Source organism: Tiliqua scincoides, chromosome 1 (assembly GCF_035046505.1).
Source record: "Tiliqua scincoides isolate rTilSci1 chromosome 1, rTilSci1.hap2, whole genome shotgun sequence".
Taxonomy (NCBI): Eukaryota; Metazoa; Chordata; class Lepidosauria; order Squamata; family Scincidae; genus Tiliqua; species Tiliqua scincoides.
In genome coordinates, this window is record NC_089821.1 from 99,218,952 (window position 1) to 99,329,870 (window position 110,919).

At 42.2% G+C, this 110,919-nt stretch overlaps 2 protein-coding genes across 5 annotated transcripts; one reads left to right on the forward strand and one right to left on the reverse strand.

Annotated features, from left to right (window-relative positions):
* The first annotated feature begins 63,376 nt into the window (after nucleotides 1-63,376).
* Nucleotides 63,377-90,086, forward strand: MARCHF7 (membrane associated ring-CH-type finger 7). Of its 4 annotated transcripts, none has more exons than XM_066612060.1 (11): nucleotides 63,377-63,475; nucleotides 70,973-71,128; nucleotides 74,489-74,647; nucleotides 75,541-75,715; nucleotides 76,317-76,481; nucleotides 78,694-79,795; nucleotides 80,081-80,250; nucleotides 81,703-81,812; nucleotides 83,808-83,921; nucleotides 86,878-86,926; nucleotides 89,228-90,086. In XM_066612060.1, the coding sequence occupies exons 2-11, from the start codon at nucleotides 70,976-70,978 to the stop codon at nucleotides 89,284-89,286; spliced, it is 2,256 nt and encodes a 751-aa protein (XP_066468157.1). In that variant the 5' UTR covers nucleotides 63,377-63,475; nucleotides 70,973-70,975; the 3' UTR covers nucleotides 89,287-90,086. The 4 variants fall into 4 exon arrangements, with proteins under 4 accessions (XP_066468157.1, XP_066468158.1, XP_066468159.1 ...); XM_066612061.1 differs by having other exon boundaries at nucleotides 89,231-90,086; XM_066612062.1 differs by lacking the exon at nucleotides 76,317-76,481.
* Nucleotides 90,087-91,714: 1,628 nt separating this feature from the next.
* CD302 (CD302 molecule) lies at nucleotides 91,715-110,569 on the reverse strand. Its single transcript, XM_066612064.1, has 6 exons — nucleotides 110,456-110,569; nucleotides 99,553-99,663; nucleotides 98,379-98,501; nucleotides 97,310-97,483; nucleotides 96,043-96,069; nucleotides 91,715-95,665 (listed from the first exon to the last, which is right to left on the reverse strand). The coding sequence occupies exons 1-6, from the start codon at nucleotides 110,547-110,549 to the stop codon at nucleotides 95,472-95,474; spliced, it is 723 nt and encodes a 240-aa protein (XP_066468161.1). The 5' UTR covers nucleotides 110,550-110,569; the 3' UTR covers nucleotides 91,715-95,471.
* Nucleotides 110,570-110,919: the final 350 nt, after the last annotated feature.

The following is a 110,919-nucleotide window of genomic DNA, read 5'->3' on the forward strand; positions in this document are numbered from 1 at the left end:
AGAGAGAGAGAGAGAGAGAGAGAGACACACACACACACACAAACAAAAACAGACAGCACTCCCCTCATTCCATACTTTACTCAATGTCTCTCCCCTATGGTGTAAAAAGTCAAGCTAAGTCAGGGTTAAAGTACACTGCAAACAAAGAATTGCTTCCTGTAAACTATAAAAGTAAGGCTTAAAATATAGCCAAGAACATACTTTGCCTAGAAATAGGAAAAAAAATTGCGAGAGGATGTTTTTTTGTGCTCTGAAATGAGAGCATGTAAGTTGCTGACAGTGCTATGCACTGTCAAGGGCCATTTGAAATGCGAAGGTTTTTAACATTAGACCTGAACAAAAGCTGGTTGCAACATCAAAATAATATGCACATGTAGAGAGATGCTATTGTTTTGTGTTTCCTCTTCAGCCGCTGTGATTTTAATTGTGCTGGAGGATCTTCATTAGTATTAGCACATGGAGAGATTTCACAAAGCTGCTTCATTAGAGGGGGGAAAAAAAAGCTTGGCAGACTAGGTCTTTTTGCATGCAATGAGAATGTCAGCCTTACCTCGGTCATTTGTAACATAATAAGTGCAAGCACAATGATTGCAATGCAGGAACACTGGGGGAAGGGCAAGAATACTGCCTGTCTAAGAAGCATATCTGAAAAGCTCCTCGTTACACAGGAAAATGTATGCTTAAAAATTAGTTGAAATTATGTCTTGGCAGACTGATGAAAAATCAGTTAATGGGCTATGATTTTAATTGTAACATTGGTACTGGTTTATTTTGTTGCTAGGATTCACATTCAGCAGCAAAATCATGCTAGCATTTATTGATTTTTTTCTCTGCCACATTCCCGGAATACAGATTTTAATCATTTCACTACACCACACTCAGTAATTTCATTAAAAAACTGGAACCTTCCATCCTCAGAAAAGCATTTAATTTCAATGACACACAATTTCTCTTAGCAGCAAACTGTCTCAACAGTAAAAGCTGGCCTAAGGTTCAAATGCATAATTTAATCCTGAGTTCTCCATGCTCTGAATTCCTTTGAAGCTATAATTTGACTAACTACCTAATAACTGTAATAAGGACAATGATTTCCTTATAATATATTATTAACCCATATTTAATTAACTCAGAGGCCAAGCTCTGTACATGTTTGATTGGGTCAGTAGTTCTATAACCTCAAAATTTACTAATAATATTCTTGGAGGAAAAAAAAATGTGGTATAAGAATATAGCTATATGAATACACCCAATTAGATATTTCCCTCAGAATGCTACACATCAAAAACTCATACATTTGCTAAGAAGGCCAGTATTGGTGCTCGAAAGATAATCAGATTTTAAAATACACAAAAAGTAAACAATGGATTTAGTTAATTCTCACAGGGAATTGTGCGGGTGCTATGCAGATTCTTACATTATAATTTGAAGAGAAATCATTTCTGTTAATGTTGGGAAAAGTAAGGAATAGTCAGTTTGTTTAGAATTAGTAGTAAGAAGAACATCAACAAGTGTACTTCAAAAAAGTTACAACATTTCAGCGCAACAGTATATGACTTCTGTACCACATCCCCATAAGATGCTTTACTGAGAAGAATGTAGAATTGCTACCCCTGTGTAACCTGAAAAAATATGATGTGATAGAAGCATTGTCAGGACTTCATGCCCATTTGTCTAGATATATAGCACCAAGCTGCTTATAGATAAACCATATATACCCCTGACAATACCCATCTACACCATCCAGTAATGAAAAATTGCATTACATTCAGATCTATTTTTTGTTCAAACCCCCACACTTTTCCTTTTGCAAATTTTTTTTTTTTTTGCACAAGGAAGCTTCCTCTGAATCATTAGAGAGTTTAAACAATAACTGTCTCAATTCACTGGAAGGCAACCTATTGATTTTGGCTTCAATTAGCACCTGAAAATATAGTAAGATCTCTTGATGTCATTTGTATTCCAAATCAAATGAGATTTCTTAAGGAAAATGGTACAGTAAATGTCCTTTGGTTCCCAGATCTCGCATAAAGAAATCAGTTCTACTAATGCACAAACAAAAGTTTCATACAAAACACTTATTACAATATGATCATTTTAACATGTTTATTCAACAGAAGTACTTATTATTGGATAGTGGTGGTGCATTTGGGATTAGCAAGTATTATATCAGAAATGTTCATATTTATCTTCTATATGTGGCTTACTTTCCCTGAGAAGATGTGGCACTCTGTCGTTAAACACAAGAACAAAAGAAAAATACTGTATAGGAACAACAGAAATAGGTTTTTCTTCTGCTTAGTTTTTTTTAATGCTGAACTAATTTTTCTAAGAATTGACATTCTCTTTTGGTTTACTATATAAGCACCATGCTGAACAAGGCCAATAATGTGTAACATCACATTTTGGCCATTTGTTAAAAAAAAAAAAAGTATATTTATTATCTTTCTTATCTAGGCTGTAAGTTGACAGTACTTCCAGCCATTTAATCATGCATTCTTCAGAAGAATTACTAAATGCATGACCAAGACCAGGAACAGACACCTGCAATTGTGAAACAAGTCCTACAAAATTACCTAGAGTTCTCTTTTTATACAGAATAAGTGAATAACCATATCTCTGTATATTGTGCTATGCATGTGGTTGAAAGTAGGTTTTTCAAAATTTCTACCTTAAGAGGATCCATTCTGCAACAATTCATTTACTGCAGGACCAAAGGTGTGCCACAGAACCACAGATGTGTTAGGTCTGCCCTATGCTGCAGGTGCCACTCAGTTCATCCGGCACAGTGACCAGGTTGTTGTGCTTGAACTGAGAAGATGCCTTACATCAGCTGTCTCCATACTGGAGACTGCTGTCTCTGGAAAAAGCCCATCCCGACCAGCTCTTACCATTCTGCTATGGCACCGCTTATTTTTCAATCCAATCTCTGCACAGGGAAGTTCTGGGCAGTAGAATCTATTGCCCAGCATTCCAGCAGGCTGTGCAGCAGGATGTCCAGGCAGACACGACTGTCCATAGTGTCCATGTGCCGAGATCGGTTTGAAAAATAAACGGTACTGTGGTAGAATGGTAAATGCTGCTTGTGGGGGGGGGGGAGGGCTTTTTCCAAACCCTGGATCCAGCCCACAGGCCGGGGTTTGGAGATCTCTGCCTTAGATTACCAGCTCTATGCCTACACATCACAGGAAAATATCAGTAGCATGGTTGGGCAAGGTAAGTTTCACGGAAACTTCTATTCCATTATTGATTTTGTTGAAAAACTTCTGATAAATTTTCAAGAAACTCTAGGGTTCCTCAGAATACAGAATGAAATCACTGGCTTAAAGTATTTCAAGACTCAAGAATCTAGATTTTCAACTACATAATAATATAAGTATAAGGAATTAGGACTAAAGCTGCAGGATCCTTTTCAATTACTGCAGAAATGCCAGTGAAATCAGCCACATCTTCTATGGATACACTTCTGTGTATTCACATTACAACTTTCAAGGCTGCAAATGGGGCAGGTCACATCTTATCATCTACAATTGAACTATCAGAATTCCTACTTATACACAGTACAAGACATACCAATTAAAAAATATCTGCACTATTTGCATTGTCCATGCTTCTCATAAAGGATGGAAGCATTAACATCAAGTACTGTACTTGCTATTAATAAAAAAAAGAAGCACTGAAACTGATTTAATAAAAAGCTAAATATTTCATTCAATTATGATGGGCAATGTGCTTTAAAACATTCTGCTTAAAAGTAATACTTCAGTGGAAAGCTGTTAAAAGCATAACCTACGTGCTCAGAAAATTTACTCTGGGTTTAAGAGGTTTATTCTTATCACAGATACTTGTTGGCACAGAAGAGCTTATGCTATCACTCTCTGAGGGCTATTTATACAGTTTAACATGTCTAAGTACTCCTGCCTTTATGCAGTTACACACCCTATTTTATGATGTCACCCTAGAGTAGTCAAATGAATGAGAAGTAACTTCAGTTTTCCATAATCAAAGTACAGAAAGCTTGAGAATGCTTAAAACAAAATGCAGTTTCAATACGACATAAAATACAACTTTAATAGCTTTGCAGCTAGATTGATCTGTTGATCAATGTGACTTCTCTCCTCTGTAAAATTATAATTACCCTTCTGGAAATCAGCTTGAAACAAATCCTAAAGGAGAGAGTCCCAATAGATGGTTTCATGATTTGCAGAATATTCAGGGTTTGTTTGCATGGGTGCATTTTGCAGAAGTTGGATCCACATCAGATGTGCTGCAGTGCCAATCTGTTCCCCCTTGTCTGTACTCATCTTCAGACATTGCACTGCAAACCAGGCTATCCTTGTGTCAACATAAGGAAGGCCCACAGACTGCACGTTGGTGACAATGAGGTCAAGACAAGATTGGTTCACACTATTTTGTTCCTATATGAACCAGGTTATCTTATCAGTGATCACCTCACAGACACCATCCAAGAGGTGTTCGTGACAATCGCACAACTGCACATACAGAACAATCTCACCAGCAGCAAATGTACTAGTTGGGGATGAGGAAGAAAAGCACTTTGAACCAGCACTATAGAAATGTGGTTTGAGTACTGGCTCTGTACAATGGAGATTTGGTTTGAAAGGAAGATGTCTGTAATCTCAGCAATATAACATTTCAAGTACACAAGCGCCCGGTTTGATGTTGGCTCAACAACTCCTTCTTTAGAAACAGCTGTATCTTGTGAGCATTCCCTACAGCAGTTAAGAGCAGTGGCTCCACAAAGAACAGATTACAGTTGTCTAGCCTTGAAAATACACAGACTTGAATTTATTTTGCAAGGCCACATGCAACAGAAAGTGGAGATGCTACCTTAAAACCAGATGGAGTTGTTCAAAACCTTCCTGGTTATTATTATAACATGGAGATTCAAAGACAGCAATGTGTGCAAGAGCTTCCTGACATGTCAGGGTGCAAGAGCTTCCTAACTTATGTCACCCAGACAGGACAGGCTAAGCCCCACTGCAGAGGTAATTCACATCCAGTCGCTACTGTATTCATACACAAAGTATTGACATTGGAGGAACTGAGACAGAAGAAAAGGACAAACTACAAGAAGCATATTTGATTTCTCTGGTGGACAGATCTATACTGGGAATTGGACCACAGAATGCATCCTTGTTAGCTTTGCTGGATCTCTTGGTAGCTTTCAGTACAGGGGTGTGAAAATCACATCCTAATAAACTGTATTAAAGTGACTAGCTTAGAACTGTCAAAATCATTCTATACAGTGGTCCGATTAGTATTCAGAGCACCTGCTAAGGGCCGGATGTGATATCATTAAGCAAGAAATTGTGTCATTAAGCAGATGATGGCCAAAAATAAGCACTTTGTTCTCACATAGAAACTCATTCGCTGCAAATGACAGAAAAGAGAAAATGTGCAAATCTTGACTATAATTTCAAGATATGGGAAAGCCAAGTTATCACCCTGGGAAAACCAATGATCACGCAGGTCACCCTTTCAGCTGTGCTGCTTCTGCCACAGTGTCACTTCATAGCTCAGCTGCTGAGAGATGCTCTGTGAAGTGATGCCTCAGCAGAAGCAGTGATGCTGAAAGGGCGGCTTGCATGATAATTGGGTTCTTCCAATGCCTCACCAGTGTCTCCCTCTCTCACCCTTCTTGGTCTACCTCTTACCCCATAGCATTCCTTGTCTTCTGAGGCCTCCTTCCTCCCAAAGCCTGGCAGAAGCGGCACCACTGAACTGGGCTCTGGGAGAGCCCAATTATCGTGGGGGCCTGATAAAGAGCTTCCAGGGGCTGCATCCAGCCTGCAGACCTTATGTTTGACACCCCTGTTTTAGTGCCATCATTCATGATATCCTTCTGAATCACCTACTTGGAATGGGACAGCAGGCACTGTTTTAGAAGAGGTGTTTCCAGGTCTTCCTGGTGCTCTGGTTTCAGCAGATTTGCTGGGAGGGTGTGTGTCTGCTGTTCAACGCTTTAGCCAGTGGCCTACAGTGTTCCAGATGGTTTCATCTTGTCTCCCATGCTGTTCAGTGTCTGCTTGAAACCACTACGATAGCTCATCTGGAGATATGGAGCACCAATATGCAGGTGACACCCACCACTTTCTCTCCATTCCATCACATATTGGAGAAGCTATTCTGAACTGGTGCTTGAGGTTAGTAATGGACTAGATGGGAATGAATAAACTGAAAATCAATTTAGATATGATAACAGAATAGAACAGCTGATCTGCAAACAGGAGCTCAGCCTTTCTTGGATGACATAGCAGTATCCTCGAAAAGATAGGTTCACAGTTTCTAGGTGCTCCCGAATTCAGCTTGGAAACTAGATATGCAGGTGATGACTGTAACTAGGAATATATTTGTCTAATGTCAGATCTGACCAACGTGATACATGCCTTAATTATGCCTCAGTTGGACTACTGCAATGCCCTTTACAAGGCCTGTCTTTGAAAAGTGTTCCAGAAGTCTTGTGTTCCAGAATACTTAGCCAGATTGTTGACCAGCGTTGACTGCAAGTGATTCTCTCATGACAATAGCTTCACTAGATTATGGTTCATTTCCAAGCTCTAGTTTGACTCTTAAAGCCATAAATAGTTTGGGCTGCAGTGAGATACAGGAAGCTGGGCTAGATGGGTCCTAGATGGGCAGGACTTTTCTTATGTCCTTACAAGTGCAGACAGTGAACATTCTCTTTTATTGAACTTATTATATATAATAGGTTTCTCATATGTAGAGATCATAACCCAAAACAAAACAGGGAAGGAATGCCCATCGAGATAACATGCAGTGGGCTTGTGGGCTATCATACATACAAAAGCAGTTTTGTTGTAAAATAGAAGAAAGGCAAAACATCTGTACATTTATGAAGTATGTATTTGGTTTTCTGAAATAATAATAATAATAATAATAATAATAATAATAATAATGGTATTTATATACCACCTTTCTAGTCATCGGATTACATCAGACTTTATTCAAGGCGGTTCACATAGGCAGGCTATCTCTAAACCCCTGAGGGGATTTTTACAATAACAGAAAGGTTCTGTCTTTCAAGAACCGCACAACATTTCAGATGGATCTTTCGCAGTCTGGTATCACTTCTGGCCCCCAGTTGCCTCCCATGCTGGCTGACAAGCAACTCCTTCATCTCTCACTTGAAGGGCAGCCAAGACACTTCTTCGATCCAAAGAGCAGGTGGAATAACTTGGCTCAGCTTGTCAGCTGCTTCAAGGTCTCACCATTCACAGTGCTGCCGAATTGGCAACCTTCAGATGTTATCTTCAGGCTAACATAGGCTCTACCCTCTAGACCAGACCTCCTGCCTGGTCTATGCTTGGAAATTGCTTGGATAACAAGCTATTTATTCCCAATGGTAATCCCAGTGTAATCCATTTTTGTTACAGTGTACACTTTTGTTACAGGATTCCCAGTGTAACCCACTTGTTGTTACATAAAACAGTTGCGTTTTCCTTTTCTGGTTTTTTTGAAGATAACATTAGAGAAATAGAGATATTTCAGCGTGGTTTGTTTAATTGCATTCAGCATGAAATTCCACATCAAACGATATATAACATGGTGGTATTAGTTGAAAATAGCTAGCATGTTAACAGGAAGCAGGAAGCTTCCTGTTTCCTGTTAATGGTCGGTTAGTCTCCTCCCTGTAGCGCACAGGTTGGCTGCCTGCATGTTACAAGAATGTTCCTCTTTTAAGCAAGAAACACCCGTGCTTCAACCAGTACTAAAACAAAACCAAAGATAATGGGCTGGGGAGGGTGCTATTTTTATAGGGTTTCCCCATATCCATGGTTTCTGTATTCACAGAAGGGGGAGAACGGACCCCCGGTGGATACTGGGGGGAGTGCCTGTACATTCCTTTTTCAGCTACCTTTTGTTCTGTGTTATTTATTCTGTAAATACTGTATACCAGTCCTCTCAACATTTAAATTGTTGTAATAATACACTTTTATTGTGTAATATGTATTATTATCATTTTTAGCTGCTCTGGACATTTTTCTTGGGAAAGAGAAATAAAAGTATGTATACTAAGCAAACAGGTGTTTGTTTCATGGTACACTAGATTTCTATATGGTTTGGGGCCCAATTCTATTCAATTTTCCAGTGTTTATGCAGCCGTGCCAATGCGTCATGCGTTGTATCCTGCAGCAAGGCAGGGGGCAGTCCCAGAGGCCTCCTCAGGGTAAGATAATGTTTGTCCTCTTACCTCAGGACTGCATGGTGACTACATCGGTGCTGGAAAATTGGATAGGATTGGGCCCTTTGTCTAGCAGCTTCATATAATTGTTGGTAGCAGTGGAGATGACACATGCCCACATGAGACCCACAGGGAAATACTGTATTAGGAAAAATACTAACAATCATTCATAACCACATTTTTTAATGAAGTCCACATAAATCCCACCAGTCCATATTGTTTTAACAGGAACACCTTATGATCAACAATCTCAAAAGCCATGGAAAACCTGATATCTTCAAGGGGTAGATTTTGCTCTAGCTGGATTACTGTTGAGGCACACAATAGTTTAGGATGGGAAGTGAAAACAATACTGTATACAGTTAAAACTATTGGGGGATTAGATTAGACAAACATAATCAAACAAGCAGAAGTTTAGCTAGGTCACTGGGATTAATAACTCTGTTCTTGGAGAAAATCCTACAGACTTCTTTAATTATTACATAGGGGGACTAAAAGCAAAAATTAATTAACTGATGTGATTGACCAATTAATGGTTTGATTACAGATTTAAAAGAAAGCCTCTACTAATCAGGGCCAGCAATCTGTTCTGTTCCATTCATTTTGCCTGGACCTGTAGCCTGCTCTCTCCCCTTGCAGCCATTCCAGTCCATAGCTCCTTGCTGATAAGGAGTTTGCATGTCCCTCTTTTGCCAACACTGTATGATGGACAAGCAGAGCAGCAAAGAGGCAAATACGGAGGATAATCGTAGCAGTACAGTATTTTGTTTCCTTTAGAACTGGCAGAGAGAAGTGAACCAGTGGGGCATGAGTCTTTGAGAGCAGTTGCCTGTTCTCCAGTTAATATATTTGGCAGGTGGCAGCACTGAAATAGCATGGTGGAGGAGCTGTACATGTCTCACCGAATGTCACACAGTTAGTCTGTGCAGATAACCTCTGCAGGAGCACAGATAACCTGCAGATAACCTCTCACTTGATCACTCAGAGGTCCAGTTCATGTGATTTGGGAGGGGGGGGGGAGATGCACAAGCCAAGTCTGTACATGATTAGATACTCATATAGAGGACTTAGGGCCTGATCCAGGCCCTGATCCTGGCCCAGCGCCAGCGCTGAGCATCACAAACATGCCATAAAGCACATCAGCAACGCTCACTGCTGGCTCAGTGTGGGCACCAGCTCAGCATGAGCCTGTGCTGAATCAGCTCCAGGTCACAAGGTGTCCAGCACTCCAGTGAGTGGAGCAGTAAGTGGGACTGGGGGAGGTGTTCCAGGGCAAAGGGAGGGGGGGGGAGGCAGGGCAGGGAAGGGAGTGGGACTGGGGGAGCTCTGCTCTGCTAGATGCAGAGCCCCACATGGGCCTTTCTGCCTGACACAGGGCTGCTTTATTCTGCACCAGCTAACAGTGGTGTCACTAGAATTTGTGTCACCCGGAGCAAGGCCTGTCCGTCACCCCATGTGCTGGGTGTGGTGATGTACCATTGCCCCGCCCCCACTGGTTTTTTGGCTGTACCTTTTGTTAGAACACAGATATTTCAATGTGGTTTCTTTCATTGCATTCTGCATGAAATTATGCATTGGTTGATATATAACATGATGGGATTATTCCTCCAAACTCTGATTTTAGTGATTTTGAAAACTTGTAGAGTCTCTCTCTCTCTCTCTCTCTCTCTCACACACACACACACACACACACACACACACCCCTGTCAACTTACTAACACCCTATTGCAGCAGTTCTCAAACTTTTAGCACTGGGACCCACTTTTTAGAATGGCAATCTGTCCAGGACCAATTGGAAGTGATGTCGTGGCCAGAAGTGACATCATCAAGCAAATTAAAATAAATAATTATAAATAATTAAATTAAAATAAAAGAAATAATTAAATAAGGGGGAGTCAGTCCTGTTCCACCAAGTGAATCTACTCTGAAGTAAGTCCCATAGTGGTTAATGGGGCTTACTCTAAGGAAAGTGTGGGTAGAATTGCAGCCTGTGAGCCCAATCCTATGCATGTCTACTCTGAAGACATGCAGACATGAAGAGTAGTCTTCTACTCTGAAGACTCTATGCATGTCTACTCCCATAGTGGTCAATGGGGCTTACTGTCAGGAAAGTGAGGGTAGGATGGCAGCCTGTGAGCCTACTCTTATGCATGTCTACTCAGAAGTATGTCCCACAGTGGTCAATGGAGCTTACTCTGTAGTCTGCCTGCAATAACTACCCCCAAAAAGAATCAGTGAGATTTCCAGCCCTCCCCAGTGCCCAGTTTAAAGTTCTTCTATTTAAGGCACATCAATACAAAGACCCACCTGGCTTTTCAAGTGCAAAATAGAAAACTTCCCCTTACCAGCTGAAGCCTCTTTTTGGTCCTTTTATGGGGGGGGGGGCTGCCCTCTGGATCAGGACCATTCTAGTGTCCTCACATTCCCCTTTGCCTGGCCTGAGCACCAGCCAAGGCTCGTCTGCCTACTTGTGAGTAAATGTGACCATGCAGCTGCTTTGCTTTCCATAGAGCTCAATAGGGCAACTGGGAGGTAGGGACCTTCTTCTCGGATGTTTTTGGGGGCTGCATTCATTGGATCAGGACCTTTCCAACAGACTATGGCAAGTGCACCTACTCATGTGTAAACACACAATACGGCTCACTTTCACTTTCCATAGAGCTCCATGCATTTTTTCTTTCCGGTTTTTTGGCCATAACGTTTGAAGGAAAGGAGCTATTTCAATTCTGATTTTTGCATTGCAGTCCGCTGGGAATTCCACATCCAATGGTGTATGGCATGACAGGGTAGCTCCTAAAGCCACGATGTTGATGCGTCACCCCCACAGGGCACGTCACCCCCCCGGCATGTCACCCGGTGCAGCCTGCACCCCCCGCACCCCCTAGCGACGCCACTGCCAGCTAAATAGCAGGTGCAGAGTCAAGTAGGCCCATTGCGGGGCCTCCTCCCTTACCTGGGAGAACAGGACAAATGTCCCCTTTCCTTGAGGAGCCACCATCATCTGCCCAGTGGCCATAGGATGCAGCGGCAGCCATTTTGGCATTGCTGCTCCTCTGGCTGCCAGGCAGCTCAGGATTGGGCTGCCTGGCTACAGTCCTATCCATACTTACCTGGGAGTAAGTCCCATTGATTATAATGGGACTTTCTTCTGAGTAGATATGCATAGGATTGGGCTGTCAGTTTGTATATTTATTTATAACCAATTATGTCCCACCTTTCGTTATCATTTTAGAAGCCCAAGATAGCTTACAATAATTAAATAATTTTAGTTCATGTTGCAGGCTATGTGTTTTGTGGATAAAAGAGCTTTATTGTTCTTCCATCCTGCTATTACATCACTGGTCCCAGCTGAAGGTTTGAACTGGGGCTAAGTTGTAAAAGGATCTTGTACAGCAGAGATATAAAGGAATCCCTTTATAGACTTCAAGGCCTCTCAAAGGAATGGGAAGTAAATAGCAGGAATGAAGCAGAGTATAGTGTCTGGTCTCTAGAACAAACTCCCCTAGAGCCCCAAAGTGTTGTCTAGGAGGGGTGGGGTAAAAAAATTTATATAGTACTTGAGAGTATGGGGGACAATCTGTAGCAAGGGTGCCGCAAATGGCACAGGCAGTGCATGTTTATGGGGTGCCTGAATGCTCCTGCTAACATCTCCTCCCCTGATGTAGGAGAAGTTCTGGAGCTCTGCACCCTCTCAACTACATAGAATTAAGCTTTACACTCATGGCTATCCCAGATATGAAGCAACATGCTGCTGTCCCTTTTTCTCCCATGCTCTATCCTTGCATAGGGTTTAAAATTTAAAGGAAATGCATCCCTTTAAACTTAAAAGCACTTTACTAACCCCTTCTTTCACACTGTACTCCTGAGGGGTTTAAAGAGAACACATCCCTTTAAACAGTGGTTCCCAAATTTTTTCAACTGATGGCTGATTTACTGGGCTACTGACCACAGCTCCCCATGAGGGCTACAGTCCTATACATTCTATAGGGCAGTGGATTTTTCATGAGGATTCCACAGCTCCCCTGGCTGGTTTCCACAGCTCCCTGGGGAGCCAAGGCTCACAATTTGGGAACCACTGCTTTAAACTGTAAACTCTGTGCAAGGACAGCGTGGTGGGGAGGTAAGGAACTTTCTCCAGTGCTGCAGGAAGAAGACTTCTGTGCTCCAAATCACCTCTCCCCACCAACTTGGTATTTACTAAGCTCTAAGTAAGCAGTGATAGGTAATTTGGAGCCTGCTCTTCCTTCAGTGTACTTATCACAAAAGTTGGTCTCCATTGTTTGAGATGAGGGGTGTCAAACTCATTTCATACAGAGGGCCAAATAGCATTCATGATGCTTGCCGATGACCGGAAGTGATGTCATTAAGTAGGACGTGATGTCATTAAGCATGTCATGACCATAAATTACCACTTTTTTCACTTAGGAACTGGGCTGGAAATGACAGAAGAGAAAATACACAAATCTTGATCATATTTTCAAGATATGGGAGTGTCCAATTATTGCACGGGCTGCCCTTTCAGCAGTGACACTTCAGCACAGCTCAGCAGCTGAGAACAGCTGATGGTGGTGCTGAGAGAGGCCAAGGGCTGGATAAAGAGGTTCTGTGGGCCACATACAGCCCCTTGGCCTTATGTTTGACATGCCTGTTTTAGATTATTAGAAATGTTTCACATACATTGTAAAACATGTAATTTTACATTTACATTCAGTAATTTATTTTATTTATTTATTTTACTGTTATTACAGTACAGTATTATCCCACTGTTGCAGATGGAGAATCAAAATGAGAGAAAGTGAAGATGCAAAATTGTATCTGTGCACAATGGGGAGAGAAATTAATTGGAAAAACAGTATTTCTTCATTTGAAGAAAGGAGTAGTTTACAACTGCAGACACTTTTAACTCATCAGTCAAAATCTCCACTATCTTAACTCAGACCAAAAAGAAAGAAATCTTTTCACATGAAACAAAGAAAACCTACTGATGAATATAAAAATACAATTAACTAGATAGAGATTAGGAAAAAATAATGACAAATGAAAATGAGTTGAATGAGACTTGCATGGAAATTGATTATTTATATTCACACTTAAACTTCCAAGAGAAAAATTCTCTTTAAAACTTGAGCATAATATATCTGACTCGCACCTACTGTCATTCTCTCTGAGTGCAGCAGCAAAAGTGTGGGAGCTTTTGCATAATTATTAAATTCTGAGAGGAAAAATTAGAATAAAAAGATAAAATTATAGAGCAGCCCTTGTTATTTATAACTGCATAATTGTTTTACAAACTCTAAGACTTTCATAATCAATCTACCCACCTCTCTGTGAAATAGATAATTATTGTTGGTTCACCTTTGTAGAAAAAGGCAGATTAATCAAACGACAGGTAATAATGGCAGACCTGTTTGTTTTAAATTCAAATCACATGTAAAGTGGGATGGGGAGAAGTCTGATTTTATAGGGAAAGGGGTGTGCAGGTGAGAAAAGCTGATGCCTCCTTATGTCTGACTCCATTCTCCTTTGAGCCTCTCCCCTTAGCTAGACCGGCAGGCTAGTGGACCCCAGTAGGTTCTGGAAGCCAGATAGCACTTGGAAGTGCAGGTGGCAGCCCAGCCATCGACTTCTCTCCCACTCATTCTTTGTGAGGCTGGGATGGAGTGGAGTGGTCACCGTTTCACTTTTTCCCCACCTTGCCTTGCTGCTCTTTACAAATGGCAGGAGTGAGGCTGATGTGACGGGCTGGGATAGAGGTGATGACAGAGGTATGGGTGGGGTGGTGGCAGCAGCAACGTGAACTGCTGCTATCATCACAAAGGTTACAGGAAAAGGTGGTGAGTGAGTGTGGTGTGTATCATGCACACACAAAAATATATTGGGAGGTGCCAGACTGCTTGCTCCCAGTTACCAAGGACGCTTGGGATAGACCTGCCCCCGAGGCCTTCTTTATCCAACTGGGCCAACAAATTTCCATCACCAAAATCCGACACAGCAAAAGTAAGATTGAAAGAGAGGCTGTGGAGAGGTAACATAAAAGTAGGGAATGGTTAGTACCCCACCCCAATCTGCATTCTGCTCCAAAAAATGAAAAATCAGGCTTTGTATGTGATTGAGACAGACCTGATTGAAAGAGATGAGTCTGCAATCGCCATTTGTAATTCAGTGGTGGACCTCCCCAGCCCTGCGCCCCAGGGCAAAAGTCTGTGATAGAGCTCGCCCTGCGGGATGTCTTCTCTCCCCCACGTGCAAATCCACCACCCCCTTCACCTGAGGCTCACAGAGCCTCACTCGACTGTAAACTGTGTCGGGGAAGCTTCCTGAGGCTTTAAACGGAAGCACAGTTTCCAACCCCATCAGGAGCCTCAAAGAGGCTTCCACGGGGTCCTAAAGGTTCGTGCCCAGGGCATTTGCCCCATCAAGTATAATGGGAGGTCCACCACTGTTGTAATCCCACCACTGTTGATTCTTTTCAGCTTGTACAGCCTGAGGATGTGGACAGACTCCTTTGGAGTGTGAGGCCATCTGCCTGCCTGTTTGACCCTTGCCCAGCTTGGCTGATAAGAGCTGCCCGGAGTGGAATGGCTGAGTGGATGGGGAGGGTGGTCAACTCTTCCTTGATGGAGGGGATGTTACCACGTGCTTTGAAACGGACGGTGGTTCGCCCCCTCCTGAAGAAGACCTCCCTGGATTCCACTGTATTAGACAACTACCAGCCAGTCTCCAACATCCTGTTTCTGGGCAAGGTAATTGAGTGGGTGGTGGCGTCTCAACTCCAGAGGATCTTGGATGAAGCGGATTATCTGGATCCTTTTCAATCTGGTTTCAGCCCGGGCTTTGGGACGGAAACCGCCTTGGTCTCTTTGGTGGATGATCTACGCCGGCGACTGGACAGGGGGAGTGCGTCCCTGTTGGTCCTGCTGGACCTCTCAGCGGCTTTCGATACCATCGACCATGGTATCCTTCTGGGCCGATTGGCTGAGCTGGGAGTTCGAGGCACTGTTTTGCGATGGTTCTGCTCCTACTTGGAGGATCGGTCCCAGATGGTGGTGCTGGGGGATGCCTGTTTGACACCCTGGCCCTTGAGGTGCAGGGTGCCACAGGGTTCAATTCTGTCCCCCATGCTATTTAACATCTACATGAAACCACTGGGAGAGGTCATCCGGGGATTTGAAGTGGGGTACCATCAATATGCTGATGACACCCAGCTCTATCTCTCCTTTCCTCCAGACTCCAGGGTGGCGGTTGAGGTCCTGGAGCGCTGTCTGGAGGCAGTGAGGATCTGGATGGCGGCTAACAAGCTGAAATTAAATCTGGATAAGACAGAGGCTCTCCTGGTTCGGAAATTCTCAATGCAGGTGCTGGAGTATCGGCTTGCACTGAATGGGGTTGCACTCCCCCTAAAGGAGCAGGTCCACAGCTTGGGGGTCCACTGGACTCGCAGCTGCTCCTGGATTCCCAGGTGGCGGCTGTGGCTAGGGCGGCCTTTGCGCAGCTTCGGCTGGTGCACCAGCTGCGGCCGTACTTGGATCGTGCAGATCTGGCCACGGTGATCCATGCCACTGTGACATCGAGGTTAGATTATTGTAACGTGCTCTATATGGGGCTGCCCTTGAAGACAGTTCAGAAACTGCAACTAGTGCAGAATGCGGTGGCCCGTGTAGTTACTGGAGGTAGGCAGTTTGACTGTCAGTCCGCTTCTCCAGCAGCTGCACTGGCTGCCCATTCATTTCCGGGCCAAATTCAAGGTGCTGGTTTAGAGCCCTATACTGCTCTGGGCCAGGGTATCTTAGAGATTGCCTGCTCCCATACAATCCGGCTCGCCCTCTTAGGTCATCAGAGGCCTTTTTACAAGTGCCACCACCTAGGGAGGTATGTGGGGCAGCAGCAAGAAATAGGGCCTTCTCAGTAGTGGCACCAATGCTATGGAATTCCCTTCCCCTTGACTTAAGAACTGCTCCCTCTCTTGAAACTTTTCGGCGAGGCCTGAAGACCCTTCTGTTTAGACAAGCCGTCTGAGTTCCTGGCCTTTTTAACATCTTTTTAACATCTGTTAATATCTTTTTTAAAACCTGGTTACAGGCCTGATCCTTTTATGATTTGCTGCTCTATGCTCTTTTATCGTACTACTTTTTATCTGACTACTGTTTTTATGATATTTTGTTAATATGCTTTTATCTGTTTTTTATCTAAGAAAGGCGGGGTAAAAATAAAGTTAATAATAATAATTTGAACCTGACAGTGTGGTTAGAAACCAAACTTCATGTTACCTTAAGTGTGGAGCTTGGTTCTATATGTGTGTGTTTCCAACTTACCAGTAAATAGCAGCTGTAGGGGGAAGGCTGAGCTTATCCAGTTCAGAATCAAGGCATGAGAGCAGAGGCCTTTAACCCTTTGGCTTCACAGTGGTCCCTATCTGGACCACCACCACCCAACAGCTATTTAAGTAGAGAAAAACAGATATGGGGCCAAATGATGCATTTAATGTAACATTTGATCCTTGGTCTTCCCAAAATAACAGTATTAGAAACATAAAGAAAACACAATGAGAGCAAATTACAGGCTACAGTCATAGCATGAAAACCATTTCTCCAAAGGGAGTAAGCTCAACTTTCCACAACTATTTAAAATGTTTACTATTCATTCCAAAAGTTGGTTTTCCCATGGATTGAATGTACTACAAAACAATGTACTTATGAAATTCAAAAATATTTGTCTCCAAATGCATTCAATGCTGACGGAAAAAGGTTTTTAAAAAATAAGTATTGTTTGTCCTATATACGTTTCCTGGAACTCATGCAAATAGATTATTTCTTGAGAGCATGTTTCATACCATCTGTTTAATTTCTTAATTTTTGGTACTCATTTGGCATCCTTAGTTACAATGGTGTCATGTACACTGCTTGTGGTCTTTTCTGCTATTGCTTGACATTCTCTCTTAAATTTTTGACCCAAAGTTTAGGGTTTAAAACCCTAAACCTATTACAACCTTTGAATATTAGTCATAGTGCTAATACGTTTTTCCAAAGCAAGACAAACAGCACTGAATTCTGTTGTTGATATAAAAGCACATGTTTTAACAGGCAGTGTTCCCAGCTAGTAAAGTCACAGAAGGCATCATAGAAGCTTGCAATGAACTTCATTAATCTTTGGAATCTCTCAAAAAGCCAGTTTTTCGAGAGCCACCTTCACACAACCAGCAAAACAGGCACAAAATATACATGAAGGCCACTTTGTGTTGCTATGTAGACATCTCTTTCCTCTCCCCCCCCCCCATCCCCACAACTTCATTTAATTAACTTCCTTTGTTTCAAGTTGTATTTAAACCACACAAATTCATTACTATTCCCTATAGAGAATTTTTGGCAAAGCTTTATGAAAAAAATCTTTGCCTAAAGCACTTCCTGGCATGAAGTTACAACAAATGTGTGGTTCTGTGAAGTCACAGAAAGTCTTGCAAGTGGGAAAAATTATGTTGTGCTTGATCTTTATTGTAATTATACTATTCATTGTCTCCTCAAAAGCAAATGTTCCAGGCCAAGTTTTGGCTCTTTAAAATAGCTTAACCTTTCATATCACACTTGGACTGAGAGTGAAGAAAAGCTAGCCACTGGGAATTGTTCGATGTTTATGATGTCACTATTTGTTGAAACAAATCTGGGAACTGATCAAAAAGGTCAAGAAGCAAGTCTAAACAGGCATTTGATATACTGAATCATGCTTCATGAATGTGGATTAACATGGAGTGTTTCTGGAGAAATGTACATCTTTACAGTATTTTTATTTTATGTATGTTTCCCCTGTCCTCCAACTCCAACGCACCAAGCATTGTACCCCACCACCATTCTTGTTCAGGATCTTCTGGACTACACAAGTTCTCCCATCAATTCTTGCATGTTCCTGACTGCATAAAAGGCTGTTCACATGGTACTCTATACCCAGATACAGAATGTCTGTACCCAGGTATATCTATTTGTACATAAGTTCATATTTTGATATAAGAACGTAAGAAGAGCCCCACTGGATCAGGCCAAAGGCCCATCTAGTCCAGCTTCCTGTATCTCACAGTGGCCCACCAAATGCTTCAGGGAGCACACAAGACAATAAGACACAATATGCATCCTGGTGCCCTCCCCTGCATCTGGCACTCTGAGGTAGCCTACCTCTCAGGAGCTTGCACATACCTATCATGATTTATAACCATGATGAATTTTTCCTCCAGATGTTTGTCCAATTCCCTCTTAAAGGCATCTAGGCAAGATGCCATCACTATTTCCTGTGGCAAAGAGCTCCACAGACTAATCTATCTGTATGAATGACTGTAACTGGGTTCCGTTTTGCAGATCAGCAATCTGAGTACACTGTACACAGATTGTGTCTGCATTGAATGGAATATGTGAATAGCAATGATTGTACCTGGGTACACAGATGTACCCAGGTATAGTTTAACACTCTCAGGTGTGCCAAGCCATGGAACAGACAAGCAAAACCTTTGGCTTGAGATATCAGAGCATCTCTCAGCTTGTCCCTCCCTACTGCCGTAGGGTATACAAATTGATTTGGGTGACTCACATGATCTATACCTTCATACACTATTGAAGGGTGTGACTCCCTGGAATGGTCCTGAAAATGCAGTCTCCTGCATTCAATGGAGAGGCCAGTTCTATGCATACAGAACAAAGCTAACACAAAACTGCCCATTAAAATAAAAGGGAAATGGTTTTTACACAAAACTGCCCATTAAAATAAAAGGGAAATGGTTTTTATATGCAGGTATGGTGATTATTATGAAACTTTCAACCCAATCCTAAGTGGACCTTGCGCTGCTGGAACGCTTGTAAGGCCCTTTACAGTTGTTGCAAAAGGAGGACAAGCCAATTGGTGTGACTTGGCCACCATTGCAAGCAGTGAGTGGTCAGGTTCGCACACCAGCAGACTGGGAACGCCCACTGGTGCTGGTAAGTTGGCATAGGGGATCAGAGGGAGACAAGGAAGAGGTGGAATGGGGAGGAGGGCAGATCAGCCAGCAACACTTCCGCTCTGCCAATGGACCCCGCTGGACCAGGTAGGATAAGGTAACAGGAGGGGCAGGGAAGAGTGGAACAGGGTGGGGGGATGGACAGAGTGGGAGACAGCGGGACATGAGAGAGGCAGGTGAGTGTGTATACTGATGTGTGTGACCTGTGCCAGTATGCTATCCCTTCCTCACCCCCCGGCATGGCTCCCTTCTCTCCTCAGACTTGTGCTAGTTCAAGAACACACATTTGGTCATTTCTCTTACCTCCCCCAAGCCTTCCAATCTGCCCCTCTTCCACAGGATGCAGTGCAGGCCTTTTTGGTATGGCTGCATGGGGGGAGAATAGGATTGGGCTATTAATTTACAATTAGTGGTTGGTGAACCACAATCCAACCTAAACGCTTATACCAGTAGCACTACAAGCTGTGGCATACCTGGTGCTGAGCTCAAAATGTTGCCCTGGAAGTGACGTCATGCTGGGGCATTTAAAAATGAAAAGGGGGGATAATCTGCCTCCTCCCCCAGCAGCTTGCCTCCCTTCAGGTTCCCCCCAGTATGAACACCTTATTGGTTCCCAGCTGTATCATAATAACACCTCATTGGCTCTCAGAACAATCAGTCTCATTGGTCAGTTTTGAGTGAAGAAAATCCAGTTTTAGTTATATAATGCAGTTGTGTTTTTATTTTCTGGTTATTTGCCTATAACTTTTAATAGAATAGAGATATACTGACGTGGTTTATTTCATTACATTCTGCATTAAATTCATCATCAAATGGTATATAACATGATGAAGATTTTCAGAGTTCTGGCCACTAGTGTCAAGCTCAGGTTGTTGCCCCCCTAAAGCTTGTTACCTGGTGCAATTACTACTCCCTGCACCCTCTTAGCTACGCCACGGACTATGAGGTTTGCTTTTAAAAAATGTAGAAAGGCAGAAAGGGAAAAGAGAGAGAATGAGAGAGCTCCATCTATACTACAAATTTGTGCTGGTTCTGTACAAGTTGGAACATTCCTTCCTCTTCAAAATCCTAGGAATTGTATTTTGATACAGGTGCTGAGCTTAGATAATGTTAGAGATCTTTACTTCCACCCAAGAACTACAATGCTTTGCATCCTCTAGGGCAGTGTTTCTCAAACGGTGGGTCGTGAGCCAATTTCAGGTGGGTCCCCATTCATTTCAGTATTTTATTTTTAATATGTTAGACTTGATGCTCCCATGGTATGCGACTTCACTTGAGGAAATGTTATGTGACTTCACTTGGGGAAAGACCTGTACTTTTAACAAGCTATTATGTATATGCTTTTAACAATGGTAGTAATTGGGTCTTACTCCTGGGTCAGTGTGGGTAGGATTGCAAAAAGATTTCCCAGCTTGATGATGTCACTTTCGGTCATGACTTCACCTCCGCTGGGTCCTGACAGATTCTCAAAAATGGGTCCCGGTGCTAAATGTGTGAGAACCACTGCTCTAGGGAGATGGAATGAGTATTGAAATAGTATGCTTGAACTCTAGGTATAACCTGAGAAAGACAAAGCTGAAAAACAGAGAGAGAGAGAGAGAGAGAGAGAGAGAGAGAGAGAGAGAGAGAGAGAGAGAGATGGGAAAAGATTAATGTAGGTTCCTTGTTGGCAGCTAATATGAAAGATGGACCCCAGGGGGATTCCAGACCTACTCAAGACTATGTATATAGTCTTACAAAGCTATAAACGTAGTATTGTACTTCCAGAGTAGTATACGTATATAGAAACAATATAAATTATATACATAGATATAATGTTACTGGCTTAGGTACCTATGAGAGCATGGGAAGAGAAAGAAGAATAAGAAAAACCAGCTCTGCAGGGTGCAGCCTGAGCAACACAAACAACAAAGTGGAAGAATGGTGAGAACATAGAACTATAAAAAAGAATCAGCTGCCTCATGCCATAATCCTTAAACAATTTGCTTAGAGCAATCCGACTGTGTTCCATGCAACAACTCTTAAGTAAGTGGTCTGAGAAATATAGGCCTAGTCTAAGTGTAAATAGGAAAAAATTAATTACCAGGGGAGGGAAAAGTGTTTTTGGAGATTCAAAGCACAGCCTGTCCTTTTAAGAATGGAAATGTAGCCACTTCCCATGACATCATGTGAGAATAAGCATAAAGCAGCAATGAAGATACACAGTGTGAAGAAATTAAGATTTGTGAATAAATATTTGAAATGAGAACCTGTTGTTCTCGTTTGTGAGCAATCTCATGCTCACAACAATCTCATTTGTTAGTTTAACTGAGCAGCCCCCTAAATCTGGCACTGTAATGTGGGTATGGATTGTTCCTCCAGGTAGCAGGGCAGTCTTGTCCTTTCTTTGGTCTATCTCGTACAATGCTATGATAGAGTACAATTCAGTACAATTATATTAACATGCACACAATTTATATAAGGACAGAATCATGGCAACTGAGTGGGAGATTTACACAACTACCATTTCATTATATCACTAGTTGACTAACAGGCAAGAAGTCATTTCAAATACAATCGCATACCCTTTTGACTGAACTGCAAGCAGGTATCCTGGAGCGTGATCAAAAGATTCATATTGCGTGTGTTGATGGTTTAGGGAGTGCCCTTGGAAGCTTTGACCTGACTCCAAAGGTGTTTGAAACCACACCTGAACTGATTTACCTGCTTCTGTCAGATCTGAACTGTCAGATCACAGTTGCATTTAGTTGCTCCTTTCTTCCGGGTTCTGCCAAAGGCTGTTGCTGCCATGGGAGGATTAGAAGGCTGTGGTTGATTCTGCCAGATGATGTCACCCCAGCAAGTGCAAGCAATCGTTAACCAGCACTGAAACATCTGGCTGAACTTCCTAGGGAAAAAAAAAAAGTTTCATTTCTAGCCCCAGCCAGTGGAATTGTTCACTTTTCCAGTGTGGGGAATGGGGGGGGGGTGCATTAGTACTGGGTCATCTATTAGATGGTATTATGAAATATGACACCAAATGGCATGCTTTTTCACACAATTTTGCATTTCCTGTTCTTCCCACAAGTTTTTAAGTTTTGTTTTCTGTTTGGAAGTTGCAGCTTCCTTCCTCATCCCTGCATCTATGTGGTGCACACCTTGTGGTGCCTTGGCTGCCCTGATGGATGATTTGTGATGGGTACTAGTCAGGGGGCGTATATCCTTGTTGTCCCTGCTTAGTCCTTCAGCACCATTTGACACCATTGTCCATGGTGTCCTTTTGGGTCAGTTGGTCGTGTTGGAACTTGGAGGCACCATTTTATCTAGTCCAGTGGTTCTCACACATTTAGCAGCAGGACCCACTTTTTTAGAATGAGAATCTGTCAGGACCCACTGGAAGTGATGTAATGACTGTAAGTGACATCATCAAGCAGGAAGATTTTTAACAATCCTACCTACACTTACCCAGGAGTAAGTCCCATTTACTGTCATTGTTAAGAGCATATACAGAGTAGCCTGTTAAAAGTACACATCTGTAACATTTCCCCAAATGCAGTCACATATCATGGTAGCATCAAGTCTAATATATTAAAAACAAAATATTGAAATGAATGGGGACCCACCTGAAATTGGTTCATGACCCACCTAGTAGGTCCCAACCCACGGTTTGAGAAACACTGACCTATTCCTTTCTGGTTGATAGATACCAGAACTTGATCTCCTTTATGGCTTAATGAAGAAATCTATTCTGCCCCCCCCTCCCATTTTACTTAAGATCTGCATGAAACCACTGGGGAAATCATCTGACGGTTTGGAGCTGGGTGTCACCAATACATGGATGGTATCCAGCTCTATCTCTCTGTACAACCAAATGCTGAGGAGGCTGTGGAAGTCCTATTATGTTGCCTGGGGGCAATCAGGGACTGGATGAAGGATGAAAAAAATAAATCTGAATAAAAGAGAGGTTCTCTTACGACAAAAATCTAAGATGCAGGTATTGGACTATCAACCTGTCCTGAATGGGGTTGCACTCTCTCTGAAGGAGTACTTTCACCATTTCAGGGTCCTAGATTCTTTGCTGCTCCTGGATAGCCAGTGGGTTTTTGCCCAACTTAGGTTGGTGTGTCAACTGCAGCCTTTCCTGAGCTGGTTGGACCTGACCTCAGTGGTTCATGCACTGGTGACATCAAACCTCAATTATTGCAGTGTGTTCTACATACAGCTGCCCTTGAAGAGCATTCAGAAACTGAAATTGGTACAGAATGCAGTGGATCGTGTGCTTATGGTGGCTGAGTGGTTTGTCAGACTGCTGCCACTGCAGCTACACTGGTTGACGGTTCATTTCTGGGTACAATTCAGGCTTTAAAGCCCTTAATGGCATGGGGCCAGGGTTTTTGAGGGACCACCTCCTCCTGTATGAGACAGTCCACTCCCAAACGTCATATGGAGGAATCTTCCTATATGTGCCACTATGGTCTGAATGTAGGTTGGTAGCAACAAGGGATAGAACCTCCTCTGTGCTGGTTCTGCAGGTATGAAACTCCCTCCCTCTACAGCTGAGAGCATCAGCCTTCTTGTCGGCCGACTGTCAAGGTTAATAACTTTTTTGTTTCACCTAGCTTTCTTAGCTCTGTTTATTGTTCTGCTGGTTTTTATGGCTATTTCTGTTACATTTTAATTAATTGAATTATGTTTTCTTATTATTGCATTTTTACAGTACTGGTGTGTGTCACTTAATGACGGGGATATGTTCTCTGATCCCTGTTGTTATGCAGTTAGGTCATTAAGTGAACATTCAGCCAAATCTAGTGCCTTTGTTGTGTAACTAGACACTCCCTTCCAGACACTAGCTGGCTGCATGGGCTACTGGAGATAAGATTGTCTCTACTTCGCATTAAGAACCTCTTTGTTGTGTAAATAGACACTCTGCTGCAGGCTGTGGGAGTCCTGGCAGCATCATTAAGAGCCTCTTTGTTGTATTTTGACCACTGTTGTAAATGTGGTCTGTCATTAAGTGGAAGGTTGTTAAGTGATGCATATCTGTATATTTTTAAACTACTGCATTAACCACTTTGGGGGCTTAGGCAACAGGTTAGCAGCCCAATCCTATCTAAATCCCTCTGTGGTGATGCAGTGGTGCCGGTGTATCCTGTGGAGGATTTTTGGCTGCAGGAAGTCACCTTGGGGTAACAGAACATTTGTACCCTCTCTCTGGGGTAAGCCCCAGTAGCCACTATGTGTCAACTTGGACCTGTGCCAGCTCAATTGCTGATGCAAGTCTGCATTGACCCAGGAAGGCAGATCATGCCCGGGAAGTAGTCAGAATTCAGCATGCGCCACCACCATCAGTTATGCAAACAATGTGGCTCATGTCAAGTGGCAAAGAGACTTGGGATGCTTTTAACATTGAGTCTGCTGCTGCTGCCTCCCTCCAACCCACCGCAGACTGAGTTGCTCTGATCCACTCCTGCTCACTTTTAGCAGGCAGGAAGCCTACTAGGAATCAGTGTTCTGGCCCACTCGGCCCTGACTTCACTCCTTCCCTGCATGGTTCCTTTAAAGAAAACAGATAGTTTGAGATGTGCCGGGGTGATCCCCATGTGTCTTGCACTTTCTCTTTTATGTAAAGGGATTGCATGAGGAAGGAGCAAGGTAAGAGGGTAGGGACTCAAATGGATGCCCTCCATGTAATTTTTTGGTAGTGGGAACTCCCACTGCCACTGCTGCCCCTGTGCTTGGAGGTAAGAGGGTGGGTGAGGAGGCAGCAGTGGAAGTGGAGGTGGAAGTGAAGGTGGAGGTAGTGGCAGCAAGGGTGGCAAATGTTCTGCATTCAAACATGACCTGCCTGTAGGCCAGGTCTGATCTGAAGGCAACAAGATCAAACAAAAATATTGGCTGGAAAAATTGTCTAGAATGGTGCCTTGCTAAGGGCCCTTCACATTGACTGGAGATCCCAATGTACCAAGAGGTTGAACCTTACCATTTCCAAGGCGGAGCCACTTCAGATCCTAATGGAAAATGGGCTCATGAGACAGGAGACTTAACTTCATGGGAAGAACCCAGAGATCCATCACTGTCATCACCATGAGTTCTGGAAACTGCAGATACTTTATTCAGAACAAGCAATAAATATGCCAGCAATCTCCTAAGAAGTACCCATGCTGTTAGGGAGAAACAGAGGAACAGCATAGAGGAGACCTGATGCCTAGGAGCCGAAGAGGGCATCCATCTTCTCCACCTCTGAATCTAGTTCATTCTGTTCTTTGGTGGAGACAGAAGAGTCCATCAAAGGCTGATCTCATTTTCAGAAAATTGCAGAGAAGATGATGGGTTGAAAGTTCCATTCCCCCAAAGTGCAGGAACATCCTGAAACAAATGAAGAGTGGAAATGGTCGCTTCAGTATTGCTGGAAGTATCTTCTTGTAATGCTTGGACATGGTGTTCCCTGAAAGGGGATGTAGTAACCACAAAATATATTTTAGGAATGAAACCCTACCCATGGGGTTGAGCCCAGTCCAGGAAAGGCATTTTATCACTTTGTACCTGGGCAAGGTCATGATGTCTAGCCTGGGATTACTGAAAAGTCTCTGAACTGATTTTATGATTTTTGAACACTTTTCCAGGGAAGGAAAGATGAAACCTTTGGCAGTGCTGATTGTTATTCCCAGGTGGGAAACCCACTGGGATAATTTAACAGAGCACTTCTGAAAGTTAATTAGAACACTGTAATCTTGTAAACATTCTGAGATGTTCTGAGTGTCCTGAAGTTTGTGTGTAGGAGTTTGCACTGATGAAGAAATCATCAAACTGAGGGTAGAGCGCGAGAAGGACCCTGCTGGATCAGACCAACAATCGTCAAGTCTAGCATCATGATTGGATCTCTTCACTGTTTGGTCCATTTTGAATAAATTGACTGCATAATCCGATCCCCCAACTTCACTGCCAGAACCGCAGTGGCAGATCTCCTGGATCCCCTATCCTGGTAAATTGGCTCAGGGGGTGGGCAGTGGATAAGGAAGGGAATTAATGCAGCAGAGAGGGAGAGGGTTGGAACAGGGACTGGGGGTGTCAGGGGACATGTCAAGGAGGGCAGGGAGCAGATCTCAGCTGAAATGGCACCACATATATCCTATGCCCCCTGCCTGGCCTCGCCACAACTTGGGACTCCTGGTGCAGATCTGAGTAGACCCATAGAACAGCAGGGGGCTTATCTTACAAAAGTTCCATTTGAGGAGGCCTCCTGATTGCCACTCCACCGTTAGATGTAGTGCATACCTCCATGGTGTGGCTGCATTAGCGCTAATGTTGGGGGATTAGGATTGAAGCATAAGTGTCATCCACATACCTGCCTGCCTGCTTAGCCTTGACTTAGGTTTATTTGAATTGAAAAAATTGAATAATCATGGTCTCAGTACCTTGGGTGATCCTCACGGATTTCTCTCCATTGTGAAAACTGTCCATTTATTCATATTCTAATCTATCTTTTGTTCAACCACTTTCTGATCCATAAGAAGGTCTGTTCTCATATCCCATGACTGCAAAGTTTACTCATGGTCTTCAGTGAGGGATGGTGTTACAACTTTCAGAAAGTTCAACTATTCAGTGTCTACAGGATTATTTAACATATTTGTTATCTGGCCTTTTCACACAATGGGTCCAAACACAACAGTATTAGTAAATAAGAGTGTTAATTCCCGACGCTCTCTGAAGTGAAACTATCTTCACTCAGCTTAAGATAACTATCACAGAAGGAGGAAGGAAAACCTCTCTGGGGATTGTCTTTCATTGCCTTAATGCTAGCATTGGAAAGGTCCCACCTTGCTGTTCTTCTGACACAGGGTGAACATGGAGCAAGAGCTAAATGTGTAGGTTGGTTGCATTGGCATTCGGGGGGGGGGCAAAATGCTAAGTTTTGAAGCCTCTCAAATGCCAGTCTAAAGCAGCCCCTCCCTCTCCCCTTCAGAGCCATTCATGGCTGAGAAAGCAAAAGCTTCTGCAGCTGCAACTGATTTTGAAGGGGAGGAGCTGCTTTACATCAACATTGGAGAGGCTGCAAAACTTAGTGTTTTGCCCCCCTCCCCCAGGAGCGCTAATGGTTTGTTATAGAGGAAATACCATGTGATCTTTCTGATCTTCAAATTTCTCCAGCTACAGCACATATTTTTGGCACCCTCAAAGAATTGTAAAGGGTATTGTAAGCAGGAAATTCCTTCGAAGCAACCAGGCTGAGGGCCCAATCCTATCCAATTTTTCCACACCGGTGCAGTCGAAATGCAGCCCCAAGGTAAAGGAGCAAATGTTCCCATACCTTAAGGAGGCCTCTGGGACTGCTGCCACACCACAAGATGCAGTGCATGCTGCATTGGCACAGCTGCACCGGCACTGAAAAACTGGATAGGATTGGGCTGTGAATGTTCTCCAACAAGACCTGTTCTTCTTATGTGTTTAATAATTCCACTAATTTACTTTAATTCAGAAGTTAGGTTAATGGATCTACATTTTCCTTACCCCCTGCATTCCTTTCTAGAAGCTAATTGTGCATAGGTTGCTTTCCAGTCACCCAGTATGCAGGCTTATTTTACTTGGATATTTTTGCAAGCTCTGAGAGCTCTTTAAGAACTCTCAGGTGAATGATGTCTGCAGGAGCAGCCCATCTATTAGGTGAAGTGATGCTAGCAGTGGCAGATTGTGGGGGGGAGGGTGCAAGAGCATAGAAGATTTGGGCTGTCCTTCAGCTTGCCATGGATGCAACCTGCACTGAGCCAGTTTCTGCCTGCTAAAAGCTAGCAGAAAGTGCCTCTCTTGCCTCCTTACCTTGCTCTGGGCAAGGTTTCTTCAAACCCAGAAGTGCAGGATTTCCACTTTGATTTACAGGTACTATGCGAGTGAAGAAGCTCCTTTGTAAATCAAACCAGAAGTTCTCCACTTCTGCAGTTGAAGAAACTGCATGAGGATGTGGTAAGTGGCTATATTTGGGGAGGGGGGTAACTGTGCAGAAGCAGCAGACACAAGGAGGCACTGGACAGCAGACCAGGTCACGCCACTGCTAACTGTCTGGACCAAGTGACTTGTTGGTTTTTAATTTGCCAGTTAGCCCTAGAACCTGATCGCTTGTCTCATCTATTTGACATAGTTCTTCAGATGCTTTCCCCCCAAACTCAGGTTTAGGCACAGGTATCTGTCCAACATCTTCCAGAGCGAAGACCAATGCAAAATAGCATCTCTGCAATGTCCCTTTCCTCCTTCAGCAATTCCTTCACCCCTTTGTCATCTAACAGTTCAACCTTCACATATTAAGCCAAGTCTAAATTCAGAAATTTATCTGCTGTCAGGGAAGGTTGTCAGTAACAGCAGAAACAATGCTGAATCCTGTTGAAATGAAAGCACAGACAAGGGCAAAACTGTCAGCAATTAGTAGATTTCACACCACTTAGAACCATGTTCAAAGGACTAGATTCAGCAGATGTGTCTCTTGCTCAGCAGGGAAGACATTAGTAATCTGGAGCCAAGTACTGGAAGATCAAGAGAAGCCAGAGACAGGAGAAAAGAGGCTAACAATTGCTAAGCACCTGTAGGGCTGCTGTTTGGAGGCTGGAATTCGCAGCAGGGAAGCCACTCGTATGGAGTTCCTGTTGTTACAGTTGTACAACCTTGTCAGTCAACAAGACCTTTGAGTCCATCTCCTCAATCTCTTTATTTCTACGACACTTTTGGGAAATGTGTTTATTAAGGGAAAAGTGCATTTTCATTTGCCTTTTTGAGAGTAAACTTTCCACACACTTGTCTAGGATGAAAGTTTATTATCAGATCTAAGATCTTGAAACTTGCCTTGATTTCCACAAATATTTTCCACATGCTTTGGTGAACTGTCCAGATAAAGCATTTTGTTATGTTTGTGGTCAAAAATGACATCTTCTTAACCCCGCCTCTGAAGTTCTGATTATTTTGTTCCACTGATGAGAATTATGATGGGCTAGTAAAACTGTCTGGATGTTGTCTTCATCTGTTTAATTCATATCCATAGCCGGAAAAATTCTGGAATGTATAAGAGCAGGCATTCTAAAATATGGGATGGCAAGAAGTAGCAGAGCAACTTCTGTTTTAAAGCTGATGGAAAAGATCCTTGAGAGGAAAATATACAATCAACAATGATGATCTGTAGCAGGAGTAAAGGTGTGTTCGGAAGGAATGGATTTTGCAACAAGTCCCTGACGCTGTGAATGATCAAAGCCTCCCAAATGCTCAATATGCATTGATGGATGTTTCCAAATGGTTAAAAATAAGAGACAGTAGTTATGAACAGTTATCAGGGTTTAGTCCTTAGAATCTTTTGTGCCCAGAGCAAGGGGGAAGGCATCATCCTATAACCTGGATCACCTGATGACTATTAACTATAATAGAGAAAGTAGTGGAAGCTGATAGGGCCACCCAAAGTCTTAAATGTCTAGCTGGGGAACTGGAACCATATACTATATGTGGTACAAGTTCAGATTCTGCAGCTAGGTTACCTAAGATCACTGAAACCCGGTGGCTATAAACTAGCCAGTGGACAGAAGGTGATTTTCTGGTACCAGTGCTAGACTGAACTGTTTAATGCAATGCAATCAGTGATGGTGGTGTTTCATTGTACATGTGGAAACTAGGATAATGCCAGACTTTAGATTAGATATGGATACAGTGATAGATAACAGAGGAATATGCGTCTGGAACAAGAACAAAGTCTGATGCAGGTTCTCTTCCCCCCACTGAAGGCTTCTTCTGACCAGCACCATAGAATTGCAGACTGTGCCTATGGGAAGGAACAAGAAATCAGTCTCTTGTGCTTGCTTATGTACCTATCAGTCTTTTTGGACTTACGGGTTTGTTCTGATTTTTGGTTCAGCATAAGAAACAAAGAGAATAAGAATAATAGGTAAAGGCAGAGCATGCTCAGAGAAGATAAACTCATGCCGGTGTTGTCATTTCTTGTTAAAGCTCCTGAGTATTTAGGACTTCCAACTTTTGATGTTAAAAATCCTGGCCCCTTGGGTGGGGTCATATGCATCATATGATCTAGGGAAACAGCCACAGTGTTTCTCAAACTGTGGGTTGGGACCCACTAGGTGGGTCGCTAGCCAATTTCAGGTGGGTCCCCATTCGTTTCAATATTTTATTTTTAATATATTAGACTTGATGCTACCATGGTATGTCAGGCCCATAGCCAGGATTCTAGAGGTGGGGGGGCAAGCATTTTTTTCAGGGGGGGACGGACAATTATGTCAGGTATCTATACTGGAGAAACATCAAAGACCCATAACTAACCCAAATTTCATTAGGAGGAAATATTTTGGGTTGTTTTTTTTTAAAGATGCATTCATTATCTGTAAAGCAATCTAACAATGATCTGCATAGAATAAATGCATCTCTGTATGCAATGTAAAATCTGTTTGTCTACATAGAAATAACATGCAACTTGTCCTTTCATTTTGGACACCAGTGCAATACACAGACTTGCAACACTGGAAAAGTAAAACATATCACTATGATACAGGTAGTATTTACTTGTATTGAAAGCCTTTCATTTGCTGATGACAAAAGTAAATTTACCTAAAAGCAAGAGGAAAGATATTGAAGTAAAATATAGCATCGCCATGGAACATTAGTTTTTTACATTATTCATTACTTTTAAAAAGCAAGGTACAGAAGATTTGAAACTACCTAGTAGAGCTGAATTCTCCTACCTTTCTGAGAATTGAATCTTCTTAGAACCTTTTCCACACTTAAATTCTTGGTTCTCTTTAGCTCAAAAGCTAGGTATACTAAATTAGCCATTCTTGAGTGAGACATTGATAGTCTTCAAGGTCTGTTAATTTGTGTAACCACTGAGAAGGTCGATTCACAAACTGCTGTGCTACATACAAAAGTTCTTACTGCCACTAACATACTGTAACAATCTTCAAAGGCACTCTGGTGTTTGTATATTTCACTGAAGAAATTTCGCTTTTCAATTTTGTTCTTCTCAAGAAAATGTTTTACTACTTTCATTTCTGCTTTACTTGGAATGGTAATATTGAATTTTTTTAGATAATTAAGCCTATCATTTTCATCATCTAAATTTTCTGCTGCAATTATTGCCTGAAGAATCTCTTCATTATCGTGGAATCTTCTTTTTATTTCGGCTAGCACTACATCCAGAATTTCAAATGTCAGAAGTATGCTTACTGTGTTTGTCACTACATGATACTCTGTTACCTGTTGTTTCAGACACCACATAATCATCAATAAGGAATTAAATTTCCTTTTCCTTGGCATTTTTACCTCTTTAGCCAGTTTTGATGTTTCATTACATCCCCTGGGGGCTGGGGATAAGAATAGACCCTCAGTTTGGCTGTAATTGTCGTAAGAGGGGACTAAACAGCCGCCGGGTAGGTGGGACTCGTTAGCCTGGGAAGGCAGCTCATCTGAGAGAAGGAAAACTCTGATCCCAAACCTCCACTGCCTTGTGGCTACATCCAGTTATGGAAAAAGCTTCAGGAGTCAATGTTGAGGCAAAATCCGGAGCCGGAGTCCCTGAGGCAGTTCATGGCTGAACACAGTCATGTTCTGGCAACTCCTATGAGGCCGCTGGAACCAACCATATTGGCTTCTGCCTTTCTGTTGGACCATTTCAGAGGGGGGATTTGCTGCATGGGTAACAGCCTATCCTCCATACCTACTTTACCAAGGCTTCGCGCACTGGAGAGGACACTCTGTTCCAGAACCACCATTCAGAGTGTGATACCATAGTCTTCCGAGACTGAAGGATGCCAACATGGATGTTTCCTGCAGAACTGATTTCAAAGTCTCACTGCTTCTTAAGTCTTCTAGTGAACTTTCTGTAGCTTGAATTAAGTTATAGGCCTGCTGCAAGGAAATGTCATGACTTTGGAGTCCCTTATCTACTGGAGAAAGAATTTCCAAAATATTTTTCATTACCACTAGACAAAATCTAGTGGTAATGAACTCTTGCTTCCGCATTATAAGATGGAGACCAGTACTAAGAACCACATCTTCCCCAGCAAATCTTTTTCCATTATTTATTGATATTAGTTCAAGAGTTTCTGATATATGTTTGTAGTCTTCAAAAATTGTCCTACACACCTGAAGATGTCCTGACAATCTCTGTTCCAGCAGACAAGAAAGAGCTTTGCCTTCATACTCAGCAGCTACTACCCCACAGGACAAAAAATTGTATAATTCCACACATTGTCCAAAAAATTCCCTCACCATTGGCACAAATTCAGCTGCTTTAACTACAACTAAATGCAGCCTGTGGTTAAAACAATGGATGTATGGAATTTCTTCAGTTTTTTTTTTTAATTAATGTCTGGACACCACCTTTCTTGCCACTCATAACTGATGCTCCATTGTAACATTGGCTCAACAGATTGTTAGGATTTAAACCATACCTTCATATCTAAAGTTGTGTTTGTAAAAGCATCCAAAGCAGTTGTTGTCTCTATGGATAGCATGGATCCGTAAATTCCACCATCTTTAACATATCTAGTAGCAATTGCTATATTTTCTCTTCGATTTTTCTCTTTTGTTCCATCCTCCAAGACAGAAAAAAATGGGACATCTGCATTCTTTATGTCATTGGAAACTTCCTCTTGAATGAGATCAGTCATTTCTTTAACTATTTCATTTTGAATTTCTGGGGATTGGTAAGTGGCATTCTTTGGAATAATTTTATAAGATTCTGCTAGTTTTGGGTCCTTTTTGAGGGTATATTTGAAAAGGTTTTTAAATAAACTTTCCTCCACATGTTCTTCAATGTTGTATATTCCCCTCATTGGAAGCTCATTAGCTACAAGAAACTGAATGATTTCAACAATGCTTGAAATGTAATACCTATGTTTTTCAAGCACATTGTCATTAATTAGAGTTGAAATAGATGTGTTTGAATCAGTTCTTTGGTTTCTTTCAGACCATATTAACGTAGCCTGCACATGGGTCTCAGATGAAGCATGCTTGAAAAATCCTGATTTAGTTTTCCAATGTAGCCTTCCAATTGCTAAATCCCTTTTTTATGTAAGCTTGCTCTTTAGTAAATGGAACAAATTGGCAACACGGATAGCAAAATGCAGCATCTAGTTTTGAAGAATATTCCAACCACTTAAAATGTTGCAACCACTCTGATCTGAATGATCTGCCGTCTTTGTTCTTTGGATATTTACCAAGTTTAATTTGTTTAATAGGCTCTCCTACTCGTGCTAAATCATCAGCAGTCTTCTCATTAATTGCCTTACTGGTGCTAGCAGAAGCAATGATATCTCTATCTCCACCTGTTGTTTCCAAAGTTTCTTGATTACACGAGTTTGAAGCTCGGTTTGTTCAAAATGGACAACATGGTCCATGTTGGAAGATTTCAACACTAATTATTTTGCACTCAGGTTCTTCAGAGAAAATGTCTGTTTATTTGGTGGTGTATATTCACAAATTTGCACCTGTCAACAAACCATTGCAAAAAATCACACTTTTAATAAGAATATAACAGTTTGCAGGAGCAAAGAAGTCAAGTGTTCAGTGGTCACCCAACATATACATAGGAGGGCCACACCATATATCAGGCATGGAGTTTAGGGCCTAGATCTATATTATTTCAGTTTACTCTAACTTTGAATTCCAATACCCGTGAAAAAAACTCTGAGATCTCTAGGAAAGATTCAAAATCTTAGAGGCCAGACCCTTGCTTTCCTCTTCCCCCCCAAAGAGAAAGGCCCTACCAGACCCAAACAGCAGAAATGGTCCACCCAAAATCTCAGATGCCAGAGCCATGCTTTCCTCTCCCCCCCCCCCAAAGAGAAAGGCCCTACCAGACCGAAACAGCAGAAATGGCCCATCCAAAATCTCCTGCCTGCTCACCCCCAAATGATGCCAGAGTCACTCAGCAGCAGCCTCCAGGGTCCTGCAAAGTGCCTGCACAGCCACTCAGCTCCCAGGAAGGTGATTGAAGGCACTGAGCACATTCCCTCCAGGCTTTTTCATGCCCACCTCTCTGGTGTCCTGTGACTATCAGCACGTCACTATGATTGGCCCCTAAGGTGAGTTACTAAGCATCAGAGCCTGAGCTGATTGGAGGAGGCTGCCTGCAGGGAGGGGCTGAGCTCTCAAGGAACAAGAGCTAAATTGGAGGGCATTCAACCACATTTACATGACAAGTGTGGAAAAAATGCCGGGGGAGGGGGCAAACTGCTGGCTGGGGGAGCAAAAAAAAACCCTGGCCCCCCTAGCTATGGCCCTGTGGTATGTGACTGCATTTGGAGACATGTTACAGATCTGTACTTTTAACAGGCTACTATGTATATCAGCAGTTCTCAAACTCCAAGGGAGTTTGAGCCCCTCAGGAAGTTCTTGCAGAGGTGGGGGGGGAGAAGCAGCGACGCAATTGCCAGGATCGTGTCACTGTGAAGGGGCGCAGCGGCTTGGCTGGTCTTACCAGAGCCTCTGGCAAGTTCCTGTGGGTGTTGGGAGCCCTGCGCAACTCTCCACAGGGCACCCCAAAACTTAAAAAGTGAAAGCGGCATGATCATGCTCCACCTCTGCAAAATCACAAGTGGAGCATGATCGCTGTGCTTTCACTTTTTAAGCTTCGGGGAGCCCTGCAGAATGTTGCGCAGGGCTCCCCGCACCCCCGGGAGGCTCCTGCAGGGACTGGTAAATGAATGCCAGTCCTTGCAGCCCCCTTAGTGACGCAATCCTGGGGATTGCATTGCTGTCTCCCACCTGCCCCTGCCCCTTAAGGGGACAGAGGCCAGGGCCCTCAGGCTGGGGCATTGTGACGCCCTAGTTTGAGAAGCCCTGATATATATATGCTTTTAACAATGATAGTCAATAGGACTTATTCCTGGGTAAGTGTGGGTAGGATTGCAGCCTAGGATTATTAGAAAATTTTCCTGCTTGATAATGTCACTTCCAGTCATGACATCACTTCTGGTTGGTCCGAACAGATTCTCATTCTAAAAAGTGGGTCCTGGTGCTAAACGTTTGAGCACCACATCATTAGTGCAAATGTGGAGCAACTTAGAGCCCAATCCTAGGCATATCTACTCAGAAGCAAGACCCATTATAGTCAATGGAGCTTACTCCCAAAGAAATGTGGATAGTATTGCAGCCTGGCAGCCCAATCCTGAGCCCCCATGGCGCATGGCTGTGGCGGCACCGAAAACGGCTACCGCTGCATCCTGCATGCTTTGGGCAGCCGTGGGCGGCACCTTGGGAGAAGGGGACTTTCGTCCCCTTCCCCTGGGTAAGGGAAGTAGCCCCATAATGGGGCCGCTTGATTCACCGCTGACCAAAATGGTGAGGGAACAGCATTTGTGTTGGGCAGTGAGCCCCAAACGAATGCTCAGGATTCAGAGGAACGGACCTCCGTCGGTCCTGCCTCCCTCCCTCCCCTCTCCCTCCCCTGACATGCCTCCCCCCGCCCCCTCCCTGCCTCCCGCCTCCCTGTCACACCTCTTCCCTGCTCTCTACCTGCCCTCCGCCCCTCCCCCCTCTCTAGAATACTTCCTCCCCGCCCCCACTTTCCTCTCCGCAGTCCATGTGACATGGGCTAGCATGGGCAGTGGCCCGACATTAGGCCTTGTAAATGTGCCTTATGGCACATTTGCGACAGTGTGCGCTAGCATTAAGCTGGCGCATCAAGCCCAGGATTGGGCTCTTAGTTGCTCCACCAAATATTTATTTTATTTTATTTATTCACACTTTTATACCGCCCTTCTTCCAAAGAGCTCAGGGCGGTTTACACAGCTGCTCCTCCTCTCCTTCTTGTCCTCACAACAACCCTGTGAGTTAGGTCAGGCTGAGAGAAAGTGACTGGCCCAAGGTCACCCGGGAAGCTTTGTGGCTGAGGGGAGATTTGAACCTGGATCATCCAGGTCTAAGTCCACCTCCCAAACCACTACACCACCCTGGCTCTCTATGTAAATATAAATATATTTATAAATCCTCTCTATATAAATCCTTTATATACACTATATCACAGCAAAACACAATAGCAAAGAAGCACAATAGCAACAACAATTTCTGGTCTACAAGCCTCATTTTCTTGCAGTTGGCCAGGAGGAAGAAAAACTGGCCTGGCTGGGGAAAAGAAAACAGCTGGTTAGCAACCCTATAAATAATATTAAGCATCAGACGTAATACTATTTCTAAGTTAGACTTTTAATTATGTTTAATAGTAGCTTCCATGACCTCTAGCTGCTGTTTAAGAATACTACTGAACAAATCAAGTACCACTTAATCCATTTCCTTGTACACTACTGTGGAAATACCCAGACTGCAATAGCAAATGACAACTCACACAATTAATTTCTTCTGTTGATACATCAGAGTTCTAAAGAATTCTGTTCAACTGCACAACAAAACAAAAGAAAACATGGAAATCTGGTTAGATTTAGAAGATCATTTTCCTTCCACAAATTAATTCAGCCTGGCAACATTGCTTCCTTATTCTGTTTCCACTCATGATTAAGTCTGCTCTTGATTCTCAGACCTGCCTATCCAGAGCTCTTGTCTCCTGAGAAAGACCTCTGTTTTTTTTTACTTCTGGGGCATGCAGAGAGAGAGAGAGAGAGAGAGAGAGAGAGAGAGAGAGAGAGAGAGATATCTAAAAAGTCCATGGAGGATGGTTTATTGACCCAAATACATTTCAAGTCTTTTGACTCTTCCGGTAACTACTTGGTGGTAAGCTCTTGAAACATGATAGGATTCTGTAGGTGTATCACTCAGTCTGTTACCTGAGGGTGCAATCCTAACCCCTTATGTCAGTGCTTTCCAGCACTGGCATAGCAGTGCCAATGGGGCATGTGCTGCATCCTGCAGTTGGGTGTCACTCATGGAGGCCTCCTCAAAGTAAGGGAATGTTTGTTTCCTTACCTCACAGCTGGGGTTAGGATAGCACCGTAACAGTCTTCATGTCTGAGCTCTTGGAGGTGGTCTCTGATGTGGTGTTAACACCCCATGGCTTATGGGATTGCCAACCCTTCAGGATTGGTCTTGACTCAGAGCAGTGATTCCCAATCCTTGGGAGACATTGGACTACTGAGGCAAAAATTGGAATCATCATGGTTCACATGCAATCCCCCCCATGCCTTTACACAAAAAGTACAATTAAATTTGTAATAATTAGAGAAGGTTTATTAGAGATTAATTAGATTTCTTATTTATAGAGAAGATTTGTGGGTTACTGCTTTTGCTACCGGCTGCATGTGTCTGTTCTCTGACCTCTCTGGTGGTTCATGGGGAAGTGTCTCCCAAGCAAGCACACTCTCATGGACTACCAGAGGGGATGGAGAACAGACCGCCCACAGCCACAGCTGACACTCTAGTGCTGGCTGCAGCTGTGGGTGGTCCATTCTCTCTTGTAGTCTGTGAGGAAGAGCTCACTTGGCAAGATGCTGAAAGTGAACAAAAGCAGTCTTTTTTCTGAGACTTCGTGGACCACCTATGGTCCACAGAGCATGAGTTGGGAACCAGTGGTCTAGAGTCTTGAGGAATCCGCATCAATCTGTCTTATAGTCCATGTGCTACAGTCTCCAAGCCTGATTGCCTATTTACAGTAATGCAAGGTGTTCCAGAACAGGCGAGGTGCTCTTTGCCTGTTTCTTACTAGGGCTGAGCAGCAGTGGTTAGAGAGCAGTTTTGTGGAGTTGCCATTGTGGGTTCTAAACCTGCTTCTCCCTCTTTTTTTGTCCCTGCCATGGGTGTTTCTGGCCTGTCATGCAAAAGGTGACTGCCTTCCTGGTGAGGGCAAGTCCCTTGGCTGCACTGGAACCTGTCTCACCTGTCTCCAAGCCTGTGTCTTAGTGCAGTAAGCCAGCAGCATCCTGCTTTGTCTGTTGTGGCTCCCCTTATGACTCATTCCAGTCCCTCCCCTGGCAAACATGTTTCCTCCAGCTGACAGAGTCCACAGGCACTCAAACCCTCACCTAGGAGAGGCTTGTGTGTTTGCTTCACAAGTATGCCCTCTTCCAAGGGAGCTATCATTCTATTCTTACTCTGTTCAAAAAGATATTCCTTGGATATGTGTGTATTGGTATGGGTGAAATAAGAGGACTTGAACCCTGAGTACAGGGGTCCCTAGAAGGCTGTTGCTTAGCCCCTTTGCTGCTGAAGCCACTGTTACTCCTATAGGATGTGGGGTTGCTGAAGCATCCTTTTTCATATTGTTAGTGTGATGTCCTTGGGGCACCTCCTTATACTTGGGGGTGGTGACTATTGCTGTGTGGTTCATTCCTACTGGCTGGCAGGAAGGGTGTCCTTCAGTCATCCACTGCCCCCATTCACTGCTCAGTTCACTTTGGTGGAGGTTCTCTGGCTGCTAGTGTTGGAGCTGATTGGATGCAGTGATTTGCTTCTTGGTCACCACACTGATGACACACAGGTGTCACACAGATGGCATACTGACTTCATGGTGATGACACACAGATGTAACAAGGATGACATGCCAATGTCACAGTGTTGACATGCCAATGTCAAAGTGATGATGTGCTGCCATCAAGACACCTATGGTTCAACAATCCGTCAACAACCTTCTATGGTTCAACAGCCTTCAAAAAGGTTGGCTACAAATGAAAAGCAGTGGCTTGCTTCCAGGGCCAGCCTAGCCATGAGGCTAACTGAAGTGCCTACTGTGAATTGTGATGGGGGGGGGAATGGCAAGGTGTCAAGCAATGCCCCACCACTGCATTTGCCCACAGCCTCATGGTGGCCCATTGTCCACCAACTTCAGCTGTTTCTCTGATCTCCTCTTGCTCACAAAGAGCAAGCAGTAACAAAACAAGGACAGTGGCAGCCCACCTCTTCCTCCAGCCCTGCTGGACCTGCAAGAAGCAGTGCAGTTTTCTTCTCCTTGTCCCCCATTCCTCTGACCTTCTGTGCATTGCCACCTCCCCTGTCTTGCTCTGCCCAGTCCTGTTGAAACAAATAAGATGAGTGGTGCATGGTGCAAGTGCTCCAGCATGCTTGGCTCATCTTGATTGTCTCAAATGGACACAGGCAAAAGGAGGCACAATGGCACAATGAGAGGATGCGGGGACAAAGGAGCGAATAAGCAGCCCATCCTGGGGCATTCCGTGTATAAATGCTTTTATGCGAATGCCCGAAGTCTATGAGCAAAGGTGGGAGAACTGGAATGTCTGGTGACAAGGGAAAATATTGACATAGTGGGCATAACGGAAACCTGGTGGAATGCGGAGAATCAGTGGGATACCGCAATCCCGGGCTATAAACTCTACAGGAGGGACAGGCAGGGGCGTGTTGGAGGTGGGGTGGCCCTTTATGTTAAGGAAGGGATAGAATCCAGCACAGTAGAGATTGAAGGTGGGTCCGACTCCACCGTAGAATCTCTGTGGGTTAAATTACCAGGCTTGTGCAGCAATGTAATACTGGGGGCGTGCTATCGTCCTCCAGACCAGAAATCTGATGGGGACCTTGAAATGAGGAAACAGATCAGGGAGGTGACAAGGAGGGACAGGGTTGTAATCATGGGGGACTTCAATTATCCTCATATTGACTGGGTCAATTTGTGTTCTGGTCACGATAAGGAAACCGGATTTCTTGACGTGCTAAATGACTGTGGCTTAGATCAGCTAGTCAAGGAGCCCACCAGAGGACAGGTGACTCTGGATTTAATTTTGTGCGGTACGCAGGACCTGGTTAGAGATGTAAACGTTACTGAGCCATTGGGGAACAGTGATCATGCTGCGATCCGTTTTGACGTGCACGTTGGGGGAAGAATACCAGGCAAATCTCTAACAAAAACCCTTGACTTCCGACGGGCGGACTTCCCTCAAATGAGGAGGCTGGTTAGGAGGAGGTTGAAAGGGAGGGTAAAAAGAGTCCAGTCTCTCCAGAGTGCATGGAGGCTGCTTAAAACAACAGTAATAGAGGCCCAGCAGAGGTGTATACCACAAAGAAAGAAGGGTTCCACTAAATCCAGGAGAGTGCCCGCATGGCTAACCAGCCAAGTTAGAGAGGCTGTGAAGGGCAAGGAAGCTTCCTTCCGTAAATGGAAGTCTTGCCCTAATGAAGAGAATAAAAAGGAACATAAACTGTGGCAAAAGAAATGTAAGAAGGTGATAGGGGAGGCCAAGCGAGACTATGAGGAACGCATGGCCAGCAACATTAAGGGGAATAATAAAAGCTTCTTCAAATATGTTAGAAGCAGGAAACCCGCCAGAGAAGCGGTTGGCCCTCTGGATGGTGAGGGAGGGAAAGGGGAGATAAAAGGAGACTTAGAGATGGCAGAGAAATTAAATGAGTTCTTTGCATCTGTCTTCACGGCAGAAGACCTCGGGCAGATACCGCTGCCCGAACGGCCCCTCCTGACCGAGGAGTTAAGTCAGATAGAGGTTAAAAGAGAAGATGTTTCAGACCTCATTGATAAATTAAAGATCAATAAGTCACCGGGCCCTGATGGCATACACCCAAGGGTTATTAAGGAATTGAAGAATGAAGTTGCAGATCTCTTGACTAAGGTATGCAACTTGTCCCTCAAAACAGCCACGGTACCAGAAGATTGGAGGATAGCAAATGTCACGCCTATTTTTAAAAAGGGAAAGAGGGGGGACCCGGGAAACTATAGGCCGGTCAGCCTAACATCCATACCGGGTAAGATGGTGGAATGCCTCATCAAAGATAGGATCTCAAAACACATAGACGAACAGGCCTTGCTGAGGGAGAGTCAGCATGGCTTCTGTAAGGGTAAGTCTTGCCTCACGAACCTTATAGAATTCTTTGAAAAGGTCAACAGGCATGTGGATGCGGGAGAACCCGTGGACATTATATATCTGGACTTTCAGAAGGCATTTGACACGGTCCCTCACCAAAGGCTACTGAAAAAACTCCACAGTCAGGGAATTAGAGGACAGGTCCTCTCGTGGATTGAGAACTGGTTGGAGGCCAGGAAGCAGAGAGTGGGTGTCAATGGGCAATTTTCACAATGGAGAGAGGTGAAAAGCGGTGTGCCCCAAGGATCTGTCCTGGGACCGGTGCTTTTCAACCTCTTCATAAATGACCTGGAGACAGGGTTGAGCAGTGAAGTGGCTAAGTTTGCAGATGACACCAAACTTTTCCGAGTGGTAAAGACCAGAAGTGATTGTGAGGAGCTCCAGAAGGATCTCTCCAGACTGGCAGAATGGGCAGCAAAATGGCAGATGCGCTTCAATGTCAGTAAGTGTAAAGTCATGCACATTGGGGCAAAAAATCAAAACTTTAGATATAGGCTGATGGGTTCTGAGCTGTCTGTGACAGATCAGGAGAGAGATCTTGGGGTGGTGGTGGACAGGTCGATGAAAGTGTCGACCCAATGTGCGGCGGCAGTGAAGAAGGCCAATTCTATGCTTGGGATCATTAGGAAGGGTATTGAGAACAAAACGGCTAATATTATAATGCCGTTGTACAAATCGATGGTAAGGCCACACCTGGAGTATTGTGTCCAGTTCTGGTCGCCGCATCTCAAAAAAGACATAGTGGAAATGGAGAAGGTGCAAAAGAGAGCGACTAAGCTGATTACGGGGCTGGGGCACCTTCCTTATGAGGAAAGGCTACGGCGTTTGGGCCTCTTCAGCCTAGAAAAGAGACGCTTGAGGGGGGACATGATTGAGACATACAAAATTATGCAGGGGATGGACAGAGTGGATAGGGAGATGCTCTTTACACTCTCACATAATACCAGAACCAGGGGACATCCACTAAAATTGAGTGTTGGGCGGGTTAGGACAGACAAAAGAAAATATTTCTTTACTCAGCGCGTGGTCAGTCTGTGGAACTCCTTGCCACAGGATGTGGTGCTGGCGTCTAGCCTAGACGCCTTTAAAAGGGGATTGGACGAGTTTCTGGAGGAAAAATCCATTATGGGGTACAAGCCATGATGTGTATGCGCAACCTCCTGATTTTAGGAATGGGTTAAGTCAGAATGCCAGATGTAGGGGAGAGCACCAGGACGAGGTCTCTTGTTATCTGGTGTGCTCCCTGGGGCATTTGGTGGGCCGCTGTGAGATACAGGAAGCTGGACTAGATGGGCCTATGGCCTGATCCAGTGGGGCTGTTCTTATGTTCTTATGAGGGCTGCAGTGGTGGTGACAATGACAATGGAGGCTGATGACAACTGAAGGTAAGAGGAAGGCTCTAGATTGCCACTCTGCTCCACCTCGCCTTGCCTCATGTCACACTCCTTGCCCAGCCAGCTTGCCACTCTGCTCCCCAAGCAACTGAGGAGACAGAGGCAGTGATAGCATTGATAGACGTGGGACACATACATGAACACCCACAAGTTCTTTGTTTTTTTGCTGCATTCAGAGCATGTGCTCTACCACTAGCTACTATCCTTCCTTTTTACAAAGTAAGGTATTTCCCTTCTGTTGAGATGCTGCGGCTAGTAATTTCTTCCCTATTTTCTTGTTTTAGACTTGTATTTTTATGACTATGGCTATGACTATTCCCTTAAATGCGACTGTTGGTCTGCTTCTTTTTGTCATTTTAATATTTGTCATTTTGTCATTTGAGGTTTTCAGCTCCTAGATTTGTACATTGCTTCAGGCATGTTGCAAATTGAGGTAGTAACTAATATGCTTTATGAATGAATTAATGAATATTATTACCCACCTTGGATTTTATGGATAGGGCAGGGTATCATTAATCTAAATAAACAGACAGGAGCTCATTGATACATTTAATAAAGATACATGCATCAATCTAATAAATAAACAGGAGTTCATTGATACATTTAATAAAGATATATACATTGCCATTGTCTCCAGCTGTTATTTTGCTTCTTCTAAAATCTATTTGACCCAAGGTCTTAAACTTCACAGATAAGCAATAATCCATGATTCCACAACACCAGCCTCAAACATACAAAGTGTTTTTCCCCCTTCACTGTATAACACATTATTTAAATTCAGGCCAAATATTCCTTGTTCAGCAATATGCTAAGTTCTTCTATTACAACCTGAGCTGAGGAAGAGTGATGATCCTGAGGAAGAATCAGTGGACAACTGAAAAGCCTATGACGGATTTCAAAGCCAGCCGGGGCCTAATTGATTGAGACCCAGAAGGTGGGGAAAAAATGTCAACCGTTATGATTCCTGCTGGATAGAAAGTCTTTTTTCCGCATTGCAAAGACAATCTTCAACATTGATAATGACATACAAACAATGAAACTGATGTTTTCGCCAGCAGCGACACAGCTACGTGCTTTTTTATGTGCAAGGCAGTAGAAGGGGGGGGGGGAGACTCTGTAGATTTATTAAAAGACAGAAGCCTGGACATTCGAGAAAGAGAGTACCTAAACCTCAGAATATACACTCAGTCATTCAAGTGATGTAAAAAGTGACCTTGTACTCCTTGCATTATGCTGAAAAAGAATGCATAAATTACACAGCAGTATGATGTTTTTGCAACAAAGCAATTTCTCTAGAAGGTATTTAAAGTCAGATTCAGATTACTGGGAGTAGCTTGGGATGCTTTGTTTTGTCTCTGGCTTTGTCAGCTCTTTTTTACACCAGGGCACATAGTTAATGCTACATAAAATTAAGATACACATTGTTGTGCATCTAGGTGTGCATGGAGGAGGACCCCTCAGACAACGGCTTTCTGCTTGGCCAAATAAAATATAACAGATGGAGATTCAAAATGAGTTTTTATAGCTGCCTGACAGTCCTGATTTCCCTATTCTTCACTGTGTCAAGTTGGTACTGATAAGTCCACACAACAAAGGGGGAAACATGCCGGAACAATGAGAAAAATAGACTCTAGGAGACAAAAACGAAAAAGTCCCAAATGGTATTGTATGGTTCACAATAGGTTCACTGAACATTGAGCATTGAGTTACTTTCTTTATACCACGTTTTCTTATCTTTATTTTTTAAATAGAAGGGTGCAGTAAGAAGAATTTGTTTTTTCTACGAACACTGTGTTTCTGTATTACTGATTTACCATTGTTTGTCTTATGTTTTTTGGCAAGATGCAGCTTTAGCAAAGCATAAAAATGCAACAAATACTATATTGTTTACAACCCCACCTAGTGGTCTTAAGTTTCAAATTTTCACAATAATTATGCACTGTGTGTATAGATATGCCTCACCATTTTCTTTTCTTTTCTAATATTCAACAAAATTTAATAAACATTTCAGAGTTGAAAAATTAAATAAATGAGTTTTAGCACTAATATGCAAGCTTTGATCACACTATACCTGTGTCATTCCCACGCACCCCTTTTTTTATGCTAAATGATATCTGCAGTTTTTAAATTTAATGGGCTGATTTCCACGTTAGAAAAGCAGATAAAGATAGATCAAGACTGAAATTTGTTCACCACTAGGATAGAACATTATAGCTGTTTAACAATTCATTACATACTTTGTGCACAATGAACCTCATGTGGTTATGAAGATTCATTTTAGACCTCCTTCGGTTATATTTTATTTGTTCTAGAAGATTATTTTTAATGTTGTGCTGCATTTTAGTGAAGTTTTAATTTTTAATGCAAAAGTTGCCATTTGGAAAGGCATGTAACTATTCAGGAGAAAAAAAACTTCCCTCACCATCAGTTGTGCATTTTAAACACCTGTTCACAGTAGTTGTTCTCCTGATAAGCTGCTTCACTGGTTTTTTTTAATTGGAAATGGCTTGTTCACAGAGAGATTCCAACCAACAAGGGATCATGTAGTGAACATTATGACGTAACAGCAACACAGTTGCAGATCTACCATTGGGTTTGATGGGGCAAATGCCCTGGGCACGAGCCTTCAGGACCCCATGGAAGCCTCTCTGAGGCTCCTAGCAGGGTCAGAAACTGTGCTTTCGGTTTTCCGGAAGCACAATTTATAGTATTGGGGAACCTCAGAGAGGCTTCTCCAACATGGGCTAAGGTCACACGAGGCTTTGTGAGCCTCAGGTGAGTAGGGGGGACAGATTTTTGTGCAGGGGGTGGTGGCAGCAGCTTGTGGGGGGGTGCCATTGTGGACCTTTGCCCCTTTGTGGACCTAGGGCGCTGGGCTGGGGAGGTCCGCCGCTGCAATCAGCCAATCAGATTTAGCTATATTATATGACATTGAGAGCAAACAAAACTTTTCCATTGCCCTCTGAAGGGAGTGAGAGGAGGGGAGAACTGGGTCCTTGTTACTGGAAATCATTTTAGCCCAAACCAGATTACCAAGGATAACCATTCCTTACTAATTGGGGAAGGGATAGGGATGTACATTATTGGCCCAATCCCATTCTGTACCAAAGTTACAAGGATGTCATCAGAACGTCTATTATGTCAAGCCTCTCCAGGCCATACTACACCAGCACAGCCCTCCCAGTAACACTAGTGCAGCCTTTCCTAGTAATGCCAACAGCACCCACGGAAGCTCCAACACAGCCCAACAACTTTGGAGTGGCGTCCTGATGCCGGTGTGTAATCAGTGCGATGTTGGTGGGTCAGTGGGGTGTAATTCACATGTCATTGGTGTTACATTGGTGTGCAACATTAACTGATCATTGGTGTGGTGTCCAAGAAGCCAATGACAGCATCCATCCAGCCCCAATGCCAGCAGTCGGAGAAGCATTGCCAGGGTGAATAGAGCTGGGGATGGCAATAGTTGTAGGGCCAATGCAGGAAACACACCCACCCACCAGCCATTAGGAATATGCAAAATAGCAACAGGCAGCATCTCCAAGGATGGGAAGATACTCCAAGGATACCACACACACAATAACACTAAACAAACATGACACAAGGCTCTCCCAGAACCACCATCAGTTGCTCTCAGCTGCTGAGTTGTAAAGTGACGTACTGGCAGAAGCGATGCTGCTGAAAATGCAATGCTGGGAAAGCCCAATTATCATGTGGGCCACCTTTTCAGCAGTGTCATGACACTGCTGAGGTGTCATTGCTGAAAGGGCAGCCCACGTGATAAATGGATTCTCCCAGCACAGCTCTTTCAGCAGTACTGCTTCTGCTGAGGCTCTGGGACAGAGAAATGGAAGAAGACCTCAGAATGCAAGGAATGCTATGGGGGAAGGGGCAGACTAAGAAGGGTGAGATACTGCTGAATCATTTGGGAGAGATCAGGTGGGTCACCTGCTTAATGATGTCACGTCCTGCCTTATGGTGTCATTTCCAGTCCTCAGCAGGTGCCATGAATACTATTCAGCCCACTATATGAAACAATTTTGACACCCCTGCTGTAAGGTTCCACGCCAGCGGGTGGACTCTCTGGCAGCCGTGCAGCATTGCGACTCATTGCAGCACTGACTCTGGAGTTTTGATGATGACATAATCATATCATCACCAAACTTCTGGGTTGTTGAGTTCTGCACTGCATGGAGCTCAGCTGGGAAGAGCACAGCCACTTGGTGGTGCACCTTAGGGGGAACACTGTCTGTGTGACAGCTTCACCTGTTCTCTTGCTTGAGGTGCCTACTTGGTGTTTGTGAGGGAGAGTGGTGCCACCAATGCACATGCAGTCAGTGTTCTTGGTAAGCTGCTCAGCTGTGTGGCCGTGCATCTCAGAGCTGAGATCTGCACAGCTCAGGGCTTGGCTGACATATGATGCCATTGCCGAATGCCAGAAGATGTCACTGTGCCACTGTCCTTAGATCAAATATAGCATGCAGTTGTGCCCTGTTGAGAATGAGAGTGCGTTGTGGAGAAACGCCAGCATGTCTCAAGGATAGGATTGGGCTGTTATATACATATCCTAATTCATGTTCTGTCCCAATCAATCAACTAAATATAACTTGATCAGGGAGAGGAAGTGTTAGCCCAGTTGCCTCAGCATTCACTTTCCTCCTAATATCTGCCTCCTTACAAACAATTTTGCACCCTCCTGCAAAGGGGTCTAAAACATTTTCGGAAAAGGTTTGTTTTGCTGGATGTGTGTGTCAATGTGCAAAATGAACTACCACCACCCCATCCCCATTTAGGCCCAGCACTAATCATTTTCCCAGCTGAAGCCACAAAATTGTGATATGCAAGGTGAAGCATATAAGCAGTGTCATGGAGTTAACACTCCTGTATCGTATTCCATGTAAGCAGTGTGCTATTAAAGGAAAGGCTGTGTGCCAAGATAACCCCATTTCTACACCAAGAGCAGCTGAATGCTGTGACCTGGATAAATTATATTGTGGGCTATTTTGCATGATTATTCCATTTCTGCTAGTCATGGGGCAGGAAAAGGAGCTAAGTAGGACACTGAAGGCCTGTCCGTGATCACAGGAAATGTTCTTTTAAGAATGGCAGCCAATGGAGTAACTGTTACAGAAAAGTATTATAGTCAGAATATAGCATAGTAGAGACATATTCCAACAACATCAAGTTTCTCAGGAAGTATATTCAACTATATACTGCATAAGGCAAGTGTACCAATGTTCCCAATGTCTATTTCTTATTTCTCCTGATTGCACAAAACACAGGCACTATTTCATGTTATCTCCAATGTACTACAGTGAGTAACTACATTGGCTTTTCTCATTTTGTTAAATTTTACTTGTCTTTATACTTCTGTCAGAATGTACTGTAATATCTAATGGGCTTGCACAGGATTCTTTTTTAAGAAACCAAAGGCAATTATTGTTCAGTAATTTATATTTTTCTATATCTCCTTGTGCAGCAAAAGAAGTGCCAACATTCTAGTTAATTCTCCAGCTATATTCATTGCTTTATTATTCTAATAGTTACTAATGTGACATTATTTATGGTTGATTTCTTATTAAAACACAGAACCTTCCTATTCCTTCTTTTATTCTTTCTACTTTCTTGAATGTCAGTTGCTTTTTCTCCACAAATAAGATCCTTTCACCTTCACCAGTCTCTTCTGCAATTTACCAGTAACCTTAATTGCTTTTTATTTTATGTTCCTCCACTGCTTGCTCAGTTTTACTGCTCTTTTCTGGTTCCTCAGATTTCTCTGCTATTTCAGACTTCTCTGTTAGTTTTATTTGTCATTCATACTCTTTGGCCCAAATCCTAACCAACTTTCCAGCACTAGCATAGCTGTGCCAATGGGATGCGTGCTGCATCCTGCACTTGGCTGGCACTCACGAAGGCCTCCTCATAGTAAGGAGATGCTTGTTCCCTTACCTGAGTGTTGTATTGCCCTTATGTTAGTGCTGGAAAGTGGGTTAGGATTGCGCCCTTTGTTGCATTACTCCTGTTCATAACTTGACCTCTGATTAATGGTAAATGAACCAAGTCTACATAGAAATGCACTGTTATTAAATGCAAAAGGTAAATCTGAGGTGGCTAGGAGCATCAAATTGTTCCTATTCTCCATTGCCTCTGTCGTCTCCCTGTCTGCTTTTCCTTTCATTTCTCCCTGTTGTTTTCCCTCTCCTCCACCTTGTTTTGCTTTCTGTTGTTGATTCGCTCCTCCTTTCTTCTCCTTCACTACCATTGCTTCTCTTTTCCCTGGCTTTCCCCTTCCTCTCTCTGTCAACTTCTCTCCTCCTCTCTCTGCCTTCTCCCCTTCCCTCTTGCTTTATCCCAAACCCTTTTACAGGCTGGTACCAATATCCCAGCCCCTCCCTGGAGGGATTTGTGGCAACCAGGGCTGACCTTGCCCTTGTGCTGCCAGTTGCTTTCTTGGCCTAGCAATGACATACTTGCCAAGTGCCATGAAACTTCAGCAGCAGCTGTGTATCCTCTGAAACCCTGGGGTGAGAGGAGGGCTTGAAAGCAACAAATCTCAAGGCCCACTCTGAATCATGACATATCATGATTCAGAAGTTAAATTTATTCTTCTAGAAACTTTATGCTACTGCCAGTTCAACTATAGATGAACTGCAGTTGGACTAGTAAGTTCAGTAAATTATGCCACAATCCTACTGGAGACTTACAGCAGTGGATCTCGCAATCCACTGCCATAAGTCCCCCTGCAATGTTGCAGACAGCACACCATTGTCCCACACTACGGAGTTGCTTGCAGAAATAGCTGAAGGCTCCGTGCTCATGCCAGAACTGCCTGGATGCTCTGCTGGTGTAGGTAAAGTGGCAGAGGCGGCAGTTCTTCTGTGGTTCAGTGTAGGGAATGGGCTGGACTGGGAGGTGGTTTGAGGATCAGTGGGGGTGGATCTCAGCAGCAGTTGCACACACTGGATCACCCCTTCCTCTCCTTGGACTGACACCAGTAAAATAGCGTATGTCCACTGGAAACTAGGCAGCCTACTGCGAGGCAAAGTAAAATACATATATATTACTTACCTCTTGCTGGCTGTCTGATCATTCCCCCCACCACAGCATGCAGTGCACACTTCATTTGCTGCACTGGACTGGCAAGGGCTGGGATTGGGCTCTGTATGTCATATGAGCTTTGTTTGTACTTCAACCTTATTTTTATAAGCCCTTGAATAAAACTTTGGCTGCAATCCTAGAGAACTAATTTTCAAGTAAAGCAGCTTAGGACTGGAGTGTTAGTGGAGATGCACAGAGCCTTTTTTGCCAACTCAGGGACAGTGAATGTTTGCAATGCTAACCTTATGCATCTATTTGAAGAGCTGTTCCACAAGCTGTGCCATGAACTCTGAGATACATTGCTGTACATATAACACGAATTTAGGGTTTTATTATCTTTTTTTATAATAGCAAACTGCAAGTTATATTTAGAGTTTGGACAAAATATCTACGTGTGTGCGTGCATGCATTGACATATTCACGCATCTGGTGCAAAGAAGATAGAGTTCTCAAAATGGATCAGTTATATTTAACTCACTAGCCTATGCTTAATTTGTATTTAACTCCCTTCTGCAAGGTTTTATTTAATATGCATTTTCCTTATAGGCAGCCCAACTTTGGAACTATCCCAGTGCCGTGGCCTACTTGTAAACAAGTAGTTTCACTTGTGACTACTCTACATTCTGTTATAAAATTACATTTACAAAACCATGACCATAGGGGCACACTCTCCTCCCACTTGTACACCAGGAAAAATTTCACTGAAAATTAATGGTCCTACTGACACTAAATGTGTTTGAAAGAAAATCACTTATATTTCATTCATTGCTGTTTAGAGTTTGTTACTAGAAAAGTAAATGTGTCTGATTCACTGTTGGGAATCACCATTATTTTTCTCATTGTGACCACAGGAGAACTCTGAAAAGCGATGAATGCTGTTCTTCACCAAGAAAATACAGCTATCTTGTTTTTTTCTGTTGTAATTAGAAGCATAACCATTATCTGTACTAAACAGATTGCAATTTTTAGATCATCTTTAAAAATGGACAGGAGTAGAAAGACTTTCTATCGGAAATGTTAAACATGAACACACTGAAGAAAAATATGCATGTATGTCCCATTGACTTGAATGGAGTTAGAACACTGAACTGAGCTTTAAAATTTCATTGACTTAAATTGAGCTCAGGCGTACCTATTTTTCACTATACACGCATCCCCTGTATTTGCGGATCAGGAATCAGTAGTTTCAGTTATCCAATGTTCCTTTGGTTACCGGAGGTCCACTTAAAAAACATGTAGAAAATTAAGCAAAAAAAGCCTAAAATAGTTTCTTCTGCTGTTGCACAGCAAAACTGCTGCATTTTGAGGGCTCCAAGAAATCTTCTGAGCTCCCTGCTGCCTCTTCCAGGTCTCCCATAGGCCCCTCTTTTTGCCCAGGTTTGCCCCACAATGCATTGCAAATGCATTCTGCAAATGTCTCCTTACCCTGAGGACACCTCTAGCAGTAGCAGTTCCCACACTGGATGTGGTGGAGGCTGCATTGGCACCACTGCATTGCAGCGCAGGAGTTTTGTTAGGGTTGGGTTGCCTGTGTCAGTATGAGAGCAGTAGAGCACCTGGATTAAAATCTACCCTTCTGTAATCATGCACAAGGATGTTCAGCTCCTTCAACCCTTAGAAGCCTTCATGCATTTGCAGAATTACTGGCTTTTAGCACAGGCATTTGGCATCTTCTGTGGTTAGTGTCATCCAAGATTCACAAAAGTTAGCTTGGATTTCTCAAATGATTTCCTGGACCTACCTAGAAGCTTGCATCTATCCCACTGGAGTTGGGAGAAAGAGGTGAGAGTAGAACCCAGTGAAACCTGAGCAATTTTGGACCTGTATGTAAACATACAAAATAGCTGGCTTAAGTCCTTTGGTGAAGTTTTCAGCAGAGCCATGAAACTGTATATAAATGCTATCCGCAGAAGCGGCCAGGGAAATATAAGGATTCCATTTACATCTCCTACATATTGTAGCTGCTGTGAATAAATGAAAGAAAACTCTTATCATTTTTGTTGATACCATTTTCCCTTTGTCCTCATGGAGCAAAGTAGGTAGCTAATCATCATACCTTCAAGACAGTTTCCTAACATTTCCCTTGAGTACTTGGGTGGAATCCCAAGTTTAGTTAGTTGTGGTGAAATTCCACTGAAATTAATCAGTCACAACTAAGAGCCCAAACCTGGGCTCAGCGCCGTGGCTTTGTGCCGCTGTGCACTGTTGCAAACGTGCCATAAGGCACATTTGCAAGCCTCATTGCCGGGCTACCACCCGTGCTAGCCCAGTGCTGGCCAGTGCTGGGTTAGCGCCAGGCTACTGCAGGTTGGCCACCCAGCCTCTGCAGCTCGGAGGTCTCATGGACTGCCAAGCCACAGCACGGTAAGTGGGGGCGGGAGGGGGGCGAAGAGGAGGCATGACAGGGAGGCGGGGTGGGGAGGGGGTGGGTGGGAGGTGTGTTAGGGAGGAAGGGAGGCGGATCCCGTGGAGCTCTGCTCCACCTGATCAAAGTCATTCGTGCAGGGCTCGGCGGCCTATACAAACGCCTTTACTTTACAGCCGAACTTTTGGTCAGTGGTAAAGTGAGTAGCCCCATTGTCGGGCTGCTTCTCTTATCCGGGAGAAGGGGAAGAAAGTCCCCTTCTCCCAAGGTGCTGCCCGAGGTAGCCCAAGGCGTGCAGGATCCAGCAGCAGCTGTTCCCGGTGCTGCCGAGGCTGGGTGCCCCGGGCAGCTCAGGATTGTTGTCTCACTGATTTTGGTGATGCTCAGTCATGATTACCAGTAACTTTCTTAAGATACAATCCAGTATACTTACATCCCAGTTTTAGACATGTCTCTTCAGACATTTCACTGAATTCAGTGGGACCTACTCCCAAGTAAACATGTAAAGTATTTCAACCTAATCTAGTACACGCTAACTTGGAAGTAGATTCCATTGAATTCAATAGGACTTACTTTTGAGTAAACATACAAAATAGCTGGCTTAGGTCCTTTGGAGGCCAGGTGGCCTACAGGGAAATAAGTGAAAAGAAAGTTTTGCTTCTCTCTCCAGGGCTGTCTGGTTGCCACCCACCTGCTTGTCATAGCATGTGCTCCAGCAGCTGGACTGGTAGGTGAATAGGAATGGCCTGTAAATTGTGTTAATAAATAATGTCTATATAGTGACTTTGAAGCCCATTTTCAGTGAAAATTTATCTGTTAAAAGTATATTTATGTGAAGAGACAAAATGCCTTGTGCTGGCCCTGCCCTCTTTATGTACGGCTCATAAAATAAATTGCAAAGAAGTTTCTTGGTGTCGTCCCCCTCAGTCTTAAGTCATTCAATTCTCTGTTTTAAGAGAAGTGAACTTAAGTTTTTTAAACATGGTTTGGGGATTAGGACTGAAAGAAAGCCCATGAAGGAAGTTAACAATTTTTGTAGCTGTTTAGAACAGCTGTTGTAGCTGTTTTTAGATTGATAAAAGTCTATAAAACCTACAATATTGAAATAGTATAACAATCACTATATAAAAACTTACCTTCAAAGGACCTCAGCACTTTATATTAGGGTTGCACAAAGTTTCAATCTCACATCAGAGCTGAAGTACATTCTTTCTTGTTCTTGTTCTTGTTCTGTCTGTAGGTTAGGGATGGGAAAATTAGAGTGAGACTCCCTGTGCATTAAGCTTCAAATCTCTACAGGCACTCATCTCAGTAGGAACTACTATTGCCATAAATCCCTTATTTGAAGTGACCTCCGTTTTTGTAAGGGAATGTGTCTTATTTTACATCAGCTCTGTGGAACATCACTGATTGTGTACCTGATTTCAACACCAGTTCTGTAGCACTTGATACAATTTAGCTCTATTGAAGTGTAGTTTCTCTGTGTGTGTGTGTGTGTGTGTGTGTGTGTGTGTGTGTGAGAGAGAGAGAGAGAGAGAGAGAGAATGAGTGAGTGAGTGAGTGAGTGAGTGTGTGAGTATCACAAATGTATTGCAGTGAGGTGCAGTGTAACGAATCAGAATCCTAGTACTAAATAGAAATGGCTTAGTAATCACAAGCACATTAGCGCTGGACAAAAGGATAAGTATAACATATGTGTGAGTTCTTCTACTTATTCTTCTACTTATCTTTATATTGCACTAGGATCCAACATAACATATTATAATCTTCTAAGTAGCAATGGTTTAGCAAACTACAAACACATTTGTGATTGAGCAGAAGGATGTTACATATTTGTGTGTGTTATGTGTGTGTATGTGTAGAGTTTGAGTTTTTTCTATGTATCTATCTTTAAAATAATTGATTCAAATTACCATCACAATTGCGCATTAATCCTATGCAGTATGCTTCTCTGTGAATAAATGTTAGCGTAAAAAAGCCTGTGAGAGGCTGCAATATCATTAGCTACATTTTTTTCTTTGTATCATGCATATGTTAAAATATATGCTAATGAGATCTAAGAAGCTTTGGAAGTTTGGAAGCATGAACTTTGAAAAGGCTGTTTCCCAGTTCACCACAAACAAAAGAACACATAAGCTATTTAGTATTTACTATTTTCCAAGCAGAAAAACACGTCAGTTAATTATGAAAAGTAATTATTCCAGTGCCACTTTGTATCTTAATTCATACATTTTAAAATGTCGAGCAGTTATATATTCTGGTCGTTAATATGGGACAAAAGCTGTTATTAAAGATCTTAGTATTTAGCAATTTGAAATTTTGTTTCATGTGCCTACAAATATCTGTCTCATGTGTCTACAATAAGACAAGAGATTAAATACTTGGGAATTCCAATTAAAAATACAATTTTGCTTCTGTTGTTTTAAAAGATTCCTATAGGAACCAACCCAATAAAACTTATGACACTTACAATTTACAGATCATCATTTTGATGATGGGCTGCATCCTGCAGTGGAGGGGGATTCACAGAGGCCTCCCCAAGGTAAAAGAATGTTTGTTCCTTTATTTCAGTGCTGGAAAGTTGAATAAGTTTGGGCCCAAACTGCAGGATGCAGCCCACACTGATTGGCACGGCTGGATCAGCGCTGGAAAGTTGGATAGGATCAGGTCCTTAGCGTGGCATCTCCCTAATGACATTTGTAGCAAACCAAAGGCGCAATCCTAACCAACTTTCTAGCACTGACCTAGCTGCAATGCAGCCCCAAGTTAAGGTAACGAACATGCCCTTACTTTGAGGAGGCCCCCTTGACTGCCTCCCCATTGCAGGATGCAGAGCATACCACTTTGGCATAGATATGTCAGTGCTGGAAAGTTGGTTAGGATTGCTCCCTGACTAATCCCCCAAATGTTTATGTATTATTTTCTAAGTTTTCAAAGTCCTTCACAAACATCAACTTAATAATCCTAACAAAAATCTTTAAAGTCAATCAGTATCAATATTTCCATATTGTAGACAGAGAGAGATGGCTGTGATGAATTAGCTTAATTCATCGTTAGGATTTGAAGTAGAGGTTTTCAGCTTGTAGAGCTCACTCATGACTGGAACCATGACCCGATATCAGCTTCCCCAATACTAGCTGTGTTTAGCAAATTTACAGCACAATCCTGTGCATGTCTACTCAAGACATTTTACTAACTTGGTGCTTTTCCAAACCTGTGTAAATGTTTCAAGAGCAGTCTCACTATCTTGGCACCCAGAAATATACATTTTTCCACAGAAGACCAGGATATGGCTAAGCTATCAGTCATTATATTTGGAAAAGAGGAACAGGATAAGAATTTCTAATTCCTCCTTGGCTTTACCTTAGTCTAAAAATACATTTCAGAGAAAATATTTATATTTAAACAATAAATTTAATTGTGTGTTCACTTTTAATCTAGTCTCATAAATATGAATATCGAAGTAACAGTAATACTGAAAGCAACCAAGTAGTACTAATCCTACTTTATTTGTGCAAAGATTTAAAGATGCCAATATGTAAATTGATTTTAAGAACTAACTGAAGTGTGCTCGGTTAACACGCAGAGAGCCACAACAGAGTTTACTCCAATATTAGGGACTTTTTCGAGTGGTGCTAACAATATTTTGTCTGTGCACAGAAAACAGCAGTGCTGCTGTCCATTTTGAAATAAAACATGATTATATCATTCTAAGCAACAGCAAGTGGACAGAAAGTGAATAAGATCTTCTGGAACTCTTTTCCAACAGTTGTCTGTGTCTGAGATTCAAATGCATTTGTATGCTGGTCTTTGTTAACAGCAGTAAATACCTCATGGTTGCCAGGAATACCTTACTTTGCATGAGTCCTGCCTAGCTTTGGCACTGTGCATTCCTTCTGTGCATAAAGGAAGTTAAAAAATATTGCAAATGCTGGTTGTGGAGATCTTGCTCTCTGACCTTTATCTGCATTTAACAACAGCTTAAATTCCACATTTTCTCAGCATAGCAATCACACAAAAGTCTTCTAAATAGGCCCCTAGAAGCTGCTATTCAGAGTCTCAGCGTAGCTCCCATTGTATGCTTTTTCTCCCACATTTGGTTGTTTTAAGAGTAAAGTGTTACAGCATCTCTAGCTTTATTCTATTGAAACTCTTTTTCTCTTTCAAAAGTTTTAATGGGGGAGTGCAAATGCTAGTAGTCTGCTGCATATTTTCCTTCTGTTCTCTTGCTTCCCAGTAAAGAAAAGTCAGCAGTTGGATCACCAGAGATATTTAGCTTTCATCCATAGTAAACAGCATAATTTTTCAGAACTTCTTTTAAAATTTTTTTTATATATAAACTGGTTCCCTATAGTTTTAGGCAACTTTGTTTCATCTCCCCAAAAGCCTATAATGAAGAATTGTTTTTGTTAATTTCTTACCTAGCTTGTGTTCAATCTTATACCTCATTATAGCTGAAAATAAGACAATGTGACATTGTTTAAGCAAACACATATTTTAAGGGAAAATAAACTAGCTATAAGTGTAAATAGGCAATTATAATTTTTAAAACAACCCCTGGAATTATGTGTTGGTTGTATTTTAAGTTATGGAGAAAACTATGATCAACAATTGAAATAGACTAGAAAAGTTTGATATCTGAAAGAAACTAGGTAAAGCAAAAAATGCAAAATGAAAAATATATTATCAGCTGAGCAAGCAAGTTTTTGAAAAGTGCATTGTGCTAGCATGGGGAGCTGGCACACTGGAGGGAAGGCTGAGAACCTTCCTGCATGTGCTGGAAGACTGACAGAGGTCCACCGTAGTAGGTTAGCCCTGCACAGGGGGTTGAATGGGGTGGGGAAGGGCAGGGAGGGGTTTGAATGGGTGATATCACTGGCGCAAGTCCAAAGTGACCCATTATAGCTGCTGGGGCTCATCCCAGGCAAGGGAATAGTTGTCCTCTTACACTGAGAACTTTTCAGTCAACAATCCCCAGTGGGATGCAGTCAAGTCACTGCAGCTGTATTGCTGTTCTGGAATTTAGGTTGGACTGGGCTGTAACTTTGTCATATAGGCTTGTACCTTGCACCAGCTCAAGAGGTTAACCTTATCTTCTTGCATAGGTGCTAGACAAAGAGAAGACTCTGTCTATGCAGGTACCATTTCAAAGAAAGCAAAACTCTCAGCAAAATCTGAAGGTCCATCCTTGAATATATTCAAGACTGAATTGCAAACAAACAACAAAAACCCCAGGGTTATTTATTTATGCAGAGTTGCCCCAAAGTCAAGACTAGTTGAGAAATGCTGGCCTTGTTGCAATGTGAAAGAGATGCATTTCCCGGTCTTGGGAGATGGTAGTCATAACGAAATTGAAGAAGGAACAAAAAGTGGGCATTGGCTGGGGAGGATGGAGGGGGAAGTATTGGTCGGTAAGCACCAGCTTTTCAGGGCTAGGCTGCCAGGCTAAGCAGTATTCCTTTGAAGCTTGGTTAAGTGCCTGGAAACTGAGCCAAGGAGTAGACAGAGGAATGCCAGGTGGTGTTTAAACTCCTTCCTTTTCTCTGAGGCCTAAACGGAATCCCTGGGCCAAGAACCTTGTGTTCTCTGCAGACTCATGTTGTGATTCCTCTTTCAACAGTATTTTATGAGCATCTGTTGTTGATGGTTGGCAACCTTCAGTCTCGAAAGACTATGGTATAAGCCTACAGCACCCAGTATTCCCAGGCGGTCTCCCATCCAAGTACTAACCAGGCCTGAACCTGCTTAGCTTCCAAGATCAGACAAGATCAGGCATCTGCAGGGTAACAGTTGCAGCTATATTATCTGTTGTTGATACTTTTTCATACCTCATAATGGCTATAGCAATGTTATCACACAGGTCACCCTTTTAAAGCAAAGATTTGTGCTTTTGACATGCGTGATTTACAGCCCAATGACTTACAGCCCAATCTATCCCGGCCAGTGCTTGGCGGTACAGTGGCACAGAAATGGCTGCAGCTGTGCCCTGCAGGGCCAGGGAAGCAGAGATCTCCTTGGGGCAAGGGAACATTTGTTCCATTACACCAAGTAGGGCCCTAGCAGCCCCTATGGGTCTACTTGAAACTGCGCCAGCTATTTAGCTGGTGTAGAACCAAGGAGACCTATGTCAAGCTGTGAGGTCCAGGAGGGGGGACAGGACTCAGCGGCAGCCAAGGCTGCCATCCCCACCTTATCCTGAGCCTAAACTGCCCCCCTGGCCACCCTCCCCCCACTCGGTTGTGCCCCCTCCCCACCTTATACCTGCCCTCCCCCATCCAGGAATGCCTCCCCATCACTTGATGGGGAACTTACCCTTCACAGGTGCCACTGAACATCTGACTGGTGCAGAGACCCAGCGTCAACTGGCACTGGCCTCCCTGCTGGCGCCTCTCCCTTCCCAGCTGCCTCAGCGTGCCTTATGGCATATTTGCAACGGCCTTTGCTTTGGCAGTGTATGGATCACCAACATAGGGTTGGACTGTTGTTTATAGCCATTTTCACACCATCCTGCACATCCTGCTTCTGCTTCTCCCAGCTGCCTTGTTCTGCTCCACTCTGCTGTGCTATTTCAAAACAGCATAGCAGAGCCAGGAAGAAGAAGCAGGCAAGCGGGAAGAGGGACGCAGCAACAATGTTGAATCAAGAAGAAGGCCCATACTGCCACTGCCACCACTTTCTTCTCTCCTCCACAAGGAGGGCAGCAGATAGATGCCTCAGCTATGCCACTGGCTCGGGGGAAATGGCAGAGCAAATGGGTGGCAAAATCACATTTAATTGACATGACAAAATCAAATTTAATTAAGTAAATAAATAAAAAGTGCACCCCTTATTGGTTAGAGACATTGTGCTGGGATGAAGATGGATGGTTATTCTTCCCCTGCTAAATATAAGAGGAGCACCTCTTATATACTATGATACATGGAAAAGTCTCATAGGTCAGTTTTGTTCCATAAGGCAGTAGTGTTTTCATTTTCTGGTTAATTGGCCATAACTTTTGATAGAATACAGATATTTCTATGCAGTTTATTTCACTGTATTCTGCATTAAATTACCTTTCCAATGATATATAACATGATGGTCTTATTCAAACATACCAAGATTTTCACAATTTTGGCAACTAGTGTCAAACTCAGTTTGTTGCCCCCCCTAAAGTTTGTTGCCAGGTGCTACCCCTGCTACACCACCGAGTCCCATTCCATCTTTTGAACTTTAAAGTCAAACGTTTGTTCAGCTATTTCGTTCTTGCAAGGTGTTAGACATGAATTATGATCCCATACAGAATTGGCAGTTAGCTCCTAAATATTTGCGCAGGTGATGGTGTTTCTGTATGCTGATGTTGATGTTTCATTGTGGTTTTTAATTTTGCTTTCTGGTACAGCAGTTAATATGTGCCTTAATTTCCGATGCATCTCATCATTGTTCCAGAAAGTCTTAGAATGAAATAATTCACTTTTTGTATAATTAACATAAATAAAGCTACTTGCTAAACCAATCTTGTGTGTGCTTATTGGTTTTGTATGGGGTCTTCAAGGCTTTGCAGGAAGGGGTCTGTTTTGATTAGTCAGGGAGCATTCAGGCCAAGGGTCAGACACTCAAAAATCTAACAGGACCAAGTACTGCCAAAGAGACAGACAACAAAGGCATGGTACAATCAAAGAGTCTACTGGGAATTTTAGAATGGTTTGAGAAAGAAGCCAATAGCAAACCCTGGAAAGCAGAGAGGGGAGGGAAGGAGTTCCAGCAACAAGTTAGAATAAGAGAAAAATGACCAAAGTGAATTCAGAGGAAAAGATGAACATGAACCAGGCATCTCAGAAGTAACATTAACTTGCTTCAAGCACTGCTCCACCACACGCTTTTCTAGCACTGCTTGTGCAAATACATACACAATCTTGGGTCTGGGTTTGCCCAGAATCAAAACCAACTCAGGGGAATCTATATCCAGTAACCAGAGAGGCCAGGACACAATGAAGGGCTGTTTTGGGGCCATTGACTGGAGAGCCTCCAACTAGGCTAACACTAACCACGAGAGATTCCCAAAAAGTATAGGTTTCATTGAAAGACAAATGAGCAAAAGACAATTTAGCTTATGAAGCACCAAGTAAGCAGAGAAATATGATTTGGAACGCACCCACTCCCTCCTTGTACTTCTGAAGATCACCGTATGCAGCCACCCCACTCTGCCCTTTTCCTGTTTACAAGAAGCTTGAGCCAGGGATGCTCAGTTGCCAGTATTCTTTGCGCCTGTTCATTTTAAACAGAAGAGGCATGGACTAAGGAAGCTGCATGGCATGCATTTTGTAAGTAAAGAGAAGAAGGGACAGAAGTGCTCTTGCTCATTCACTCACCCACCCTCCATAGGTGAGGTGCACGCAGGCACACATGAACAGAGGCAGCAGTAGCTGGCAGATTCAAATAGTGCAGAGACAGGTGCCACCTCTATTCCCCCCTCTTCATTTGCCCCTGCCATTGATGTTTCTGGAAAGTCATGTGAAAACTGAGCAGCTTGCTTGTTGGGGCAAGCCCCTTGGATGGGCTGAAATCTACCTTGTATGGCTCCTAGCCTGCATCTTTGTGCAATGAGTTAATAAAGCAAACTAAACTTGCTCTTCATTCACAATTACAGTGTCCAGTCCCATTTTTTACAATGCTATAAGTGCCTGATTGTGAATCCAATAGTTATGAAAAGGTTATTCAGAGAGGAAAAAAACTTGACTCATCTTCAACATGCATTTTTAGACCAGAAAATCCTTTCACAATACTCTTATTTTTTTTCCCTTTTGTCATCATACAGCACTGGCAGCAGCCTGCTTTGGGGGGGGCCACTGGGGTAAAGACCTGCCATAGGCCCTCACAGCACACACATCTGCCCACTGAAGGCACATTGGATACTGTGGGCTTAGGGGCCAACCCAGTCAGTTGAGACCTCTGATGGGTGTAGGCTCTTGGCCAATGTCTGATTAACAGCCCAATCCTGAGCTGCCCCGGGCACGGGGCTGTGGTGGCGCTGAAAATGGCTGCCGCCGTATCCTGTGTGTTCTGAGCAGCCGCAGGTGGCACCTCAGGAGAAGGAGACTTTTGTCCCCTTTCCCCAGGTAAATGCAGTAGCTCTGCAAAGGGGCTACTCAATTCACCACCAACAAAAAGGTTGGCGGTGAATCAAGCGTGTCTGTGTTGGGTGGGGAGTCTTACATGGAGGCTTTGGATTCAGTAGAGCAAAGCTCCTGCCTCCCTCCCTCCCTCCCTCCCCTGGCATGCCTCCTCCCCGCCATCCGCCTGCCCTCCACTTGCCTTACCCCCTCCCCGGAACGCCTCCTCTCTGCCTCCCCCTATGCCCCCACTTACCTCTCCACTGCTCAGCAGTCCACACAACCACTTAATGGTGGAGGTTGGGTGCCTGCCTGGCAGTAGCCCGGTGCCGGCCAGCGCTGGGCTACCACTGGTGCTTGCCTGGTGCCAGGGCTCGCAAACATACCTTAAGGCATGTTTGCAGCACTGCATGCGGGCACTAAGCCAGCATGCCAAGCTCAGGATTGGGCTCTTAGCCAGCCCTGACACACCTTTCTCTTAGAAAAAGGATAATCTTGCCTTTACTGCATTGCTCCTCCTGGGAAGTTAATTCATTCAGTTTGAACAAGTAGGTTCCCCTTACACAGAAGTACATCCCACCAAATTCAAACTATCTGCGAAGTGTGCATTGCACTCTGGTCTTAAATAAACCCAATGACATAAATTGAGGGTTGTTTTTTTAAATAAATTGAGGGTTTTTTAAACTTTAAAGTGATATGGATTATAACTTTTGTTGTGTTCCACTATGCTTGCAATCATATGCTCCTTACCTGAGTAAGGCCAATTGACCTCAGTAGGAATTATTTTTCAGCAAACATGCATGGGATTGCATTGCATGTGTATCGCCAGTTGGGAGAGCCTACTTTTTGCATTTTGGCAGCCTGAAGCGAAGCTACAAAGCTCTAAAGAAAGATGTCAAACTCATTCCATACAGAACGCTGAAATTAGCTTTCATGCTGCCTGCTGAGGGCTAGAAGTGACATCATTAGGCAGAAAGTGACGTTAAGCAGATGATGGCCAGAAATAAGCACTTTGTTTTCATACAGAAACTCATTAGCTGCAAATAATAGAAGAGAAAATGTTCAAATCTTGCTCATAACTTCAAGATATGAGACATCCCAATTATCACACTGGGAGAACCCAATTATAATGGGGAGGCAGATAAATTGCTTAGTGGGGCCATATTCAGCCTTCAGACCTTATGTTTGACACCTCAGCTCTAAAGAAAGGGGTTTTTGACAAGCCTGTCCCTTCATCGAGTAATGCGGGAGGGGAGGAGACGATAGGTGGGAGGTGCCGTGGTCTACGGTAAAACTGATAAATCTGTATGTCCTTTTTGCGCTGGGCATCCAAAGGGGCAAATAGAAATAAAAGAGAAAAAGTCCACCAACATGCAGGGATGGGTCCGCTTTGTGGTCTTCAGAGTATACGGTGTCGTGGCTTACGAAAGGGTGAGAACCAGTAGAGACAGGTGGAAAAAATGGTGGTAGTGGTTAGATAGGGTGAATCCTCCTATAACGTGATGTATCTGTGTTAAACAGTTGATGTAATGTAACTGTAGTTGAAAATGTAAAATGTGATTTCTTTCCTTTGTATTATTTATTGCAGTATGAAACTTTAAAAATAAAAATCTGTATTCTCCCCCCCCCCAATAATCTATATTTCCTGTCCCTTCATCAGCATATGAACTAGAACAGGGGTGTCAAACATAAGGCCTGTGGGCTGAATGTGGCCCACAGAAGCAACTTATGCAGTCCCTATGATAATTGGGCTCTTCCTGCTTGGTAACTGGGCTGTCTCAGTTCTTGAAATTATGAACAAGATTTGCACATTTTCCCTTCTGTCATTTGCAGCTAATGAGTTACTAAGCGAGAACAAAGTGCTTATTTCTGGCCATCATCTGCTTGATGAGGTCACTTTCTGCTCAGAGATGTCACTTTCCTCCTTGATGAGGTCACTTTCTGCTTAGTGATGCCACTTTCCCCCTAAATGACATCACTTTCTTCTTGATGACGTCACTTTTCTCCTTAGTGACGTCATTTCCAGCCCTCAGCAGGGATGCGAGACCCCTGAACTAAGATTCCCTCCTTCCTTCCCTCCAACCGTCCATAACGAGGCCAGTGCAGTGCAGTGCAGTGCAAACAAGCTTGAGAGCGTGGCAGGGGCGACCTCCTCCCTTCCTAGAGCTCCGCAGAGAGGCTGGAAGTGCGCGCGCGCCCAGAGGCATCAGTGACGTGCCACCAGCCGCTGACGTAGACTCCCATCAGAAGCGCGACGGCGACGCCAGCGCGAGCGGCCGCAGTTGTTTTGATCCCCGGGCGCTTCCGCTTTCCCGGCAGCTTCCGCGCGAGGGTTTCTCGGCACCTCTCGCAGTTAGGCAGAGAGACGTCAGGCTGGGGGTGGGGAGGAGACGGGGCGCGTGCTCTCGCGAGAAGAGGCCGCGAGGGGAGGCTGTGGCGAGAGCTGTTGGCGTGGCGGTGATTGGCAGGCGCGAGAGGGTGCCTCCCCTCCCTTTCCAGCCTCAGCCCTGAGCGGCCGCCATTGTCAGCTCAGCCCGCGGAGCGGCGGCAGGCGGAGGAGGAAGCTGAGGCGGCGGCGGAGTAACGGCGCGGTGGGAAGCAGGTAGCGCCTTGGGGGGAGCGGGGGGCGGCGAAGGCCCTGCCCTGGAGGCCTCGAGGCTCCATCTTGTGTCTCCGAGGGACGGGCCTGGCTCTGCGGACCCCTCGGTCCTCCGTGCGCTCAGCCACGCTCTCTGGTGCCTCCCGCAGACCTGGCTGCGCTTGGAGGAGGAGCGCGTGTGGGCGAGCCCAGGCTGCAGGCCTTCCGCCCTCACCCGCGAGCGAGCCCCGTAGGCTGTCATGGAGCTTCCTTCTGAGTGGACAAGGGTAGGACTGGGCCCTCAGCCTCTTCTGCCAGCTCCCTGCTCCCTCCCGCCCCCAAGGCTGTCTTTTTAGGTCGTAGCGGCGTTTCTGTGGCTGAAAACTCCTGCGCCTATATCAGCAAGTCCTGTGCTTTAAGTAGGGTGGCGGAGTGCCTACCTCAGCACCCTGGTCAAGCACAGGGTGACCAGATGGCATAGCCACAGGACCAGGCCCCCCGAAGTGTAGGACATCTCAGAAAAATATGGGACATGACAAAATAAAAGCCAAAAAAAACCCTTCATATATTGATTTCAGGGGTCTGCTTGAACACTATTATTTATTATTAAGCTTAAAACTATTCTACATATAACATATTAGTTACAAGAAGACTGTGCGCTGCCTGCTCATTGGGAAAAGTAGGACATTTCAGATCTTTTCCAGTACACAAGGCTAAAAAAAGCAGACGGGTCCTGGAAAAAGAGGATGTCTAGTCACCAGATACAAAGTGGGACACAGTGGCTATATCAGGGGTGTCAAACATAATGCCTTTGGGCCGAATGTGGCCCCCACAGAAGCAATTTCTCTGGTCCTCTGTTATAATTGGGCTCTCCCAGCGAGATAATTGGGCATGCCTATCTTGAAAATATGATCAAGGTTTGCATATTTTCTCTTCTGTCACTTGCAGCTGAGGACAAAGCACTTATTTATGGCTTATTTTGTTTAATGATGTCACTTTCTGATTAATGATGCCACTTCCGGCCCTCAGCAGGCACCACGAATGCTAACTTCAGCCCACTATAGGATATGAGTTTGACACTCCTGGCCTATATGATTAACAATTGTATAGAAGAGGGAATTTTGGCAGGAGAATCTTATTTTATTTTATTTTTTTAAACCAGTGGTTCTAAACTGTGGGTTAGGAGAATCCACTGATGGGACACAACCTGATTTTTGCTGGGTCACCAAAAGGTGATGGAAAGATCAAATAACTAATTGCCTCAAGTCCTGAAGCTATTCAAAAATTGGATACTGTAGATGCTAACTGCCCTGCAAAGAACTCAACTCCTGCAGTTCGCAAGCAAGTGTAGATCTAGGAAGATAAATGTGTGAGGGTCTTTTTTCTGGTTGTTATTATTTATAAATTAATAAAATATTATTTCTTTGTAGATGTTCTCTTTTAAAAGTCTGGTAAAACTAGGTGGGTCCCAGTAGTGTTTAAACAAAGTGGGTCTTAGTGCTAGAAAGTTTGAGAACCACTATTTTAAACCTTTCCATGTTGAGCGAAAGTTCCCTTTTTCTATACATTGGTTAAAGGCATAGGTACTCTGTCCCACCTTGTGTCTGATAACCCTACTTAAAACAAATGATGTGCTGATACGTGTATGATTAAAAACATACTGTACTCATCATCATGACAACAGTTTGAGATACTCTAGGCTGAGAGAGTGTGATTGGTCTCTGCTGACCAGGCAAGCTTCTCCCACTGTTGGGTATGATCTGCTCCCAGTCACTGACTGTTCTTCTGTAAAATGGTAAGGAATTTTTGGTAGAAAATTCTGGCGCTAATGCAGGACTGTAGCTCTTGCATACAGTCTGTATTGTTGGGGGTGACCACTTGCTCACACCTGAATGTGTGGTTTGTGCCCATTCTAAAGTATGCCTGATAATCAGCTGATAAGAAAGTTCTTGTGCGATGTTTGCATTGCCATGATTGTTAAACATGTGTAAGTCCTCAGAGTGATGGACATGTACATTTTTGCTATGTTTAGTGCAGTTGTTCCGCAAATATGTAGCACTGATAGCTCCCCCCCCCCCCCGGGCATTGCAAATTCTATCTTTTCCAGGCTTATTCTGATTCAGGACAGAAGTTTGGTATACCGCTTTTCTTAGTGGAAATGGGAAAAGGTTGCTCTCCTACTAATAAATGAACAGTTCTTGTACCTGAGAAACAAGGTCAGCTTTATTGCTGTCATTGGTTAGAGCTGCAGTTTTCAAACTCTCTGGGAGTTTGAAAACTGCAGTAAGTGCTTGCAGGGGAGGGGAGGGAGGCAGCCAGTGGGGGCAGGGGGAAGGCAGTGACACAATCGCCTTGCTAAGGGGGGCTGCAGGGACTAGGTTGCACTCACCAGTCCCTACAGCAGCCGTGAGTGTCTGCAGGGCTCCCCAACCATCCAAAAGTGAAAGCGGAGGAATACCACTGGGTTAGAGTAATGATGTTTGGGAAAGGGGTTTGTTAGGGTTTGCCTTCATTGTATAATCCTTATGGGGTTATAATGACAACTGAAGCACTGACATTATGCTAACTAAAGTAGTGTGCAGTCCTGTAATTAAAACTTCTGATGGCACAGCTTTTGGAAAGCTTTCAGCTGTATGAGTGGGGTCACAGTTCCTTAGCCCCACCATCAGGTGATATTTGTAAGTATATCACAGTAAGGTCCCTCCTGAGACTTTCCCCTTAGTATCTAGATAGGGGGGTGATTGAAAATCTGCCGTAAGAGGGAAAAACAATTGTATAAATTTGTCCCTGAAGAGGAGCATTGCACAATTAGTTAGCCTTGTTCAGAGAATGTATGAGCTGCGATTAGGTTTAGATTCTCACTATTCAGTGTTGCAACAAATATTGCAAATAGTACTGCCAATGATGAAGTCAGGAAAGAGTGTAATTGATAGTACAGGCTCTATATGGTAATTTCTTCTCTTCTGCCCCTCCCTTGCTGTTATGAATTCATGGTGAAATTTTGTATGTGTGCAGGGGGAGGGGACATAAAGCACACTGTGAATAGGCAAAAGCTAGGAGCTGAACCTTTTCTTTTAAATACTGCTTCTCCTAATCAGTTTTTATTCTGTCAAGGGTTACTTCAGATGTTTAAACCCCACTGGAGGAGATATTGTGGGGCAAGACTACAGGCAGGGATAAGATTTCTGGGCCTGCTCATTAGACTGCCTGTGTTGCACTTGAAATGTTCTCCATATATAAATTCGCTGCTGACTCAACTCTTGCACTTATGCCTGGTGCAGTAACGTCTAGTCTGTCATTTAGATCTGTTAGTTCATCAACTCTGTAGAAATGAAGCAACAGTTTTATTCCATCATCTCTTTGAATGATGTATTTGTTGAGATACTGAGGATTTTGGAAAACCTTCCCTGCTTGACTTCGTGGCATGGCAGACTGTCAAGACTCCATGGTGCAATGTATAGCTATGCCTTTGGAGTTTGTTGAAGTGTAACTTATTTTTAAGGTCCCTTCTGATAATTTTTTTCTTTTGTGTATGTAGTACTAGATTGTTCAGCTTCAATTTCTTGAAAAGTATCTTTATAAACTCCTGAAAGGTTTTTAAAATCATTAAATATGCCCGTAAATGAGAATGTTAGTTGTCTACTTTGTTAAGATATCCTGTTATGTTCCTGGGGCCATTAAGAAGGCCAGTATCTTCTCTGCAGTGATTCAGCTTTGATTTAGCTTGTCTTCGAATCATTTTGGATGATGGCAGCAAAAAACAAACATCCCAGCATTAGATCAAAGAGATGTGCAGATGGGTAATCCAGGAAGCTTGAATTTTTGGAAATTGTTTTAATACTTGTCAGAGGTTTTGAAAGATCTTTAGCAAATTGTGGAATTATCTACCAGGTGTACACCAGGTGATTAACCAGGTGATTAAAAAGAGGAAGATAAGAATTCGCTAAGAGTTTTAAAAAGGGATGGAAGAAACACTGGAGTTCCTCAGAGATCTGTCAGTGGTATCTTAAATTGCTTTGAAAATAATTAAATGGAGGAGAGTTCTTTCACCAGTTTCTGGGTCTCCTGCATGGATGTTTGTTTTCGCTATCATATCTATCAGATTCTGGGAACAAACAGGATAACCACTGCCATGATGTTCTGACTTTCCAGAGGCATCTGGCTAGCTTCTGTTGAAAACAGTGCTGCACTAGATGGACCTTGGCCTGATGCAGCAAGGCTGTCCTTATACAAACAGGTGGCCATCTAAACAGTGGTATTTGTTTAGTCTGTACAAATAGCTATGCAAAGATGATGGAGTGTCTTTAAAAAGAGGGGCACAGAATATGCATTCTGGAAAGTAGTTCAGTCCCAAAAGGACTACGTTGACCTCATGAAATGAGTAGGTGTTCTATTTTGTTGTTAGAAGTCAGCCAGTCAGTTCTGTAATATATAAGGCATTGCTGGCAGAGAAGGAACAAAAGAGGAATTCAGGGGGTTGGAAACTTTTAAAATAGCAGCACTAAAGGAGAAATAACAAACTTTCTTGCTTCAAGGGTAGTACAGGGAAAGAGTTGCAAAATCTGTTGCAAACAGAGAAAAAAGCTACATATTTATACAGGTTCCTTACATCAAAAAAACTACATTCAAGAAAGCTGATAAATGCACAATGAATTCCTGACTTAAATATAAGAGGCTGCTTTATGTATTTCAGATGGGAAACATTGAACACATTGCTAAATAGATAAATGCTCATACAGTACTAATGTTTATCTGTCATGATAACTCCCTTTCTTGACCTACTGTTTCTTGTGCAAATTCTCCAATTCCCTCTTCTAACTTGGCTCTTGTGTTATCTCTTATGGGGTTGAAGCTCCAGATCCCATTGATCAATTTCCTAATTGTATAATATCTATACCAATTATGTTTCTTTAAAGCATACTATACTATATTCCCTATATGAAAATGGTGATAAAACCTGTGCATATAGACATAGCACACACATTGTGTGTGTGGCAGCAATGTCTTATCCTTAAAGTTGAAGGCTATGTAGAGGTGCTTAGTATAACCAGGAAGGGTTATTTGGGCTAGAAAAAAGGAAGGAACTGGTAAGATAACAAACTAAATGTGTTCAGACAAGAAAGGCTGGTCTGATGAAATTTGTGTTGTGCGTGCTTGTTACCACAGAACCATCAGTGGTGACTTCTGAGAAGCTGAGAGGAAGAGCAATAGGAGCACAGAGACAATTATTTTATTTCTTAAAAATGTTAAAGGAGAATGATGGTAGATAGTCTCTGATCTGAACATGATCCTGAGTGAACAAGAATTTACCTGTATGTCATTGTGTCCACTCAACATCTCTTTTAAACCAGGTTGCCTTTCCTACATACAAAATTGTTAGCATGCCAGTGATCCATGAGTACTGCACTGGCATGTGAGGATGCAAATTTGATTTTTGCTTTTAACTTGCATTTGCCTTTTATTAAGGCCCTTTTCAGTGTCAAAAGGCATAAGTCTCAAACCCTATCTTGTCTGCATCACACCACCATTCTCTTTAGGTGAAAGAGTCATGTATACCAGAGTCCTGGAATTATTACTGTAACAATCAGGAAGGGTTATCTCAGCCCCTCCCCTTTAGTATGTGTAGGTACTTATCAAAGGGCCTTGTGGCCAGTGTTGTCTTTCTGATGTTTCTAACTCTGTTGGAAGTACTTGACTTTTATTAGTGACAAGATGCAGACTGTTTGAGTTGTGTCCCAAGTACTTATTTTATGGTGATTGATTGAGAAGTATACTTTTCTTATGCTATCTCTTTATTCCTAAGTGCTGTAAGAAGTGTTTGAATCCATAAATCCTGGTCAGATGCATTGGGCTTTCACCACAGTGAAAGCTTTACTAAACCCAGAATAGTTTTCTATCTCCTGCCTTGTTTTGTGTAATTAATTTCACCTACATGTGTTAGCATTGCACGTGTTTGGTCCTAGTTTAAAAAAGACACTAGGCACATGTAATGCCATGTACATAACTTCTTGACGACCTGATGTCATGTTTAAATCTGGTCTCTCTATACAGTAATAGCTGTAGCTGACTGTAGAAAATCACAAATAAATAGGCTGATCTCATGAACCATTTTTGAGCAGAACTTGTTTGTGCACATTCGTGAGTTAAGTGCTGAAACAGATTATTGTTGTAGGGTTTCTTTCCTTGTTTCATTATGAAATAATGCCACTTGGCAGAAAACACTGTTTACTGACAGTAGCAAAGTTCCAGGCCATGTGTCTTGTGAACAGCTGTTGGAAGAGTTGCTTTATAAAACAAAGTTAGTTGATTCTTCTACAGCCTGAAACTTAGTTTGAGGAGAAAGTTACTTGAATTGTACAGATGTTATGTAACCGCTTCTGAATTTGAGAACCCAAGTTTGCTTTAATGCTGAGACATGAATTTGCTAAATTGCTTGCTTATGTAAAGCTAGGTAAATAATTTCATTGAAGGACATTTTGCAACTGTTTTATTATCTTCTCCAACCACATACGTATGGCTTAACTATTTCTTACTGATCACTTATTGCAGGCATATCTCTGGCCAACCTTGCCCTGTCCTTCAGCTTCTAAGGCTGTGTTTTGGCAAGTGTTCATTTTATGTTTTGAACACTCTGAACTGATGTTGGGTTTTGTCATAACTTGTATGGAATTTATTCAATTTCTAGGGAAAATACCATCAAGCATATGTAACTTTTGATTTTTTGAACAGTCAGTAATACTGTACAGCAAGCTGGCTTGAACTTGCACAAAATACCCCTTGGCAGTTTGCAGTCTGTGCCTGCTAGTAGGTAGATATGGAGGTCTATCATATGGCTGCCATCTTGGTTTTGTTGGGATTATGTTTTTCTCTCTCCTACCTTTCTGACCCCCAAACTGTGTGGCCTGTATTTTTTCAAACAACGTGCTGGGACACCACATAGTGTTTACTGCCAGAAGTGGCACAGGACTGTCTATGCCACTTGTTTGTGTTGCTCTTGTGTTGTCTTTGTTGTTTGTGTTGCTCTTTAACAAAGTATTCACTTTAATGCGGGAACGTATTTAAGAGACTGGAGTTATTGTAATCTTTTTGAGATCCAAATCTTATTTCACTCATTTTTGCTTTGTGACTTTGATTAGCTTAGTGGTATTAGGTTATATCCAAACGTTTTCTTGCATAAGTGTTGTCTTCCACTCATACAAGAGGAGGAGAAGCACAATTTTTAGTGATTTCCCTTTTCAGTCCATGGAGCCTCTGAAAATTGAGGAACCCCTAGGAGGAAGATTGTACGGAGGGCTGGAGAAGAAAGAAGGAGTCGATGATAATTGTGCCTCTCTTGTGCAAGTAGATGATGATACTTGTGCAAGAGAGGGTTTGGTCACAACCCAATATCTTGATCCCCAGGATTGTGTTAAGCCATTTGGAGAAGTCTCCCGATTGCTTAAAAGTGATAGTTTAATTTCTGTTTGCTATTATGAATTGCATACTGAATTACTTATTTGAGAATTTTTTTCATGTACACAGAAAATGGAATCGAAACCCTCAAGAATTCCTCGGAGGGTATCAGCTCAACCGTCCAGTTCCAGAAGTGCTAGGGCAGGAACTGGGAGTGGAGGAACCAGTTTTACTGACTCTTACTGTACAAGAGAATCTTCACTGAGAACAGAGCCTGGATGCCAAGTAAGTTTGGATTTCATAGTCATATTTACTGTCATTTTCAGCTTATAGGTCATGTAATTGAGTCATCAGATTACAATTTGGATATGAAAGAACATGAATCTGGTGGTGGTGGTGGTAGTTGTGCTTCCCTTTTTAGTTCTCTCTTCTATAACTAAAATTTGGATTTGATACAACCAAACATAGTTGCTGTGTTTAATACATTCCATGCAGCATTAGTTGAGAGCACTACATTGAATTAATCCCTGGCAGTCATAGAATGTGCCTAGTTCACTCGAAGAAAAGAGATATCCAATCAGAGTTTTCCTGGAAGAGCATGAACCACATTTTAATTGATAGACCTGCCCTGTTTCCAGAGTGGGATTGGGGCTGGTTGTGGCTCAGTGTGGGACAAGGGGAATTCCATCCCCTGACCCTAGGTAAAGCCGCAGCAGACCCAATGGGGCTACTTGGATCTGCGCCACCTCAAGAAGTGGTGCAAATCCAAGTGGCTACCCAGAACCATGGTTAGGATCTGGCACAAGTGCCAGATCCTGGCCCTGCCCACATACCTTGCCCCACCCTAAAACACCCTAAAGCCCATGCCCCCAGGTCCCCACACCAGGCTAATTTGGTTGGCACGGGCTTACCCTTGTGCCAGCCCTGTGGAGCTTCGGCCAGCTTCCCTGCTCTCTTGGTGGTGCAAAAGTGCTTTATGGCAGGAGATTGCACCTTGAATGATTAGAATTTTCTAATTGAACAGAGGGGCAGATATTTGTCACTTAGTGAATGGTGTGATTTGGCGGTTCAGTTCAGTCATGCAGATTTGCAGTTTTCAACAAATGTGTCTCTTTTAAAACAAAACAAAATAAAGATAGAATTTGAATGAGTGTGGAAAGGCTTTTCAGGTATGAATATTAAAGTTGTGTTGTGTCTCCACCGTGTCTCATTTCTTCCTCTCTTTGTGCAGTTTTAGAGGTGGCATACAGTAGCAGGGCAGCATTGGTAGTGCTGTATCAGTGGTACAGGAACATACTGTATCAGCATGCTATAACACCTTCTGTGAACAGCAAGGGCGTTGCATTTGTTTGAGAACCCCTTCCGCTATCTCAAGAACTCCTTGAGTGAATGCAGCTCTTCCATTTATAGAAGGAGCTGGGCACAATAGCATATATTCCATTCCCTTCAGGTTTACAATTTTCAAAGTGTAGTAAGCAGTAGTAAAGGGGGTCTCAATAATTTGCTTGCATGAGATAGGCATGCGGCTCATTGGTGCAAAGAACTAGAACAAGTCTGTTAGACATTTTAAGATCTGATTATCCCAAGATGCCTAGGTTACCTCTGAGGCCTTAATAATTACGCTCTTAGAATTTTTATTTTGAACAGAGTGAATGACATGAAATCTGCTCTTTCTTGAGGCTATTGCAAAGTCTTGAAATTTAATAAAATTAACCGTCATGTTTTAGACTATCAGTAAAATTTCTAGTGAAAGAACAGTGACCAAATATACTTCAGTCAAATTTCCGAATGATAACTCCTGTCTGTGCATGAATACTTACATCTGTTGGGCAAGTGGGACATAAAAAGGAAGCTCTTATAGGTGTTGGGAAAAGTAGAGTACATTTTAATATTGAATGACAGCATTCTGAGCGAGAGATCTTTTTATGAAACATGCAGAAACAGATCAGTCTGATTTGCTTGACTGTTGGCACAATTTGGATATTTTTCAGCTATCCTTGGACAACTTATCTGCAGGTTCAGGCAAGAGAAGTGATGGTTACTGAGAGATTCTGGATTGAAACACTTGTTCTTATGGAAATAAATATAATGGGTTACAATTCCTTCCTTGTTGGTGCTTACAGTAGAAATCAATAGCATTGCTACAATTTGGTATGGCTGTGCCATTGAACAATATGCTAGGATATGAATAGCATACTATTAACTTCAGCCCCCCCCCACCCGGATGCAAAAGGGGCTTCCCAGGCTGGCTGGAGTCCTGATCTGACTCCTGAGAAACCAGGCTGCCAGGGCTCACCTGAAGGCACAGGGTCAAGGAATGGAGGCAGTAGGCTGGAGGCAGTGGGCGGCAGGGCACCTCTCCTCTGCATGCAGCTGAGCTACGAGGCTGCACAAACGTGCGTGCTCCTTACAAGGCACCTGTGCTTCACTTTTTTGCTTCTCTGGGCATTCACAGACAAGGAGGGAAGGGAGGTGGAGGGGGGAGGCAGGAGATAGAGAAAGGTTATGCTCTGATTGGCTCTGAGCTGCTCTGATTGACTGCTGCTGCTGCAGAGGCTTTTTTCTGCCTGGAAGGACATTTTTTTCACCAGAGATGTCGCGGACCACCTGAGGGGACGCTGCGGACCATGCACTGGGAACCCTAGTGTTAGACAATACTATTATTAAACTACGTGACCTCTGATTCAGCCCTCCACTTGTCCTTCTTCTTCTGCTTCTCATTCAATCAGCATGATAGTTTGGCTGCCTCTAAGTAGTGTTGCCACAACACTGGGAAGGAGTGGAAATGAGGTGTAGCTAGTTCCCTTAGCTAAGCCTCTGCACTCCCCCAGTCTACAGAGGGGGAAGAATACAGGCGCAGCCTATTTATCTACGGATTTTTTATCTTCGGATTTGTCTCAGTGTGGATGGGGTGGGGAAACCGAAAGTCACACACACCTTTGCCTCGTGCTGGCATCTCGCTGCATTTCCAGGCAGCCCAAAACACTGCAAAAAGGCTCAGGCAGAGAAATAACCCTGGAGCCCTGGAAGAGGTTCCCCTTGCAAAGGAATAGTAACACTCCTGGAGACACTGAGCCAGCAAAGAGGCTGAAGAGGGGAAGGGGGGACCGAAAATCTCTGTAGCCAGAACACGTGCAGCAAGGTGGAGCTTTCTCTCTCACACAGGGGCTGGTGTGGTAGCAACAGAGGGGATTACTTTAAAAAAAACCAGGGAGTGTTTGCCAAATTTCCCCCCCCCCCATTGAGATGGTGCAGGCAATCACAGACACAAGCAACATGGTGCAGGCTGTCACCGACACAAGCAAGCATTTCATTCCTTTAAGGGAGAGTTGTCTTGATACTTGTGCCCTGGAGGGCTGCAAGCCGAGCAGATATGCTGCTGACGGAAGAGTGGGTTGACAGCAGTGCCATCTTGCTTCCATGTGCACTGTGCCCAGCAGCGGCGAAACTGAGTCTGACTCTGTGAGTGAACTTTTGTAGTATGAAAGTGGAAAGGTATTTTACCTTTTACAACCAAGTCCAACAAAGTAACCTAATGCATTGATCAAAAATCTTGTGTCTGATAATTGTAAATTTTAGACTTTTAGACTTGCTGTGAGCGTGACTTGAACAGAAGGCTAAAATAACAGCCATGTTTGTTTTTAGGAATCCAGCTGGTTGCGTAACTCCAGTACAGATTGGACAATTGGAGAAAGGGAAGCTTTTGAAAGTCCTTGGAAGCTTCCAGCTTCCTCTCCAACTCGCTACTCAGGAACACTTGATCGTCCATGGTCTGGAAGATTTTTGGGAAGTAGAAATACATTGGTATGTACTGTTAATTTGTCTCCTAAAGTTCATCTTGCAATGTGTTGTAAACTGGGGATTGCAGTTAACTATTAGCAAAGTTATTTTTAGACTTATTTTAGTCTAAAATTAAAGACTCGAGTCTGTTGTAGATGAATGCCTTGCTGTCACTGGTGGTGGTACCTGGATAAACAATTCCCCAGGTGTCCTTAATACTGGAGAAGAACATGTAGGAAGACGCTCTGTACAATAACTGGGCTCTAAGTAATTTAGGGTGCAATCCTAACCCCTAACCCCCTTTTCAGCACTGACATAAGGGCAATGCAACTCTAAGGTAAGGGAACAAACATTCCTTTACTTTGAGGAGGCCTCCTTGAGTGACACCCAACTGCAAGATGCAGCCCCACTGCCCATTGGCACCACTATGCCAGTGCTGGAAAGCACTGACATAAGGGGTTAGGATTGTACCCTTAGGGTGTTAAGCAGAGGTTCCTAAATTCTCTGGGAGACTTTGGGACCTTGTAAGTGTTTGTGGGGGCAGGGGGCAGTGTCAGTGCTCACTTGATCGTGCTGGGGAAAAATGGCTTGTTTAGCGCTTACTAGGGGTCTCTCTTGCCCCCTGGAGAGTGTGGGTGCAGATTCAAGGACACCCATTTGGGCCGCTGTTGCTCAACAAGGGCTAAGGGAACATTTTTTCCCTGAAGAACTCCATTTGCTTGCCTGGCCCCATAGGATACAGCAGTAGCCATGTTGGTGCTGCTCTAGCCCTGGGCAATAGAAAAGCATGGGTTTGGGCCCTAATTCCTTTTTGTTGCCTACAGTTTGTTACTTCTGTTAGCTTATTTTTGTAGATGGTTCAATTTTTTTTCTGGGAAAGCTCTGCCAATTAACCTCTTCAAAACCATTGTTTGTAGTCTGCATCATCATCTTCTCCTCTTGCATCTTCTTGGTTTGGTGAATCTGAGAGAACTCAGGGAGCATATTCTTCAAGGCTGCATAACCAGCAACAAGATAGTGATTCTAAGAGACCTAAACTTTCTTATACATCTACCTCTAGTGTGAGAAGTAATGGTTTAAACACAGCTTCAGGTAAGTGATGTGTTTAAATGCATACAATAATTTCTCATTCATTTTTTATTTTGCTGTATACCAGAACCTGTGTCTTGCTTACTAAAAAGTTGTGGTGTTATAATATAATTTTCAAAATTGCTGCTTGAAATGCTTGACAATGAAATGTTGAGCTTTTGCTCCCTAGAATCTAGAGCAGGCTTGTTCTTTAACTGAACAATGCATAATATGCCTTTTATAAAACTGGAGTTATAAATTAGCACAATAAGATTTTTAAAAATTAGGATAATGGCTTCAAACTGACTGTGGGAAAACCTTGTCTGAGATGTGTGTTGTAAATTTGATTTCCTTTCTGAAGAACCATTTATTTCATACCCAGGATCTGTTCAGATAATTCATCCCATTCACTTCGTTTCAGTGAGATAGGGACAAAGACACATGTTGGTGCTCTTCCTACCTGTTTCTCTCACTACACATAAGAAAGTGGTGGTGTTGCATCTAATGTTCAAAAGAGGGAAATTACCACCCAAAAAAGGCTGTGAGAATTCAAGAACATGTCAGTAAGAGTGTCTGAAGGTTTGTAGCAAGGATGAAGATTCTACAGTGTTGACTTTTGTTTTAGATTCCCCATGGAGGTATAGTGATGTGTCCCGATCTCCATCTATGGTACTTGGATCATTAGGAACTCAACTTGTGAGAGAAAGGAGAGAGCTAGAAAGAACAGGCTCATCTGTTAGTAGTCTTGTGGATTGTAGTCACAGGAATGGTGACTTTCCATCTTCATCATGTATGTATTAGAACCTTGAAAATTTTCAGATATGTATGTTATTTTTAATGTTCACAGGTTGCCATCTGATGTTTTGCTTAGCTCATGCCACTGCTCTTGACTTATGCATACAATTAACTAGTTCAGTTACTATGAATATCATTAATTGTTGTAGTAGTCCTGCATTGTTGCTCTGTGAGAAATGTGTTGCCTTGCTTTATGTGGCCATTTGGTGTGTTGGATTTCTTTAGCAGACACCACTAAACTGGTTACTATATCTCAGCTAGTATTGTTCAGTGTTTTAAGAGTTCCTGGAAGAAACAGACTTGGGGCCAGTTCAGATATGGAAAAATCTCAATGTAATGTGCACTATTTTGGGGTTATGTATGTGTGAGAGAGAAGAAAATAAATGGCTTGCTCACGTGGTAATACAATAGCAGTTACCCAGAAGGAATTTCTATAGAGCAGCCGTTTTCATCCACTGTGCCATGGCACATTGGTATGTCACAAATAGTCTGCAGGTGTGCCACGGGAGTTTGAGGGAGGGTCATTTTTTAATAGGGCCATTGGGAGATGTCAGCCCCTCACCAATAGCACAATGCGCCATGTCAATTGTCAAAAGACCGATGGTGTGCCTTGACAATTTCAGTACCTTTTCGGTGTGCTGTTAGACGACAAAGGTTGAAAATCACTGCTATACAGGCTGAAAACAGTTGCATGCTTGGATGGACTTGGTTAGACCTTGGTTTCCAGAATGTTATTTTGGAGACAGTTGTAGTGATTGACAGTTGAATTGCTTGCAGATGTTTCCTGAATATTTAAGCTGGACTTTAGATTATAATTTTAAGTACAATCACTTTGATGGAAGTTGCAATTGAAGGCAAGTAACGTGTACGTTTACGTATAAGTACAGTGGGATGCTTACACATTATCATTTAAGTTCTGATACTTTGATAAATCTTATTGCTCTTTACAGTCTTTATTCCAGTGCTTCTCAAACTTTGAACTACCATGACCTACCTCGTCTTCCACAGTTGGTTGCAACCTGATGCTCTCTGTAGTCCTGCAGAGCATTACTGGGAGCTGTTGGGCTACTCCATTGGCCTCCGCCAGTCCCAGAATACCTTGCAAAAACCAGAAGTTATGACCATGAACCAGAAGTAGTTTCTAGTTGCTTCCCCAAGGCATTCCAGGACCTGCAGAGGCCAGTGGAAGTTTTGCGATGCTACAGGGAGCATTGGGTTGCAACCCACTGCCCGTCATGTTGCAACCCATTGGTGAGTTGCGACTTAGTTTGAGAAATTTGCTTTATTCTATTTTTAGCTGACTTCTTCCTAAAATTGAGGTGCAAACATCACTTCTGACTACAGCATTTTTTAAGATTGAATTTTTAAGATTGAACCTCAAGACTAGTTAGACTGAAACTAGAATCATATTGTCATTAGAATTTTGAACCTTGTAACCTCTGGTTTCAGTGTTAACCAGAAAAATGAAGCAACATTAGTTCATATGGGCACCTTCTGCTTCACCTTTGACTAGAAAGCAGTTTGACTGCAAACTATTCTAAACGTTGTGTTTGGAAATCAAGAGATTGTAAAAAGATGACTGGGGAAAAAATCTAATTGATACTAGTTCTATTTATAACTGGTGTTGGAAGTTACAGGGACAAAATACTGCTATTGAATTATCTGCCTCCAACATTTGTCACAGAATGTTGAAGTGTTGATTCTAATAAACATGCCTCTGTGTGTGGTACCAATACAATTCGATGTATGTAACTTCTTTGGTGGTTAAACAGCTACTAAAGCGATTTTGACAGTTGTGGGATGCAAGGGATAGTTTATATAAACTGTTTATATATAGTTTATATTCATACAACATACTGTCTACAGTATCAAAAGATTTCTCAGTTAAAATATGTAGTCAGCCATATTTTCTGCAAAACAAGATTACAATCTTATATACTATTAGTAGGGAATATCCCATTTATTTCAGTGAAACTTGGACTGCAATCCTATACACACTTTCGTGGAAGTAAGTCCCACTGAATATAATACATAGAATTGGGATGCATAGAATCCACTTCGTTGTGTAGAATCCACTTCTTGTGGATTTCCTGAGTTTTTGTTTATCAAGATATGGCAATAATTTAGTTTGGTTAATTTTTTATACAATATTCTTCAGTTGATTTAAATCAGTATTTTTGTGTGTGTTTTGATTCTTCTTTTGGTAGATCTTCAGGAGAGATCTGCTTCTTCATATGCACAGGGAGCAAGACCAAAAGAAAATTCATTGAGCTCTTTGAGGCTGAACACATCCATGAACCGCCAGTTGCCTTCTGAACATCAGTCATCGTTACTCTCTAGAGACCATAGTTGGAATTCAAGATCTGGCTATGTCCCAAGAGAAATAGAGTCTTCTGAAAGGAATATACAGCCAGAATTTACCCATGCTGCCATGAGAAGTGGAACTAATTCTGCTAGCAATTCTGAAAGGATTACACCAGCCCAAAGGTCAATAAGTGAACCTCCTGCAGATACTGAAGGAAGGCGCACAACAAGGCAACTACTGTCTCGTTTAGCTTCTAGTATGTCCTCCACATTTTTCTCAAGAAGGTCTAGCCAAGATTCTCTGTCTTCAAGACCATTAGGTTCTGAAGGTTCAGCTATTCCAAGAGCTCAGTCTTCTGCCCATGCTAGTGCTTCTAATACAACTTCTGAAGGCACAGAAGCTCAGACTTCCGATGCTTCTCAGGGATTTAGTTTTCTTCGAAGACGATGGGGCCTGTTGGGTGTCTCATCAAATCCTAGTTCTGATTCAGATGCTGAAAGTTACAGACATGAGTCTGACAGTAGAAATGCAGGTTCCTGGCTATCATCTTCTTTGAGGAACAGGTGTACTCCTCTGTTTTCCAGAAGGAGAAGAGAAGGAAGAGATGAAACTGCAAGAACCTCTACCTCTGAAACACCTGCTAGATCACTGCATCTTTTTAGGAGAAGAGAATCTGGTGGAGAGGCATCTCTTGAAGCACAAAGTGATTCCCTCAGGCCTTCTACTAGGCCATCAACACCTGCAGTACCTAATGGTGCTATATCTGCCACCTCAGGGCCAGATTCAGTGCATGGTAGAAGAAATACAGGAATATCAGGACTATTTCCAGGTTCTCTTTTCCGGTTTGCAGTGCCCCAGACGCTAGGGAACAACTTGTCTGACAATGTTATGATAACTGTAGATATTATTCCTTCAGGCTGGAATCCTCCTGATGGACAAGATAATGATAAATCTAAAATACCACCTTCAAGAGATCCTGAAAGGCTCCAGAAAATTAAAGAGAGGTAAGATGCATTTTTATTAATATTTTAAAATGTAATTATGTAACTAAGTAAAAGCTACCATGTTCCAGGAGATCTTTAATTTTTTTTGGACCCCATTGTTCTGGTGACGGACAGATCCCTATCTTAAAATGTCTAATCAGCTGCACTAATTACTTGAGAGAACTGTTAATCTGTTGCACCTTGCAATGTTGTTGTTGTCTTAGGGCCAGAATATGATTCAAATGAATGGGTTGATATGAGCAGTGTTTTATTCTGTTCTGCATAATGACTCTTCTTTCTTTTTAGTCTCCTTTCAGAGGACTCGGAGGAGGAGGAGGGAGACTTGTGTAGGATATGTCAGATGTCATCTACGTCTCCTACCAATCTCTTAATAGAGCCATGCAAATGTACTGGAAGTTTGCAGTATGTGCACCAGGAGTGTATGAAAAAGTGGTTACAGTCCAAGATTAACTCTGGTAAGAAAATTCTGAAGTGAGATGGATGGAAGCACCCTGACTCTAGAATGAAGTAATTTTTCACAGTCAGAGCAATGGTTGCTGATCACCCTAGCAGAGCATCTTTTCCCATGGCCTTTTACTGGTGTTCATTTTTGATAGTCTTCTGGAACAGAGATCCAGTAAAAAAATTACTTTGCGGTATAAACAACATAATAAGATGAAGAACAAGATTTATACAGGTTGTCTCGGCATCCGCAAGGGTTCCGTTCCCAAAACTTCTGTGGATGCCAAAAAATAAAATCCATTTAGAAAATGTCCCTGTGCTCAGTGGTTTAAAAATCAACTCCTTACCATTGTAATGCAGAAGAGTGACAGCAACAAGGCAGACAATCAATTAATCAGTCTCTCCAGGCACTTAAAAAGGCTTCTCTTCCAAGGCAAGTGACCCATCCCTTCATGGGCTCAAAAGAATGCTAAGAGAATGCAAATCAAAGATGATAATCACTTCGCATTTTTTCCCTTGCGGCGGGGGGGGGGGGCTGTCACTTACCTCCAAGTGAAGCTGTTCTAAGTGCCTGGAGAGAGAATTGTCTGCCTGCTTAGTGAGGCTGTTTGTAAAAGGGATTTTAAAAGTAACCTTTTTTCCTTTAATTGAAAGGGACCTTCTCATCATGCTGGGATAAAACCTTGTTGAGATAAAACTTCGGGTGAAAAATCTGTGGATAATTAGGTTATACCTGTATACTGCTTTTCAACATGTGTAATTCACAAATTGGTTTATATAGCAAAATAAATCGGTCACTGGTTCCCTGTCCCCAAAGGCTAATATTCTTTTAAAAAGTACAGAAAGGACACCAGCAACAGCCACTGGAAAAGACACCATGCTGGGGCAAAGAGGGACAGTTGTTCTTCCCCGCTATAGATAAGAGAGCACCATTTTAAAAGGTGCCTCTTTTCTCAGTTAGCTACTAATAAAATGCTTGTCAGACCGCATCATTCTAGAGGAGTCTGATATACAGTAAAATATGTACTTTTCCCTGCTTTGGGTTTTCTTTATGTTTGAGGTTTTGTTTTTAATTTTGTTTCAATGAAAACACTTGCATAGCAGTTGCTGAAATTCTTAGAATTCTCAAAGTTTCTTGAAACATTCCTTTTCCCTATTTCTGAAAGGAATCTCAAACCAAACTGATAAAGGAATGATCTCATAGTGTTGTAGTAATACATATACACTTGATGTGTGTCCCTCATTTCTCCTGCAGTGTTCTTTTATGGAGCTAGACATGCTTCATAGAACTTATGTCTCTCAGTGCTATGTTTTTTTTTTAATTAATATATTTGCTATATTGAGGATAAACCTGGCTTTCTGTTCACTGGTGCAGTTGCTTATCCTAAATTGTCTCAGCAGCTAGCTTTACAAGAAGACCTTCAGTCAGAAACAAACTGTGTTACTGTCCTGCCTTGTTTCCTCAGGTTCTTCATTGGAAGCAGTAACTACCTGTGAACTGTGCAAAGAGAGGTTGCATCTCAGTCTTGACAATTTTGATATCCATGAGCTTCATAGAGCACATGCAAATGAACAAGTTAGTATATTTTGGCTAATTTGGTAAGTGTCGGTTTAGTGCTATGAGGACAACTTTTCTTCTAGAAGAAAATACCTGTTCAGATCAATTTGATATGTATAATAAACCCATGTAGGAAACCCATTCTTTCCTGTCTCAAGCATGTGTATGCTTGTTTGGTTTGTTTGTGTCCAGGGTGTATTTTGTGTTCTGTTTAAATACTTTGAATCTTGGGGGAAAAATAGAACAGGAAGTGAACATTGGTAGAATGACTTCACAATTATGGGGATTATGGAACAACCATATATTTCAACAGTTAGGCAGAATCAAATTGTGTCTTATTGGAATGGTACTTGTTCCTGAAGACTATGCACTTTATTCACACTTGCTTGCAAGTTTTGAATTGGTGAGTTTTAGTGAAGAACACTGTGCTACCGTTAGTGGTAAATTTTGAAATGCAGGAGCTTGTAATGACGCCCTCCCCAAAGTCACACCCCCATGAGACTAAAAGCAAAAAAAAAACACCTCTTAATTTTTTTATTTGATTTCTTTTCCTGCCACTTGTTCCCATTCATACTTGCATACATTCATACATACATAACCTGACTTTCCTAAAGCTCAAGGCAGCTTATAATACTTGATACATACATAATGCAACATAAAATTTAAAACAATTATTTAAACATTTAAAATCAAAAACATAATTTAACTAAGTGAAATATCTTGTTTCAGATTCTTGGAAGTAGGTTGCAGTAGTTTAAACAATTGTATAAAAATTGAAAAATGGAATTTAAACAATCCCAGATAAATGTAAAAGATATATTAGACTGCTAGCTTATGCATGTTCACTCCAGAGTAAGCCCTACTATGTTCAGATTGTAGCCTTGATAGGTATTCTCAGGCAGCCCTTGGGAGAGACAATGGTAGACATGTCCTTAGATAGATTTCTCAGTTTGTCTTCGCCTGAGCCTGGTACTGCTTCTCAGTTAAAGTCCTTTGGAAAAAGTTCAAAGACAGCACATGAGTGTTCTGCTGATACCAGAAGTCTGAAGTTTTGCTTTCTCCCTCACTACCTTCCTGAACATGAGTCAGAATCTGTGCTGTTGCAGTAGAAATAGGATATAGTACTAAGTATCCATTGCTAGAGCAAATTTATTTAGTTACTGGTGAGCAGGACTTGCATTGTTCTGCTACAGATGTTTTCCTCTCAGTCTGATGGTATGACTGTCTCCCTGACACATGTACTAAAACAGAGGGCAGAAGATATTAGAGGCACATATAACAGATTTGAGGACATATAGATGAGTTGTTGGGCATACAGTTCTTTGATGATGATCTGTGAACCTCCTAGTTGGCTGGTGATAGTATCATGGTTTTATTGAAGTTTTCCTTATTACTAATGACTCTGCTGTAAGACTTGTGCACTTTAATTACCAAGCTGTAAATGAAGCACTTGCATCAAAATTCAGTGCTGTGTAAATGTTAAGAAGTATTAACCTTTCATACATTTTTGAATGATTGTAATCTGTTTAGTTTCTGTATTTTATTGGTCACTGAATTTAAATTTAATTATTGGAGTTTGAGATTTGGTTATTTATTCAAACCTTTGTTCACAAAAAAGTTGCCCAGAATATTGACTTGCTGCTAATTAGCATGGATCAGTTTGGTTAAGTACAGAGGTAGCCAGTTTGATTTACATATACTTACTTGGGAGTAGGTTCTGCTTTAACAAAGCAGACAACTGTTATGATCTGGCATGAGTCTTTCATAGATATTACTTAAGATGATGATCCTGTGTGTGTGTGTGTGTGTGTGTGTGTGTGTGTGTGTGTGTGCGTGTGTGCGCACAGGACAAAATAATCAGTATAATATACACTGAGTATACATTAAGTATGGCCTGCATATACATTCCTGTGTGTGTGTAAGCTGGGACAAAATAATCAGTGTAATATAGCACTAGTTGTGCATTTCAGACACCTTAAATGTTTGACTCAATCATACCCTTTTTTCTTCCAGGCAGACTATGAATTTATAAGTTCTGGGCTTTACCTTGTAGTGTTGTTACACTTGTGTGAACAGCGCTTTTCAGATATGCTGGGAACTACAAGTGAGGCCAATACTCGTGTCCGGGTAAGTGGTGTGACCTGCTTCTTCGGCTTAGGCAGAAGACATGTGACCCTTGTCAAGCAAATTTCCTATTCTCGAAATTTACACTGGTCAGGTTCAGAAGAGCCACATGAACACTTGGATTTCTGTTTGGCCCTGATGCATGCTCTTGTGATGTATTGAGGGCGTGTTAAATACCTAGGTTAGCCAGAACCCACCACCTTCCCTGTTAACCCTCACATAAGTTCTTTAACACCATGAGCAGATTCTAAAATCCCACTCACTTTAACCATGTGTAAGAAAATTCCTTTTTAATAGTAACAGGTGAAGGTCTAACAAACCCCAACCCTTTCTTTCCCACTCTGAACTCCTTTAGTAATCATTCACTGCCTGCATATACTAAAAGCTTTTCTGCTGGTGACCTGGTAAGGCATGGGAGTGATCAGGCAACCTGACAAATTTAAATCAGCATAATCAAACTTTATAAAAATAATAGATTGCTTTGTTTGCTTCAAGGTTCCATTGCAAAATGTAGTCAATTACCCCTTCCTGTTTTCCATTCTTTTGTTTCTCTCTCTCCCCCCCACACACACACTGGAGGGCTTCCCTGGAAAAGAGGCTGACTCTGTGCTTCAAGCAGATACAGGAAGCTCCTTCCTGAAATCTTCCCTTGGGTCCTCACACCAAAGGCCTCAGGGTGCTTGCAGTCCTGCTGAATCACCACCAGATGACATCGCTGGGTTATTAATTACTCGTTTTTGGTTCAGAAGCAGCTTCTGAGATGATTTTCTTAAATTCATTCTTCTGACTTCAGTTATCAGTCATAAGTTCCTCCCCGGTCTTCATCTGCCTCTTCCTGGCAGCACTGCTTCTGCAACCCAGTGATAGCAGCTAGCCAACAACTACCTTTATCATTGGCCCTGCTGCCCCTTTTACTTTGTCCTACTCCACTTCTGTGGTGTGTGTAAAGACACACTGTACCAGAGTTACTGACCATAGCTAAAAGCCAATGAGAATTTTTGAGGGGATTTTTGAATAACTAGGAGTAGTCACCTTTTTATCTGTAGGGACTGCAGGTTTGCAATGCTCTCTGGACCATTTAGAATCTAGTTCTAGTACATTCAGATCTCCACAGTTATCACGCTTGAGTAATTGGGGTACATGTGATAGACAAAGCCTTCTAGTAATTGGGGGTACATGTTCCCTAGCACCACCTATTGGCGGTAAGGCCAACACAGCATATCCCATTTTTTTCACACCCCACCACTTAGCTTTAATCTGAGGCTCTATACACAAAGTTACCTCGGAATCATATTAACTTTAACTTGCCTGAAAAGCCACTTCCCTCACCCTTAGGAGCCATGCGAAATGCAGCTGAGGATACAAATCCGTTCATAAACAGGGTTCTGTGCGTCAAACTGAAATGAGTTCTGCTTATGCATGGAGTTCTTTACATTAACTGGTAACTCCATGTTTACAGTACTACTTCTAAGGTCTCATAAGCAACCATGACAGGCTAAAAGTCTACGTTTTGAGTGCCATTGTACTGTAATGTTAGAGAAACCCTATTGCCTTCATTGCTACATTACTGCACAGTGGACCACTAGTCTAGAGGAGGAAGTGTTGTTAGTTAAAGCAGAACAGAAAAAAATTCAGTTTACTGCAAGTTATACTATTTCTGAACATGGAGCTATTGATATATCTTGCATGAGTTTCTCTTCTCTTTTCAAAAGCCAGCTATGCTAGTGGCCAATATGCCACCTCTTGCAGTATGAGCCTCAGTCTGTTTACACAGAAGTAAATCTTAAAATGTTCAATTGAACTTACAGCCAGATAAATGTGCAGTATTATCTTTTCTCCCTAATGTAAAAATTCTAAGCACTTTAGCATCTCCTTGCAGAGGCTCCAACCCCTTGGTCATTATTGTTGCCCCTTTTCTGTACTTTTTCCAGTTTTTGATTTTTTTTTAACAAATCTGAACATTGCACTTTTTCCTCACCTGACCATCATAAGAGAATAGAAACTATTCTATAATCCAGTGATTTTCAACCAGTGTGCCATGGCACACTGGTGTGCCACGAATAGTCTGCAGATGTGCCATGGGAATTTAAGGAAGGATATTATTAGGGCCTTTGGGGATGTTAGGCCCCCACCAGCAGCATGGTGTGCCTTGACAATTTTAGCACCTTTTCAGTGTGTCCTGAAAAAGATTGAAAGACGCTGCTATAATCCCTAAGGATGTGCATGTATAGGAAAGGATTTTGAGTTGTAATTTGGTTTGTGTGTGTTTAATCATATTTCAAAAACATTACTTGGTCCTTAATCATGATGATAAAAGCTTTCCCCTTTTAAGTGGTTTTCATAATGCTAGATTTCATGATTAGAACAGCATCTAAATTTATTTTCTTAAATTCTTACTGGTTAAAAGAATGCTCTTTGCAAGTATTTAAAAAAAAATACCACAAACTAATACAATTGATTAAATTGTTTAGCTTTGTGGTGTGAGCATTCCTGTGTATGTTTTGATGAACTGTGATGGTTCTAATCTTGCTATATAGTAACCCATGTTGAAACTTCCAAACGGGCTTATGTTTTTTATATAACCTTTTCAGGGCCACTTTATAGAGTACTTCTGTCCTAGAGGCAAATATTTCTGACCCATCTACAGTCACATGTGCATGGTTGAACTCATGGAACGAAATGTCATGTGTGAACTGCTGGATCACTGGCAGTCATTTCTATGGCTGCAGCAGTAGCCCCTTTTCTACCTTCTGCAGTTAGAGAAAGCTGTTTGTTGTGTTTGTGATTCCCTCCTGTTTTTTCATTTTTGTATGTTCCTGGATTTCTCACAAATGGTAAATGAGGAATACTGTACTTGAAACACTTGAGGGGCATAAATATGCTGTTGGATTCTTTAATGGTATAAAAACCTGGGGTGACGTGCAACTTTTAAACTCCCTTCTTTCTGTATTGCTTCTAGTTTATAAATCTTGCAAGAACTCTTCAGGCACACATGGATGATATTGAAAGTAGGTGACTTCCACTTGTTCAGTTTCACTTCATAGTCAAAAGCAACATGAGAAAAAACTCAGATGTGTCCTGTTGAGATCTGTAGTTCCAAGTTTGAACTCATCTACAATATTCACATATCGGTGATTGGAATAATTAATAAAACTGAGACAATGAATTTCATGGAGAATTGAAATAATTTGTAACTGTGCAAAGGGCTTCTGAAGGAGTCTAGTCTAACCTAGGCTGAGAAAAAATCCTTCAGATGAAAATGTACTAGCAAGATGGCACATAGCTTCCATTGTACAGAGGAAGGGAGCAGGTCAAATGTATTATGGGGAACTTGAATGGTAGTACAGTAATACCTCCCGGAACGGCTTCCTTGAGCATTGATTCATTAGAGTGCTTCTATATGGTTGACAGTTATTGGGTCAATCAGCACCAGTTCCCTGCCTTTAATGTTGATGGTTGTTTCACACATTGCTCAACTCCTATTGTAATGTATCCTCCGTTTCTGGAAAGTATTATTGTAGTTTACGTCATCCAGCCAAAGAAGCACTTTAAAATCTTATTGGAGATCTTAAACTCATTATAACTGTCCACTGAAATAAATGGCTCTTAAAAAGTGCCCAACTTGGCTAGATTGTGCCCTTAGCCAAGACCAGCCTAGCTGTTTAGATTATTGCAATCCGCAGCTAGTTTTCAAGTGGACAGGGTGTGTAGCTAATTTTTGACTAAGAACAGTTTCTACTATGGAGGAGCACTTCCTAGGAGTGTGTCTTCTAGAAAGAATGTAGTTACTTGCAGGAGATGTCTTTCAGAAGTAGTTCCATTTAAGAAATAGTGGTTGCTGCTGTGTAAGTTATGAAAAAGTCAGCTATGTTTGCTGTTAGCCACCTGTCTTTCCTCTTGCATTTTTGGACAGTGGAAGCATTAGCCAAGTAAAGCATGACTAGGACAGTTATAATGTCCTTTATTGTCCTCAGATAATGCATTGCTAAAGTCTGAGTCTTTAATACTTCTGTCTTGTCAGGGATGAGAACCCTAGGTCTTCAATGGCTTGACACTACTGTCTATTGTGAAGTTAGCCCTGGTAGGTGGGACTGTAGGAGAATAAAAGGAACAGTGTGCAGCTAGTTAATACCTTTCCCCTGATAGACCAGCTTTCAGCTGTATATTCCCATGCCTCTTTCCCCAAAGGAATTTCAACACTTTTTGATACCAGTAGAGGTTGTTAAGTTGGTCCAAGCTGCCTGTTCCTTTTTTTTTCTTCTTCCTGCAGAAGCTGAACCAAACCTGTTACAGCCAGAGCTAGGAATATGTGAGCTGGCTCATAGAACAGACTTCCCCAGTTATTGAAGGAGAAATACTTTGCATTTGTAGGAAGTAGAACAGAGTGTTGTTGGGCTCCAGCTTCCTTCCTGAGGGAACATTAGTTCAGTAACTACCCATCCTCTCAAACTCTATACATTTGATTTGTAGGATTTTTTTCACTTGCAGTTTTTGGTTCCCTATTCAGTGAACTTTGTTCAGAATACATGTATCACAGACAAGCATTGGGAACATTTAGATAATGGTCTTTAAAACATCTTTAAATTGAGCATAACAGCTCTCTATTTCTGAGAGGCATAATCTCTAGTTATGACAGTGCTACATGTAGCTCTTAGTATTGTATCCCTAAACATAAAACTAAGGCGTGATCTCAAAGGATGCAAATTCTATTGCAATAGTAACAGCTTATTTATCATTATTAAGCTGGGCAGTTGTAAAGCAAAAAGTAGAGTTTTTTTTGTGTGGTCATAGAATATATACTTGTACTACCCTGAAGTCATTCCTGTATGCTCATATACTTCCTTTTGATTAAAAAGTTCAAGGAAGAAAATATTTAGTTGTGCAGTTGGCAAGTAGGTTTACGCTCTCTAAAAAGTATGTAAAAATTAAAATAGATGATTGCCACAAATGATGTATGATGGCCATAGATCGATAGTTTTTAAAATTAGCTAACTAAAGACATCAGAAATACCTGTGTGATTATTCTGCTTTTTAAAAAAAATACACATACTTCCCGATTTTGTTGACTTCTATGTCTAGCAGTTCATTAAAAGCAATTTTTCACATTAGTACAAAAAAGTGTGTTTGTGTTTCCAGTTCTAGTTGAGATTGGGTTGTAACCTGGTGAACGAAGGTCCTGATCTTTAATTTCAGAAGCACCTCATTTTGAGACAGTACTTCAATTCAAGATTGTACATAGGCTATGTGAAACTTAGGCATTCTGTGTCTGATTTGTAGAAGGTTTTTTAATTTGTATCCAATATTTCCAGCAGCTTCAGATGATGATTCTGAAGATGGTGATCTTGGTAGAACACTTGATGCTGCATAAATATGAATGGAAGGACAGGATGCTGAACAGACAAGTACCATCGATATGCATTTGTTTAATAAAACATTGAATACTGTTAGATTTCTAAGCATTGCTGAGTTCAAAAACCTGCTGTTGCACACTGGAACCTGGAGACCCAAACGTTCAGTCTGCAAGAGTGAGTTGTTTCTCCTTTGAGATTATAACATGTATGCCTTCTTCTAAGTATCAGATTTTTATGTGTAATGAAGATTTCCTTTTGTATAAACTTATAACAGTAATCAGTTGCAATTCTGGAAAATGTTTCTCAAGTTTTGCTCTTCTACTGGCACTAAGTGATAATGTTAAGGCTGTTTGGAAGTCAAGAGGAGGGGATACTTCTGTGATAGCTTTCCATTAAGAACTCCTTTGGGAAGTTGCATTATTTTGCTTCCAGTGTTAACAACATGGGATGAATGAGGAAATGAATGGGTTCTGTGACATTAGTGTTAAACTTTTAAGTTTTCCTTGAAGAATGTTTAACTCAAAGCAATAAACTTGCAAGGGGCTACTAATAAGCGTTAATGAAGGCTTTTATAAGTATTGATTTCAAATTTGCGGATTATATTTGATATTATGTAGATATTCCAGTAAGGAATTACTGCTGTAAACACTTGCATTTCAGCATTCCTGGCAGGAATAAAACTTGTGCTTAAAACCTTAACCAAGCTATTTATCTTACAAATCTTTTTTAGAACCCATGTTCACAGCTAAAACACTGGTTGTCAATGTGTTTTCTAGTGTTGTCACTTGTTTGTTAAATAAAATTGCAATGATCACAACGTGTTCCCTCCCTTTTCTTTTAAGTACAGAAGATAGATTGTACTGGTAACCTTTAGTCTAAAATGGCTGTGAAGATCGTGTTTTAACTTTTAAATTTTGCTTGTATGGGTGTGACTGCAAAGGAGTGTCTCCCCAGGTTTGGTGCTTTGATGCACAATCTCCTTGGGTGGAGATGGGAAAGTAGTAGGGTGCTGCTACAAACCTGGATCCTTCACCTGCCTGAGCACAAGCACATTGATTCCTGAATATCATTGCTTAGAGACATGATGTTACCATTCAATCCAATATTAAAACATTAAGTTTAATTGTATTCAAAGTTCAATTATTGCTTAGTCCCATTGATTTCAACTTCAAGTACAAATCCGAAGTCTTACTCCACAGCAGCAGCATTCTGTTAAACATTTTGCAATAGGTTTAAAAATAAATTACCAGAAGACCAAAATGATACTTAAAAATATAAAAGACAATGATATAGAACAATTAAAAGAATTTAGACTACAAATAACAAAGTAAAATATCTAGGAATTATAATTACCAAAAAGACAAGTACATTAATGGAAGACAACTATATTAAATTAATGAGAGAAATAGTAAACTGCAATTGTCCCTAATGGGAAGAATAGCTCTATTGAAAATGAAAATATTGTCAAAATTAATGTTTTAATTCTAGACTATTCCAATTATTTTGAAGAACTTTTTTTTTGAAGAAATGAATAAAATTACTACAAAATTCGTCTGGCAAGGTAAAAAACCGAGAATAAGATGGAAATTACTTCAAGAGGTTAAAAAAAGAGCAGGATTTGGATTACCAGACTGGGAATTATATTATCAAGCGGCCGCCCTAAACTGAATAAAAGATTGGGGACTCATACCAAATTCCCAAATTTTAATTTTAGAAGCACTTGATTTACAAATAGGCTAGCACGCATTCCTGTTTTATGATAAAGTCAAACAGCATGGATATTTTAGACAACACATTTTAAGAACATCTTTAATTTGGATATGGGAACAGATAAAATACAAGATATACTATAAATTACCCAGATGGATAAAATCGCTTGAAATAGCAACTAATCCGAACTGGATTAAAAAAGACCAAAATAAATCATATAACTATTTGTTGAATATTAAGGGAGAGGTCTTAAGTATGAGTTAGAAGAAAAAGGAATAAAATTGGACTGGTGGAATTGGACTGGTAGAAATGCAAATAAGAACAAGATTACAAGACCAAACAATAGGTTTTTATGAAGTTTTAAGTTTTGATAAAATTTTTGATTGATGAGGGGAAATATATTTTAAAAATGTACAATTTTCTCCTGGAGATAAGAATGGAGGACGAAATAGTTAAAGATGCAATGATGTGCTGGGCAAAAAATTTTGGATATAATATATCGATGGATGACTGGAAACAAATTTGGAATATAAATATTAAGATAACTAAAGCAGTGTCTTTTAAATTTATATAAAATGTTTTATAGATGGCATTTAACTCCAGAGAAATTAGCAAAAATGTATTCTGGGTCATCAAACAAGTGTTGGGAATGTAAAGAGGTTGAAGGAACCTTTTATCACATGTGAAAAAGCAAAGAAATACTGGAAAATGATACATAAATTCTTGCAAGAGATATTCTTGCAAGAGATATTGAATTGTGTATTACCATTCAAACCAGAAATATTCCTCCTAAATGTGACATCAGAAGTTAAAGACCAATATAGAAAATACCTTATTGTACATATTGTTACAGTGACAAGAATACTGTTTGCACAAAATTGGAAATCTACAGACGTGCCAACTAGAGAAAATTTAATAGACAAAATTTATGAAGTATCAGAAATGGAAGTTTTAACAAAGAATGAAAGATTTAGGTAGAGTAAGAAAATATTGGAAGCCTTTTTATGATTTGATAATTTTAGTTAAACAATATCGAGTGTTTAGATAAATTTAAATTTCTATAATGGCAAATATAGCTTTTGTATTGAAGATTATTGTGTTTTTTTCAGTTGTTTGATTGCTTTTCTTTCTTTTTTTTGAATAATGCATGTTGTAATCTAGGGCCATATCCTTATGTGTAACCTGTGTAGTACCTGCCCAAAGTTTAACCCATTTTCCTCACCTGTATTTGTAATAAATAAATAAAATATTTAATAAAAATTTTTTTTGCAATACAAAGAATAATCTTGAGGCAAAACTATGCTTTTATTATACAGTATGCTTGTATTAAATCCTTTTGTTAGCTTTGAAACAATCAGAATACTGCTGTGGGATCTGTAAGAGCAGCAGATGCATTCTAATTACATTGGGAAACATGCGCTTGCAGCCTAAACTGGTACAGTTCATTTTCCTCCCACTAAAATATTGCTTGTTCACTTTCATCAAGTCAGTAACCTCCAAGATGGGTGGGTATTGTCATAGGAGATAAGTGCTCTGTGCCATTCTACAGTCCAGTTCGATGAGGAGCAGCACTCTTCTCCTCATTAGAAGATAACCTTTCTGCAAGGCTAGAGCAAAACCAGTTCATAGTAGTGCATTTTCCAGTTCCTCATCAACCAGTTTCTTGTCTATTCAGACAGCAGTTGATAAATCCAAGATAATTGCAGCTTGGGTTTGTTTTTTTTAAGTTCTCCCTGTTATACAGTCAAGAGCCCCTAGGGCAGAGGTTCTCAAATTGGGGCTCAAGTTGTGATGCCACAGCCTGAGAAGTTCTGTCTTCCCCCTTTAAGGGGTGGGGGAGGGGGGAATGTAGGGGTGTGATCCCCAGGATCATGCTGTTGCCAGTATTGGCAGCAGCCTCCTGGGGGTGCAGGGAGCCCTACAGAACCTTACACAGAACTCCCCAAGCCCTGGGCAATCTAAAAATAAAGATTGTGAAAACCAGAAGTAGGTCATTATCTTTATTTTTAGATTTTCTGAGGCTTGGTAAACCCTATTGAGACTTCTGCGGGGCTCCCACATCCCTGTGAGGCTGCTGCTGATACTGGTAAGTAAAATGAAGCTCCTGCTGCCCCTAACAGTGGTGCGATCTTGGGGATCCCTTCCCCTGCAAAGAGTTACAGTGATTTCCAAACTCCCAGAGAGTTTAGGAACTGCTACCTTAGGGAAATCCCCTTTAACAGCATTAATAGGAGTCATGAGGGGGAAAACTTTGGTGTACATGCATAAGTCAAGGTCAGTTTTAAAAATGGCAAGTGCCAGGATTGAACTTGAGAGAGGATTTTAATACTTGTGTTTGAGCTATATAAAACTCTTCTGCTTCTATGGAAGAAGGTTCTCAAAAGACTTAACATTTCCTGTTGAGTACAGGTAAAAAACCATCTTCCAGTTTCACAAATATTACTTTGCCCTGGTAGATGCTTGCAAGTATACGTCAACTTAATCTCCAACACTGAATCACAAGAAGGATGTGATGTTCATAGTTAGATATTCAAATAATTATAATGTGATCAAATGCTAGTTGAGATGCTGGTTGCAATTAAATGTGACAGAGTGCATAATGTTGTCTCTTCACCTATTTCACCTGCTCAATTACTCAGGAGTTGTTATTGCTTTATTTAAAAAATTTCTACACCACTCATCCTATGCTCAAAGTGGTGTACAACATAAGAAGTAAAAGGTAGCAATTGATAAACATTTGAATAAAAATGTTAAAATAAAACAATCAAAAGATATACAAACAGCAACATCATAAAAGCAATGACATGAAAGCAGCAGCAGAAGTTAAAAGGGTTCTCTAGGAAGATCCTCCCTTCTCAAATGCCAACTGAATCCTGCCAGAACCCACATAAAGATGGGACTTCAGATTTCTCTGGTTGGTTGCAGGGATGTAGTGCCAAAACAGAAGAGGCCCTTCAGCTTGCCACCATCTCCTTGGCTTCAGATGGAGGCGGTACCTTAGGCAGGGCCTGTCTGATGATTGTGGGGACATTCGGAATTATGGGGGGAAGGCAGTACTTGAGGTATCCTGGTCCTGTGCTGTTTTGGGCTTCAAAAGTCATCATCAACACCTTGAATTGGGCTTGAAAAGGGAATGGGTGGCCTGTGTAGCCCATAAGAGCAAAGACATGATTGGCTCAGGCTGGTGACCAACCAGACCACCACATTCTGCACTAAGGGCAGCTTCCAAACCATTTTCAAGGGTAATCCCATGTAGATTACATTATTCTAAGTAGGCAGTGTAGCCAGATACAGTCTCAGCTGATGCACCAGCTGGGCAAAGGGCCCCCTGCCCCTTTAATCTATTTTTAAAAATCCGTTGATCTATTAAAATACTTCTAAACAGTATTTCTCTGTAAACATTTGACTGCCTCATGTATACAATTCAAGGAAGTTGGCTTTTCTTTTTACTATTTTAAAAGTCATGCTCTGTATACTTTCCATCTGTTGTTCTAACAAATATGAATAGAGCAGACAAAGCTTTAACAATAGTAAAGCACTACACTTACAATATAGTTATTAGCCTTTCCATATCTGCATGAACAATAGAACTGGCATTCAGTTATGGAGTAGAATCAATAGATCACTAAAACTAGCAGTATACATGATTTGAGTAATAGTAATCCATATATTTTAACATTTGCATACCCCCAGCATTCTGGTGCTGAATGATTCAATTGCACAAGTTTGTCCAGCTAACACTTTCGAGAGAAGTGTTTAGATTTGCAACCTACAAGTAGCCAGAACAGCCTTTGAAGAGGATTCTGTACTTCAGAAATTATTGCGCATTATCTAGTTCAGGGTTAGCTGTATGTATTTCCTTTGTCACTTTTCACTGGAATTGTGGTTGCCAGGTTGAACTTGAAGAAAGGTTTTAACATTCTGGAGTACTTAACTTGTATTATGTGTCTATGTAAATAAATACATGACTTGCTGTTCAAAAACAAGTTTAGTGCAGTTTAAGGCAGAAGCAACAGTTGTATACACCCGTGTGTAGATTTCCTCCCCACTTGTATGCACTTCAGGCATATCCCAAAAGGTTCTCATACAAAGTTATCCTTGCTAGCTTGAGATGATTGATTGTAAACAATTGACATGATCCAACCAAATGAGGCACTCTAAAGTTCCATAGTTTTCAAATGAAGATATTTAAGCAATACTGAACTTTGAATCATGTCTAACTTTTTTGCAGCAATCCTTTAAAACAAAGACCCTGCATTTTCTTTGTTATGAGCCTTTCTGGCATACTCAAACACAAAGGTAGTAAGAAGAAAAAGTGAAAATGGTACTTCATGGATAGAGATTGATTTGATTAAAACAACTGATGCCTTCAGATTAACCTATTCAGGTGGGATGTACTTGAACTGGTGTTCACTTCTTGCTTTTACTTGCAGGATTACAGTTGGGACAGATACTACTGCTTCTTTGCACAAGTATGATAAATAATTACAGTTTAGGCAGCATATTCACTTTCTTCAACTATAAGAACTGCTTCGTCGCTATATGGTGCTTGAGTGGTAGAACTGTGAACTGTCCATCTTGTCCCAGAAGAAACCTTCCTTTGGTAAAGGAACCAAAGAAATGCTGCAGATACTGCCACAATTACTGTTGATGTTATAACTAAGGGGGCTGTCCAAGTTTTGATATCTGAAACAATACAGGGATTTCATCAGAAAGGTACATTGTCAGATTATCTATAGTGAGTTACTGCAGCACCATCTATCAGACTAACTCATAGGTTTATATTTCTTACAACTTTTTATATAATCTTTTCAATCCTGCAAGCTATGCTGGAACATAAATTTGTGATCTTGAGTATGCTTACTTGGATAACATTTCTGCATAAATGTGTTTAAGGTCAGGGTGTAAGATACATTCAAAATAGTGGTTTTCAAGACATTATCTATAACTTGCACTTTCCTTCTGTGAACTATTCAAGAACAGGTTGCAGTAACCAAGACACTATTTTGTTATCTCAGACCTTGACTATAAAGAACATGGAAGAAAAGCACGGTTCCACTCACCTGGTAAATACTTCTTTTCGTAAAGAACTACATTCATGAAAAAAGAAAATAAGACACATTAATGGGCACTTATTTTAAAAGCAATAAAATACACTTGTCTATGCTGCATAGAAGTGCAAGTGCAAATGACATGTGATCTGTTCACAAGATCATTTCATTTCAGATTTGTGAAATGCAGGTAGTTTTGGAATTACCTGATCCCGCTAGCTGGTTCATGCAAAGAATCAATCTGCAGATTACTATTTACTCTTGCATGCACATGGCCAAAAGACCTATGTAGAAAGGTTAGGGAAATTTTTGTTTTATTTCTTTCCCCTTGTAGTTGAATTGCATGGTTTCATTTACTATGCGTCTAATTCTAATTTAGAACTACAAAATGTTCTAAATTACAAATTATTTAAAGTTTATCTCTCATTATAAACTTTAAGTGCACAATTTACCAAGGCTAGAAGGGAAGGAGAAGAAAGCAGGAAATCTTTACCCCATATTTAAGCCTTCTAAACTACAAAGCTAGCATAGTGTCATGGGTCATAGCGTCAAGAGCTGCAAATCAGGCCTTCCCTGGGTCAAATCTCACTGCTGCCATGAATTATCAGCAGGTGGCCTTAGGTAAGCCACCCCTTCTCAGCCGCAGGCCTCCCCCCCCCCTTATATGAGGATAATTGCCTGGCAGGATTGTTGTAAAGATTGCATCAAGATACAGGGGTGTGTGTGTTGTATTCAGGGATCCTGTATCTCTGGATTCACTTATATGCTTTGGGTCTGTGGCCCTCCCCACATGTGCCCCCTCTGGAGGGTCTTCTGAGCCCAGCAGGGGCCACACACATCCATCCATGGCTTCTGCCCGCCTCAGACTGACTGAGTCAAAAACACATGACTTCTGTTTTTTTCAGAAAACTGGAAGAGATGTTTTTAATAACTTATAAGACATTGGGAAGCCAGGGAAGCTCCACAGGGTAGGGGGTGTTCGCCCTTATCCATGGTTTAACCATGGGGGGTTCCGGAATGAAACCCCCGCGGATATGGGGGCACACCTGTAATGTATGAGAAGCCACATGCTTTGCACACTCGGAACACACTATACAAAAGCTAATAATTATGACCTTAAAGGGAAGTTGTATCTACGGTAGCATAATTACAAATTGCTTCCAGCATATCTGTTTGCAAACTAATCAGCTAGCTATGAATTCTAACTATTTCTAGCATCAATTAGACACCGCTTACATTTTATTCATAAATGCAGAACCTTAGCATGGCTCTTACATACCAGCTTTTTCACAGAGGATTGCAGTCAGCGGAAGGTATTCACAGCCTGTTTTTTTCCATCCACCAGATACAGTGTGCATTGTAGCACAGATGTCCACAGGCCCCTCATTACCTTCTTCCTCCATCCAGTTTGTAAAATTTACCTTGGAGTCATCATACCATTTGAAGGTATCATCTGCAATAACATTGGTAAACAGGTTCTTGTTCAAAAGGACAGATTGATCTAACAACCCCACACTAGCTATCCACAGTATAACAACTTGCACCCTATCATTTAAAGCAGCCTTCCATGACTGGCAAACATGGCAAAGTCATGCTTCTGTTGCCATCAATCCTCTGAAGCAATTGCACAGCAAATTCTTGTGAGCCTGACTGAGTGGTGTAATTAAGGTACAGGTCCCACACTGTAGAGAGAATCATCATGGCCCACCAGTACTGCATCTGAAATTTTGTATGGGCCTTATTAACCACCAGTGGAGATTGTAGTAGTTTTGCACCTGTACTAGCGGTGGGTTCTGGCTCTGGTGAGATGGCACTGTAGCTCTGTTTTAGAATGCTTTGCATACAGAAGATCACACATTCAATCCTTGACATCTTCAGTGAAAAGTGGATCTTGGCAGAATCTAGATAAACTTCTGCCAGAGACACTGGAGAGCTTCTGTTGGCCAGACAAGATAATACTGGCCTAGATGAGTCATTGGGTCATGTGTCTAGGTTCTTTCAGGCAGCAGGTTGCCACCTGGCTTACTCTTCTCAATTAGCATAATTCCAGAGGCTGTATCTCAACCCTTTTATTGCCTGTGTGCTCTTGGTGTAGCCCTTTAAGCTTTTTGCAGACTTTTTTTGTTTTTGTAGTCCAAGGATTTTTCTCAAAGGACCCCACAGACCCAAGGGCAAGAGCAAGCACTTACAAAGTGTCTGCTTTCCCCTTATGTTTGCTACATTTGGGAGACTTCAAAAGACTTATCTTGATAGAGGGTATCTCTTTGGGAGGAGCATTTCTAATAGAAAAATTCCCCTCTCTCCCCCCCCCCTAGAACTAGCTCTTAGGCAGGGTTTGCATCACTTACCATCTGTGTCAAAAAACATGCCCAATGAAATATACTCAGGGCCATGCCAATGGGTACGGAAACTTTTTAAGATAAACGCATTCTCCTCTTTATTATTAATGCTTATTATATCAGCTCCCGAGGCTGTATTGGGAAGACAAAAGAGCCATTTGTCAAATCTTAGCAGAGAAACACTAAACACAAATTGCAGTTCTACATGCACTATGCTTAGTATGTGCTTAAAGCATGGCTTCCCTAAAACTTTCCTTGTGCACATTTATCAATTCAATGTGGAACAAGCAGGAAGTTTGAAAATCACTATACTAACCTATAAATAGCTTTTCCCCAACTTGCCATGCCTGAGGGCACAGTGAAAAGTCTTCTAAACTATGTTCAGATAATGCAATGGTCCTGTGGGTTATCAGGAAAATAGGAAGAGCTAAATTGAATCAGGCTGGCTCCTGAAGCTTTAAACAGAAACAAAATATTGCTTCCAACAGGCATCCCAATCCTGAAACCAGCTCTGCCAGGTGCAGCAGCACCAAAGCAGCTATCACTGCATCCAGCGGCACTACTGAGACCATCGGATGTCTACATGGGGAGGGAGACTTCCCCTCCTCTTCCCCTGGGGAAAGCCCCAAGCCCTGCAATGGGGCTTCTCAAGTCTGTGCTGGCTATTTTGCCGGTGCAGAGTTGAGAGATGCTGTGTCAGGCCTTCCAGCCTGACTCAGAGGTCAGACTCAGGCAGAGCAGAGCTCCATCAGTCCACCCCCTCCCACCCCAGTTCCTCCCCATGCCATCCTTCTCCCACCCCGTTCAGCCCAGTCCCTGCCCCAAAACTACTTACTGCCAGCCAGCACTGCCGGAGCACTGGCCAGCCTCCACGTGGCGCTAAGCCTCATCGCTAATTGGCGCTGGCCCAGTGCTGGTGGTCCCTCCTCTCTGGGTGCTGCCAACATGCCTTATGGCATGTTTGTGAAACCCCGCACCAGTGCTGAGGGAGTTCAGGACTGGGCTCTAAATAACAGAGGAGAAGCTGCTTTCCTGATCATCGTAATTGTTCTCTATAATTACTCTTATTGTATCATTCATCATAATTACAGACCACACTAACTGAGGTGTTAAAATAGTACATGTAGCTACAATCTACATATCAACAAATTAGAAAAGAGGAGAAGGAAGAGAGATTGATTACCATTGCCTTTGCAGAACTCCCTGGCATCATCAATATTTTGAGTCTCCACTGACCCCTGCATTAACGCATAGCAGCTACTTCCAAATGAAACCCAAGCAGAAGATGGACACACTACACAAGGACAAGAAAATTAATAATCACTATTACTACTAATATTAATAGCAGTGTTACTTATAACCACTGTTAATGTGCTGGTGTCCCAGGCAGTCACAAAACAAATTCGTTCACCAAACACTTGTATAAAAATTTTGATGGATACAATCTAGCAAAACGTGGCCGCAACTAAATCCAGTCTGAAATTGAAGGCAGCAAAAAGAATAAAACTTTTAGCTGTAAACTAACTTTCACTTTGGGTAAATAGGGCAGTAAATTTTGAATTTTAGAAGTGTGTGCTGTGTATTATTTTATATGTACATATATTCACACAAACCATCTATCTGGATGTCCAATAAGTATTATTTGCACATAAGTGAACAAAGGATGCAGGCTTTTAGATTGCATGTTTCCTTGGAAGGAAGTCCCACTGAATTCAACAAGCCATCCCCCTAAACTTGGAGCTCGGCATGTCCCATTGTTACTGTATCCTGATGACGCTATCATTCTATCACAGACACATATTGGTCTTACCAGGCTGATGAATAAATGTGTGAGCTATTTGACATACAACAAACTTCATCTAAATTATGATAAATCAAAAATTTTGGTATTTACCAAAACTTGAAAGCTTTTTAAGTGGAAATTCAATGGCCATACTACTGAACAAGTCAAACATTTTAAATATCTGGGTATACACTTTTCATATAACCATTCTTGGGTCAGCCATCAAAAGATGACTCTAAGCACAGCAAAAATAACACTTTAGGCCATTAACTGCTTTTTTTTAATAATAAAGGCAACTCTTACGTATCTGCAGTGCTCCGAGAGTTCAAAGCCAAAATAATTTCCCAAGTTCTATATGGAGTTCCCATATGGATAAGTGCCTGAGACCACTCGGTTGAAAACAGTTGCAAGCAACATTCCTGAGAAAAATTTTAGGCCTCCCAAGGTGTGTACCATATGCCGCTCTGTGTCTTGAGACAGGCCAACTCCAGATTGAGACCTGGGCATGCCTGAGAACCTTTAAGTTCTGGTTTAGAGTCTATTATAATGGGGAACAGAACAGTTTACTTCACTGTCTCTTGGAAGACAGGTCCCCTATAGAGGGCTCCTCTAACCTTGAAAAAAAAATCAGAATGATGGGTATTGAATTTGATTCCCTGGGATCCTTACCCCAGATGGAAGCCTACTGGGTTATCAAGAGAAGGCTCCTAGATATTCAATGGCAGAGTATGCTAAGTGCAGCAAACAAGACTTGTTCGCCATTGAATAACCAGATCTCATTTATGGCCAGTCAGCCTGCAAGGTACCTATATTTCCTTGAATCTCCACAGAAATGAAGGGCTTTCTCTTTGGCAAGATGCAATGTTATGCCTTTGGCTGTAAAGATCAGAAGATATAAGGGAATCCCTTATAAAGAAAGACGTTGTGTGTGAGCTAAGAGAAGTTGAATCACTAGCCCACATAATTTTATATTGCCCACTGCACTCTGAAGCTCGTTTAAAATTTCTAGACCCGCTGTTGCATTTAAAGAAATAGTATGATGGCCATGAGAACAAGATCCTAAAGTATATCTTGTCAGTTAATGCTCCAGACTCAGTAGAAAAGGTAGCTACTTTTTTGGAGTCAGTGTTGAAGAGCAGCATGTCAAGATCTGGAACGTATGGGGTTAGCTAATTACTATCATTTTGATTTGCATCTGTACCTGTGGTTAATACTGTAGTGTACCACTGTAGTCTTACAGCAAGTATCATCAGGGCCCTATAGAATTTTAAAGCCAAAGAACTTGTTTCTAAGAAAGCACAACAGCATAACCTGCCTAGGTAACCTACTGGGGCATATCACCAAATCTGATCTAAACAGATTATCATATATAGTGTTCCTTTCCAAATTCACCACTAGTGCTGCTAATGTAATTTTTTTGCCCCCCATCATCCCCTGGCCATGGTATTCTGGAAAAGATGTGTTACAGTCTGTCTCCTTTGCATTTCCTTGTAGGAACATTTCATACGTGCTTTTGAATTGTTTTGCTGGTTGCCTTCTATGGGAGGAACAAACTTATCCCACTAGAAAAACCATACTTTTTAGCCCAGTTGACATCACTCCTATTTCAATCAGCCTGTGCTTATCTTGTAAAATATACTCAGAAGCTTACCATTCTAGATCATGTTCCATTTTTAACTTTTTGTTTTCAACAACTACACTCAAAGAAGTGTTCCATGAAACTCAATAGTTTATCATGCTTACTTAGATGTTTGCCAGTACTATAAAATATCTCTTTTTGCTGCTAACATCATTATATCTCTCTTCTGTAAGTCTCTGAAGGCTTAATATTGATTCTCATGCTAACTATACGCCCCTAGTTTCTTATGTTTAAGGCTCTTCTTTCTTCTTAACTAGCTAACGATTAAACACACTGCATATCAAAATGACAAAATGCACTACACAAAACACCAGCAATAAAAATAGAACAGAAATCAATTAGGAAGCATGGAAACAAAAAAGTATCAATTCCAAGAAAAACAAGAATCCAGCTGTAAATCAGGGAGTGGAAATGTGTTGTAAAAAGGGTCTATGGGTGTACATTATACAGGGAAGACCCTGTTTTCGATTGCTCCCCATTAGTGTGCTGCTAACAATAAAATGGGAATAGAGGCAATAAAAGGGTTTTTTAAAAAAATACTGTACTTTCAGTTCACAAGCTTGTACATCTTTGTGGCTGTACAGGGTCCTAACCTTTGGAATGGAATCCAGACCTATTCCCTTTGCATAGGTGTGTGAGACCTCATGTCATGGCTAACATCATGCACTGGTCAGTGCTCATGGAGAGATCTGCATGCACACTGGAAGATTGGGAGGCAAGAGAGGTAAGGGAAAGCAAGGAAGTGTGGATGGGACTCATCGCCACAGGTCAAAGAGGACAAGAGTAAAGATCTGAGACAGATAGCCTCTGAGTTATCTGCCTTCTGGACATTACGCTATCCTCTAGCGTCCTGCAGGCAGTGTTGTACTATCTACTTTCCAGCAAGATGAAGATTGGAGAGAATGAAGATGCATACGGGAAAGATACTTTGTGCCCAGGCTGGTTAGGTTTTTCAGAGTTAAAACCCAACACTGTTACTTGAGCCAAAACAAATAGGCAGTCATTATTGATTAGATAATTCTGGAGTAATATGCTCTGAGCTTGTCCACAATCTGACAACCGTATTCTGCTCCAGTTGAAATTTCCGAAGTTTCTCAAGGGTAGCCTTGTGCAGGATGCATCACAGGAGTCTAGCATGGATCTGTTGATTCAGAATCCACTGATGAATGGGAGCAAGTAAATGAAGTTATCATTGATAAGAAGCCCACCAGACCTATTTGACTGACTGACTGAAAATTAAATATTGGAGCAGAGGCTTCACACTCTGTGCAAAGACAGTAAGGGAATATTTGCTCCCTTGACCAGGGGTAAGCTCTCACTGCCCCACTTGGTCTACTCAGATCTGTGCTAGTTAATTTGCAGCACAAGCCTGAGTGGACATGGGAAGGTGGATATGATATTGGTGGTACCACTGCTTCCGATACTGCCCCCTCTTGGCCTCAATCTGTCTTCTCCCGCATCTCCTCCCCATTCTAACCCCCCACCTCTGCTGCCACTCGACGTACTTTTCTGGGTCTGGCAGTGGACCTCCAGCACTGCTACCATTTGTGGCAGCACTCCTAAAATGGCTGCTGGCAGTAAACCATTTTACAACTGCAGAACTGTGTTCCATTGTCATAAATGTCTCTGAGCGCCATGGCTCAGTTTGTGATTGAAAAGTTCTTCATGAAGAACTCTTCCGATATTTTAGTGTTTGGATTCAAACAAAGTGCCAATCCCAACAGGTTCACATTGCACACCTTCAACGGACCTGCCCCTCAAAGGAATGCTGGGAGAGTGCTAGGGAATTGGTTTCCTATCACTTATAATCCTTACTAAGAATGTTCTTATATACTATTTCAAGTGAACAAAAGGGCATGCGATTGGCTTACAAGATTTCACAGGACATCAGCTTTGGGGTTTCTACTTTTCTGTTCTCTTCAGTAATTGGTGTTGCACTTGGTGGAAAGTCAGACTTGCAACAGAATTAAAGGGCTTGCTTCCTAGCTATTTATAGAACTAAAAAACAATAGTGCTTTTGGAAAATTAGCATCAGTTTTGCACTGTAAAGACAGCTCGGTTTAAAAGTATTGTTTGTTCCTCTTCAAAACCACAAAGAATAGCTTAATGGGAAATAAGCAGTAAACATTTTCTTCTTCTCTATGGGAGTTAGCCCTGCCAAGAGGCACCTTTCAAGTCATGCTTCATTATCAGTTTACAAGGAGAGAGCAAGTATCCCTATTCACCCTAACACAGTATCTTTTCCTGTGCTGGCATCTCTTTTGTGTCTTAAAAATTGTGAGCCATTTCAGGTCAGAGAATAAAGCTATGCTTTATGAACTCCTTGTTGAAAAGTGGTACTGCATATATATATATATATATATATATATATATATATATATATATATATATATATATATATATATATATATATATATATATATATATATAATTGTATCAAAATATCATGCTTTATGAAATTGCAAAACAACAAAAAGTCCTTCAAATCTGTTCATATCCACAGGTTGTAACAATAATCCCTGACAGATGCATGTCTACAGAAGTCTTGATCTGAACAAGTTTTGGAATGTATTCAAAGTAAATGGACAATTATTTCTGCTGTTTCACAGATAGCAACCTTGAAGTTACAGGCCCAAAATCACTTGGTGAGGGCAGATTCTTTCAGCTATATCAGCTCATGGCAGCCCAGTGCGGAGGACAACCCCAGTGGGGAGGATATGATTTCCCACCATATCAGCCCATGATGAGGAGACTTTGTGAGACTTTGGCCAGCACTAGTCTGCCAAAATCCAAGTCCCATGTGTGCCAGCAGCCTTTCTCAACTCCACCGCAGCTACAAGCTGCGGTCACTGGATCAGCACACACAGGCTTTTCCAGATACTTCCACAGGCTGAGATGAGTCAAGAATCAAACCCCACCTCCAGTCCTTGCTTTAAGCCATTTCTGCCTAATGCAAACCATATATACAACAGGGATCAAATGTGCACACCTGTGGGCTGGTCAGAAATGGGTTAATAAGGGTTCTTAATGGAGATCTAACTGGGTGATCACTGTGGATTATCACTGCACAAAGGGTTCCCAGACTGCAGCCCAGAGACTACTTTCCCATTTCCCAATGAAAAGAGGAAACTCAGAGCTATGGGACCTTTCACTTCATTTTCCCTCAGTTCTTTTGTCTTCCCCTTCCCCCACCTGCTGTACAGCACGTTTAGCATCCTTCTTCTAGCAGCAAGCAGAGGAGATTGGCTGATTAAAGAAGATGGAGAAGAGGCTGGAGAAGCTGTCCTTGTCTGCTGAGCCTCCCACGTCACTGATGAATCGGAAGATATAGCATCAGCCTCTGGGCTGCAACCCTTTGCATGTGTACTCAGAAAATGTGAGGATTGCAGCCTGATACAGTTACATCATACCGATCCCAATCCTATCCAACTTCAAGCACTGGGGCAGCTGCAGTGTAGCCCCAAGGTAAGAGAACAAGTGTTCCTGTACCTTGAGGAGACCTGTAAGTGCCTCCCCAACACAGGAAGCTGTGCATACCCTGTAAAATTGGATAGAACATAAGAACAGCCCCACTGGATCAGGCCATAGGCCCATCTAGTCCAGCTTCCTGTATCTCACAGCGGCCCACCAAATGCCCCAGGGAGCACACCAGATTGCTCACTGTCTCTTAGGCATTTATTCAATGCAGTTTTAAAAGAATTTTCTCTGGGACGCTTTTACTTTTCCATATATCTCATTACAATCACTTCCAAGTATGATGCTTAAACTTTCCTTTCAGAAACTTCTTCCCACTACTGCTAGTAATACTAGAAGAGTTGCAAAGCTGTGTTTCTGCATTCATGGAAGATACTCTAGTAACAGCAGCCAAAAAGTCTGTGTATTTTGTACTGCCTGATGGAAAACGGGCAGTCCAACAGGATAAGTCATACTGTACAACTATACCCACTTAAAATTTAGTAATAAGGCTAAAAACTTGTTTCGGCTGTAAAATATTGTGTGTTTGCAACCACAAAACTGCTCACCGACCACAACATTTATTTCACTTTTCACCCTTCAGAAAAACAAAGATGGGTAGCATACGTCCAGGGCTACGAACAGATGGTAGATTTGATTTACCAGGGCAGGGGAGAGGGTTAACAGAAACACTGCAGATATTTTAAAATAATATACCTTGTATCCAGTTATATGTGGCAAAATCCCATCATACTTAAAAACTGCAAACTATCTTTGATGACAGTGATTGACTTAAGCATGTTAAAAATGTAGGCACCAGGCTGAAGAAAAAACTTTTGCTGCATTTACATTCATTCTTGAGTTGATTTACTCATTTTCATCACCACAGCAGGAAAAGTTTCCATGAAAGCAGCCTCCACACTATGTACTTGCAAACTGTTTTAAAATGCAGGGTGCTTTCTGCAATGTATTCTACTACAAAATGGCAGCTATGAACTTTCCTGTTCATTAGGAGAAAACTCTATATGAATTCAATATACGGAATGAACTGTGAAATCCTAAACAGACTCCTAAACTCAGAAGTAAACCATACTGCGCTCAGTAAACCATACTGCACTCAGGAGTGTTTACTCCTAGGAAACTGGATACACAGGACTGAGATTGCAATTCCATCCAGGTTTACCAGGGAATAGGCCCCGTCGACTATAATGGGACTTGCTTCTGAGTAGACAGGCATAGGCTTGGGCTCTGAAGCCTATAAACTTTATGGCATTTGTAAGGCATTGAGGGATGGGGGAACCCACACAGGATGAGCAAAATCATCCAGGGTAAGAAGTGCAATAGTTTTGCTTGCTTGCATAGTTAAATGTTTTATTTCATACCCCTATATCCCTTATTAATAATAATATTTATATGCTTTCTGAGTATGCAAATCACTTCACATATTATCTTGGAGTTGCCCTTACAATAATCTTGTAAGGTAAGTAAGATTGCCAGCAAGTACATACTCTTACCTGGGAGCAAGACCCCTTTAAGTTAATGGGGCTTACTTTTGAGTAGACCTGCCTAGTATTGTGCTGCATTATTATCCCCACATTGCAGCTGGGGAGCGAGGCTTGCTTCAGGCCAGCTATTGAGCAACACTGTGTGTAACTTGGCTCTTCACCGAGCCTGGGCACTTACTGGATAGAATTCTTATGACATTGTTGATGACAAACACACAATTCCCAGCAGCAGTGCCTGGGCTAGCTTGAAGATCTGTTTTGTTTTCTAATTTTGGCTCTCTGTTCCCAGATGGGGAGTTGCATTAGTCACTTGAAGCAAAAGCAGCAGCAAGTCTTGTAGCACTTCTTTCCCCATTTATTTCAGCACCAGCTTTTGTGGGCTACAGGCCGCTTCAGCTGATGCTGAAATAAATGTCTTACAGCCCAATCCTATCCACACTTTCCTGGGAGGAAGCCCCACTGACTCAAATGGGACTTACTTCTGAGTAGACATGCATAGGATTGGGCTGTGAGGCTACAGTCCTATACGTACTTTCCTGGGAATAAACTCCATTGGAAACAACGGGGCTTACTGCTGAGTGGACAGGTTTAGGCTTACACTGTTAGGGCCCAATCCTATCCAATTTCCCAGTGCCGGTGCAGCTGTGCCAATGGGGTGTGTACTGCATCCTGTGGTGGGGAGGCAGTCACAGAGGCCTCCTTAAAGTCTGGGAACATTTGCCCCCTTACCTTGAGGCTGCAAGGTGGCTACACCAGAGCTGGAAAATTAGATAGGATTGGGCCCTTAGTCATTTAAGGTGCCACAAGGTTCTTTGTTAATTTTTACTAGTTCATCCTAAATTGCAAACCCATGTTGTCCTTAAATGTAAAGAAAATGTAAGAAAAGTTACATCCCCTCCTGGAGCAATGTTGTACCATTTTACAAAGCATTGCCATTTTACAAGGCATTTTAATTTTGCTGTTTCAAAAAAGGCAGATTCCTATCCTCAACTCCAGAATACATATCTCCCATCTGCTTGCCTTTTTTCTTTTTAAAGAGACAAGTTACCCTGTGCTCCACAAGGCTGCATATCTCCATTACATCTGTACTACTGAGTCTCATGACACTGATGAAGGCTTTGATCCTTTGCAACCTCCTTTTTTGTTTTAGTCCTTCAGCATCTTAGATAAACTTCATGTAGTTTGTACTGATTACCTGCCTGGACTCAGTTCCCTAAGAAGCAGGGTGTTAAGCCTTCCAGTCCAGCCTAGTTTTGCTCCTGTTTGTTTTCAAAGGGTGACACCTTGGATTTTAGAAGCTCCACGGTTATGAGAAAGGGGCTTTTCCAAGACAGTTTCTTTCTGACTGGGCTTGAATGGTGGCAACAGAATACTACCATTTCCCCATTAAACCCAGCATGACCAGTAAGAGGGAGCAGGAAACCCAGGGCCACGGAGAAAAGGCATTGCTATCTGCTAGACTCTGGGCTCATCACAACCTCCACATTTCTGTTCACAGGAGCTTAAAATCAAATAAGAACAAAACCAATAAATAAGAAAGCTACAGAGAAGGGGAGTTTGTCCAGTGACAAATTGCTCCAAGCCAAATGCTTGTTGAGATAAAGACATGTGGCAAAAGACACACAGGATGGGGTTGGTACAGACTTGGAGGGGAGGGAGTTTTACATCAAGGCAAAAGAGATCTGTTATGTGTCACAGTCAATTCTGCCTGTATGAAGGGGGGACATGGTGGAGCAAGACACCAGATGAAGATTTTAATTGGTGGGAACTTGATATGGGAGGAGCTGGTCCTTCAGCATTGTATGAATCATGGTCTTCCCATTGCTAACAGACTAAACAGCTGGTAATGCCTTGTTTGAATTCTCTCTCCTGCTACAAATAATGCCTTATGTTTATGCATATAGATGGCCTTACTATGTAAATAGGATTGGGATATACATCCATTTACCATTCTAAAAACCTAGTGTTTTTCTAGTGATTGTGTAACATTCTAGAAATTAATGTGAATAGGCTTTAAGAAACAGGTTTCCACCTCCAAATTCTATTCAGGTTTATTTTCACACGTGGTGTCTGTCTGCAGGATTGGTGTGCTCAGCGTTCTTTTTCTCAAAAACTGTACACCAGCCAAACCGATTTCAAACAAAACAACTTCTCAGCATAACACAACTTTCTCATCTCCTTCTGGGGAAAACAGGAAATTAGTTCACCCATCTGATCTGATTTAACTCCTGTGATGCTGCAGTTTAAGAAACATGAAACTTCATGCTGCATTTTTAGTTCAGTTTTGTTGTTCATCATGGCAAATCCCAGGATTCATTCAACCTGCCAATGACACACCATGAAGTTGTTGGGAGTCTGCCTGATGGAGCCACTGGTTTCTAAAGTAAATGATCTCTAAAATTACAGGTTTACCTGTTCATGATGACTATTAAAAAATGTAAAGTAAGGATGATTAAAAAATAAATGAAACATTTTTTTCTACATTTTGATGATTGTAAATCCTTTCCACACACATCTCATTCTCCCTTTATAGTGGGACTGTTCTTCAGAAAGAAATGGAAATTAGTGTCTGGAATAAAATTACTAGTGTGGAAATCTAGTGGAAATCTTGAGAGCAGTTCAGTAAAAAATATATATATGACAGAAACTGCCCATTACTTTAAAGATTTTGATCCAGCTTTACCTTGCTTTATTGCAAGTTTTAGGGTCCAGTCCTAACTAGTGCTTATGACAGCAGAACCTCTGTCCTGCTGTCATAAATGGCCATATGGCAGCATGCTGTGCACACCACCGGCAGCCATTTTGGAACTGCTACTGCAAATAGTGGCGGTGTCAGTGGCCCAACGTCACAGTTAGTTACCTGCAAGAGCACAGGTAAACCAGTATGGGGTGTGTGTGCAGGTGCTGGGAGGAAAGCCTGCATGAAAGTTAATGTGCTACACTGAGAAACCCTTACTCCTAAGCAAAGCATATGTGGTTGCCACCACTCATTGTTAAGAGTAAAAAACTTTGTACATGCTCAATGGCACTTATTAATCCTACACTTTTGCTTTGGGTCTTGCTGCCTTCCTCCACTAGGACTACTGCACAGCTTCAGGAGAGGCAAAAATTCAACAAGCACTTCCACTCCAAAGCACTGAATTTTTCAACTGTTTGTAGTCAGTGCATGTAGGTAAGAACAAACGATACAATAAGTGAGCCTAATTGAAATCAGTGGGACATATTTTTGAGTAAGCACTTTCTTTCTTTCTTGTAGTCTTATCCCACCCTTCTTTCAAGGAACTTGGACTGCAGTTCTATCCACACTTTCCTGGGAGTAAGCCCCATTGACTGTAACGGAACTGATTTCTGAGTAGACATGCATAGCGTAGGGCTCCCGCACAGCTGGAGTGGGTGCTTTATGCTGTGAGTGGGGAAGGAGACACCATCTGAGAGCCCAATCCTATGCATGTCTTCTCATTATAGTCAATGGGGCTTACTCCCAGGAAAGTGTGGCTAGGATCGCAGCCTTAGGGCACAAGCCCATGCATGTCTACTCAGAAGACAGTCCCGTTATAGTCCATGGGGCTCACTCACAGGCAAGTGTGGAAGGAGTGTAGCCCCAGACCGGTGGGGTTGGGCGAGCCAAGCGACCCTGCCCTCTCCCGCGCAGCAGCCAGCCAGGCGTGGCACCCCCAGGGCGGGCTTGCTGCAGGAAAAGCCTTACCGTCTCCTTCTGGGGAGGGCGCCGCTGCAGTCGCCGCCCAAGCCACGATCAGGCCGCTCCAGAGGCAGGGAGAGGCGAGCAGCGGGGCGCCCATGGCCTGATCTGCAGCTCCGCTTCGCCTCGTTCCAGGGCTTGGCTGCAGCGGCTCGCAGGCACCACCCACTGTCGGCCGGCCTGGGGACGGCGGCAGCGGTGGGTGGCCATTGCAGAGGCGCGCCACTTTCGGCAGCATCGCAAGCCCATCAAAGGCCGGGGAAGGGGGTCCTGCCCTCGCCCCCATTCACTCCCTGTGTGCGTGACTGCAGCAACTGGCTGAGTTCATGGAACTGCCTTCCCTTAGGGCAGTGTTTCCCAAGCTGTGGGTCGGGACCCTCCAGTGGGTCACTTTGCAAGCACCCTTGTCCAGTGTGCATGAGAAAATGGTTAGCTGGTATGAGGTCATCTTCAAACACCCAAATTAAAAT

Excerpts from the sequence above, each read along its gene's own strand:
- MARCHF7 (XM_066612060.1), top strand. The coding sequence starts at position 70,976 with ATGGAATCGAAACCCTCAAGAATTCCTCGGAGGGTATCAGCTCAACCG. Across the intron at positions 71,129-74,488 it reads GAACAGAGCCTGGATGCCAA|GAATCCAGCTGGTTGCGTAA; the intron begins GTAAGTTTGGAT and ends GTTTGTTTTTAG. Across the intron at positions 80,251-81,702 it reads ACAGTCCAAGATTAACTCTG|GTTCTTCATTGGAAGCAGTA; the intron begins GTAAGAAAATTC and ends TTGTTTCCTCAG.
- CD302 (XM_066612064.1), bottom strand. The coding sequence starts at position 110,549 with ATGGGCGCCCCGCTGCTCGCCTCTCCCTGCCTCTGGAGCGGCCTGATC. Across the intron at positions 97,484-98,378 it reads CATGTTTTTTGACACAGATG|ATGATACCTTCAAATGGTAT; the intron begins GTAAGTGATGCA and ends ATGTTATTGCAG. Across the intron at positions 95,666-96,042 it reads CGAAAAGAAGTATTTACCAG|ATATCAAAACTTGGACAGCC; the intron begins GTGAGTGGAACC and ends GTATTGTTTCAG.